This window comes from Periplaneta americana, chromosome 10 (genome assembly GCF_040183065.1).
Source record: "Periplaneta americana isolate PAMFEO1 chromosome 10, P.americana_PAMFEO1_priV1, whole genome shotgun sequence".
Classification (NCBI taxonomy): Eukaryota; Metazoa; Arthropoda; class Insecta; order Blattodea; family Blattidae; genus Periplaneta; species Periplaneta americana.
In genome coordinates, this window is record NC_091126.1 from 618,656 (window position 1) to 750,595 (window position 131,940).

Genomic DNA, 131,940 nt, shown 5'->3' on the forward strand with positions numbered 1-131,940 from the left:
AGCACCACTGTTAGGTACAAGGTGTATTTGCGCAAATATTGCGGGTAAATTATGACGAGTGGCTTAGATGAGAGACTCGCGATAGAAACAGTTTTGCTGTAGCGCATGCACGGACCTCTCATGCAGTGGAAGCGTGATCCTTGAAAATATTTTCGCGTGTACATTGAAGATTAAATGATTGAGATCCCTTCTTGTTCCGGTTACAGACCTTGGATATACGAAGGTTAGGTTTGGTTAGTTTAGGTTTTTATTAGCCAAGTCCGCGCATGCGCAGACAGGCAATATCCTGTCGCGAGCCGCATGTGATAAGTGATATGAGGTCGAGGAATGGGAGAAGGTTAGGTTAGGTTAAGTTTGGTTGGGTTGGGTTGGGTAAGGTTAGGTTAGGATAGGTTAGGTTGGGTTAGGATAGGTTAGGTTGGGTTAGGTTAGGATAGGTTGGGTTAGGTTAGGATAGGTTAGGTTGGGTTAGGATAGGTTAGGTTAGGTTAGGATAGGTTGGGTTAGGTTAGGATAGGTTAGGTTGGGTTAGGTTAGTTTAGGATAGATTAGGTTGGGTTAGGATAGGTTAGGTTAGGATAGGTTAGGATAGGATAGGTTGGGTTAGGATAGGTTAGGTTGGGTTAGGTTAGTTTAGGATAGATTAGGTTGGGTTACGATAGGTTAGGTTAGGATAGTTTAGGTTAGGGTAGGTTAGGTTGAGTTAGGTTAGGATAGGATAGGTTGGGTTAGGTTAGGTTGGGTTAGGTTAGTTTAGGATAGATTAGGTTGGGTTAGGATAGGTTAGGATAGTTTAGGTTAGGTTGAGTTAGGTTAGGATAGGTTAGGTTAGGGATGGGGAAGTGACAGAAGATTTTAACATGATGTTTATTTACATATTATGTAATATAAATATTGTTTTCATGTATTTGACGAACCTATTGTTGATCTGTTGTAAGATCCGACGCAAGAATTGTACCTTTCTGTAATTTCCTTCTGGAAACGTTTTAAAATGTCTTCTAAAGTGTCCATTTTATCTCGAACTAAAACATCTGTCGCATTTTCTTTTGTTTTATTACGGCCGAATGTGTTTATCTCTTTCGTATCGATGTTTTGTAGTCGGTCATGGCCTTTATGACAGTTTTTGTTTCGTAATATTGATAAACAATAATAGGCCTATAATGAAAGCGGTGAATAATTTCATGGACCCTAAATTTTTTTTCGTAAAAGGTAGGCTATTTTTCTCTAGGCCAGAAATAAAACGGCAACGCGGTCATAATTACGTACTTAACGCTTTGGGGAACATTAACCGCAAATTTATTTTCCGTCATTTGAATGATATTCCGTCAAACACGCCTTTTTTTATATTCATTTCCTTGTGATAGCCCACTTTAAGATCTTACTACATCTGCATTTCTTTTAATGCGTTCAAAACACCGCCGTTGTACTACATAAAACCTTGCTCTTGACTAATGCAGTGAATTATTTAAGAATATAGTCGCGAATTTTACTACCACCATTTCGATTGTGTTTTGTTTGGCACGGCTCGGTACGGCCTGGTGACTAGTGGCCGGCGAGTAACGTCCGCTATCGATATTCGTCTGCCGTGGGTATTATCCAGTTGTTCCTAATTATTATTACCGGTATAGACCTATATTCATTATTATTTACTATTCCACAGTTGAGTAACAAAATGGACAAGGAACCATCCAAAAGAACAAATCGGGACACCCTTAGAACAATAGCATTTTAAATATCATGGTAAATTAGGAAACATACCACTAACTTTATGAGTTCCTGTACGCCCTAAATGTTTTTATCCATCTAAACCACTGATAGAGGAGGTCAGCTGTCGAACATGTTAGTAAAGCAATTCACAATGCCGCTATCGTTCCTGAATTTGAGATCGGTGAATCTTCACACATGCAACAGAGTGACTCCACTTCTCTATCCATGATCCACATTTTTGTAGTTCAGTTCAAATCTATGAACTATTGGGATCGAACAGTAATGGTCCTAAGACTTACCAAGCGGAAATAACACAGAGCTAACAGTTAATTAACAGTGTATGGTAATTATGTAGTAATAATCGGCCAGGCCTCCATATTCCCGCAATAGAGATCCAGGGCACCTTCGTTATCATATGTATTTTCTTTTATTAAATTTCGTTTGTATATGTATGATTAACTTGTCATCCAGTATCCACTTTACACCCTGGATCTCTGTTGTAGTAAGATGATGGCCTGGCCGATGCAACCTGTCGATGGTTTGTTTCTACACAATTATTAAAATATATGTATATACTTGGTAATGTATCTATCCTGGATCTCTATTACGGGAAGATGGCCTGGCTGGTGATTACTACTTAATTACCCAAAATTTAAAACTAACCATTATCAACACTCGTTTTTAGGTTGATTTTTTTTGTTATGATCGTCGTCGTAGGTGTGTGTTCGTTAATTTATTAGCAACGGCTATATAACTACTGATAATGGATAAATGCTTAATAAAGAAAATTGTCCCCATTGAAAGTGCAGTGAACGGGAATACAATGATAAATAGGGTTATATTAATGACAGTGAAACTAATGGCTCATCGTCGGGTGGCGATCAAAACCTTGTAATTCCAAAACTGGAAATTTTACAAGAGAAAGATATAATATTACTGATACGATATCATGTTCACTGCTCTATTTTATGTATATGTCTTAAATGTCTGTTTAAATTCGACTGCTTACTAAATATGGTACTGCAATGTTTGCATACCACAGGCATTATTACAGAAGTTTGAAAACTAATCCATCAATCTCGAATGAAAGGAAAAGAAATCCAGTTCACAATTACTGCGGTAAATAAAACATTTTTATGCTTACAACGGGGCTCAGCGTCACACCGGAAGCGGAAATTTCTTCACCGATAGCGCATGCGCAATAAAGGGAGCCGAGGGTGACTTCTATCGTCTCGTCAGCGTCCAGTCCAGTTTCTATCCCATAGCAGATGCTCAACTAGCGCATGCGCATAAGATGGTACAGGAACCGTACATGAACTGATCCATGAACCGCTTGTTGGAACGAACCTGATATAATAATCTACTAATTTACTCCTGTTCTCTCCACATCCATTCTAAGCCATTTATGTAAGACAAAATATAATTTTTGAAGCTTCATATGTTAGATAGAACATAGGTGGACATATTGTGCTGTTGAGTCTAATTTTTTAAATTCCTGGCTTTATAAAGTATCGTAAGTTACTATACAGAAAAGTACAAGGTGAAGGTCAACCATGACAAATATAATTACGTAAGGTTGTTCGACAATAAAATATTATAGGCTGCAATATTTTCAAAGAGAGTCGGCTATTATTTTTATCATGTAGTTGCTACATGGCCTAATACTGGTAAATTACATTATTTTTTTAAAATAGGCTATAAAATATTTTACATTTTTATATATAGTACAAAGAATATATACAGTCCTATTATAATGCTAAATTACATTTTTAATGATCAATTGTTTTATTAATAAATGTTCAGAAAAGTGTAGGCCACATTTTTATATAGGTTATGTAGTAGGCCTATCTTTTATATAGATGGACCATTATACGGCCTAACACAGTGCTAAGTTATATAGCTATACTTTATCATGTCTAAATTAACAGAAAAATGAGAAAAGTGTGCATTTGTTGCATAGGCTATAGCCAGTGTTTTTCTTCTGGAGAAAAAGAAGTGCTGCAATTCTGTGTATAATTATAACAGACTGGGAGGTGATTACTATCCAGTGTCGTTTTTAACCTCCATTTCGCCCAATTTTCTTGGTGTGTCAGAGTTTGATGGCAGTTCTGATGATGTTGAAATTATATAAGGAACTTCTTTTAGAGTCTCTAGATTATGATGCCGAACCTCAAAGGCAAGAGAAAAAAACTAGACTAATTTGTATATGAAATCTTATAGGCTATAATTAAATGTACTGTACTTCATCATTGTTAAATTCTAAATATATATAGGTAGATGATATGCTTACATATTTAAGTCTTTCCACGTGCAAAGTTGGAACAACATTTGATTTCAGTCTAAAGCCACAGTCTAATACATATATATATATATATATATATATATATATATATATATTAGACTGTGAAACACTAGAGCAGGAGGAGGACCTGTCAAAACATTCTTCCTTGAAATGTTGCGAACAAATAACGCTTCTTGCCGTTGGCTGCCAATTTGGCGTATTTATAAATTTTAGCCATTCAATTTTACGACTTAAGGGGAGACTGTAGGTGAGTTAGGGTCAAAATCATTGATTTTTTGTTTTTTTTTAATTTCCTGATAGTTTAGGGTCCGTTTTATCAAGATGTTATGTATGTTATGTATTTTTTGTCTGAAAATAGACCTAAAAGCACTTTAAAGGGCAATTTAAATTCCCTCTGCATGACATGCCACGCCCCCTTCAAGTTCTCCATCTCTATAGTATTACTTTTCCTGTTTCCTGAGGTTTTAGGAAGAAATTTTGTGTTGATTTGTTGCTCAGTCTGTTTCACCATGCTCCTTTCAGCTGTTTCCCACCAGTTTATTGTTAAGCCCGGTTCAGAAGGGTGCGTGTTTCTGTGATGGATTCCAAGGTGGCTGCGCGGATGGGTCGCCTGCGTGGTCACTCACCGTTAATAATGCGCTCTGGTGGCTCCGTGGATGGCTAGCTTGCTGGATTTCGAGGGTAGGTTCCTTGCTATTTTTCGTGCGTGCTTCTGTGCTGGTTCAGTGTTACCAAAATTGTTGTTCTCCAACTAAATCTTTTTATTTTTATGTATTTCTTAGTTTCTAAGGATAGAATAATCAAATATAGAACTTTAGTTGTTTTAAACTTCTTGTTTAATTGCTTTGTTGCAACATTTACTGTTGTTAATGTAGAATTTTAGTTGTTTTCCAGTTATGGTTAGTTTCTTATTTATCATGAGTGTTATCTAGACTGTTCTGGGACCTTGGGAGCGAGAAAACACAGTGTGGATCAACCTCGGGAAGGTTGCAGAAGCTACTATTTTAAGGGGAGAGGATGGTATTTTTGATGAAAGTTACTAAATTTAAAAAAAACAATTCTTTAAAATACTCTGTGATATGTGTGGATCGCCATTTTTAAACTTCCTGCATTATGGATTTTAAATCACTCACCCACTTTTATTGTTGTTTCCGGTAAATTAAATTTTCAAAAAAAAAATTTTTCTTTAAAATACCCTTTGATATGTGTGGAATACATTGCATAGCATTTTGTGGGTATTTGTGCCCTTATCGGATGTTGAGACGTCATTTTTAAACTTCCTGCGCTATGGATTTTTAAATCACATGCCCGCTTTTATTGGTTTCCAGTAACTTCATTTTTTTTGCTACGTTGCCAGACAAAATGAATATAATTTCTGAACTATTAAAGATATATGCATGATATTTTGAACACACATTCTTTAGACTATTAGGAAACTTTTCTCTGTAACAGAATTTTGTTAATTGATTTCATTTCAAAAATACGTGCCTTTGTTTGCAAGAAAGGAAATCAGAAAATTGTTATTAAATTTTAATTGTTTATTTTACCAACGTAGGGACTAATATCAAAATTCTGTTACAGAGAGTTTGTAGAACACACTTTTGCAAATACATTGCAAAAACTGTTTGAATCTATCTTTAAAAACGGTTTAGATATATCGGTTTTAGTACAATCCTGCATTGGGTTTTTTTTTTTTTTCAAATTTGGGCCCCCAAATAATTTTTTTTTATATTTTTATTTGGAGCTCTCTACATATAAAAAATTAATAATTTACACGAAATAGGAAAAAAGTTTTGAAAAATACCATCCTCTCCCCTTAAGAGAGCAAGTCGAAAATTTTGATTATGAATTCCTACGGTTGGACCAAACATCAAGTCAGAACTTTAATTGAGGCGTACAGAGAAGAAACATGTTTATGCCATCTTGGCCCGTATTTCTACGCAGTAACCATTTTCGGCTCCACATTCTACTCTTTTTAATTTGATCCGTCTCCTCAGCGTTCAAAGCTAGCAAAACAGCAAAGGTTGCTAAACGTCTTCTTCGTACAGCTTCACATACAGCTTCCATATTTGATGTTTACAGATCGTACCGCGCCAGCATATCCAACTTCCAAACTGGGATCCAGCCAAAGAGTTTGCAATACTTCAAACTCTTTGGATCCAGCATGCAAGGCAGCTCGCTCCGTGTGAACGAAAACCATCACCGCAGCCACCACGTAACCCAGCACCGTAGCCACCACGGCACCCAGCCTGCTAGCCACCTTGGAATCCATCACAGAAACACGCACCGTCTGAACCAGGCTTTAGTGTTGTGTGTTTTTCTTGTAAGGGAAGAAAAATGCCTCGCCCTAGGAAAATTTTCTTGAATAGAAAAGGAGGGTGTGGAAGGAAGGAAAAAAGTGATGTAAATAATGTAGATAATACTAGTAATATTGTAAATAGTGCAGTTATTGAAATTAATGAGAACAGTGATGAGGTTAGGTTAGAAACAACAGGTAGTTCCGCTCCAAATTCACAATTCACCTCTGTAAATAATTGTAGTGCATCACGGAAAAAGCTTGTTAGTGATGATACAAGACAGAATGAAACCCCAACAAGTGAAATAGAAGAGACAAGTGATGCAAAAATTATAAATGGGAATGTGATAGTGGATATTGAACTGTTGTCAGCTGCTATTTCTAGTTTTATGAAATGTAAATATTGTAATGCTTGTGATGAAATATTTTGTTATGAAAACTCTGATGCGAGACTAGGACTAGCAAGTTATTTAGTGTTTGAATGTAAATGTTGTAAGAAGAAACTCTCATTTTATTCTAGTAAAAGAACTGACAATGGTTATGAACATAATTTGAGATTTGTATATGGGCTGAGAACAATAGGGAAAGGGGAAACAGCTGGGAAAAGTCTGTGTGCTGTAATGAATCTACCCCAAGGACCTACAAGATTTCGAAATTATAATAAGTGTATTGGTGATGTGGTTAAAACTTGTGCTCTGTCCTCTATGAAGAAGGCTGTGAATGATAATGAAGGATGCACAGACATTGCTGTGGCCATCGATGGGAGCTGGCAGCGTAGAGGACATACAAGTCTAAATGGTGTGGTGTCTGCCACCAGTGCAGATAATGGGAAGGTGATAGACGTAGAAATTCTTTCAAAATACTGTCATAAATGTACCATTGAAACAAATGAAGAGAAACTGAAACAACACCAAGAAAGTGAGGAATGCAAAATGAATTACAAAGGTAGCAGTGGCGGTATGGAGGTGAAAGGAGCAAATGCTATTTTTTCTCGTTCTTTGGCTCTTCATGGTGTTAGATATACTAAATACTTGGGGGATGGAGACAGCAAAGGGTTCCTTAGTGTTGTGCAATCTAAGCCCTATGGTGATGTTGTGCCAGAAAAACTTGAATGTATTGGGCACGTGCAGAAGAGAATGGGGACACGTCTTCGAAAACTAAGACAGCAACTCAAGAAAGAGCCATTGGAAGATGGTAAACCCATTTCTGGTAGGGGAAGACTGACTGACAAAGAAATTGACAACATACAAAATTATTATGGACAGGCAATAAGAAGAAACATAGATAGTGAAAAGAAAATGCAGCAAGACATCTGGGCAATATATTTCCACAAACTTTCCACAGACGCTTCACCATATCATCAACTCTGTCCATCGGGATCAACATCTTGGTGCAAATACAACCGTGCTCTGGTAACAGGAGAACAGTATAAGCACCAACATTCACTACCAGATGCAGTATGTTTCACCATCAAGCCAATTTTCCGATCTCTAGCAGACCCAAGTCTTCTTCGCAAATGTCTCCATGGACGAACACAAAATCCTAACGAGTACTTCAACAATGTGATATGGACCAAATTGCCAAAAAATGTGTTTGTAGGTCATGAAACTTTGTCATTTGGAGTGTATGAGGCAGTCCTAGCTTTTAATGAAGGTAACACTGGAAAGCTAGAGGTTATTAGATTGTTAGGAATGAAGCCAGGAGTAAATATGGTTAGAATCTGTTCAAAATTAGACAAACTGAGGGTGAAGAAGGCTGACTACGAGGTGGAATTGATTAGGAAAAAGATAAGACAACACTCCAGAGGTCTAAAAAGGGCAAGAAAAGAAGAAGAAAATGATGATGACCCAGCATACGGAGCAGGAATGTTTTGAGGTCAGTCATAAGATGTTGAAAATTGAATCCAGTTTTTCCGCAAATTTATTTTTGTGACATTAAGGAACCATTTTCTCAGGAGCTATAGGTCATAGAGCAATGAAATTTTTAGAGCATGTTTGTGTATCATCTGACTGTTTTGTCATTTTTTGGAAGCTCTTGAACCCATAACAGTCATAACTCAATTTTGATTTTGGGTAAAAATGTTGAAAATATTTGTCTCTTGGAGAAAAATTCATAAAAAATACAATTTATGTTTAAATGAGTAAAAAAAAATGACAATATATTCAGGAAGGTTGTAAAATACATTGCAGATAATTTGGTTAACATATCACAAATAGTTTCTGAGAAAATTGTACCTAAACTATGCTGATTTAACATTGCTTGTATAGGACGTACAGTCTCCCCTTAAATCTTTCGGAAATATGTAAAGAACGTAAGCCATAATGGTTAGGTCTACATACTATTATATGAATTCCATTCATTATACATAAATATAACAATATAATGCTTAGATATGAAAGGTCACGGCATTTCCTGAAGATTTTGGTTTAGCTGTTACACCACAAACGCAACAACTAACCATTATTAAAATTTGAATTAGATATTTAAATTTCGCCATGTGACATAACAGCCTGTAACAAAATTAAATACTTGGCGGTGTTTCGCGGAGAATTATGGGACAAAAGGTGTAGTTTGACGTCACATCCGTCCCATCGCTTGCAAGCATTTCCCCTTGGATCGCTATCTCCTTTCTTTTTATCGAACTTAGCGAACGAACAACGAACGAATGATGAAGCAAAACTTTGTTGTTCGTTCGCTGTTTGAAGCGACGTACAAATCATCAGGAAATTGTCAGAAAACATTCACATTCGCTGATTGTCTGCTATAAAGACAGACGAAAATATAGTTATAGCAAGTGCAGGCCTGTTTCATAAACACAGTAATGATATTAAGTAATAGTATTACAGTCATGAAAACAATTTTATTAACCGACTAAATTCTGTTTCATAAACGTTTTGCACGAGTCATAAAATACGTACAGTAGCCAGATGATTTGAGGTTAAGGCTGACAAACATAACAAAGTTGCTCTGCACACTACAGCTATTTATATTATTCTCTCTGTTAACAGTTGTTGAATGAAATAAGTTTTGAAGTACTATCTTTAATAGCAACAACAGAGTAAATCGTAATATGTGTGAAGGTTTGGGAGACAATTTATTTCAGATAAGATTGTAAATCACTGCAACTCGAAGTTATTGTTTCTGTTATTTGATTGAGTTGATTTACGAGTAAAAGAAACAATATGATAAATCTAAAATATTGTGAACAGATATTTATCATTCCTAATTGTTCACGTCTCTGCTGTTGTAAAGTTTGCAATTCCAAAAACAGCGTATCAGTGACAGAAGCGTGTGTGTAAAACTTGCACCTCGTTATCTAAAGAAGTACCATATGAAAATGTTAAGCAGTGAAAACTTTTGATGACAATATTGTAGCAGCCTTAAGGACAGTGTTAACGACAGGGTTAGTGGACCCTGCAAAGCGTCTTATGTAAGATATTTCAAGTTCCGTTATAATTCGGAATACTGCGCAAGTACTTATATAAAAAGGCTTAAAAATTATTGGTGCAAGCGTAAATAAATACACATAAAAATTACTTTTTACCAAAAATAAATAAGTAATGCAATAACGACATAAGTACTTGTGCGGTGAAGTCGTTCCTAGAAAATATCGTGTTTGAGTTTGAAGGTGTGGATGTTGTAGAAGATTAATGTTATGACGAAATTAATAAAAATACTGAAATTGTCTTAATGGGTTTTTATTGCTGATTATGTTGTAAGTAGTATTATCAAGAAGTTACCTGACTATACAAAATGCAAATATGTTCCAATTAGAGATTGTGATGTGGAATTGTAGATACGGTACCTATAAATCTCAAGTTAATTTTAGTTTATGCCCTCAATAAGGGTGGTTTAAAGTAGTCCATATATTTTGTAATAGATCTACTTGTTGATATATGTCTGCAAAAGATTTTGGCTCACCAAGCTCTTCACAATGTTCGTTAGTGAAGAGTATATAGATTCAGGTTGTCACAAGTATACATTGAAAAAACATTTCAATAGGTACAGAAAATATTAATATTACTGTATTTTGTGATGTAAATGTCCCATAGACATATATTTCTGAACAGTTATTATAATTTTAAAAAATGACGAGAAAGGAGGGAAGAAACGTTAAGTTCAATCATTCAAATAATGTAAAATATACAGTAATTACTTTCTAACAGTTCTATACTGTAATTTAATTTAATTTAGGTTTCACCCTTTCCAATTGAAGGGTACACGGGAAAAACGATCAAGGTCCATCAAAAATCTAAATTGAGTTAATAATGCTATCTTATAGTGGAAAGGAAGTACTATCATGTGATCTAGCTAGTAATAAGAAATCATCGTTCTTGACATTCCACTACGTAAATTTCTATTAAACACACCCATAACAAAGTATTAAGTGCTTAAACTTTAAAATTCGTTTTTCTCGAAACTTTCTAAAATGGACATTGATCGTTATTCCCGTGTACCCTTCAATTGTTCCTCTTTTACAATTAGATAAGATAGTTTTTAATTTCGGCCTGGTCCATCTACATTGGCGCCTATGACAGTTTGTAAGTATGGAGAGGGACTTTGTTAGTAATTCATTTTGTCTCTGATGTTTTTTAAAATGGGGAAAAGACGTGAAAATAACTTGAAGGAACAGAGTATTTTGCGAAAAGTTCTCGAATTGAAAGGTCAACTATTTCATTATATTCGTAACTTTCTTGCATATGGTTCAGTGGCGGCTCGTGGGTATTGAATTAAAGGGGGCTGCATAGAAAAACAAACCAAGCAACTTACGTTATTTAAAGATTAATTCCATGCGCCTTATCTTGTAAGTTGTGTTTAAATGAGACAGGCTTATGTTAGTAGATTTACTGGCATTTAAAAGAATCCTGCGGACAAAATTCCCTGCTGTTGCGAGTGTCGTTAAATAAACCACAATTTAATTTTTTATATGCAGGTTTGAACCTTAGAAATATCTAACTGGCGATGTTGTAGTTGGTTGTATTATATATATATATATATATATATATACATGATACATAAATAAATGAAAAAAATAACTGAGCCAGAAATTGAATTCAGGACATTCAAGAGTACGCACCAGAGCGCTTGCCTCATTTATTGTGATGTTAGATGTTTTAGATTCCATTATGGTTTGAAAACATTCTAGCAATGGCTCCTTCTTCTCATGAACAACATTTACTGTTCTTATTTTAAATCCATCTTGTTGCCCCAGCTGATGGAATTGTCTTTGAAACACATTAATCTAATACAGACTGTATGGAGATCGAGAGAAGAAAGCAGGGATTAAATTATCAAAAAATATGCGAGCCTTTGTATTTTGTTTAGCGACTCTTCCCATTATGAGATTCAACTGATGGGCACTTAATTTCACATTTCTCCTGAATTGTTAAGGTACTGAACTGAATAGACTGTAAATATTGTACAGAATTAAACATTGTTGCACTTGTTATAGTCACAACATTAAAGAAAATGTATTTAAAACTGCGCGCTACTGACAAACTGCTGCAAATTTTGCTGCGCCTGGAAACTCTGGATTCACGGCAATGGGCAGCAGGGAGGAGGGGTAAAACTAACGCGCAAAGCATCCGAGGAGAGTCTGGCAGCTCCGGGGGAGGAAGTGGCTTCACCCTATAGTCCTTGTCTCTTGTTTCGCTCTGGCAGCACCAGGGGAGGAAGTGACTTAACTAACGATTGCGTGCATGTCATTGAGAGCGAAATGTTTTTAAAAATTCGAGCTGCTAAATAGAGACTGTATAATAAAATGAGACAAGAGCAACAAATGTCTGGGGGTGCTGCAGCTCCTCAGCCCCTCTTCGAAAGCCGCCCCTGATATGGTTGTAGGATATTCGTTGTTTAAAATTTCTTGGACGTCGGACAAACACTCCCTCTTCATCACTATTTGAGTCAGAATTATCCATTTCAAATGTTTTCACGGTTTTATCTTCAAAATCTAACCCTACATTGGCATTTACTTTTTATAAATTATTAAACTATTACTTAAAGTACAGTCATGGAACTAACGTTAATATTATTAATAAATTTAATTATCTTTGCTGCTTTATGAAACACTTGAGTAATATTATTATTTATTTTAGTAATAATATGAGCGTTTACAGTAATAAATAATATTATTAACTATTACTTTTATGAAACAGAACAGTAATACTATTACTTAATGTTATTACCTTTTTAGTAATGGTATTAAATTATTACGTTTATGAAATAGGCCCCAGGGGAAAGTTTCAATACACGGATACCTCACTGACAATAATTATCTTAAAATACTAAAAAGAGAGATTTGTCTGTGTTTGTCGTATGCGCATCATGCTTACGAAAAGACACTTTTCAGTGCCAATAATTTATTTTGTGTGCACAAGATTGGAACTTTGCTTTTTCTGGGCGTGAATTTGTCCAAAAGGAACGACATATGTTTATACATACAAGTTGACTCGTACACTTCATCACTCCCCATTCCAGATCTTTTTGTGGATTTCTGGCTTTCCCTCCGGAATGATGTCAGTAGGGATTCAATTTTCTTTTTGACTTCTGCTCCCTACAATAAACAAAAAACATGTATCCACTGAAAATAAATAAAAATAATTTTCAAATTTTGCACGTGTTTGACTGGCCTATCTTGCAGCTGAACATCTTTCCAATAGGTTCCCAAACATCATCTTTTCTTACTTTATTGTGGTAAGTAGGATGCTTGGGATTCCATGAAGTTTCCTGCTCCCTATATGCATTAATAAGATTTATAACAGCGTCTTCTGTCCACTCCAGTTTCGACATCGAAATTGAACTAAGCGCTGCGTTCTGCTACGAACTACAAGCTAGTGGCAAATCCCGTCCACAACGAATACCAACTTCCTTTGATGTACCGACAAGCGACGGATCACTTCCGAAGGCAAATCAAACGATCGGTTTGCCTTTGCTGCGACGTACACACGTACCGATTTCAATCAACGAATGCAATCGTTTGTCGTTCGTTCTTTGTTCGTTCGCTAAGTGTGTACGCACCTTGAAGCGAAGTTTTGATTTGCTGCTTCTCTATCTTCTCAGATTTGCTGCATGGTTGCTGCGCTTTACGTCTTGCTTAAAAAAAAAAAAAACTTACGCGAAGCCGATGCCAAAGCCGGTAGTGTGATACATGTGTGCAAATAAAAATGGTAGGTAGAGTATACAGTGTTACAAACATGCTAAGGGTACTTAGTTAAATGTTGTTTTCGGCCGGGTCGATTTATTAATGTTTAGTATCATATATTATTAGCAGGGAATGTTGAGAAAGTAAACATAACCTAATCTGTATTTTCAAAATTACGAAGAAGTTGAATATATGCTGCTTCTGTGTTATTTTACGATGTGTGGAATGCGTATTTTCCAACTTGCAGGAAGTCTCTTACTTGCTCCATGATTACTAGTGAGTGACTGTTACAGTGTACGGTTGCGAGAGGGTGCGTTAGGAGAACCTACAGGTATTCAAATTATGTCGATATTAAGTTATAGCTAATTTTGGTAGTTAGGAATGTACCGCCGGTCTTTTACAATGTATGTGACAAAGTTAGTGGGTTAGTTGAGGGGATATCTAATCCCCATTTCAGTTTGGTGGAAAGGTCTTTCCCCACTACTCACACTCTCTAGCATCAGTGTGATTTTCAACTTTCAACAGAGTGATAAATTTCATTATTGAAAATGTTTACCGATAATTTGTATTTCGAAAGCCTATACTAAGCTTTTATATTTAATTTTATTGCTCTTTATTTTAACTGGCACATTAGAAAGCTACTGGCAGCAGAAGATATTATATCCATTGCTAGTTCCTACACTACAGCATACACAAAGTGACAATCTGCACTGCGTCACTGTCCCCTGAGTTCATAATACAAACTAACATTCCTTAGTTTAATTAATTATTAGTTGAAAATATTGTAAGAACGACACTAAAATATAGGCTACTCAAGCATGTAACTGTCGAACGTCTATATCACTGTATTTTATATTCACTAATGTACTGTATTTAATATTTTATTTCCTTGTGTGTACAGCTTAGGGGGTGCAGGTATAAGAGGTAACAGCTACCGGTCAGTCACTGATGGTCTCAGGGCAAATAGAAGGGGAAAGAAATGGCTTCGCATCCTCTCAAATTGTATGAAATGTCATTTAAGTGACGTGAAGCCGAGGGTCTTAAATCATGGAAATCTTTTCACATGGGTATTTTTCGGCCTCTCATCACTTGCATATCTCCTCAGCTAACCCACTAACCTTGTCACATACCTTGTGAATGACCGGTGGTCCCTTGCTAATTTCCCTATTTTTGAAGAACAAATATATTTCTAGTAGAACAGCGAAACAACAAACTATTGTCATAGTATGGAGTTTGGATAGTTCTGGGGGTCATGTTTGTGGTTTTTCAAATAAATGTTCTCGATATCTAGAATGTGACATTTACAGAACTACATTATAATATAAGTGCATGCCGTATGTTACACACACACACACACACACACACACACACACACACACACACACACACACACACACACACACCACACACACACACACACACACTACAGGTATATACAGACGGTAGTAAGAGTACAGAAGGCACAGGATCAGGTATAGCAATATTCACCAGCAGTAATCTTATAGCCCAGATGAAGTACAAGCTAAACAGGAAATGCACAATCAGGCAGAACAGCTAGCAATATTGAAAGCACTAAAACACTTACAGCAAACAAATGGAGAAAGAACAGTTACAATACACACTGATAGCCGGATAACTTTACAGTCGCTGAAGAACCGAAAAATTCACACTAACTTGATTGAAGAAATAAGGAAAAAGACGAAGGAGATGGAGCTGCAAGGATGGAACATAGAATTTAGATGGATCAAGGCACACGCAGGGCATCACAGAAACGAGATTGCAGATCGACTCGCGAAGGAGGCAGCAACCAGCAGGGAGATCGACGAGTGTTACAACAGGATCCCGAAAAGTGTAGTGTTAAGTGAAATGAGTGAAAATAGTGTAGTGACTTGGCAAAGAGAATGGGACCAAACGACGAAAGGTGCAACTGCAAAATCTTTTGTCCCAAATGTAGTCCAGAGACTAAAACTCAAAATTAATACCTCTCCTAATTGTACAACTTTGATAACAGGTCACGCTAATGTAAAATCATATTTACACAAGTATAAAATTATAGACAATCCTATGTGTACTTTGATTGTAAATTAATAGAGCAGGAAAGAGAAACTTTGAAAGCAAAAGTTCTACAGTTAGAAAATTGGGCATTCAACACAAAATAAACTGATCTCAGAATATACCACAAACTTCATTAAATATGCTAATAGTATAGATTTTAACAGGTTACAATGAAAAGAACAATTTGTATATCCATCATCTTGTAAGAAAGTAACTGTAATATTTAGTTAACATAGCATGTATACCAAGATAATATCATTGCATGTAATATTACTCCATAGTAATGGAGCATGCGGCTTGAGTTATTAAACAAAACACACACACACACGAGAGAGAGAGGGGGGGGAGGGGGATGGAAGAGGAAGGGGGAGGGGAGAGGAAGGGGGAGGGGGAGCTAGAGGGATATATTGATTTTTTTTAGGGAAAAAAACTTTAATCTTACACTAAGTTGTTACTTATTACTAGTTATGAGTTTATTTTTATTGCAGAAAATTAGAAGACACAGTATTGATGTCTGGGATTCTGATTGGGAAGATGTATTTGCATGGTCTGTATCCGTACTTACTTACTGGCTTTTATGGAACCCGGAGGTTCATTGCCACCCTCACATAAGTCCGCCATTGGTCTTTATCCTGAGCAAGATTAATCCAATCTCTATCATCATATCCCACCTCCCTCAAATCCATTTTAATATTATCTTCCCATCTATGTTTCGGCCTCCCCAAAGGTCTTTTTCCCTCCGGTCTCCCAACCAACACACTATATGCATTTCTGGATTCGCCTATACGCATGGTCTGTATCCATACAAATATGAAATGAGTGTTATATTTTTCTAAATCCAGCACGTTATCTTTGTTTCATGAGGACAAGTAACACTCATTTATGTTTGAAACTTTTTTCGTGGCTTCACAAATAGCTTGTAAATACAATCCAACAATGATACTGTACCTATAGCCATTCATAGCTATTGCTTGGGAATAAAATAAAATAGACAGCTAGATGTTTAAATTTATTTCATGCATTGTCACATTTCTGATTTTAATAAAAAAGTGACTTTTTTGTCACAATTCTACAACACTATTTGTATAAACAAGAGAAAAGAATAGTAAAACTGTTGCATGTCTATTACATAATGGCCTAAATACTGGACGTTTTTTTTTTTTTTATGCCTCAAATACAGAACACATTTGTTGTATTGCCATATCCATGTTAGTTACTGTTACTGTGATGGGGCCATCCAAGACTAAGTGTAAGTTTGTTGGGTTTCTGATTGTTCGATTGATGCATTGTTGGGTTTCTGATTGTTCGATTGATGCATTGTTGGGTTTCTGATTGTTCGATTGATGCAGAGAATTATCCAGTTGACTGATTTTACAATGTTCAGAAAACAATAAAAAGCGTGTTGTGAGTCTCTTCAGTATATTCTATATAACTGGCTTTTAATTTACGTTAACAATGCGAGAGATCCAACACCTGACTACTATTCAGTTTCAGGCTCTGCATTTTTTATACTTTGAATGCATGTGGAAACTTAATTTTCTTTAATTAATGTTGTCTTGATTATTTATTTCAAAAGAAGAAACTTCGACATTTCTAAAGAAGGAACTTTCGACAGGAATGCTGGCATGTAATTGAACAAGAGGCCAAAAATAGACCTACTTGCTTGGAAACAATTCGTTTATCTTAAGTCATGCCTCTTTCTGCCTTGTATCTGCATGAATGAGATTGCTGGGCATGTTAATTATGAAAAGAGCAAAACTATTTCTACTTCATTATGTCCTTTAAGTAGGCTATAGTACGTAATTTTCTCCATGAAGTAGTTGAATGAATGAATCACAATAAAGGGAAAGAAATCCAAGACAGGCAGAAAGGCAAGAAACAGAGATAGATATTACAATAAATATTGGACGTGGTAATATTTAGAAATCCACCTAAATATCCCGTTTGTCTGGTTAAGATATTCTGGAAATATTTATTTAATGCACTATTTACTCCATTTATTTCTTACAGGTGATGACAGTGGATGTCCTAATACTGTTCCTTGTATTGTCACTGACCATACTTATTGGGAATTCACAAGACCCAAACATACAGCGAATGAAAGAAAACCTTCATGCAGTCAAATTGCCACCATGCCAAGCTTGCAAAGTTCTAGTTGAGTCCTTCAAAAAGGTATAGTTACCATATTTGGATGATTTTTTCATGTTGTATTCATTCCTATATGTGTCCTTTTTGTGATCTCATAACCTGTACATTACAAGTATAACAATCATTGGCTTTATGATAAAAATGCGAATAGGATTGCTAATTCTCCCATATGTTTTTGAATCTCTTATTTATCCAATTTTGTTATGATCTTTCACATCCTATATTTTTCTGACTTTCTTGCACAACCTTTGTACCATGTAAAGTAATAAATACTATGCAGTAACTATATTTTTTTCTATACTGGTATTAAAAATATATTATAATAATTGCAGTGGGCATGACTTACTATTTTGACAGCCGGCGAATGTGATGGAATTGTGTTTTTGCATTATGTCATTGGCTAAAAACACAGCTTCCTACGATAAAGTTGGAGTATATACAATCTGACAGCACTGCATGAGCTGCTTTTCATTGGCCGGGGATGTTATATATAAATACATGAAATAGAAGGTCTGCATATGCCAATTTGGATTAAATGGAAGGTCAAAATAATTATATTTTATATATTGTGGACCTACATTTTATAATAAATTGACAGAAAAGTTTGAGTCCTTTAAATAATGAGTAAATGCTTGATTGATGAAGAATTCTTTTAGTCATTTAAGTTTTAAATCTGCGATGTTAATACTTACCTACTTTTACCAAGTCCCACTTATGAAAAATATGCTGCTGTGCTACTATTACTAGTACTGCTACTACCACCACCACCACCACCACCACCACCACCACCACTTTTCAAAAGTAGAAAATTACTTCCCTAGTATTGCTTTTATTTAATTTTTCACTATACCTGAATATTCTGATAGTGGATACACTTGAAATATCTTTCTGATTGTATTGTATTGTATTGTATTGTATTGTATTTATTAACATTACATGGTATTCATACATTGCTTACAGCTAGAATATGGAACAAGTCAAAAAAGTTATTACTATTATAAAATCTTAATTTATAGTCACAGTCTAGTTGGAATATATACAGAAGAGATTTACAATATAGACTACTAGTACAACACAAAGTTTCAGTATCAATTTCATGAAGTGTTATTGAATGTCATGAATTCACCTACAGAATAGAAGGCGTGAGAAATTAGGTACATCTTTAATTTGGCCCTAAATAATTTTATGTTTTGAGTTTCATTTTTTATATCGATAGGGAGGCTATTAAAAAGTTTTACTGCCATATAACGCACTCCTTTTTGATAGCACGATAGACTTGCCGATGGAGTATGGAAGTCATTTTTTTGTCGTGTATTTATGCTATGAACTGTTGAATTAGTTACAAACACAATAGCAGGAAGATGACTGCTCATGCAATAAAAGTGCACATATAATTGTACCAGTATTTTTGTAAATGTGAGTGAAATTTGTTCTAATAAAAATAATGTGTCTTTTGAATATTTCCTCCAAAAAATCATCCTTAAGTAAATCTAAAAATATACACGACCAACATACTTTCAATGTTAGCAATAATATCATTCATTACACTCTGATATTATAGAATAATTTACATACATAGGCTTGCCTTACAAGTATGTTCTCCACCTGGGACCACCTTTCTGATTAAATGCTTGTTTGGGATTATCCATTCTGAGATGCAGTAAATATCATTATGGTTACTTACACACAGTTGCACAGATAAATTTCCACATACTTTAATACTCAGGTCAATTTTATTTGTGACACACCCTTAAAATTAACCACTGAAAGCATACAAACATTGCATGTATTGTAGTGACAGCATTACAGAGTGGACTGTAGGGGACTTTGGTGTTATTAGTCCAATTAGGTTAATGGACATGCAAATCGACATGTATAATGAGTGCATAGCACCTATTTGTTGACGGAACAATACTGAAACACATTAGGAAATGCACAGAAGTAGAGGTGAAAAGGATTCTTGGAAACAATTTTTGGAATTTGAGTTCAGAAAATTTATATGCATTGCTTTATTATACAGGGTGATTCAGGATCTCTGCCACAAACTAAGGACCAATAGATCTCGCAATGAGGATCATTTTTCGTGAAACAACCTATGTTTTCCGATGCCTCATTCAGGAACTATGCAACATTGGAAAAAAAAAAGACTGGTTTTAGTAACGGTAACAATTATGAAATGAATTGTTTTTCAAGTATGTTTGCTGACAATTTACAAGTGTTCAAAGTGTCTACTCTGTACCTGATTACATTCATTACTCCATTGTAGCAATGATTATCGGACTTGGTCGAACATTACTGGTCTATGTCGAATTTGATTAAAAATGGCGAATATTCGCACAATCAGTTCCCCTCTAGTGTCAATTCGAGTGGTGTACACTTCACGTGTCAGAAAAAAGATTAGGGGCGTGAAGTCGGGTGACCACGCTGGCCACGCAACAGGTACGCTCCCTATCCATTGCTTCCCATGTTTTTCAGATGTGCTAGTACAACTAGGTTGAAGGGTGTTGGGACATTATGTTGGAATCACATGTCCCTGCACATCGTGAAGGGTACATTCTCCATGAGCAACGGAAGCGTGTTCCAAAGGGTGCTGCATTCTAACGGGGCAGCAAAATGACAAGACACTTGTAACCTGTCTGCTAGGGTACTTGAAGAAGTAAATGAATAATTTATTTCATAATTAATTGTTAATGTCACTAAAACCTGCCTTTTTTTTTGATGTCGCGTAGCTCCTAAATGAGGCATTGGAGAACATGGGCTGTTCCATGAAAAATGGTCCTTATTGCGATCTCTTCTATCCCCAGAGTTTGTTGCAGAGGTCCTGAATCACCCAGTATGTATAGCCAAGAACAATGAGGTAGATGAACTGTGATCTGAAATGTGGTGGCCCCATTCTTCATTGAGACAATGAATAGGAACAGGCCAGGAGATTGTTTGATTCCTGCATTTTGATCTAACTTAAAAAACACGAATTCTTCTTGCCAGAGGATTAAGAGAACAGTAAAGTATATTGTAGTGAGTAACATAATATATTGTAAAGTTGCCAGGGGAGTAAGAGAAATATTCAAGTACAGTAGAACCGATTGGCGGATTATCCGACTGTTTTTCTTCAGAAATAAATAACTTAACTTATAGGAACATCTGTTTTGTATATCATATTAGTAGGTTCTACATATGTTTTTGCTAGAGAGTGTTATTACTAGCCTTTATCATTACACAGCATTGTCTACTGTTCGAATTGGCGTTCTATAATATAACTTGTATATAACGGGTGTTAACAGAAAAGTGTTGTGCTAAGTATCGAAAAAAAAAATGGAAATAATTGAATGGTTTGAGAAAGAGAAACTGTGGCTCATCTCGCAGCAGAATACGAGATTGGAGTTACAACTGCGCGATTAAATAAAAAAACAAGGATAAAGTGTAAAAAAAGTATGTAAAGCTACAATATGAGACCTCCTTTATTCCTGTCTTTCCTGAGACGGTCAATACAAAAGACTTCCTTGTCCCTTAAAAACCCGTCGTTGACAACCAGACTTAAATTAGTGAACTTCTGATCCACTACATAGAGAGTTAAATACAAGACCATGGCGGGAATTACAGAATCTTTCACAGTATGGATTATCCGATTTTTTTGATTAACCGTTCAGTCCATCCCCTTCATTACCACTGATATTAGAGGTTCTACTGTATTGCTTATTTTGTTATTCAGCGTTTTACTGTGTATATGTTAATAGAAGAGGTCAAAATGACCACATCGAAGAAGAAAATACATATAGCTTCCAACTATGTAATCTTTTTAATGAATCCGAAGTCCCGGTAAGATGCATGCAGTTATATTTTCCTGTATCGGTATGTATTATTATTATTTTTTGGTTTTATTTTATGATTCTTCATCAGCTGCGATGGTTATCTAACATCTGAGTGAAAAGAAGGTCATAATGCCAATGAAATGATTCCAGAGTCCAGCGCCGAAAGTTACTCAGTATTTGCTCACCTCGGAAAAAACCTCAACCTGGTAACTTGCCCCAATCAGGATTTGAACCTCTGGACCCTCTCGTTTCACAGTCAGACGTGCTAACCGTTACTTCACTGTGGTGGACTACCAGTATGTGGTCTACAGGCCTACATAGGCCTACATAGTTAAATGTACAATAATAATAATAATAATAAAGACTAATAAGTAAGTTTAAGGAAAGGCCAGATAGTATATTATTTAGACAATTAATACTAAGATTTTGTTTTATGAAAATGTCCGGTTCTGCCTCCAATGAAAGTTGGCAACCCTATTGAAGGGTTGAGTAACTGATGTATAAATGTTCAGCATCAGTGATATAGACAAATTAGGTTTTCAGAGTTTTAGGCTATAAAGAATGAGAAATAGTTTGTCAAGACTTCCCCATTTATATTTCAGGAAATGGAAAGAACAGCTCGTGGGAAATTTGAAGGTGGTGATGCAGCATGGGAGGAAGAACGACTTGGTAGTTACTCTCACAGTGAAGTACGTCTTGTAGAGATTCAAGAGAAACTTTGTACTAATGTGGAAAGAGGGAAAGACCAAGTGAGTATAATAATTAATTGTGAAAAATATTTTTCTCCTTTGCAGTTTCGAGGAACATTTTTTCCACAAAATAGGTTTTATTTTCTGTAGGCACTAGGAAAATTTAGGAATTTTGTTTCTTAATTTTGTACCTATATCTCATTTGGCATATAATTTTTTTCCATTACAATATTGAAAGGAGTTGGTGTCAGAATCTCCTAGTTTGACTTCGAAATGAGCATGAAAGCTGTCTGATTACATATCGAAACTTAATTATGAATGTTGCGTTATATCTACACATTTTAGATAAATTGTTCAGTATTTGTGGAATTTCAGATTCTCTCATGGTTTGCCATAAATAATCTCTATTAATATTATCAAAAACTTTATGAAAATAAGTATAAAGTGGTTCATGTTTGGTTACTTACTTACTGGCTTTTAAGGAACCCGGAGGTTCATTGCCGCCCTCACATAAGCCCGCCATTGATCCCTATCCTGAGCAAGATTAATCCAGTCTCTATCATCATATCCCACCTCCCTCAAATCCATTTTAATAATATCTTCCCATCTACTTCTCGGCCTCCCCAAAGGTCTTTTTCCCTCCGGCCTCCCAACTAACACTCTATATGCATTTCTGGATTCGCCCATACGTGCTACATGCCCTGCCCATCTCAAACGTCTGGATTTAATGTTCCTAATTATGCCAGGTGAAGAATACAATGCGTGCAACTCTGCGTTGTGTAACTTTCTCCATTCTCCTGTAACTTCATCCCTCTTAGCCCCAAATATGTTCCTAAGAACCTTATTCTCAAACACCCTTAATCTCTGTTCCTCTCTCAAAGTGAGAGTCCAAGTTTCACAACCATACAGAACAACCGGTAATATAACTGTTTCATAAATTCTAACTTTTAGATTTTTTGACAGCAGACTAGATGACAAAAGCTTCTCAGCCGAATAATAACAGGCATTTCCCATATTTATTCTGCGTTTAATTTCCTCCCGAGTGTCATTTATATTTGTTACTGTTGCTCCAAGATATTTGTACTTTGCCACTTTTGTACACCTCGTCCATTTAACACACTAATCACTGCAAATGTCCACTGCGCTGCTGCAAGCTGTTTCATTTGCTAGATGGTCAGCCAACTCATTTCTCTGAGAAATGGACAGTCCAGTTATTCTCTTATAATTTTCTGATCTCCGTCGTGTGTGTGCATGCGTGCACATGCGCGCGGTAATTTAATTAATTTACTTGATGTGATATTAAAATGTACTTTGCCCGGCAAATTGAAATTCATTAGCATGACTAACCAGTTTATGATTTATGAGGCCTAACCTAAAAATTTATTTTGTTTGACCATATGAAATGATCAGTACAAACTCTGAAAGATCAAATACCACTTTAAAATGTGTACTGTTTGCTTATTATTTACTATTCTATTAATGTTAATATTATTATTTGCATTCAAATTTCAAATAACACTTCCTTGTAACTTTAGTTTCCTGAATATTGACAGCTTTCACAAAGTCAAATGATGCTTTCAGCATTAGTTACAAAGTAACTTCTAAATCTGTCAGTACCAAAATTCGAAACAAAGTTGGCAAAAGAAAATTCAACCTGACAACTAGAAAGTCACTATAATCCAGTAGCATATGCAGTAGTTGAAGTATGGTTAAGTTTTACCCTTAAGGTATAAAGTAAGAAGACCCTCAGCATAATCATATATTTCTTTTTCGAACAAAATCCTTAGAAGCATTATACACTTTCCCTTTCAGTTAATCCCAAAGAAAATAATTGCAAATACTGACAAATGTTGCCATGGTGGAAAATGACAGAACCAGGAAAGATGTGGTCTTCAACTTCCATTTGTATGCAGTTCTGGTGACAGAATGTTCCATAGGATTGAAATGTAGAAATCTGAATTAATGTTAACTGTACAGTAGCGTGCAAATTAATCCGAACACGACATATTTTTACATTTTCTGTCATTGTTGGCCTCACAGCTGCTCATACCGCTTTAATTGACATCTGTAGTATGTGTAATTCCATTATTGAAGATCTGTCGTTATTATTTTTTTATAATATGTGACTTTTGCCTGTCGTTTTGTACTTATAAGCATTTCAGTTGTGTTGAAGAATTAATACTGCAATCCTGTGTACATTCTGTCGTCTTCACAAATGGATACAACTCCACGAAAACGGTCTAAAATTATAACATTAGCAGAGCATTCTTCTATGACACAGAGGAAAATTGCTGCAGAATGTCACATCGGTTTGGCTACTGTTAATTCGATCATAAAACGATACAGGGAGACTGGATCCATCACACCCCAGAAAAAAGGAAACTGTGGCCGGAAACGGAAGACTTCACCTGCAGATGATCGTTTAATTGTCAGGAAAAGTAAATTAAATCCTAGACTAACTGCTGTCGACTTAACCCGCGAGTTAATGGCTACCACTGGGGCGAATATTCACTTCACAACAGTGCGGCGTAGGCTTTTGGAAGCTGGACGAAGGGCTCATAAGCCTATTAAGAAGCAACTGCTAACCCCTGTTATGTGCAAAAAACGCTTAATGTGGGCAAAATTACATCAACACTGGACGGTGAATGACTGGAAGAATGTACTCTTTTCTGATGAGTCTCATTTCGAGGTCCACGGCCACTGTGTTTCTTATGTACGGAAAGGATCCGAAAAAGTAACAGCAGCTCATCTCCAACAAGCACCCAAATACCCCCCTAAAGTAATGTTTTGGGGTTGTTTTACACATGAAGGGCCTGGAGCATTAATACCTATCAAGGGAATGATGAATTCTGACAAATATATTCACTTATTGGAAACCAGAATCGTACCCCAGCTGCAAAAATCATTTCCGGATGGCAGAGGTGTGTTCCAACAAGACCAGGCACCATGCCATACGTCTCGAAAAACTACAGAATTCTTCAACAAGAAGAATATTCAGGTACTCCCCTGGCCAGGCAACTCACCCGACATCAACCCCATTGAGAACTTGTGGTCAATTTGCAAAAGAAGAATGCAAAAAATGGATTGTTCTACAAAGGAGAAGATGATTTCTGCCCTCATTGGTGTATGGTTTTGCGAGATGAAGAAATGAAGAATATTTGTGGGAAATTAGTGGAATCCATGCCAAATCGTCTCAGAGCTGTTATTAGGAACAAGGGAGGCCACATAGATTACTGAGATATGTCTTAGATCCCTTTTTTATCCCGTTTGAGTGTTTCTGCACAAGTAATTACGTTGTTCGGATTAATTTGCACACTACTGTATGACCGTCTTCCTCGAAAAAATACCGCCCAACTACCCGAATTTACACACCTCACACCACACTGTTACAACTTAACTGTGAAGGAGATATTCATGAGGACATTAGGATTGTGCTGCCAGGAAGTCAAAAGAAGGATAGCAAGGAAACTTTTAATAGAAAAAGGAGCATCTTCTGCGGATCTCTGGGAAAAGAACTAAGAAAGAGACTATTGAAGTGTTTTGTATGGAGTGTGGTATTGTATGAGGCAGAAACATGGACATTACGACGAAGTGAAGAGAAGTGAATAGAAGCATTTGAAATGTGGATGTGGAGAAGAATGGAACATGTGAAGTGGACAGACAGACTAAGAAATGAAGTTGTGTTGGAAAGAGTGGGTGAAGAAAGAATGATACTGAAACTGATCAGGAAGAGGAAAGAGAACTTGTTGGGTCATTGGCTGAGAAGAAACTGCCTACTGAAGGATGCATTGGAAGGATTGGTGAATGGGAGAGGAGTTCGGGGCAGAAGAACATATCAGATGATAAACATTAAGATATATGGATCATATGAGGAGACAAAAGGGGAGACAGACTTGTCCTTGGGCAGAATACAGAGAGAGAGAGAGAGAGTTTTTTTTGAAAGGTAAGGTAGTACATTAATTGACAGGAGCCATGGAACTCATTATTTAGAGTAAGTTTTGTCAAATAAAAATTATAGGACTTACGGATAGTGAGATAATTACAAGTGTTTCGAAAGCGCTGACGGCAATTCCAAGATGTCTCAACTCTACGTAAGTGGTCAGCGACTTGAAGGGGGTGGGTTAAGTTCAGCTACCTTTCACCGTATATCTTGCAGCAGGAGAGGGGAGGACGGCAGCAAACAAATGAGCTGTTCAGAGCAGAAGTGGTGTAAGTCAAAATTTGGTAATGAGGTTTAAAGTAAAAATTCTGTAAAATACAGCACCAAGTAGCAGTTAATATGTCCTTAGTGCTAGCCATTGACTATTAATAGTTGAATATTAATTGCTACTTTGCGCTGTATTTTACAGAATGTTTACTTCAACCCTCATTACCCATTCTTGACTTACATCACTTCTGCTCTGAACAGCTCATGTACTGATCTTCGGTGCAATACTTCGCGAGCTAATCTGGGGATAAATCTTCGCACAAAAATGACCTACATAAACTCCAGATAGGGACGTAACTGTTATTTGTTTAGTCTGTGTAATTTAATGTCAGAAAATGTAAATTAATAACCCGAATGAACAAAATAGCTCGTGTCCAGGCGCAGTTCAACAATGAATGCAGAATTATCAACTTACAATGCAATACACTAAAAATAAAATACGAAGTATGGAATAATAATTTTAATGTAAGCAAGAAATACGTACAGCAATAACAAGAAATAACGTGAAAATCAGGAAATTATGTCCAAATTAGTGAAAACACTTAGGATTGAAGTTTCAGTTACAATTAATGAAAAAATAAAACTAATGTAACTTTGTGAACAAGATGTAATTAAGATTACAGTTTGTTGTTTTACGAATCACTAATTCTGGGCCTTAATAATGAAATAAGGAGTAATAAACTCTGTAAACCAGATTACACTCACATCTTATAGGCACTGTTCAAAATGTCCACCATCAACGTACGTGCAGCTTTCAAATCTTCTAGTCCAATTATGACGAAATCTGGCCAGTAGTTCTTCACTGTTCCAAATTTCTTCCGCGGCCTGGATCATGTGTAAGTACTCACGATTTGTGAACTCTGGCATCTCGTAGTTTTGAAATAAACTAAACTGTATCGCTGTACGTCCAACTGCACACTAATGCAATGTAAACATCACAACAGCTGATCAGTTGCGAGTACTAGGTGAACTGTCTGCCGTCCAGACAGCGATGCCAGATTGTGTACGTGACCCGACAATCAATGTTTCTTCAATCAATTAATTCGAAATGTATGAATTTTCTAATTGAAATATTGTTACAACGTGAACGTAATAAACGTTCTCATCGTTGTTATACAAGAAATTAAACCATATTTTAAACAGTATTTGTAAAATTCGCGATCGAAATGTCGGCATAAAAGTTATTTCTTCAAAAACCTCGCAGAAACGAGGAAAATGGTATTAGACTTTTTTGTTCATTATATTTCAAGGAATCACATCTTACAATTAATGTACTACTACCTTATTTTCCACCCTGTATGTATGTGTGTGTGTGTGTGTGTCTATATATATATATATATATATATATATATATATATATATATACACACACACACACACACACACACACACACACACACACACACACACACACACACACCAAAGTAATTCAAAAAGGTAACTAGAGCTCTCACGGATGATATATTCCCCCTCTTGTTCGAATTTTCCACTAGGGCTGCAGCAACAGACCACAGATTGATCTGGTTTTTGCATCTGAAGGACACCTCACCATCAGAAATTCATCAACTTGTTGAGATGTATGGTGCGAAACAGTGCTTCCAGTGGAAGGTACTGGACCAGTGTCTCTACAACCCGACCTCGACCCAGTGGTTTCCATTTCCTGGGTAGTGATTGAGCTCTGATCTGGCATCAGTGCCTTGGTCCACCATTGTAACAAGTGTTTGGACAAGCATGCTGACTATGCTGAAAAGTAATACGTACCAGTACCCTACTACTGTGTATCAGTATATCTGCCTGTCCATAAGAGCTCTTGTTACCTTGCTTTTTGGAGCACATGGAAGGGTGGGGGAGGGGTGTTTTTTTTTTCTCTCATGACAAATGACCCGATCTATGGGCCATTTTGGGCATAAAATGTCATATAAACTTGGGTCCGTTTATTATCAACCATTAAAGAGTTACATCTAATTGAATCCTACGAAAGTAGCTGTGGTTTTGTGCAGAACTAAGAGTTATTCACTTGAAACACACATAAATATTAATTAAAAATATTCTATTAATCATAAAGTAAACATACCTCAGTTTGGAAGCAGATTTTCAAATATCCCTCCTTCCACTTCAGTGTATTTGGCAGTACTGATGTGAATGTGCTTAGCATTCTGTACCTTGGCACAGCTGTTCCTGATGAGTGCACCAGACCTATCTCCCCCTTCACCCCCGTACTTCACGTCACAGTGCAACCCTCCGTTTAGTTTACATTCCAATATTTGTATTGTGATGCAAGCATCTTCAAAGCCTGATTCATAGTATGACGTTTGGATTTTTATGAATAACTTTCAAACTAATGATGATAATTCAGTGACGTGCAGTCCACCCAAGCAACCCAAGCATGGCTTGGGCAGCACTGATTGATTGTAAGAATCACGACATCTACGTAAATCAATTATTAAACTTTCTATTTATTTAATCACAAAGTCTCGAAACGTTTCTAAATACGTTTTAATTGTAAGTCCGTGGTGGGTAATATACCATGCACATACTGCAGTCCCGAGCTGGCAGCAGAGTGCCAGCAGTGCAGAATGCAGGTTACCATGGAAGTTGCCATGACAGCCCACGTCGTCATAACTTCTAACCAATGAAGGACGCCTCACGAGACTCCAGTAGATGCATATACCCCAAGCACCCAGTAGCCTGCCTGTGCTGGTTGTGTGCGTGAAGTCGAATGAGTGTAAAACATACTATTTCTCTCGCATTTGTACCGGTATTTTGTAGTTACATTATGTACAGTTTCCCTGGAAAAGAATGAGACGATTGAATGTTCCTAAGTCTCAGATGTAAGACACTGCGCATAATCGGAGACCAGAGCACTGATACACAAGATAACGAATATTGAGTTATTTAAATTCAGGCTGTTTGGTTTGTTATAGCATTGTTCCAAAATTCACTTAAAAAACTGCAAAAAATAATTTGATAATATTACGTAAATAAAAGATAAATATATACAAAAATCGTGTAGTTAAATCGACAATGGACCTTCGTGACTCGATCGACACTCTGCACAGAAAAGAAAGCTTTCGTGTCATTGCAATAGCTCAGACGCTAAGACTTCTGCATGTTGTGTAAAAGAGAGCGAGTTCGATTCTTAGTCTACATGAACGATTTCTTTTGTCTAAATAACGTTGAAATAGCTAAGTAACGTTGAAATAGAGTTTTACAAAGTCCTCAGATCAAGTGTTAATAAATCACAGACAATACAAAATTACAAGTTATAATATTATAAACACATCCTACATCTAATGAATGCATTTACACACACACACACACACACGCACACACACACACACACACACACACACACACACACACACACACACACACACACACACACACACAATGTAAATACATATATATTAAAAACTAAGAATTAAAATGAAATTAAAAAATATTCCTAAGACACATAGACAAACTTTTACAAATGTTTAGAGTCCTTAGGCTACGTCATTTACTGAGTAATTATTACAATATTTTATTAGTAGCTTTCCCATATATGTAAGAAATGCACTCGCACAAAACAATTTTTGTTAAAAGTGTGGCTTTGGATTATTTCATTCTCACCCCTTCAGTTGATTTTAACTATTTTATCTACGTGTTTGCAATAGTGTTTAATTTAATGTCCATACAATTTTATTCATGTTATGATTGAATGAAAAAGCAGTGTTGCAATTATTGACTAATTACATATATTAATACTAATTATTAAATGCATCTGTTAAGTAACAATTGCAGTATCTTTTGCAAAATCTTGAATGTTTAATTTATCAGTAATATTTCTGTACTATATGCTATAAGACGTTAAAAAAATTTGCAATAGATTTGGGATCCTCTACTTTATAATCACTGGTTTTAATGAAAAAATATTTTCTTTCTTAGGATATCTACAAGTTTAACTTTAATAACATTCCGAATAGCTTTAATTGCATTATCTGAATTTTGTACTTTTTTATTCAAATGTATATAATATTAAAATGGATTTGAGGGAGGTGGGATATGATGATATAGACTGGATTGATCTTGCTCAGGATAGGGACCTATGGTGGGCTTACGTGAGGGCGGCAATGAACCTTCGGGTTCCTTACAAGCCAGTAGGTAAGTAAGTAAGTTTATTCAAATGTATTCTATTTCCCTCTTTTATAATTTTTGATAAATTACACTGTACTTCTTGTAGTATTTAAGAACATGAGGATCATTATATTGCAGCTCATTACATATAGATTCTTCTTTTTAATACATGAGATTTTAAGTCCCTGCGTTATCTACATTTTTTTACTTTTGAATTTTTTCACAACATTGAGCGGAGAACATCCACTGAAGTGATTCTGAAATTAAGTGAAAAATACAATACATTTACTCTTAATATCAATAATACCGATATCATATACGTTTTTCCAAGATTCATTTTGTAGACATAAATGTAAATAATCACTAGATACAGCATTTACGACCTTTTTTAGTTTTTAAATTAATATTTTGAAATTGTTCATTGACATTGGAAACACTTAGGGCCATATTCATAGACATTCATAGCGCAGGCTTCTGGTGGATGATCAGCGAACTAACGTTTTTCGTATTCATAAACCAGTGTTGGCGATATGATATGATATGATATGAATCCTGTACAAGTAATCAGTCGATAGCCGGGGCTAGTTTAGCACGCTCATAGTGCGGGCTAGCGAAATGTCAGTGCATAGCACCCCTTAGGATTTGTTTATCATGTTCAGACAAGCCATTGATTATAGATTCTGTCGAATAGAAATTCAGTCTAATTCTGTGTACAAAACTTTTATCAATGGCTGTGCTACTTCAGCTTGTATGCTGATGGGAAAATTACTCTACGATTAAGGGTTTCAGTTTGAAGGAGTGAATTGAATTTACTTTTACGGAAAAGTTCCGAGAGATAATCTATGTTTATGTCACTACAGATCACAAATTCCATATGAGATTTCTAAAGTCTTTTCTTTACAAATTCAATGTTGGCTATAAATATTAATAAATAATGTAAGGAATAGGAATGATTGTAGTTATAAGTCAGATTTACATTATAAAAAGCAAGAAGTTACATTCCTCGGCAAGATCCGAACTTTCGATGTTTGGTTTTGTTGTCCAACGCTTAAGTATGGACCTATTTAATGCTTATGTTAATAACATACAATTTAGCTGTAGCAATGTGGTGTCATAACTTGGGGTTTGTTTACTTAATGTATTTAGATTTAATTTGATTAGTTTAGAAAAAATTGGACTTCCTATTATATCCTGTTATTTAAATATTTCCGTTAGAGTTGATTTATTGACTCTTACTGTGCAAGATGCCCCTTATTTCAATAATTCTATATCATGTTAAATAGTCATTGTCTACACTAAAGTATTATCATCATCCCTCATTTCTCATTGTAATGGCGAACCGACGTGACATGACAGAGCGAGTTATAGCTCTAGTTAAGGCTGGATATGGGGCTAGATCTGCTGGCCGTTTGGTCGATGTTCCTGGAAGTACAGCTGCGAGGTGGGTTCGTTACCAAAATTCAGGGGAGGTCGAAAATCGCCCTATTCCTGGGCGTCCGCGAATTTCTTCATTGGAAGAGGTGCTCTCTTATTCGAGACAGTTCGACACGACCCCTTTTGGACTGCTAACGAAATAAGAGCAGCATCTAACTTTCCCGGTTCTTCACAGACTGTGATCAGCAGGTTGAGGAACGGCGGTATTAGGAGCCGGAGGGCTGTGCAAATGGAAATATTGGGGGAAGCACAAGCTGTCGACCGTCTTGCCTTTGCTACCAATTGAGTGAATTTCGATTGGAGAAATGTAATTTTCTCCGACGAAACAACCATCTCGAGTGATTACGAAGGTCCTGTCCGTGTCTATCATGAGGATGGTCTCCGACATGATCAGTGCTATGCACACTATTTAAATTTATCACGGTCCCAAAGTGCTTCAAGTATTCCTGAATGCCATATATTTTTTGTTACTATTTCTGTTCTTGCAGCATTTTTCTCCAAATCATCAAAGCGCACAAAATTTCTTGATGAATTTCTGGGTCAACGATTATCACATGTCTCCCCAACAAGATGGAATTACTCGTCATGACTTACCAATACTTAGAGTAGTCTTTTATGATTGTTTTTTTAATTTTAGGCAGTAGTTACAGTAGGCCTAATCTTATAGATTTTGTAAAAAAAAAAAATGGTACCAAATACCAACGTATTTTTATAATCAGTAATCAAATATAAATAGTAAGAAGGAAAAGAAAACTTGACTACGCGGCTGCTTGGGTAATCTGTTGGGCCACCGCACGTCACTGGATAATTGGACCCATGTTCTTATGACGCTTTATGCTCAAAATGGTCTGTAGAACTGATTCCTAAAGTGTGGATCATTAGTCGTGAATGATCACCTATATACATACAGTGAAACCTGTCTGTAACGGAATCGCATGGTACCATTTTTTTTTTTTCATTGTGCACAGGTTTCCGTTGAGTACAATTTAAGGTAAAATAAGTCTCATTTTACATACCTATTGTGTACTGGAGTTCTGTAGAGCACCTAATGTGTGATATTCTCCTATTGTTTTGATGAACTATAAGCACATGATGAAATATGTTATATTATAACACTCTTATTGCACTTTATTAAACTTCACAGAAAAATTGTTTTCTGAACGTAATTTAATTGTGGAAATAATTGAGGATTGTTTTCTGAACGTAATTTGTTATTTCTAATTTATCTGCTACCTCTGTAGCTTTCTATCAGAGACACTGATTTTTTTGCCCTAGAACTTAACCAGTCCCACAAGATTTCATTTGTCTTTCTTCTCCGTGTCTTTCGGTTTCCTCTTCACAGAACCATTTCCGCTCAGCCACTCGTTCTTTACTTCCAATTTTGATTTTATAATTCCGTACACTTGTTGTTTTCCTGTTATAAATTTATCTACAATCTGCTTTACACTCAATTATCTTTTTCATTTGCCTCTATCACTTTAACTTTCGCAAGAACAATTCTCTTCTTTGTAGCCATCGTTGATTATGAATACACTAACTGACCTTACAGAGAGGAACTGCAATTTTAAAAGAGGACTCTACCTCGTTGACAATGATACAGTACCTATTCACTGCCTCTTGTTTTCGCTTTTGTACACACAAAAGACACTTTTGTAGAGATTAGTGAAAATAGACATTCTTAGGTATGTACCGTACTGTTACAAAGCTCTGGCAGTCCCAGTGCAGGTAGAATTCCAAGGCAAAGGGTTTGTTGAATGAAATGCAGGGTCGTTCACTTCTCAACACTGTTAACATTTTACAGTAATAGGGTGAATCACTTTTGTATAAAGTTAAATTTGTCTTGCGACTTACATTTGCTTTTCGATACCGAATACTATTTCCAATGCTCAGAAAATTTAACAAGCGAAAAGTGTTATAGGGAACATACAAAAATAAAAAAAACCCATAAAACTAGGACTCTATAATTCTTTAAAAACACCCAGTATGAGATTTCCATTTCCACATTGGACAGGTTCCGCTTAATACAGGTTATTTTATATGTATTTGAACGTAAATTTCACGAGATCATGTCCACACCTGTGGAGTAACGATCAGCGCATCTGGCCGCGAAACCAGGTGGCCCGGGTTCGAATCCCGGTCGGGGCAAGTTACCTGGTTGAGGTTTTTTCCGGGGTTTTCCCTCAACCCAATACGAGCAAATGCTGGGTAACTTTCGGTGCTGGACCCCGGACTCAATTCACCGGCATTATCACCTTCATTTCATTCAGATGCTAAATAACCTAGATGTTGATACAGCGTCGTAAAATAATCCAATAAAATAAAAGAATTCACGGGATCATGGAATTTTTCCCATAAGGCAAGGTTTCTATTTAGTACAGATTCCGTTATGGACAGATTTCGCTGTATATTGTACATGAAGTTATTTGAGGACCATTATGAAAGATATTGTGTTGTTAGCTGATAGTACGCATTTTAGATACTTAATTAACTATATTGGACCCATGCCATTAGGGTTGCCATCTTTTAAGAAATATTGGGATGGAAAATCCTCTCATCCACAAGGACCAAGGAACAAACCAAGTGGAAATAGTGAAAATAAAATTCAATATTTCTCATCTAACATGAAAGTAAGTTTGAAATAAAGTGTCAATGTCAATAATTTAAGCCTGGAAAATGCCCATAACCACTTATGTGTTCAACACTTACATGGAGGATTTAGTGAAGAACTGTTTTCAGAGCATGGGAGGGGTATTGTAGGAGGAGGAAGAATAAAGTGCATAACGTTTTCTGATGATCTGGCATTGTAAACAGAGCTGTGAGCAGTATGGCACGAAGATGAATACTATGATTATCGAAAGAAACATAAAGAAGGTAAACATGTGAATTCGAAATGAGGCAGTGAAACAAGTGGACAGTGGGGTGCACTGTAAGTGGTGACATGGGCTGCTGCCAGGAAGTCAAAAGTAGGATAGCAATGGCAAAGAAAGCTTTAACAGGAAAAAAGGCATTTTCTGTGGAAGTTTGGAAAAAATACTAAAGAAGAGACCAGTGAAATGCTTTTTGTGGAGTGTGGCTATGTATGGAGCAGAAATATGGACATTATGACGAAGTGAAGAGTAACGACTAGAAGCATTTGAAATGTGGGTATGGAGAAGAATGCAGCGTGTGAAATGAACAGACAAAATAAGGAATGAAGCTGTGCTAGAAAGAGTGGGTGAAGAAAGAATAATGCTGAAACTGATCAGGAAGAGAAAAATAAATTGGCTGGCCTGAAAGAAACTGCCTCCTGAAGGGTGCATTGGAAGGAATGGTGAACAGGGAAAAAAGAGTCAGAAGAAAATATCAGATGATAAACAACATTAACCCATTATCACCGTGCATGATCATATGATCATGGTACACATGTCTTTATTTAAACTGTTGAAAAAATTATACTATGTTATGGATTTGAATTTTGAAAGTGCCTATTGGTTCAGAAGATATGCTGTCATTGCGATAATTTAATTGCCAAGACACAGTTAGGAGCTGTCTACAGTGTTGTCTGTTTGCCTTCATCGGCTGAAATACGATGGCAGTCTGTGTAATTATTGTTTTTATCGCATTGTTTGAAGATAATTATTAGGATATTTATGTTGGTAGTACTCTAGAATAATCATAGCTTCTGCTGTGTTGCTAAGGGTGTTTACTCTTTCATTATGATGCAAGTGTACTAATTATAAATGTGTCGTGATCATATGAACATGCTAGGTGTTGGTTAGGTCACTACATAGTTCATTCTATGAGGCGCAGTACATCTGCATCTCTGTAGCTTGTAGTATTTATTTAGAAATTAAAGAGAGGGAGGGGGGGAGAGAGAGAGAGAGAGAGAGCGAGCGTGCGCAGGTGTTTTTTTTGTGTTTGTGTGTGTGTGTGTGTTTTTTTTTTCATATGAAACAGTTATATAATATGCGTATATATATATATATATATATATATATATATATATATATATTGCTTCATTTCAAATATAAACACACTATTCTCTTATATATTGAAATTAGTTTCGATATTGTTCTTCTTTTCTATTAGGGGATTAACACTGAAAGAAATCAGTGAATCAGACGACACTCCAATAATGTGGAAAACATACTTACTGAACTCCTGCTGTGCACATCGATTCTGATGAAGATTCAAGTGACAAGGATGGCAGTGGTCTTGTCGACAGTATAACTGGGCATCAACTGTAATAGTTCTGTCTAATAACGGACGTGTTGGGAGAGTTGATTATGATTTATCTTGTTCCTCAATGCTACTGCCTCTAAACAAAAAACTAAAGAGAAGGTCTAAAAGCAACATTACGTGGAGTAAGGAGATTATTATCGATAGAAGCAATGTGTTCCCTGATGCGGACTATACACTTTTCCGTGGAAAGTCACCTGTAGATTGTTTTGAGATGATTGTAAATGATGAACTTATAAATTTACTAACAGAAGGATCAAGCAACTATCATTATTGAAGAACTGCATTGACCCCAAGATAGCTTGTGCGGAGATGGAGATATCCCTGGCCATACTACTTCTTTCTGGATACAACACTGTTCCCAGCAAGAGATCATATTGGGAAACAGGAGATGATGTACGCAATGTACTAGGTGTGAACGCCATGAGACAAGATCGCTTTTTGGAAACCTGTCATTTCTTTCATTGCGTCGACAATAATAATGATAAATTTGCAAACTTCGTCCAATAATGAACCACTTGAAGAGTTGATTTGTGGAATTGTTCCAACCAGAAGTGTCTTGATTTCGATGAGTGCATGGTGGAATATTACGGATGCCACAGCTGCAAACAATTTATCTGCAGAAAACACATCTGGTTTGGCTACAAAAGCTGGTGCTTCAATATGACAACCGGATATTTGATAAATTTTTATGTTTACCAAGGGAACAACCCTAATGGTAATGTTGAATATGAAGAAAACTTTGATAAATGTGCTGCTCTGATGGTATCGATGCTGGACGAGCTACCAGAAGAACTGAAGCCACTACCGTTCTGGATTTATTTTGACAACCTCTTCACAGGAGTGAAACGATTTATTCATTTCAAGAAGCGCGGTTATGGTGCCACTGGGACAGTCCATGAAAACAATACCGAAAGACTGCCCACATACGTCATCCAAAAAGATGAAGAAAAAGACACGTGGCTCATATGAAATGGTAAACATTTCAAACGAAGGAATTGGTATTGTGTGGTGGGTGAACAATTCCGTGGTGACCATAGTGTCTACTTGTCATGGAGTGCAGCCTATTTCGAATGTGTCTTGTTACTCACAAGGACAAAAGAAGAAAGTGCGAGTTCCTTGTCCTACACTGCAAAATGTGACATATGTGTTATTTTATTTCTTGAGAAATGATCCGAGAAACTTGTAATTACAGAACATTGTTTCGAAAAGAATGTTTTTATAAAGTATTTTGTAGTCTGAAATCGTTATCAGTTGCAAATATTATATTTATAAATGTTGCTAATAATATTTTTGCTGGATGTCAACTTCGAAACCAATGTAACAAATTTGCTAACATTAACGCCTAGTGTGATCATATGAACACAGCCCCTAGTGATCAAGCAGCGTAACATACGAACGAAATATTTTGTGAATATCATTGACAGACAGCTAGAAACTTAATTCTTACAGTTGAAACATATTCGATAATTTTTTTATTTTGGCGTTAAAGAGTTAAGATAAATGGATCATATGTGGAGATGGAGAGAAAGGTAGAAAAGAGGGAAGATTGAAAGGAGCTGGATTTGAATGAAGAACCAGCTCTTGAGCAGGAACTGTGAATGAATGTGTTAACATAAAAATATAAAAATTAAGAAAATGTCTTTACATGCTCACTCACTTTTGTGTTTCCATATACATGTAGAATATTGTGCTTTGCTGCTCTGAAAATCAGCATAGGTGGGACAATTCTGCTGAAAGCTGGACAGGTCGCAAATCTACGTGCTATGGCTAGTAGTGTATGGGACTAGTATCCACCCAGCATCGTGAGAAAAGTAGGGAGTAACAATGAGTAGCATAACGTGTTGACCACATGTTACTGCTGGTGGTTGGATCTATTAGGGCTGCTGCACCATTGATTATTTATTAATTAACTGTATCGTGTATCTTTGAATACTGTAGAAAAATTAATACATTACCACCTTTTGCTTTGTATTATTAATATTATCATTTGTTTAACGGTACCTTAATATTGTGTTAAATTGTGTGTATGCTTGTTCACGTGCTTTTGTGTGTTTCTCTGTACGTGTTTTTTAAGATCATATTTATTACACTTTTTTTTACAGTGTCATGCTCTGTCAGAAGAGACAGAACAGTACATAGATGACTGGTGGTTCAGTAAGCAAGATGTGGACTTGTACACGTTTCTTTGCATAAAGACACTGAAACATTGCTGTCCAGATAATCACTATGGTGCTGATTGCAAACCATGTCCTGGGTTTCCCAGCAATATTTGCAATAAAAGTGGCAAATGTAAGGTAGGATATTTATTACACTTACAATTGTTAAATGTAATACAATACGGTTTTAATTATTATTGTTGAAGGTTAATGATAAGTGAGATATTGTAGACATATTTTGGGTAGAAATGCTAGTTGCATAACTTTCAGGGAAATATATCTTTACAGTAAGAGTTAAAATGAAAATCTGGTAAAAAGAAGAGTATTTTACGTCCGTTTGAAATCACATATGTTAGTGACAGCCCACTGAGCCCCTGGATGGGCGAGATAGAGGTCGTGAATTTTACTCGTACATTTCCCATGTTGTTTGTTCAGCCTGACCAAATAGGTTAGCCAAAGCCATTTTCATGGTGGCTTGTCTTCGTACCAAGAAGTGTTAGAATGTTTGAGTGTAGTTCGAAAAAAGAGTATCTGTTTCATCATGTTTAAAGCAGTTTTCTTTCAAAGTAACTAATCAATTTCTCTCTGTGTCCTCACTAGAATCTTTATTTTTCATCCTTTTTGGAGCTGGCAACATCTCTGACGATGAGGATGATGTGTTTCTGGCGATACTTTCATCTGCAGGCTCAGTGAGATTCGGTGATTGAGTTTCCATAGCCAGGCTTTCTGTGGACGTGGCTTTTGGATTCACGAACTTTTAATATGTTGGACATGTTGCAAGTGAATCATCCAAAAACTGCAGATAGCTGCTGTATGGCCATTTTGTATATCTATTTGCGGCTGTGTCCGTGGTATCCTTGTCCAACTTCTTGAATTTCATGTATCAATCTATCAGGTTTCTCCGCTTATTTTTTAGTCACCTATATGCTTGAGGTGGCAGTCCACTACTGTGACGGGCTTGTAACTCATCTAGGGAACATTTCCCATTACTCAAAACAAGTTCAAGTCAAGTCGAACTGATCTTGCGTATGACAACAAATAATAATAATAAAAATAATAATAATAATAATAATTATTATTATTATTATTATTATTATTATTTTGGCCTCTGGCTGTTGTGCAGCACACAAATATTAATAATAAATAAATAAATTAATAATAAAATAATAATAAATTATTATTATTAAGCTAAATTCATGTTTTTTTTTTAACTGAAAAGTTGTATATTCCAAGTAAATGTGATATTTCTTTTTCTTTTTTTCCAAAACTAGAATAGGGATATTTTTATGAGGAGTATTTTGTTATTTCAATGTATTTTGCTAACGCTGACTCACGCCAGTCTATCGAATTGGATGTTCAACAGTTTCTAGTCTCGTGAAAAAAGTGTGCAAAGTAATATGGGATATTTTATGTATCAAATTATGTTGTGATACAATGCAAAAAAAAGCACTTACATTCTACTTTCAAGACCAGTCCAATTTTACTTAATTTGTCAGAGTTCTTCACAACGGTTTTTTTTTTTACTCCAGTTGTCCAGAATTGTACAGTAATTTGTATGGGATTTTCTGTCTCCAAGTTCCTACTAGAATGCAGAACACAATGGGCAACTAGCCCGCTGCATGTGTGACAGGGATGTTGCAGCATCTTTCCCGCTGTGGGCTAGGATTGTATGATGCTGCAGTAGTCTGCATTCTGTATGGCAACACCTTTAGTTTGAGACAGAATACAATACAGATTCATGAGAAAGCACTTGTTACAGTGCAGTTTATTTTGTTGTTTATTTGAACAATGTCAAATGCATGAAATCTTTTGGCATGAAAGACATTTTGAGAAAATAGGAAAGTAATCAAATGTGCCTATTTTATGTAATGGTCGCAATGTTAGAAGAATACTGCATGGACAGTGAGACTGGAACAGGCACTAGGCCTAGATCCTTGACTGTTTGATGTTGATGATGGTGATGGTGATGATTAGAGGGCGGATGTTGATGACCTAAAAATCTACTTAAAATGATCAATAAAATGCCATTAAAGTAATGGAAAAATGACATGAAATTAAAAGAAAATGACATTTATATATTATTCAAAGTACTCACACCACAACTTCTTAAAAATTAGTCACCTTGTTTCAATGACTACCCTGCAGATCTTGGAGAGAATAGGCAACTTCCTGAAATTTGACTAAGATAAAGGCAAAGAGCATGCAACAAAACGAAGATTTTAGGTTAAAACTATAGATTTTAATGAGGGTTTACAATGTGGTCCATGATAGTGCCTTCTTCTCCGTCCCCTCCTCCTTCCACTCTTCACTTTTGTTACCGACCTTCCAGATGAGGGAGTGTGAATAACAAAACAAATTGTGGGCGCAGCATGCATTCTTGCAATCTTTGTGTTAAAAATACTGTCTACTACAGTACATCCCTTCCAAACCATATTGGGGACACAACGTCCTATTGTCCAGGAAAGGATGAAAGTTTCCTCCCTTCCAAAAATAAATTCTAAAGACACCTTTGTGCTGACAAAAGAACAGTCAAAGCCCTCACTTAAACTAAGCTGTTGTCAAGTATTTTATATTACTTCCGTTGTGTGAGGTGAAGCCTTCAGTGGAATGAGGGATGGACTTTAGAGTTTGTTCCAAACTATAAATCTCAGATATACTTATATTCATATATATGAGGCCTCGCCATCCTCATTGAATAATCAATGACTATAAGTAGTCATACTGTAGATACCTATTATTGGAGAAAAATTCGTTCCGGCACTGGAAATCGAACCCAGGACCTCTCAGCTCTGGGTGCTGAGTGCTCTTTCCATCTGAGCTATACCAGGACCCGATTCACGCCACTGGCTGTGATGATACAAAAGGAGGAGAGTGCGATGTTGTAGTTTAATTTCTTAAATGAAGATTTGTGTTTCACAGTTGCAACATGTGCTTCTAAGTCCAAGGTTCCTTTGTTTGAGACCGAGACAAATGTAGCAGCATGACAAATGGTGCACTCAGCTTCAATCATTCCATCCCAACTAAACGTCTTCAGTTCATCAATAATTTTCCATTTCGGCATAGTCTACTTGTAAACTTCGAACTGACTACAGAATAAAAAGAAATTGATTCAGAATAATTCGACTCATCACTCAACTCAACCCAGAACAGCACGCAGATCAGACGACTCACTTCCACTCCAGACAATGCCTTTCAAGCTCACGATAAATCCGAATTATCAACATTTTCGTGTTGGCACTAATGCAGCAGTGATGATATATTTGTGATATATCGTATGATGTCCTGTTTCAAAGACCATCATTCGAGAGCCACCGGTGTGGCTCAGTCGGTTAAGGCGCTTGCCTGCCGGTCTGAAGTTGTGCTCGGGCGCGGGTTCGATCTCCGCTTGGGCTGATTACCTGGTTGGGTTTTTTCCGAGGTTTTCGCCAACTGTAAGGTGAATGCAAGATAATCTATGGCGAATCCTTGGCCTCATCTCGCCAAATACCATTTTGCTATCGCCAATCTCATCGACGCTAAATAACCTCATAGTTGATAACCGACTTAAAAAACTATCATTTGATCGACACGACATCTTGTGGTTTTAAAAAGATTTAAACTTGTCCATAACTTTTCAAATGAAAACCCGGACAATCGTACCTTTTCAGAAAACCCACCCAGACGGATTTCCTCTAGGCAAAAAGAAGAACATATGGTGACCCTGACCAGCAGTTTCTATTGTCTCCCTACAAGTCAATGGATGGTCTTCATATCAGTCAAAGCTTTCATTGTCCTGTATTTTATATGTCGAATGTTTGTAGAGTGATGTATGTAAGATTAGTGACCATAGAATTATGTGGGTGAAAAGTTTGCAAAGATTGTCCAACAAATGAATACCGAGAAAATAATAAAATTCAAAATGAAGAGTGGAAGAGACCAGGAATATACTGAAAAGATAAGATGTGTGAAGGTTTGGATGTCCTTGAAAATAAATTCAGGTTATGAGTATGATGAGCAATTGTATTCAAGTTTTGAAATCTTATTACTTTAGATAATTGTAAGCCTTATTATAAAATTGTCGTTAACATGTTTGAACTCCAGTTCAATTCCTCAACAGTTTCATCTTTCGCCACTTCTATTAGATGTTCAATAAAAAAATTCTTGCTGCGAATCGCTGTTTTATGTGCACAGGAAAAATATTTCGGGTAATATGTCTTGAAGATGCATTGTTATGGTTAGAGTGATTAGTATAAGTTTCATGCAGTGAGTATAAGTTTCATTATTGAAAGCACTCTTTTAACACATACAGTGAAACTTCTCCTTTACGGACATCGAAGGGATGTAACAATCTGTCCACATCTGGGAGGTGTCCTTTATTGGAAGGAAGACTCCCCAATGTAACAGTAAATTTATAATATGCATTATGTATCCCTTCTCGCTTTAAATGAAATGTAGTACTGTAGTTTAATTCTGAGTAGAGTATACTTTACTACAGTAAATTCTTTGCAACTTTGAACTACAGTAGATAAAACTGAAAAAGGAAAATACAGTACTGTGCAATGCAATTTTATGACTTTGTTTATCCACCCACTTCCAGCTAACAAGGGGTAGCCGGCTGGGCTAGTGGTAGCCTATGAGACCCTTATGTTATGTTTCATGTTAAGGAATTTCTGTGCAGTTCTCAAAACTAAATTTTCCATTTTTGTAACACATTAGGTCTTGAAATCCAAGTTCTGTCCGCAGTCAGGGGGTAAAGTAAGCTTTAGGACTGTGAAACAGCTGTCTGTGTCCGTGTTTGAGAGAGTCCGTAAACGAGAGTTAAATTTATCATTACTTCTATATTATTTCAGTTAGGACATAAAAATCTGTCTGTATATGAGGAGTGACCGTATCTTGAGGGTGTCCGTAAAGAGAGGTTTCACTGTATATCACCACTGATGAAATATTAAGTTATTCAGATTAAAGAAATAACTTCACTGTGTTAATATTTAAGTTACAGTCTAGACTAGAATTCAGAAGATGATGGAAATAACATCGAAACTAGTCACTCTCGTAAAATAACACCATTAATTTAAGTTTTCACACAGTAAAGTTATTTATTTAAAGTAAATAACTTAATACTTCATCAGTAAGGAAATTACTGTTTATTCAAACAAACATTTGTATGAGGGTTATTTTTCAATTTAGAAGATTTTTTTTCTCATTCAGCATATCATTATCATAATTCATTGTATATAGATATTTCTATTAAATTGTATTCTACACTTCTAATATTTTTCTTTCTTCAATAGGGAGCAGGAACAAGGAAAGGCAATGGCAAATGCAGTTGTGAAGCAGGATATATGGGTGAGCTGTGCAACTCATGTGCCTCTGAGTATTATGAATCATATCGAGATGAAGACAAACTTCTTTGCTCACCATGTCATTCATCATGCCAAGGATCCTGCACCCAGGCCGGCCCTAAAGGTTTGCAATGGTAACATTTGTTGAAACAACAGAAGGTCGGGTTGGTTCAGGTATACATTTTCCACTCATTTGTTTCAGGTTGTTCTGTTTGTAAGCCTGGATGGTTTATGGACACTGAAAAGGGATGCTTAGATGTGAATGAATGCTTCATGAAACCAAATCCTTGCACGAGAAATGAATTTTGTGTCAACAATGATGGTTCTTACACCTGTCTAGGTAATGTAAATTCAAATTCAACTTAGTTAACATTTTTCATATTACAGTAGAACTCCTATTATCCGTGCTAATGAAGGGGGTGAACGGAACGGTTAATTGAAAAAATCTGATAATCTGTACCATAAAAAATTATCGTGCTTAAGTCAATAATACTTACACTTTCGTAATTTCCTCCATTGTCTAGTTAGTGGATCAGAAGTTCTTCAAAGTAGGCTTAAATATGGTTGTCAACAGGCAAACAAACTCCTTGTTATGGAATAGTGGAGGTCTGATATTGGTGAATTTATGTACTTTAAACACTTTATTCTTGATTATTCTCGAGCACAGTTTAACTCTAATCTCGTATTCTGATGCGCCATGAGCTACAGTTCCTCTTTCCAAATCACTCAGTTATTTGCACTTTTTTCAATACTTAGCACAACACGTTTTCTTTTAACATCTGTGGAAGACATTTTATATAGAAGTTAGGATAAATCACAATATAGCGAATGCCAGTAGGGGAAGTTATCCCCACCCTCACCGCTCAGCACCTCGCTCGCCACATGACAGCTGCTCTCTCTCTCTACTCTCTGCCCCCGCTCCGGTGGATCACTGCCTACCACCTCGCATGTATTTCAAATTTAATATGCATTTGACGCAACACAATAACATTCACGTATTTTCTCGAAGTAACACACACACATACACAAACTTTGAATAAAACAACTGCTCTCTCTCGCTCTCTCTCTCTCTCTCTCTCTCTCTCTCTCTCTCTCTCTCTCTCTCTCTACTGTCTGTCCCCGCTCTGGTGGATCACTGCCTACCGCTTCGCACGTATTTAAAATTTAATGTGCATTCGACACAACACACAAACTTTGAATAAAATAACACTCACCTGTTAACTTAGCACTGTTATTGGAGCCTCGTTTGCCCTTCCCAAAACAGTGCCAATGTACACCATCACTAACATCGTTTTTGGCGCTAATTTCATGTTTTTACCACAGGCCGGACACTTGTAATGACTAGCAAGTAGTCCATGCTCCTCACAATACTTTATCGTATCCGCCTTTAAATTCTCCCTCCTCAATTTCAGGAAGAAGTACACGTCTTTGGTATGGCTCATCACAACATGTGGTTCTGTCTGTACTCAAAGCTGGACACGGGCACTGTGAAGCTCTACCAGCGCGCGTTAACAGTTATGCCACCCCCGCAGTCAACCCTTACCAAGAGAAATTCACAAGTCCTCCACTTTCTGCCCACACTATATGGTCATTGTCCCCGGCACATTGCATTTCTGCAATACGTTATGGCAGTCCCCTTGAACATAAGTAGATCCATTTTCCCTTCCACCATCAACTCATCTCGATAGCCGAGAGGTCTAAAGTGTCACCAAAAACTGTGTGTGCGTTTCGTTAGGAAGAACGGCAGATCGAATACTACCCTCAGCAAAGTCATAAGATGGAAAAAAAAAGAGAGAGAGAGAGATGGAGCGAGGAAGAGAGAAGAAGAGAGGCTAGAGAGACCGAGAGAGAGAGAGGAGGGAGACAGGACGAATTCCTCTTTTGCTTTGTAGATGCCGCATGCATTCACTCTTTTTGTTCCACTTTCCTTCACTAGATGTCACCCCACCCAAAACCCCTATTTCCACTCTTTCCCGCTAGAGTGTCTGGTGAGCTAGTAGGGGAAAAGTGGAAGGGGTCGTGGGCGGAGCTTCTACGTTTGCTATATTGCGATTTACCCAGAAGTTATACAGTATGGCTTGGCAACTCAAACAGTATACCATACTGTGCAAGGATAAAGACTAATAAGTTAATAACACACTCTAGAAAAAAATACGTACTAATATAAAGTGTCACAGTACTTCATATACTGTATTTCTGTAGCAAAAAGAAAAGTGAAAGACAGTCGTATAATCCACTAATCGGTTAATAGAGTGATGGATAATTGGAGCTTACTGTAATTTCATTTAATTTTAAACTACATTTAGATTTACCAGAACTACCACTGCCTCTGCAAAGTAGTATCAAGTCAGGACATATAACTTTGCTTCTTATCATAAATTGTGACTTTTACTTCCAAACCTTTTTTCTTGATATAAAATGTTATACTAACCACTCAAATAACATGCTGTGACTTACATGTCTGCTTCGTTTTGTATAAAATGTAATTTTAAATTATACAGAGTGATTGACTGTCACATTAGGAACCAGACAGTTGGGCTTACACTAAGAGGAGTGGGGTTCCACTCTCACTGAAGACAGGGAGGGTAGGTCAGATTTGGTGACATGAGTACGTGCCTAACATCCATATTAGCCACCGGCGTGGCTGAGTCTGTTAAGGCCCTTGCCTGCCGGTGTGAAGTTGCACTTGGGCGCGTGTTTGATTTCCGCTTGGGCTGATTACCTGGTTGGGTTTTTTCCGAGGTTTTCCCCAACCTTAAGGTGAATGCCAGGTCATCTATGGCGAATTCCTCTACTTTATTTCGCCAAATACCATCTTGCTATCACCAATCTCATCGACGCTAAATAACTTAGTATTTGATAGAGCGTCGTTAAATAACCATATTTCATTGGAAGAGGTATCTCATACGATATATTGTCAACAAGTTGGTCCCTCCCCTGCCCATATTGTGTACATTGCAGAGTTATAAAATGTTACGTGTATGTGCATGGAAGTAGGAGGAATAAAAATTGTGCTTCCAAACTGTGATATGCTTATTTTCTGTTTTATAAAGTACTGTATTCTTTTTTTACTAATTTTTCTGAGTATTTATAATTGATTGCCTTTAATTCTGCTCACAACAGCTTCTACATCCTTAGAATTTGAATAGCTGTGGCCCCTTAAATGTTTATTGATCATCAGATCTTACATTTTTTTGCTGAAAATGACAGCACAGGTCCAGGTCATAAAGTGAATGTTTATGCAGAATGTCCAGGAGCACAATTTTGAAAATTACAGAAACTCATGCATTTTGTGTCATACTGAAAAAATTTCGATATTTGCACACCAGTGGCATTGCATATGTTTAACCTGTATTCCACCTCCAACATTTTCAGTAGCCTGTCAAATTCTACATTGCAGATCATTCAATTCCTGATACACTTGGTCATTCAAAGTCCAGTGAAGTGGATCAGCCCCTCTTCAAGTCCTGAGATTGTCGAAAAGTAGGGTATGACCCTATATTGTTGGAAAATGATTCCAAGAGGAAATTGGGGCACAGCATAACGTTGCAGCTTGTCCAAATAATTTGCTTCAGTCATATTAATGAGTCTTGTTCCTCACAGTTTGGCTGTACACTCAGAGAAGCACACTGTGTCCAGTTCTCATCAATTTTGGCTGAAGTTTCTTCTGCAAATGTATGTCATTTATGCCTGTTCTCAGGATAAATTCGTTGGTGCATCTGAATCTTATAGATGTAATTTTTTGTGGACAACATCATAAGAATGCCAAACTCCAAACTGGTGCGCCGATTTGACTTCTTTAGACTTTTTATGAAGGTCGTGAAAGTTCTTTTCCTGTTTCCCTCGGATACGTTCTGCTTCGAGTGCTTCCCACACAGACACAACTTTGTCTGTCCATTTTTCGTAACTGCTTGTCTCATTTAACGATGCTCACACAAGTGGGAAGGAACACAGTCGTGATGCTCAAGGTTAAAGTCACGCCAGTGATCTCATTTTCGCCAACAAAAAACACATGACATCCACATCATATGTACACAGAGCTCCAGTTGCAATTAAATACAACGAAAGATATTAACATTTTTTCATTCAAGGTATATGTCTGACAGAATGCATATTCAAATTTTGGGGCCATGTGCATACTATGGACATTTTATGAATAAAATAATTCGATCAGCTGTGAAATGGTCTTCATTATACTGTAAAAATTTTCCTATATACTGGTTGCCATTGTTCGTACTTTAATCCAATTCATATTTCTAGGCTTACTTGTAGTGAATGGAAATCAAAGTGGAATCTTCTCTGTTTGAGAATAGAATTACATTTCTGTGTAGACAAATTTTGCAATTTCATATAGCTTTGAGGAATGTTTAAGAGAAAAATTATCCTTTTATTATCAAATTTTAAAAATTTGTATGTTCATGAAAAGTTTGATAATTATATTTTGTATAATGTTGTTATAATTATGTGTAATATTAAAGTATTTGTGATGTGCAGCATGTGACAAAGCCTGTGAAAGCTGTCAAGGTGATGGGCCAGACATGTGTGACAAATGTGCAGAAGGTTATTCTTTGAAGGACAACATCTGTGTCGGTAAGAGTTCCTTTCATAGTTCTTTCAATTAGTTTTCATGATCTCTGTTGAATTGATAGCATCTTACTTAGGAACAGAATTACTTATACGAGTATATACTTCATAGAACAGTAGAATGCTATAGCCACGCGAGAAGAGATTATTTTCTTTCTTGTAGGGTTCAATATTATGTGCTGTGAGAAAATGCCCAGTTACTTTGTTGTCATTACATGCACAGATGTTTTAGACAAGGTCATCATGCACACAGAAAGTTGCATTCAATGAAGAATTAAAATAAAATTTTATGCGAATAAAGTGCATAAAGTGCACCTCTCCCTGATATATCGAATTCCAAGTGTGATTGTGATATATTGTTGTTCGAAGTGTGTTCCTCCTTCAGATATATTCCTGCCGACACAAAGAAAACAATAATCACCAATTAGAAATAGGATTCTTTATTCATCAAAGAATAAAATCAGCAGTAAAAAAGGTCGAATTTATCAGTATTTAATGGGCAGATGGTGTGATATCATAGTTATAAATGCTCACGCTTCTACAGAAGAGAAAGACAACTGTATAAAGCAGGCATGCCAGAAATGAGACACTGCATGTGCAGGTCTGTGCGCGCATCATTCAAGTGTTGCTCTTACCAGTTCTTAGCTGGAGGGGTGTTGATTAAATAGGCATTTGGACATTATAAACACACTTAGCAGAAGGAAAAGAAAACACAATTATTATCAGTGTCTGTATTTGATAATTGTAATACAAGAAACATTAGGCTTACTCAGTTATACTTCAAAGTAGTGGTTTGTAAAGCATAATTTATTAATTAATATAATTTATTAACATGATTTTTATAGAGTATTTGAAGAAAAAAATATTGCAGTATTTTCGAAACAAAAAAAAAACGAACACAATATTCATTTTACGTAGTAGGTACTAATTATTTTAAAGTAATAGACTCTATTCCTTCATTGTTCGTCAAGCATTATTATTTATTGGGACCATTTGTACACAAATGTTGAAGAAAATATTATACTCCCAATTCATTACATGCAGTAGAACATTGTGAAGTTTTTACACTGAAATCACTTCTTGCTGTATGTCAATATAAATTAACATTAATATTAATAAATGATATAAATTAAGCTTAGAATTTAAATTCACATATAGTTTATTTAGAAAACTTTTAAAACAAGTATCGACAAGTTGGGAGTGTTCTTGAAAGAAATTAAAAGTGTAGTTCACAAGCTGTAAAGCGACGACATTCTCTTTATGTCAGGTTTAAAGATTTATTAATGTAAGGATATTAACATAATATAGTGTCGTGAGATGGAAAATTTGCCATTATAAATTTTTCAAGAAAATTTTTCCGCCTCGCAAATAGTTGCTTTCTTCTTTCCTTACAACCTCAAGAGCCTCACATGTATTCCTCACTCAATATTCTCATCACTGAACAGCTTATGAAATGGAAGTCATAAGTCGTCTAACCTTGGATGGCTGTGTTAGTACAGACTCCAAAACAACGCCATTTTCAAGTTTGTTTTGCCATGAGAGTACTGATTAAAAAATAAGTGCTGGCAATATCATATTTTGAGAACTTCACTAATCTGATCTAAACCGTTACAAGACTATTACTTCGACATGGGCTGATGAAAGCCTTTCATTTTAAAATAATTATTGTTGGCTGAGGAAGACATAACAATTATATTATATGATTCGTAATTTCTCTTATTCATTATATCTGTGAACTCCTCACTTTATTTTTCATAACGCATTCACAACCACAGCTGAATCAGCACACGCACTGATCTGTGTTACTGAAACAAAAGCTGATCTGCTACTGCAGGTACTGTATAGCCCTGACATGCTCCCCTCCAAGCTGATTCACTCCCTCCAGTTAGGGGAATATGAACTGCGCATCACAAAAAGAAAACTGCACAACATGCAGGGTTTTGGCATGCCTGATATAAAGGATAGCTTCTATGAGGAATTGGAACACACTTTCCATCAGAAATGTAGATATTAAATTAAAATTTTATTGGGGATTTCAATTCTAAAGTAGGATGGGAGGATATTTTTAAACTGACTATTGGAAAAGAGAGCCTACACGTAACTATAGTCGCGTCACTGTTATTTCCGGCGTGAATCTACCCATTTGCTTATGCCCTAGGAAGTGAAGGATCTATAAAATCTAGGTAGGTAGTATCGTTCGCCATTTTTGTTCTTTCGTTGCTGAACTACCAGACAAGGAATCTATTTGCCACACCATTAAACGTTATCATGTCATAGCATCTATGATAATAAATCAAACGGATTGTAATTGAGCAGCAAATATGATCCTCGTGTCTTTCTGCAAATGCCAATGAAAGAACCAAAATGGCGGGCAATTATATTAACTATTTATCGAGTCTTAGGAAGTGCATAATGTCATCAGCAGCGAATGACAAGACACACACGTTTAAATATAGCCAACTTGCAACGTGATTGATTGTCAGAAATAAGAGTGATGGGACTATAGTAATGATAATGGAGTTAGGTTAGTCAACTTTGCCACATCAAAATTTTAATTGTCAAAAGTACAACTTCCCCGCATAAGGATATACATAAATATACTTGGACTTTTCCAAATGGATTGACACACAACCAAATAGATCATATCTTGGTAGATAAAAGAAGACATATTAGTATAATAGACATTCGAACCTTCAGAGGAGCAGACTATGATTTTGACCATAATTTGGTAATTGGAGAATTAAGAGAAAGATTATTAGTTGCCAAGCGAGTAGAGCAACAAGGTAATATTAGGAGATTCAATATTCCGAAATAAGACGCGAAAACTAAGCAACATTATCAGGTCAAAATTCCAAATGAGTTTGTCTCTTTAGGAAGTTTCGACGAATTTGGGGAGTTAGATGTTAATAGCATGTGGGAAAATATCAGAGATAATATCAAAATTGCTGCTGAGCATGAAGATTATTCCATGATATGAGAAAGAAAGAAACGTCGGCCTGGGTGGCGCAATCAGTAGAGTGCTGGCCCTCTGTGTCCGAGCTTGCAGGTTCGATCCAACCCCAGATCGGTGATATTCAAGTGTGTTTAAATGCGACAGGCTCATGTCAGTAGATTTCCTGGCAAAATTCCTGTACACCAGCGACACTGATATAACCTTGGCAGTTGTGTCATTAAATAAAATATTAATTAATTAAGAAGGAAACAGGCAAAATTGAAATTCCTACAGAATTCAGTCCAGGCGAATAGAGGCAATTATTTCAATGAACAATGGGAAGCAAGTCATACATCTGGGAACAAAAAGAGAGATTACTTGAAGGAAAAACTGAATGAGGTAGAAAAAAATAGTAAGAATAAAAACATAAGAGATTTACACTCATGTTTGTGAAAATTGCAACACAAGAAGAATATATTTGATCGTAATGAACTTTATACCACAGATTAGGATTACATGATCTCAGACCGTGAAGCCCCACATGCTGCAATCAGACACTCTATGGAATCAAAGAGTGTCTGGATATGTTACTGCAGAATCTCCCTCCACGTGATTTGTATGAGAGTCCATAAAGCATCAAGAGTGATTGCTGGAGGATCATGATGAATAAGTTGCTGACCAACCATATCCCAGACATGTTCGATGAGCGACATGTCAGGGGAACGTGCAGGCCAGGGTAGCAGTGGTCCCATCATTCTTTGAAGAAGGCTTGCACATGTGGCCGGGCATTGTCCTGCTGAAATGTGGCATGTGGAGTTGCTGTTCAGATTGCCCTTAATCGCTTGTACTATCCCATCACACCTGACATTCATCGACTGTGCTACTCAACAATGCAGGCTGCCAGATTACGGTCACCACAGTAGCGTCTAACACATATGCAGACATCGCTGTACTTGTCCGAAAACATTCATCATGCCAGTGATGGGTGCCACCAGTCCAGCCCCCAGCAGACAGCAGTCAGGTCCACACCATGCCGTGTTCACATTGCGTGGTCCAGTCACTGCATATGACTGGTTCTACACACGCATCACTGTCGTAGCAGCAAGCCGCGGACGATTTGAAATGTCACGGTATGACAAACCTGCTTCCCGGAGACCTATCATTCTGCCCCTGCACCCTTTGACGTCGACGAGGCATACTGGCACTTGCTTTCACGTTTCCACTTTGTTTGATTGATTGAGTTTGGCGTAACACTGACCTTTCTGATCACACATGAGAGGCGCAGCTGCGCCTACATGTATGCTATCTCTTTGCAATCTTAATCACTTCTTGCTGGTACACTGTTCTACACATCCTCCGAGTTTGGATTAATTCGAGCCATTCTTTCTGAGTGTTGCAATTTTCACAAAAGTTAGTGTATATAAGGGCATAAAGGAATTTAAGAAAGGATATCAGGCAAGGGTAAACGTGATCAAAGATGATGACTTGCTTGCAGACTCTCATTCCATCCTGAGCAGATGGAAAAATATTTTGGGCAGCTACTAAATGTACATCGGCCAAATGATCAGGACAAAATTCAAATACAAACTGCTGAGCCATTTGTACCCGAACCCACACTTTCTGAAGTAGAAATTGCGATAGAATAGCTGAAGTCCCCAGGTATCAATCAAATTCCAGCAGAATTAATACTAGAGGGTGGAAGCGCATTATCTATTGAAATTTATAAGGTTGTACTTTCTTTTTAGGAAAAGGAAATCGTGCCAGAACAAGGAAGAAATCCATAATTGTACCTGTCTTTAAGAAAGTGGAAAAGACTAACTGTAGTAACTTTCCAGGAATATCACTTTTGTTGATGATGTACAGAATTTTGTCCAATATTCTTTTGAGAAGATTAACTCCATATGTAGATAAATTATTGGGATTCATCAGTGTGGTTTTAGGTGTAATAGATGGACTATTGATAAGATTTTTTGTATTCGACAGATATTGGAGAAAAAATAGGAGTATAAGAGTACGGTAAATCAGATATTCATAGATTTCAAAAAGGTATGTGACTCGGTTAAGAGAGAAGTTTTATATAATATTCTTATTGAATTTGTTATTCCCAAGAAACTAATTCGTTTAATTAAAATGTGTCTCAGTGAAATGTACAGCAGAGTCCAATTCATTGCGGGCCAAAGCAAAGAGGTGCACTATCACCTTTACTTTTTAACTTTGCTCTAGAATAAACCAGTAGGAAATTGCGGGATAACAGAGAGGGTTTGTAATTGAATGGGTTACCGTCAGCTGGGGTGACTTTGTCTACCATGAGGTGACTTTGTCTCATATCACAGAAAAAAATAAATGTGGCACCATCTCACATTTGTTTTTCAATGAAACAGGTTACTAAAGCCTGATTCCGATATATGACAGAACTAGTTTCAGTATGGAAATTTCAGATTGGACTATGTGGTTCCATATTTGGTCCTACTGGAGCTGTTGTGTTGTTTACATTTTTCAGTGAATTTATTGTGCAGCAAACATCCTATTGCAACAGGTGTCTGAAATTACTTCATTAAGTTGATAAGTCTTTATTTTTATTCCTTAATATGTCTACTTGAAACACCAATGAAAGTTACAATTATTGAGCCAACATTTTAGGTTATTTTGTTGGATTTAGGGAAATGTAGCATTTCCGACAGCGATTTGGGGTGACTGTTTCATCAAAGTTGGCTCAAGTTTTGTATTGAAAATGAATTTAGGTATTTTTGATTTGCATTTATATCCATACATGAATACTAACAAATACTGGTACTTGCTTTTGTCTTCATTTAGGTAGGCCAAGGTATGTACTGATCCATTATGCCTCGCACGTGTATGTGTCCCCAGCAGGTACCAGCCCTACAAAAACTACAATGAAGAAACTTTAAAGAAAGCTGTAGATGATGTCTTAATGAAGCGATTAAGGCAAAGAAAAGCGGCCATAAATTTTGGAATTCCTATAGAATAAACTGAAAAACAGACACACAAAAATACTGGGGGGCCAAATGATTTTCAACGACAGGGAGGAGTAATCATTTGTTGACCATCTTATCAAATTATCTCAGAGTTTAGGTTTCCTGCGGATGTAACTGATTTTAGAATAACTGTGCAATATTGTCTGCAACACAAAGGTGTAAGTGGTCCTAAATTGAAGAACAATACCCCAGCCTCTGATTGGATCAAAAGGTTTCTCCATGATCACCCTGAATTAATGGTGAGGTTTGTGTAAAATATTAAGAAAGGAAGAGCTGGCACCTCAGCAATACAAATGGGAGAGCATTTTGAAGGAAATTGATCCTCCGAGACCTGTGTCGGTGAAGAGGAACAACTATTTTTATGTCCTAGAGTTGAATGATTATTACTGCAAATAATTCCTTTATTATTGTTTGTCTTCCAGTTTTTTATGTCTGCTTTTCTACTCCTCAAATCACTTTAAAAACATGAAAATAAGTGCAACTTTTAATGAAATTGTGTTATTGGTCTAGTTTATATCCTCCACGAACTGAAAATGATGACTTTTTATACATAGAAATTGTCATTGTTTATTGAGTTTTATTTTTATGTGATAATATAGGGGTGATATTGTCTCACTATTTCCTGTAAAGACTTATTCAATGGTTTTTGAGATTCGAGACAAAGTCACCCTAGGTCGAGGTGAGATTGTCCCATTTTTTGGAAAAAATATGTGGACTTAGGAAGTTTCAATAATTTTGAACATTGGTTTTAAATTATTCATTAGACACTAAAGTGTTTGAGAATAATATTCTAAAAATTTACAAAATACTTTTCATGCAATAAAAATGTTTTAAAGAGAAAAAGCTGCTGAAAATGAGACAGAGTCACCTGGTTGACGGTACATTAGCTGCTTGTTTATGCTGATGTTATGAATATGTTGGGAGAAAATCCAAGAAGTTAAGGAAAACACGGGAATTTTACTTGAAGCAAGTAATGAGGCAGATTTGGAAGTAAACCACGAAAAAAACAATTGGAAATTTATCATTTGAGAAGGTGGAAAAATTCAAGCACATTGCAGCAGCAGTAAAAAATATAAATGACACTCAAGAAGAAATTAAACGCAGAATAAGTATGGGAAATGCCTGTTATTATTCATTTGAGAAGTTTTTATTATCCAGTCTGGTCTCGAAAAAGCTGAAAGTTAGAATTTATAAAACAGTTATATTACCGATTGTTCTTTATGGTTGTGAAACTTGGACTGTCACTTTGAGAGAGGAACAGAGGTTAAGGGTGTTCGAGAATAAAATGCTTAGGAAAATACTTGGGGCTAAGAGGGATGAAGTTACAGGAGAATGGAGAAAGTTACACAATGCAGGACTGAATGCATTGTATTCTTTACCTGATATAATTAGGTATATTAAATCCAGACATTTGAGATGGGCAGGGCATGTAGCACATATGGGCGAATCCAGAAATGCATATAGTCTTAGTTGGAAGACCAGAGGGAAAAAGACCTTTGGGGAGGCCGAGACGTAGCTGGGAGGATAATATTAAAATAGATTTGAGGGAGGTGAGATATGATGATAGGGACTGGATTAATCTTGCTCAGGATAGGGACCGATGGCGGGCGTATGTGAGGGCGGCAATGAACCTTCGTGTTTTTTGAAAGCCATTTGTAAGTAAGTAAGTAAGTAACTATGTAACAGAACCACTCAAGCCATTAGGAACGCAAAGCTTATATATTTTCATAATATCTTGAAGGTGGGATCTGACTCCTCCAAATGGGTTTAGGAAATTCCAAGATTCAGGTAGACATGCGAGTTTCCATTTCACAACAGTACATTCAGTAATGTTGGATATGGTCAACAAAGAGCAAACAGTTCACGAATTAGAAAAAACTTTAATTCCTAATAGAGAGAAATTGTTTTCTTTGCTAATGAGTCATTCCATGTCAGATCAACATACGTAGGTACCATTTTCAACCTGATCTCCTTCAGTTTCCAAAAATTTGGTATGCATGTTACTTAATGTAAGAAGTGAACATGTACAGAATAGTAGATCTCTATATGTAAAGTTTTTAAGTTATTGCTTGGTAAAGAAATTTAAAAATGGAAATTTTACATGTACTTTTAACCAGTGTTGTTATAACTTACAAACCAATGAACACACAAAAATTGTTTAGGCTTACCTAAAACATATAAAAGCAGACACCAGATATATAAAGTGGAGTCATAATTTGGTAACTTTATGGTCTTTGTAGACTAACCTATGCTGTTAAATGTACTATTGTTCCAGCAAGACAATCACGTGGGCCTTTTCCATAGGATGTAGTGAAAAATATCATTCAGCATACACTCCAACCCTTTCCGATGGGAATTTAGGTTTACAAAATTCTTTTGATTGGTATATTGTGCTGCATAACAATTTACTGAGAAATAGTCTATGTGTTTAGATTTTGAAAGTTTATGCCATTAAATATCTTTGATAAAGATGCACAACTGCAGTATATAGCTAACATGATTTAAAGTGGCATGTGGACTTCTGAAATAGATGACAAAGGAATCAGTGGCGTGCGGTGACATTCATCGATACCCCAGCAAATTAAAAAAAAAAAAAAAAAACATAAATTTGTTTGGCATAATAGTGAATAAGTGCAATATTAATCATCTTAAATATATTAATATAAATATTTAAAATACTTACATAATGCAGGTATGTTATGGGATAACCGTACGCCAGGAATGAAAGTGCTGTTTTGTTACTTAATGGTGAACTCCATTCTCCTGTCCTGCACAGCAAAGAAACCTACAGTCCTTTCGAAGAATGTGTCCTTTTGCCTGATTTCTTCAAGAAGATCTGCTTCAATTGACAGTAACGCCAGATTTGATAGTCTTTTTTCGCCAGACCTGTTTCTTGAATATGTTTTAATTCGTTTTAATGCTGAGAAAGACCTCTCGACTAAAGCTATAGATACTGGTATTGTACATAATAGTGAAATTAACTTCGAAAGCTGTGGAAAACATGTCGAAATGGATTTGTCTGACATTATTTGTAATAACTCAAATGAGTTTTTTTCTTTAAAATCATCAGCAGCATAGAACACAGTTAGCTCATTTTGCAACCTGACTTCCTCAAAATGGTTACCATAGGCACTAAGTAAGTTAGAGAATTCAATCTGTGGGAACTGCTTTTGATAAATGTCATATTTTCCATTCTCACTTGATATTAGTCCTAAAAAGCCTAAGCTGCCATAGTCTTGGAATCGACTTTCTAGATGGCTGTCAACATTGTCAAATATTTCATAATATATTTGTTTGTAATTCACATTTCTTTTGCATGGTTCTCCGACTTCATCTGCTGTTTCTGCAAAAACAGTTTCAAATTCATTTCTCATGGCAGATATGTTTCTGCGAGTTTCATCTACTTTCTTCCTACAGAAGGCAATGTCAAAAGATTTGCTTTGAAGAATGCTATATAGAACACTAGTAAATGCAAATATTTTGTCAAAAGTTCTCAGCAGTAAACAGAAAGTGAAGTCTCTCAAATTTAGAAGGTAACCCTTTACAGGTGCCAAAATATCTTTCTCAATTTCACTTGAATTGTTTAGCATTGCATCAAACACCTTATATAAGTCATTTCTATGGACATAGACTGTTTTTACGAATCTCTTTGTATAATTCCATCGAGTTGGTGCCACACTAGGTAGCCTCCTCTGTAGAAACGCATCTAGGAACTTGGTTCTCTTGGGTGACCGGGAGAAGAAGGCAGCAATGCCACTCAGAGTACTAAAAAAAAATTTTGCATTCTTTTATGTTATTGACTGTGTTTGATAGTATCAAATTTAGACAGTGCGCATAACAATGTACAAATAACGCCTGTGAATGTGTCTGTTTAATAAGTGCTTGTACCCCGTTTATATGATCTGCCATTGAGACCGCTCCATCATAAGACTGTGCGATTAGTTTGTCATTGCTGTCAAATTCTGTCAAGTATTGTCTTATTAGCTCAGCAATCTCTGGATCTGTGCGATTTTGACTTACATCTTGAAAGCCAATAAACCTTTCTTTTGTTTGGCCATTATGTATGTACCGGAGTACAATGGAAAATTGTGCAGTATTAGAGACATCTGTTGTTTCGCCAACTAAAACTGCAACATAATTGGCTAATTTTATTTCTAATTTTATTTCTTCTAATAAAGATTTGGCTACTGCTTCTATTAGATCATTTTGTATTCTATTAGACACGCCTTTGAATACTGTAGAGGTTTCTAAGTGTGCTTTCAAGAGGGGATCGTATTCTGCAGTATATTTCAGAAGTTCAACATAGTTACCCCTATTAATGGAAGTACTGGATTCATCATGGCCTCTGAATGCAAGTTCTTGCTTGCTTAGAAAACACACAGCATGAATAAATCTCTTAACGAGTTCCCTGTTTTGCTCAACTTTCTTATTATGAGAATTTATTTCATTTTTAAGCTGGTCACTTAGTTGCATGTCAACCCGAACTCTTCCAAAAGAGGCAATTAAATAGGATGCTTTAATGTGCCCAACAGATTGCTCATGAGAAACTGCTGCTTTTGTGAAGCTCCCTAAGTTAATGTCATCTGATTTTGTCCAGCTGGTATTTCTATCTTGGCCAATTCCAACAAAATAGAGAGTTATATTTTCTGCTTCCAGGTAGCCATAATTATTTCTCATAAGAAGAAACTGTAAAATGTCTGGTACAATTTTTAGATTTATGTACCAAATCTGGCAACTCAGGGGTTGGCCTACCTTCCTGTATAATACTCTTCTTTTCTTGAAAAGGCCTCGTTGAAAACGGTCGCTCATGTAGCTTCTCAATTATACACTCCAATATACTCATTTTTCATATAAATTACAAATGTTCTTAATAAAATTAATATAACAACTAGAATATTTCAATGACAGTGCCACAAAGCGAACTGCATTAACTACCTTTAACTACTTCGCGACATGTGTAAATTCTACTGTAAGCGTAAACACAAATTCAAATTGTAGTTGGCCACGCTTACCAAGTTAACAAACTAAATGCAATAAAAGTCAGTCCAGAAATAACTACATTATAAAACATATTAAATAAATTAACTATGTAGGCCTACTGTTTATTAACAAGTTTACATTCCAGCTAAAAGGTAACTTCCAACTTGATACGAGTAAAATATGTTCAATAATATTATCATCAGTATTTTTAAAACCTTCCGGCTACACTATTGGCTATCCTGATCTGATCAATTCACCATTTATACCTCTATGGCTCCACGCCAACGAGCTAGAGAAACTCTAGCTCGTTGCTCCATGCGCTAAGAACAGTGAGCTCTCACTGGCTAAGAATTCTGACGTCACCTAACGCCAGCTTGCAGGATTTCTTACATTATACACGACTAACTCCCCCTCACTCTCTTCCCCGCAAAGCACACCCGAAATATAGAGAGCACATGCGCTAACTCAGCAAATTCAGTATTGCTGGGTCTGGCGAGCTCTCATCTGACAGCACATCATAGTGGATTCGCGCGTGGGAAATTCAAACTAGATTTATGCAACAATGAATATAGTATAGTAAAACAACGGTGTATAGAAATTACTTACCCCAGCAGTGCTGGGGTTGATGGGGTTGACTGCACGCCACTGAAAGGAATAAATGTAGCTTGTGCATTATGCCAATGATAAGTCTGAACCTCATTTGTAGAGTAAAAGAATCTTTTCTGCAAAATCACACAGCACAATATCCTCATTTTGATTAAGAAATTAGAAATGTTGAATAGCTCTGAAAAAGTGACAGAGTTTTTCGAAGAACATGTCCAGAAATTCTTCTGAATCACGACTATCAGGTGCCTTATCGTCACTAACACTGAACTCATCATTTAACATTCTTGTTTGAACTACATCCATTATCTTTTTCTTGGGACATGTTTTCTCTGTTAGCTGCTTCTTCTTGACAGATGATTCTCTTGCAACCTGCGGACTATTATTCAACAGATCAATAGCAATACCTAAAGAACTTGCATCCCCAGATTTATCTCTCTCTCTTATGTCTGTGAATCATTGTTTTCTTTAACTTTGTTGTCTCTACTGGATTTCCTTCTGATTTTGTTAACACCTGCTTCTGCCTTGAAAAACAAACTTTTCCGTTGATATTAGCCCCTTCTATTAAATCTGTCATCCATTGTTGAACAGATCTTAGATTTTTAGAAACATACAAATGTTTCTCCTTCGTATCAAATGGGTTACAGCAGAAATTTTTCTCTCACACTCATTGTTCAAAACTACATTAAATTTAATGAATGTAATATGAACTTTGTTTTCTGTTTTTAATTAATTATCATAGAATAATAATAATTCTGAACTAACTTGGAAAATAAAAAAGAACTCTCAACTCAAACAGAACCGAAGATTGGAATAACAGCTGAGTAATGATGCAGTGAGTGCTGCCATATCTATTTAATTCTGGTTAATTCTAAGAATAGGACTTCTGCAGGATTCCCAATATTAATGATATCTTAAGAGTATTATGTTAATATTTCCCAATGCTGGGGAAAACCTATGTAATACTGTTACCTGGTAGTGCAGGTTACTGTTGGCAGAAACAAAATTTTTAATTACTTGGAAATTATTTAGAATCCCAGCCTGGACATTTTAAGGTATCTTAAGAAAATGTGAGATATTAATGTGAATTTTTTTCATAATTTTAAAATTGTACTGTATTTAAGAAATTCAAGGTCAGAGTTTTGAACACATGATCTTCAAATGTTCAAGGTCATTAAATTGTCGTTATATAAGATTTAAGTCTGTTTCATAAGCTTCAAAATGATATCTTTAAGTGTATTGTGGCTCAGTTACAACAGGAGTTATTTAAATTTTAACATTAACAAGTGAGGTGAAAATCTCTCATTCTTTGAAAATTCAAATACTAATTTAAAAAAAAAAGTATTCGGCAGAGGTCTTCAATACTTCATAAAATTGAATAAAACCCAAAATCTTGAAATCTGGAAAGTTTCACGACCATCCAAGAGAGTCTGTGTTGATTTGACAGGGACTAAAGTAAGAGCAGCAATAAAGCAAAAGGTTGGAAAATGTTAGCATTGTATTATTGAAGAAAATATTGGCCATCATACTGTCAATGCCTCGCTCATAACCTGTGAAAGAAAGCCTTTATCCATCTGATCCCCAAAATTAAAGCCCATTTATGTGCTTTGTCGAAATCTCTGGAACATATTGTTCACAAACTGATGAACTGAACATGCTTTATTTGATGACTACCAATCCAAATTCAAAAATGGACATTGTATGACAACAGCACTATTAAAAGTCAATGAGGATATACATGAAGCCTTGGATGTGCGTAAATTAACATTGCTGACAGTACTTGACTTGAGTAAGGCATTTGATACAGCAGATACAGAACTTCTGTAATGCAAATTAAGACTTCTTAATCTTTCTGAAAACAGGTAAGATTTGAGAATGTTGGGTTTGCAGTGCAAAACCTGCCCTTGTGCAGAACACTATGAATGAAAGAATCTTTTACTTGGTTAGAATACTACCTTCATGAACGTCAACAATGTGTCGTGAAGTCCGGAGGTACTCAGGGTTTGGTGCTCGGACCTTTACTCTTCATGATTTGCATTAATGATGTGCATAAAATGCTAAATCACTGCAGATACCATTGTATGCTGGTGACATACAAATTTATTTGCATTTTCATTCTGATGAGACCAATGAAGCAGCAAATAAAATAAATGAAGATTTGGATTCTATTTCACTGTGGGCACATAAATTTGGACTAAGGTTAAATCGCGAGCAGTCATAATGGGACATAATCTTCTACGTAGCACTCTTTGATAGCAGTACTATATCAAACATAAAGTTAAAGGGATTATTTTTAATACAGTGATACAGTTAAAAACCTTGGTATTTTTATAGATAGAGATCAAAATTGGAACACTTATACTCCACTCTATGTTTCATATGAAAGAATTTCTACCATTTAGTCTAAAAAATTATTTAAAAGCTTGTAATGCCCCATTTCAATTATTGTGATTTCTTGTTAGCTGATGTAAGTTCACCTTTAGTTTAGAGACTGCAGTGTGTATACAATCTATCTGCAGCACCGATACTTGTAAATTTGACTATATAATGCCTTCCCTCTGTGTCTGAGGGAACAAAAAACAATACATTCACCGTCTCTTCTTTTTAAAATCATGCATACTTTTACTCCAAATTATCTGCTTTTACACTTTCAATTTCTTACAACTCTATGAAACTGGCATCAAGATTTTCTTTCAGTCCCTCCTCACAGAGAAGAAGTACCTTGCCTCTGGAATCCTTTACCTAATGACATCAGGAATTGCCAGACATCAAAATTCTAAATTTACTGCTGGTTGAGTTTCCCCAGAATATTACACCATAGATCATAAGGGAATGAAAGTGTGCATAATAGAGAGATTGAGCAGAATTCAGACCTGATATTTTTGTTACTGAGCATAAAGCAAAACACACATTACTTATTATAGAGATATATTAATTTGTCCTACAGAATTTATCTGTAATACTGACACTTAATTTTTCTCCTAAAATATTAATATGTTACTTAGTTTTTTGCCAATTTAAACATTGATCTAATCAAACACCCAGAAAATTAGTTTCATGTACATATTCTATTGTTGTATCCTGGTAAATGATGCTAGGTTGGTTTGAGGCAATTGAAAAGAGATTGCTACAGTTTTTTCTTTGTTTACTATTACTCTATTTGTTTTGAATCACTTAACTAATTTATTTATTGTGTCTTTTGTGTTTAATTCAATATTATTTTTATTTTCTCCTGTCATGAAAATACTAGTGTCTTCAGCAAAAGAGTTAATTTTGTGTGAGTGAAATGGAAGTCTAAATCATTGATATATGTTAAGAACAATATTGGTCCAAGAATAGTTCCTTGCAGCACTCCATATTTAACATGCTTCTCACGTGATAATTTACTAACAGTCTTTTTGTCTACATAAGTGATTTCTACAACTTGTCTGCGATTTTGTAGATATTAATTGAACCAATTTAAGGCTAACCCTCTAATTCCAAATGCTTGTAGCTTTTCTAGTAAGATAATGTGATCTATGACATCAAAAGCTTTTGATAAATCTAGAAACAGTCCTATACAGTGAAACCTCTCATTTACGGACATCGAAGGGACGTAACAATCTGTCCACATCTGGGAGGTGTCCTTTATTGGGAGGGAGGCTCTCCAATGTAACAGTAAATTTATAATATGCATTATATATTCCTTCACGCTTTAAATGAAATGTATTACTGTAGTTTAATTCTAAATATAGTGTACTACAGTAAATTCTTTGCAACTTTGAATTACAGTAGAGAAGACCGAAAAAGGAAAATACAGTACTGTGCCTTGCAATTTTATTCTAGGTCTACAGTTATGCAGTACTGTAATTTACAGTTTTCAACTTAATCTTTACGTTCAGGTGCCATGTCTCTTGAAACAGAACAACTGATTGAAGTGAAGAGAATAATAATACTAACCCATCATGTGTCAAATACAATTTCATGATTGTGGAAACCTTGGACCCATCAGACAGGTCAAATTTTATGACTCTGTTTTTCCACCCACTTCCAACTAATAAGGGGTAGCCGGTTGGGCTAGTGGTAGCCTTTATTGTCTTCTTTCATGTTAAGGAATTTCTGTACAGTTCTAAAAACTAAAATTTTCCATTTTTGTAACACATTAGGTCTTGAAAACAAAGTTCTGTCCGCAGTCAGGAGGTAAAGCAAGCTTTAGGACTGTGAAACAGCTGTCCTTGTCATCTGTCCATATTTGAGGAGTGTCCATATCTTGGGGGTGTACATAAGGAGAGGTTTCACTGTAGTTACATCTTTCTTATCTACAGACTCATACACATTTTTAAGAAATTCTGTTATGGCAGTGTTTGTAGGTTTCCCTTGGAAAAATCCATGTTGAGTGTCTGTTACAATATTATACTTTTTCATGAATGCTGCAAGTCTTAGAATGCATAACTTTTTCTAATATTTTTGAGAAGCTGAAAAGTAGAGGTACTGGTCTATAATTTTGTACTAATTTTTCGGAACCTTTATCATGTAACAGCTTTACTTTGCTATTTGAACAGTTCTGGAAAATGGCCTGTACTTAATGATAGATTTACTACCCAGCATAATGGATGTACAATGTGCTTATAGCAATTTTTAATGATATATTCAGTAATGATATGATTTTTTTATTCTTAAATTTCTTATAATTGATATAATTTCATCTACTGTTTCTGGTGCCAGAAAAATTGTACTACTGTACTGTTCTTCGAAACTCGGTTTACAACCATTTCTTTATTGGGTAAACTATTTCAGCTACCTCTTTAGGATCTGATACAATACTATCATCATAATTTATTTCGTAGTTCCTAATGGTGATTTCCTCTTTTCCTATTTCTTGCTTAATGACATCCCACATAGTTTTGGATTTATTACTTGATAGCATTATGTATTTTTCATTGTGTAACTTTAGTATATATTTTCTATAATACTCTTTAAAATTTTCTGATAGGCCTACATGTCCCGCTTTCATAATTTCATGAAGGTACTTTGGTCTTTTACTAGATACCTTTATGCCTAATGTGATCCATTTAGTCTTTTGCTGCTGTTCTTTAACCCCAATTTTTGGCATTGCTGTCTGGTAGGCCTAGTAGTAAATAAAGGTTTCTGCAAAGTTCTTTGTAGCTGAGTCTAGTGTTGGTTCATTGAAAACACCTTTCCAGGAGTTTGAAAGTCTCATGGGAGATTCATTGTCAGGTTTCATAGCAGAAATGTTTCTTCAACACTTAGAAAATCAACACATTCCGAATATACAACAACAACATAGTATTAAGACAAACCTTCGATATGTTGATGATACCTTAATAATACATAATGGTACTTTACAATCAGAATCTATTGTCAATACCTTTAATAGTCTACATCCTAAAATAAACTTTACATATGAAGAAGAACAAAATAGAAGCATCAATTTTCTTGACCTAACTATTAAAATAAATAAATCTAAATTTCTCTATAACATTTTTCGGAAGCCCATGTCTATTAATTACACCATACACCAAACATCCAATCATCCATACTCTCATAAACTTTGTAAATTCAGATATTTGGTTTACCGTTTGATAAACACACCTCTTAATAAAAAAGCTTACTCAGCAGAATATAAGTACATAATACAATTGGCTGCAGAAAATGGTTTTAATAAGAACACGATCCAGAACTTCATTCGGAATAGAATTGCAAATTAAAAAACAAGGTGTCCACTACCTTACAACCTACAGATTCTAAAAAAGCTACAGTTTGGAACCCCATGACATACATAGGGAAAATCAATAATCAACTATCGGCTTGTTTAAAAGAGAAAACATAAATGAAGAGTCCGCTGCAAGAATGATGGATGTCACTTTCTTATCGAAAATAAACCAATACTCTCAATGCATAGCTTAAGACATATAGAATGTACATAGAGAGTTGTATGGCATTAATGCTGATAGTCATTGTCCAGCAATGATCGGAAAATCACAGTTAAGCTTTGAGCACTAAGCATTTCAAACTTTCAATTCCTTCTCCTGAAAAATGTATTCCAAATGACATCCATCATTCTTGCAGTGGACTCTTCAAATATTACATATAAAACCAATAATAAATTAAACAGCATAATTCCCAATAGAATTAGGAATAACAATAAACATTAACACAGTGGCATTTACCAATTAGACTGTACAAATTGCAATATGAAATATATAGGTCAGACTAAAAAGAATTTTCTAACCAGGTTCAAAGAACAGAAATCTGATTTCTTCAATAGTAGAAACAAATCAAAATTTGCTACACACTTGATTAATATAGGCCACGAACTTAACTGTGTTCATAATACATTGAAAATTTTGAAAATAGTGAATGACCCACAACTTATTAATACAGCAGAAGAGTATTTCAGTGCCAAAAACTATAATCATAATACACAATTACTTAATGAACAGATTCCGAACTTTCAGAACCCCCTATACCTCATCACAGAATAACCATTCATCGAGTAGTTTTGCCAAGCTATTTCCTTTCGCTTCCTGTCCACATCATATAAGGTACACTTGATCAATCACATTTGTATCGCAGCGATGAGATGACCTCAACATCTGGATACATCAACCTCTTATGTGTTGTGAGTATTAATATAAAGCATTAGTCATGCTTTTATCTTTTTCAAATTACATTACATACAAACATCTTTTTGGTTAATTTCAGATATTTTTGCAACTCATCGCTACGAGCGACTGAAAAAACACGTACAATATCCACATCTCAAAGACTTCGCCTGTTAGAACATTGCATTACATACGGATACATTCTGTCGTTTTAAACTTTTAGATATTTTAAATTTAATTTTAAATATTGGTACACAGTTTGTTATTAGAACATTTATGGAATTAATCCAAGTGTGGTCTTTTTCTACAAGATTATTTAACTCATTATATTGTATGCTGTTATGACAGAGCCAAACTTATGCTCTTGCATAATGAGCATGCATGTTTTTGTAATGCATATATGTGTTCATTTATTGTATAGCCATCACCTGGTTCAATTCTGTTTGCTTTTATTGTATCACCTGAAGATGACTTTTATATAAGTCGAAAATATTCGTGAAATATAACTTAATGTGATGTGTGAAATATACAATTTAATGTGATGTGACAGAATTCATTCTGTACTTACACTTCGATAAGTTGCTGACTGAAATCATATAACCTTTTCTATTATTATTATTATTATTATTATTATTATTATTATTATTATTATTATTATTATTATTATTACTTTTCCAGGAGGTGATTTAGATACTGAATATTTGTTTTGGTACAAGTTCTAATAATTCCATATAAATTGTCTGTTGCCTCCTCGTTTCTGAGTACTACTGTATTTCTGGTAGTATTTGAGCAAAGTGGATTTATTCAATATGACCTGATCAATTGCAGAGACTTTCCCATTTGCTACTCTTGTTGGTGAATCTATTACAGCTTTTAGTCCATAAGAATTTAGCATAGTCTGGAATTTTATATTGGTGTTACTATTTAGAAATTCAATGTTTAAATCACCGATGATTATTAACATCTTGTTTCCTCATTGACAAGGGAAGTACCCCAGCTCCAACGGCTAAAACCGAATGTAAATGCGTTTAATATACACAGCTGTGCTTGTTCTACCACCCATCAAGGTTATTTATCTGTAAAACTCCGCAGTCGTGTACAATCAATGATTGAAGAATAACGAATCTAATGACTAGAGAAGCACAAATTGCAGAAGAAACAACACCGTGTAACAGAAAGTTATGATCCACAAAATACATAAATGAGGTATTATGTGGCAAGAAGCTACACGGTATTTGCTTTAAATAATATAAAAAGTCAGTTCAAACATTAAACCGCTATAAATATTATAATATGAGATAGGGAAAAAACAAAAACATCACAGTGTTGGGCAAACAACGGGGTTTACAAAACATTGGGAAGATTTCCGCCGTTCTCTTGTTCAACGTACAGCTTTCTGTCTGCTACACCATGCACAGCATTTTGCAGATAATATCTTGGAATATTGGCAATTTCTTGCGAGATGGCATCTTTCAGTTGCAATAGGGTTGTTGGATGTGTGAGGAAAACTCATTTATTAAGGTAACCCCACAACCAAAAGTCGGCCGGATTGAAATCTAGAGATCGCGGAGGCCACATGGTTGAAACGTTCCTACTGATGACTTTGGTCGGAAAAAGAACCTTAATTGCGATTGTTAACTCCACCATTAATTATTTTAGTAGGTTATTTTACGACGCTTTATCAATATCTTAGTTTATTTAGCGTCTGAATGAGATGAAGGTGATAATGCCGGTGAAATGAGTCCGGGGTCCAGCACCGAAAGTTACCCAGCATTTGCTCATATTGAGTTGAAGGAAAACCCCAGAAAAAACCTCAACCAGGTAACTTGACCTAACCGGGAATCGAACCCGGGCCACCTGGTTTCCTGTCCAGACGCGCTAACCGTTACTCTAAAGGTGTGGACAATAATGGAATAAGACAGATTGTTACAGTAAAGAGAGAGCACTACTACAGCATGTTACAGAACTTCGTCATCCCTAGCCTGAGGAATCACGAAATGGAAAACATAATCTTCGTGCAAGATGGCGCTTCACCCCACATCTTTATCCCTGAAAAAGAATTCATTACACAGATGTTTGGCGATCGTGTCATCAGTAGGCATTTTCCAACAATGTGACCTCCGCGATCTCCAGATTTCAATCTGGCCGACTTTTGGTTGTGGGGTTACCTTAAAGAACGAGTTTTCCTCACACATCCAACAACCCTACTGCAACTGAAAGGTGCCATCTCGCAAGAAATTGCCAATATTCCAAGACATTATCTGCAAAATGCTGTGCATGGTGTAGCAGACAGAATGCTGTACGTTGAACAAGAGAACGGCGGAAATCTTTCTAGTGTTTCGTAAACCCCGTTGTTTGCCCAACACTGTGATGTTTTTGTTTTTTCTCTATCTCATATTATAATATTTATAGCGGTTTAATGTTTGAACTGACTTTTTATATTATTTAAAGCAAATACCGTGTAGCTTCTTGCCACATAATACCTCATTTATGTATTTTGTGGATCATAACTTTCTGTTACACGGTGTTGTTTCTTCTGCAATTTGTGCTTCTCTAGTCATTAGATTTGTTATTCTTCAATCATTGATTGTACACGACTGCGGAGTTTTACAGATAAATAATCTTGATGGGTGGTAGAACAAGCACAGCTCTGTATTTTAAATGCATTTACACTCGGTTTTAGCCGTTCGAGCTGGGGTACTTCCCTTGTGAGTACATTGATTATGATATCTAATTTTTTTGTTAATTTTTCTGTATCACAACTTGCAGATCTGTAAATGCAAATTATAAAGGTTTCACTATACTGGTTTCAGAATGTTCTATGATATTCATGTTTTCGAATTTGATGTACTCTTTTGCTTGTATATTATTTTTGACTTAAATGCATGAACCCCCATGTTTCTTTTCTGATCTACAGAATATGCTAGAATCCTGTTTTTCTAGCCAGTGTTCAGTAATACATTAATATACCTATATTCTGTAGTTTATTAACTAACATATTTTCAGTGTTCAGTTTTTTATTTCATCGGCTCTGAACATTTTGGTGGAATACACTTACTTAAAGATTTACAAAATCTCAGCGCATTTTTAGAATTACCTGTTGTATCTTTATTTATGAAAAATCAATGCTTAGCTTTTGTGGTGGTTTTCTGTTTCTGCATGAAGTACGAGTTCTGGGAAGTTCTTCTTGCTTGGTCACAGTTGTAGCCTGGTGGTCTTTCGCTACGTCGTTTGCTGACTCCACCTCCTGGTTGATTCTCAGCTGAAGTTCTTCTTGCCTCGTCACAATTGTAGCCTGATGATGAGTTACTATGTTGTTTGATGAGTCCTCTTCCGGTTGATTCTCAGCTGAAGTTCTTCTTGCCTCATCACCAGGGAAAGGGATTTGGAGTATTATAAAGAATGGTGAAACGTAGTATAGATATTCGTAGCTCACTGACTGTCAAGCGAGCTGCTTCACAGAGCATGGACTAGTACAGTACACTTTGTACAAACTTACACACAACGTGCTATAAATGTATTTCAGAATAAACAAATGGAATAGTTTGACATATAGTGACCTACATACATAATCTGCATTCCTTTTTTAACTATATGTGCTTTTCTTGGCAACGCAACAAGACAGCAATAAACAACATTACAAATATCAACCTCTGCATCTTCGCCTGTCAGTGGACATATTGATGGCTGATAGACAGTTGTCTTCTGTATGGAACTCGCCTCTGAATATGTGTGTTTTTCTGTCAGGAGCGTGTTAAATTAAAACCTTTATTTACAATATCATGAAATATGATAATATGTATACAACGTATAATTACTACAGTATTTAAAATATATGCAATATACTACAATATTTACAATATAGCCTAATACAGTATCATTAAATGTTGAACAAAATGTAGAACCAAACGAAATGGCATTTTCAATTAATGCTATGTTTTGTTGATGAAACAATTATTCCTGCAGTGCCTTATTATAATAAATTGTAAATATTATTTTCAATTTTTCAAAATACAACTTTGCTCTGTTGCAAGGAAGGAAATTTTTTAACATGGAAAAACTCCGCTCTACATCTAGGAGAGACAATTGGAAAGTACTTGAAACAAGATACGTCAATTAAATTCACATGTTGGATGATGTCATTGGGACACATCCTTGTTAGTACATCTGAAATCCGACTAAGAATACCGTACCCATCATTTTTAATCAAACCTCTGTCATTTTTTCGCCAACACGTTTTCCTATTTCACCTTTTACTGCACTCAGTTTATTTACAATAGTCCTCATCATATTTATTTCCTCAACTAGTTCCACTCCTGACTTTCCTAATTGAATAATGGCATCCGGTAAATATCCAAAATTTGTCTTAATATCCATGACTTCTTTCTCGATTTTTCTATCATTTAACAGTTCCTGGTGTATTTGAATCGAGCGGCGTCATCAAGATCGAAAGACTGGACACTTTCTTCACAGATTTGAGGTGATGTGCGTAATAATTGCAAGCTTCTAACCATGACCCCCAGCTCTCAAGAACTGGACGTGGGGGAAGCGACAATTTAGGGAATTGTTTCCTGAATTTTGATACTCGATCTGGAGCTTTTACAAATACAGGCTAGTCTTTCAATTTTGTATTGTTATTTGGTTTCACTTTCGGCATTGTACCTGCACTTCACTACTCTGAACTGCAAACCTGCATGTTGAAGTTCTTATGCGACAACTGTCCCGTTCACCTGTTGTTGACGTGCAGAGAGGTGCGAGTATGTCATGGATGGGAGGAGTTGGTATAAAGGGTTGTAAACAAATGGCTGTGTAGATGCCAATACTAGCTTTTACTACTCCAAATTCCGTTCCCTACTCATCATGATTGTAGCCTGGTGATGTGTTACTATGTTGTTTGATGAGTCCTCTTCCGGTTGATTCTCATCTGAAGTTCTTCTTGCCTCGTCACGATTGTAGCCTGGTGATGTGTTACTATGTTGTTTGATGAGTCCTCTTCCGGTTGATTCTCATCTGAAGTTCTTCTTGCCTCGTCACGATTGTAGCCTGGTGATGTGTTACTATGTTGTTTGATGAGTCCTCTTCCAGTTGATTCTCATCTGAAGTTCTTCTTGCCTCATCACGATTGTAGCCTGGTGATGAGTTATTTTGTTGTTTGATGAGTCCTCTTCCGGTTGATTCTCACCTGAAGTTCTTCTTGCCTTGTCACAATTGTAGCCTGGTGATGAGTTACTATGTTGTTTGATGAGTCCTCTTCCGGTTGATTCTCATCTGAAGTTCTTCTTGCCTTGTCACGATTGTAGCCTGGTGATAAGTTACTATGTTGTTTGATGAGTCCTCTTCCAGTTGATTCTCATCTGAAGTTCTTCTTGCCTCGTCACAATTGTAGCCTGGTGATGAGTTACTATGTTGTTTGATGAGTCCTCTTCCGGTTGATTCTCATCTGAAGTTCTTGCCTCGTCACGATTGTAGCCTGGTGATGTGTTACTATGTTGTTTGATGAGTCCTCTGCTGGTTGATTCTCATCTGAAGTTCTTCTTGCCTCGTCACGATTGTAGCGTGGTGATGTGTTACTATGTTGTTTGATGAGTCCTCTTCCTGTTGATTCTCAGCTGAAGTTCTTCTTGCCTCGTCATGATTGTAGCCTGGTGATGTGTTACTATGTTGTTTGATGAGTCCTCTTCCGGTTGATTCTCAGCTGAAGTTCTTCTTGCCTCATCACGATTGTAACCTGGTGATGAGTTACTATGTTGTTTGATGAGTCCTCTTCCAGTTGATTCTCAGCTAAAGTTCTTCTTGCCTCGTCACGATTGTAGCCTGGTGATGTGTTACTATGTTGTTTGATGAGTCCTCTTCCGGTTGATTCTCATCTGAAGTTCTTCTTGCCTCGTCACGATTGTAGCCTGGTGATGTGTTACTATGTTGTTTGATGAGTCCTCTTCCAGTTGATTCTCATCTGAAGTTCTTCTTGCCTCATCACAATTGTAGCCTGGTGATGAGTTACTATGTTGTTTGATGAGTCCTCTTCTGGTTGATTCTCATCTTAAGTTCTTCTTGCCTCATCACAATTGTAGCCTGGTGATGAGTTACTATGTTGTTTGATGAGTCCTCTTCCAGTTGATTCTCATCTGAAGTTCTTCTTGCCTCATCACAATTGTAGCCTGGTGATGAGTTACTATGTTGTTTGATGAGTCCTCTTCCGGTTGATTCTCATCTTAAGTTCTTCTTGCCTCATCACAATTGTAGCCTGGTGATGAGTTACTATGTTGTTTGATGAGTCCTCTTCTGGTTGATTCTCATCTGAAGTTCTTCTTGCCTCATCACGATTGTAGCCTGGTGATGAGTTATTTTGTTGTTTGATGAGTCCTCTTCCGGTTGATTCTCACCTGAAGTTCTTCTTGCCTTGTCACAATTGTAGCCTGGTGATGAGTTACTATGTTGTTTGATGAGTCCTCTTCCGGTTGATTCTCATCTGAAGTTCTTCTTGCCTTGTCACGATTGTAGCCTGGTGATAAGTTACTATGTTGTTTGATGAGTCCTCTTCCAGTTGATTCTCATCTGAAGTTCTTCTTGCCTCGTCACAATTGTAGCCTGGTGATGAGTTACTATGTTGTTTGATGAGTCCTCTTCCAGTTGATTCTCATCTGAAGTTCTTCTTGCCTCGTCATGATTGTAGCCTGGTGATAAGTTTCTATGTTGTTTGATGAGTCCTCTTCCGGTTGATTCTCATCTGAAGTTCTTGCCTCGTCACGATTGTAGCCTGGTGATGTGTTACTATGTTGTTTGATGAGTCCTCTGCTGGTTGATTCTCATCTGAAGTTCTTGCCTCGTCACGATTGTAGCGTGGTGATGTGTTACTATGTTGTTTGATGAGTCCTCTTCCTGTTGATTCTCAGCTGAAGTTCTTCTTGCCTCGTCATGATTGTAGCCTGGTGATGTGTTACTATGTTGTTTGATGAGTCCTCTTCCGGTTGATTCTCAGCTGAAGTTCTTCTTGCCTCATCACGATTGTAACCTGGTGATGAGTTACTATGTTGTTTGATGAGTCCTCTTCCAGTTGATTCTCAGCTAAAGTTCTTCTTGCCTCGTCATGATTGTAGCCTGGTGATGAGTTACTATGTTGTTTGATGAGTCCTCTTCCGGTTGATTCTCATCTGAAGTTCTTCTTGCCTCATCACGATTGTAGCCTGGTGATGAGTTACTATGTTGTTTGATGAGTCCTCTTCTGGTTGATTCTCACCTGAAGTTCTTATTGCCTTGTCACTGTTGTAATTACCTAGGGAACAGAACTTCATGAAGATCAAAATTATTATGAAATAAGAGGCACAATTTTAAAATTTGAATTACATTGCCTTATAATAACAATTTTATGGTTGTCATGCAAAAAAATTCTTGATTTTATTGAATTTTTCAAACAAATATACAGGAATCTAACACAACTCAGGTTCATACTAATAGAAGACAAAGCTTATTTTCTTACGAAAAAGTGTAATGCAAGGTTCCCCATTATCCCCAAGTCTATAATCTCGCAACTGATCACCTGTTCCGAAAATTAACTCATGGCAGCATAGTGGTTGTTCAGAAGAACCACAGTTTTCTTTTTTTCTCTACAAATATAGCATAGGTGTTCCACCTCTCGAGGCTGCATAGAGGTGTCATCTGTGTTCAATGTGCAAATTGGCACTGTGCCTGAACGATAAAAAGAAGTGTTTTAAATTGTATCATCAAAAGTAATGAACGAATGGTGTATCTGAACTATAAAAAGAGGAACATTAATTATACATTTGTAAAACCATTGTAAATGTCACATTATGTTATATCAAAATCCTACTGTGGCATAGTGGTCGCTCAGAGTAACCATAATTTTTTTTTTTTTTAATTGTGTGCAAAGTTAAAATTTTGAAGAAGAAAAAATTGATCGAAGCTCTGTTATGATCCATGATATGAAAAACATACAAAATTGTAATTTTGTTTTCATTTTTTGGCTTATTGTGCTGCAAAGGATTAAGTGAACAGGAAGATTCTGATCAGTATGGATAGTACGCAGTTTAAGACAACTTGCAACCAACAACAATCATGGGATTTATTGATGGTACATGATCACTGGTAAAACAAAGGAGTCAGCTACTGAGCTGACCTACATGGCTCTTCAGAGATTCAAAGGATTTGACCTTCACATCAACCTAAAAAAATCTGTGTTTATTGACATTATAAAGGGTAAAATAAAAAAAAAACATGAATTGGAAATCTTGCCTAATTTTAAAATTAGATGTGTATCATCAGACGAAAGCATAAAAATCCTTGGATTAAATTTTTCTGATGCAAGTACTTACATACTTACTTATGACTTTTAAGGAACCTGGAGGTTCATTGCCGCCCTCACATAAGCCCACCATCGTTCCCTATACTGTGCAAGATTAAACAAGTCTCTATCATCATATCCCACCTCCCTCAAATCCATTTTAATATTATCCTCCCATCTATGTCTCGGCCTCCCCAACAGTCTTTTTCCTCCGGCCTCCCAACTAACACGCTATATGCAATGCTAAAATATTTAAATCGTAAGCTTGACCTCCATAGTTGCACCCTGACCAGAAATTTAATGTTCTTAATTTTTCTACCTGCCCTATCATAATTTACTACTTATTTTCTGTGCCATTGGAAAAACTTCCTGAGAGATTTCTTCTTGATGCTGATAAGTTGATTAAAAGAGATTTTGTCCCTCTCTGCTGATACCCTTAATGTAATGATGTATTCTCCCAAAAAGTTTCGAACTTATTGGGAGGCCATTTTACAGCAAATAAATGGAGTTAATATTTTACTGAAATTCCAACTTGATGAAATATCTGGTACAAGGGATCTTAATAATGAAGTCAATATCACTCATTGTGAAGATCAGAGACCTGCACAGCGGCCCAAACCATGGGCTGCTTCCCCATTCTACAACACTGGGCTCCACAGTGTCGCACGGAATAAACTTGTGACGACACCGCACTGGCCTGGCGGGCTGCTTGCGAATTGGTTCTGTGCGGTGGGCTGATATGAAGCAGAGTCCTGTACATCGGCGTAGCCCATGGGCTGGTTTTGCACTCCAGCGCACTGGACTCCACAGTGTCGCATGGAACAAACTCGTGACGTCACTGCACTGGCCTTGCGGGCTGCTTTCGAATCGGTTCTGTGCGGTGGGCTGATATGAAGGCATCGAATCCGAGTCCCCTCTATTATCAGCTTATTAATTGAGCTTTCGCGGGCTTCTGCTTGCATATGCATATTTATGCTTACGACATACAAATCTATCTGCATACTCGACCTAACTACGTAAATGACGCTATAACTAAAGTCAATTAATGATGACATGAATTCAATATCCATATGGTCGAAAACGCTTAGACTTAATTTAAATGCAAGCAAATTGCAGGCTATCTTAATAGAACATCAAAGATTGAAGTGTGTGAAACAAAATTTCCCACCGATAATTATAAATAATACTACTATTCCATACAGCTCAACTGTGAAGAACCTTGGCATTTATATGGATTGTCACCTGGAATGGAATGAACAAGTGAATCACACTTCCAAAAAATATTTTCTATTATTCACTCATTAAAGCGACTGAAGCACTTTCTTCCTGATAAATTAAAATTAATCCTTGCACAAACACTCGTGATGCCACACTTCGACTAATGTGATATATTAAGTAACCTATATGCAAATTTGAGCAGCAGGCTACAACGTGTGGATAATGCGTGCGTCCGTTATATTTGCAATATTCGTAAGTATGATCATGTTTCCCCGTCTTTCCAAACTTTGTCTTGGCTAAGGCTAAGCGATCGACAAGCCCTGCATTCTCTTAAGTGTTCGCGTAGGCTTCCGCGGCTGGTGTAAATGGTGTGTGGATAAGCTTCAGGGCTTCTACTGCGTTGTCTTGGTGTTATTGGCTGACGTTTCGACCGCTGTGTTGTGGCCATCTTCAGAGCAGTTGTTGGATAAGGAAATAGTCTGCCAGCTCTTATATATATAGTAGTCTCGATGGGATAGATCAAATTTACACTGTTAAAGGCATGACAGAAAAGTTCTGGGAGTATAATCTCAACTGATACCATTTGTTTGTAGATTTCAGAACAGCTTATGACAGCATTAATAGACAAGGATTATATAAAATTATAATTCATCAAGGGATACATCCAAAGATAATCAGACTCGTCAAGATGACCATGGCAGAAACCAAGGCTCAAGTGAAGATATATGGTGGTTCAACAGAACAATTTAATATTGATAATGGGCTGAAACAAGGGGATGCTCTAGCACCAATGCTCTTCAATCTTGCTTTACATTGGGTGATAACACAGACAGGTATAGATCCTAACAGCACTTTAGTTTACAAAAGCGTTCAAATAGTAGGATACGCAGATGACTTGGATGTTATGGGACAGTCGTTGACAGCAATAGAAGAAGTGTATAAAGACCTGGAACAAGGAGTCGCTAAAATCAGGTTGCAGATTAATGCAAGTAAAACCAAACGGATGACACAAATAAGAAATGAACAGAATATATACAACCCTCCTAATCTGACGATAAACATGTTTGAAGAAACTGAGAAGTTTAAATATCTTGGAACAGTAATGACAAGTAACAATAACGAATTAATTGAAGTACAGAGTCGAATCACTGCAGCCAATAAGGCCTATTTTGCATTAAGCGCAATATTGAAATCTGTGTGCACAAGGAAACAAAACTTAAAATATACAAAACAATTATTAGATGTATTCTCTGTTATGCAAGCGAAACTTGGACATTATCTAAGGAGACAGAAGCTAAACTAGGTATATTTGAACGCAAAATACTCAGAAGAATTTTTGGGCCAGTGCAAGAAAATATGCAGTGTAGAATACGTTACAATAACGAGCTATATAAATTATATAGAAGTTTTGATATTGTTACTTTCATCAAATTAAGGAGGCTTGAATGGGCCAGACATGTCTATCGGATGGAAGGGAATAGAATACCAAAGAAGATCTTAGAAGGGAAAATACATGGTAAAAGACCAATTAGAAGACCCAAAAATAGATGGATAGACGCAGTAACGATCGATTCTCAGGACTATCTCGGAACAACTGCCTGGAGGAGATTAGCACAGGACAGGGACAGTTGGAGGAAGAAAATTGAGGAGGCTAAGGCTCGACTTTGGGCTATGATGCCATCGTAGTAGTAGTAGTAGTAGTAGTAGTAGTAGTAGTAGTAGTAGTCTCGATGGGGGGGAGTACTTGCTGTGATAGGTCGTAGGTTCTCCTTCTGGCATCTGATTGGTCCTACGTTGTCCAATCCAGTTGAGGTCTGTATGAAGCGGAGTATTCATATTAAATACTGGCCCTCATAAAGTCCGAAAGAGTGACCTTGAGACCGTGCCCGATGTCCGGATAAAGGGGAGGTGCAGCGTACATGTGGAGACCTGGCTTCTCGTTCCTAAGTATGATCTTGGAATAGACTTCCCCATGAGTTGCTGAGTTGTAACCCCTCGAAGAAAACTTATACAGAAGACTGGTTAAAGAAGTCTTCCACATCAAGCAACATCCCAACAACATCAACAAGGATGAGGGGTTAAAACTCAGCAACTCATGGGGAATCTATTCCAAGATCATACTTAGGAACGAGATGCCAGGTCTCCACATGTACGCGGCGCCCCCCTTCATCCGGACATCGGGCACGGTATCAAAGTCACTCTTTCGGACCTTATGAGGGCCAGTATTTAATATGAATACTCCCCTTCACACAGACTCCAACCAGATTGGACCACATAGGACCAAGCAGATGCCAGAAGGAGAACTTACGACCTATCACAGCAAGTACTCCCCCCATCGAGACTACTATATATATAAGAGCTGGCAGACTATTTCCTTATCCAACAACTGCTCTGAAGATGGCCACAACACAGCGGTGGAAACGTCAGCCATTAACACCAAGACAACGCGGTGGAAGCCCTGAAGCTCATCCAAACACCTGCATTCTCTTATTCTCTTATTTCAAATTCTGCGCACCGCTACCCCAGTCTATTTGACTTCTCGTTTTCAAAATTTATCCTCGACCTGGTTGGCGAGTTGGTATAGTGCTGGCCTTCTATGCCCAAGGTTGCGGGTTCGATCCCGGGCCAGGTCGATGGCATTTAAGCACACTTAAATGCCATGTCAGTAGATTTACTGGCATGTAAAAGAACTCCTGCTGGAAAAAATTCCGGCACATCCAGCAACGCTGATATAACCTCTGCAGTTACGAACATAACAATAACATCAAAATTTATCCACATATCATCAGCTAAGTACCAGGTCTCATCATAACAATTTACTCATTATACCCTACCACAAGACATCTTTATATTCTTCATCCTATACAGTTTCGGTTGCTAGAAATTGGAACTCACTTCCAAGTGATGTAAGGGGTTGTTGGACAATAACTTCATTTAGGTCAAAATTACGTAACTTCGTACTTAACAGATTAATTTAATATTTGTTACTTATAATGAAACTAACATCTGTCCATTCTTATTATTATCATTAATTTCTCTAAATAGAATACAAAACCTCTAATGGTCAAATTTCATTACATTAATATTCTCATTATATAAATATATTTTAGATTTATATTTTTTCTCCCTATAACATAGTTCTAGTAACCTTATATTAAATTAACTCTCATCATTTTACTAGCTATCTCGACTTAATTATAATTGATTGAATTAAATTAGCTCATAAATTAAGTTATTACTTTATCTTATCCCCTTCAGGCCTGGTGTACATTATAGTGTACATTGTTTTTTTTTTCCTTTTTGGAATGTCTTCCATACTTTTATATGTTTTGAAAAATTCAGTGTGATAGAAATGAAGAATATTATTTTTGAAACATTTCTATACCTGAATTAAAAATAAAATTTAAAATTTTGGGGCCCCAGGGGTCAAAATTGTCCCCAAATTTTGATTTTCTGTGAAGATTTGATTTGGGAATTTTGGATCCCCAGAACGATTATGTGACCTGTTTTTTTTTTTTTTTCAATTTTTTTTTTTTAATATAAATTTAGGTTTGAGGGGGTTATAGGTTTACCTAAATTTAAATAAACATTACTAGTCATTAAAACTTAACTGAAGAATATTGCTGGAGAATCTTTTAAGTGTAGTGTAATTATTCGTAATTTAAATATGTATTGTATTGTATTGATTAAGGCTGGTTGAGTGGAAGAGAAGGCCGAAAGGCCTTAACTCTGCCAGCGAAAATAAGACATTCTATTCCATTCTATTCTATTCTATTCTATGAGGTTCGGTCAACGATCATCTACTGTTTCAAACGTTTTTGTTTTAGATTGTGATTTTTGTTTTTCAAGATGAGCCCAAATAATAGTGCATCGCAAAGAAAATACAGTCTCTAGAGAAAAGTAGTGAAGGAGAAAATCGTACTAGAAAGTTTAAAACAACTGAGCAGGACGGAAATTAAAAAGTACCACTGGGTCAGTTTTTAAATCTGTGTTTGACAGCAGTGGAAAATAATTGAATTTTTGATTGTTGTCCGGTATGCTGGAAACTGTATGCTTATGCCAGACTCCAGCCCGCGGGCTGCCTCATTACTAGATGCACTGGCTTCACAGCCTCGAACGAAACAAGCCCGTCACTGCACCACGCATAACGTATATGTGCTGTAGACCCAAGTCTCGTCTGTAATCAGTTACTTATTTGCGTTCGAGCGGGTTTGTTCTTGTGTACACTGTTCAATCAACACCAAATTACTATTTAAAACATTTTTGTTGAGTTCTTTATTTGTTGTTTTTATAATGAGTTCAAGTAGTGGTGTATCGAAAAGAAAAGACAGTCTCTCTAGAAAAAAAAGTGAAAGAGAAACTCGCTGCTGGAGAGTTCAAAACAGCAGAGCCAGATGTAAATTTAAAAAGTGCCATTTGGACTGTTTTTAAACCTGTGATCGACAGTACTGGAAATACAGTCAATTTTGTTTGTTGCTCAATATGCGGGGAACTATATGCTCATACAAAGGGCGTAACAGGGACCTCACATATTTCCCATCATCCGTGCGTTGCATATTACGAAGCTCGGGGTGACTATGGGAAATGTGTTCCCAAACCGTCGCAGGAGCTGATTGTCGAGAAATGTGTGCCAGGGATTTGAGGTCATTTGGGACAGTTAACGGCGAAGGTTTCCTCAATCTTGCACAGACGTTAATAAACACTGGAGCTGCGTTTGGTAAAGTGAGTGCTAAACATGCCATCCCCCATTCGACAACTGTGTCCCGACATACGGTGGAGAAAGCGAAGATGTTGAGGGATTCAATCATGCTCGAAGTTATCAACCGCATGACTCATGGTGAAGCTGCTTTAACAACGGACATGTGGACATGTACAGCAAAAAAGAATCATTACTTAACGTGCACAGTTTCCTATTTCCTTGACTGGAACCTCAAAACGCGCGTCATCTTTACCACATGTTTCCCGGACGAACGAAAAACAGGAGAAAACATAAGAAAAGAGTTATTGAGACGATTTCTGTCTTTGGGTATCACCGAAAACGTTGTGAAAGATGTAGCCTTACAACAGATCAGGGTTCGAACATAGTCTGCGGGCTGCTGATTATACACGACTAAATTGTTCCTGTCACTTGCTCAACACCGTTTTACGAAATGCCTTTAAGCCACAGTTCCTAACTGAGAATTGCCCTCAAATTAATGAACTCATGGCACAATCGAAAGATTTAGTATCCTATGCCAAGCAAAGTGGTCTAATCAACTATTTGGGAAAAACATTAGAACAATCGAATGAAACTCGATGGAATACCCGGTTGATGATGTTGTTGTCCATACAGTGTCAATACCAGGCACTGTGTGACAAGCTCGTCGAGGAGAACGAGTTCCATCGCATTAGTGGAATCGATGTTGTGTTGATGAATGAGTTGATTAACCTACTTACGGTAAGTAATACTTTTTATTATGTAATTAATACATAAATTTATGTAATAAAATTTATTCTAATTCATGTTTTGAACATGTGATAAGATGTATCAGATTTTAATAGCTACTACATTTTACAGTATTATTTTTCGGTATCTTAATCACATGCAATATATTTTACAGCCCGTCATGGAGGCATCGAAAGAATTTGAGATTGAAATAACCCCCAGTATCCACTTTGTGTTACTGTGGAAAGTGAAAATTCTGGACCACTTGAGTCAAGAGCCCCCTAGAGAAAACGCAGAAATCAGACTACTGCGTAATCGCCTCAAGCAATATATGCAAGAAAAGTTTTGCCTTCATATGTATCATAAGGTGGCAACTTTTCTATGGGCGCCATTTCGCCACCTGAGGATGTTGTCTGACAATGAGAGACAAGAAGTTATGGCAGAGGTATGAAATATGTTTCCTTAGAATTTTTTTTATTTTTGTAGAGAAATATCAGTTGGACTATTAAAAAATTGTCACTTTAAACATAATTACACAAAATATACCATAACAGCAATTGTTTTTTACACATCTTGTAAACCTTTGTATTGATATTTGGAATTGAAAGACAAATACATTTACCAAACCTATTTTTTTGTCTGGACAGGTGAAACAACTTATTGCACGAATGCAAAAGAACGAAGATCTAAATTCTCCTGAGTCACCAAACGACGCACCTGTAAGTCCCACAAAAACTATGAAGTTTTCCTCATGGGCAGATATTGGTAGTTCGCCCAGTATTCAGGAAGACGAGTTGGACAAATACTTGAAACAGAACTGCAGGATGGAAGATGTGGCTACATATTGGAAAAGAAATGGAAACACGTATCCAAAACTTCACAAGATTGCCCAGAAAATATTATGTATACAGGCATCAAGTGCAGCATTAGAACGAAATTTTAGTTCTGCGGGGTTTATCCTTAATAAGCGACGGTCCCAGTTGAACCCCGACAATGTTGACGCAGTCCTGTTCCTTCACAGTAATGCTGCGTAATATACAGTGTAATTATGTATCAAGAAATGTCTTTTTTTTTTTTTTATTTCATAAGGTATTCGGTCTAAGTAAAATGTTGCGTAATGCCGATTTTTTTACATTATTTACTTTTTCTGAGAATAGAAGTTATTTTTCACATCATTATTGAAGAGCATAAATAGTGTTCAAAGTTTTATGCAACTCCCGTTACCACATTTTCAGTGAATATTACAATAGATGTGAATCGGTAAAGACGACAGGAAATACAACACAAAGGTAGGTATATTTAGTGAGCCTCTGATCCACTGGCCACGCGCCAAACGTCACCCAGCAGACTGCTTGAGGAGCGGTTTTGTGCGGTGGGCTTGTATGATGGCATCGAGCTCAAGTTTCCGCTTCTATCAGTTACTTATGAATTGAGTTTTTGCTGGCTTGTGCTTGTGTGTGCGGTTCGATCAATGGTCAACTACTGTTTCAAACGTTTTCGTTTTTGATTTCTGTTTTTCAAGATGAGTCTAATTATAGTAGGCCTACATCGCAAAGAAAATACTATCTCTGTGAGGCTACTATTACACTATCAAAATTCTTTGACAAAGAATGTGATACAATATTTTATCAACGATCTTTGATAAAAGATAGGATTTGTTGTATATTACACTACATAAAATCTTTTATAAAAGATTTTAGGAACACAAGCTCTCCTAATACTTGTGCCACAACAGTGATTACGTGTTCCGACGATTTGTTTATATTAATATTTACGTGTTAAGTTTAAAAATTTAAATTATGGTTTATTTTATGACACACGCAAGTGTATATCAGCGTCGCCGGTGTGCCGGAGTTTTGTCCTGCAGGAGTTCTTTTACATGCCAGTAAATCTACTGACATAAGCCTGTCGCATTTAAACACACTTAAATGCCATCGACCTGGGCTGGGATCGAGTAACCTCGAGCACTGAAGGCCAGTGCTATACCGACTACACTACTGAGGCCGACCGTTAAGTTTATAACACTATGAATGAAGAACAGTATTATGCTTGTTTAGCTACAATTAGTTCAATTATTACAATATGCATGTTATTAAAAAAGAAACGCCTGTGAGTTAAACCCCTGATCACAATACAAATATGTGATCAGGGCTTAAACCATGGATTGCAAAACGTGATAAGAGAGATATACATAAGAACTTATTGAAACAGCTACTATGCGAGGACTTGAAAAGTTATACAAATTATTACAAAATATTATTATAGAATATTAATATTATGTTATACAAACTATTTATTTACAACATTTTATTTCCTTCATACTCCGATATCAGAATTTTTGTGGTAGCAACAGTCCTGTTATATTTGCGTTCCGCCATATTTATTTCAAGGTATAGAAATCTTTTATCAAAGATAACAAGCTGCACTAACATTTTATAAAAGATCTTTTATCAAAGAAACTTTTATAAAACAAACCCCATTACACTGTCATATATTTTATTTATTTATATATACACATACATACATAATAAAAGATCTTTATCAAAGAACTTTGATAGTGTAATAGCAGCCCGGAAAGCCTTCATCACAGACACGGGCTGTGAAAGCATACATTTAAAAAACAGTCTCTCTAGAGAAGTAGTAGTAAAGGAGAAAATCGCTGCTAGAGAGTTAAAATAACAGAGTCGGATGGAAATTTAAAGAAGTACCATGGGAACAGTTTTTAAATCTCTGTTCGACAGCAGTGGATAATAATTTAATTTTGTAATGTGTCCGGTATGCTTGTAACTGTATGCTCATGCAACATGCCAAGCCAAAACACAACCAATGCGCGCAAGCAGGAAAGCAGAATGCAATCAACTGGTGCAGGCTGAGCAGTGCGGCGGGCTACGCCGCAGAGTGATGGGCTATAGTAAGCGGCTGCTTGAAGCAGTGTTGGTCTTGGGTGGGCTGGGCTGCTGATGCATTAGGACTAGCAGTGCTGAGCTGTGGGCCAGTCTGCAGGACTCTGCTTGGAAGCTCAGTGCACTGGGCTAGGAAGCGGCCGCGTCAAGCAGTGTAAGTCTTGGGTGGGCTGGGCTGAGCTGTGGGCCAGTCTGCAGGACTCTGCTTGGAAGCTCAGTGCACTGGGCTAGGAAGCGGCCGCGTCAAGCAGTGTTGGTCTTGGGTGGGCTGGACTGCTGATCAGTGGCGATTTCTCTTAAGGAGCACAGGAGCAGTGCACCACCTCTTCAAATAACGCATGTTTTTTAATTTATATCAATGAGCTGCAGTAGACTATGTGAGCGACATAATTCTTTATTATAATACTATGTAAAAATAACACTGCACGTGTACTGGTCTTGTTGACGCCTGGGACTTACGTTTACCGCTCGACACTTGCGGCACACTGTTCCATTGGAGCATGCGCAGTAGTACTGTTTCACTGGCAGGCTCTGGAGCAAGGTAGGGAGCCAGTACAGTGTGCGTAGGAGGGGTTAGGAGCACTTTCAGATGTGTTCTCAAGCTGTCTGCAGTAGCTGTTGGGCCGTTCTATCATAAATATTGCAATGAATAGTGTGCAAAATCTTTTAAATATGTAATTTTCTGTAAGAACTTTACACGAAAAGATAAAAATAAAGAAGATGGGTAGACGTACACAGGAATTAAAATGATAAGTGACGAAGAACAGTAATAGAGAAGTGGCAAGAAAATTCAACATTCGGACTTACGAAAATACACTAAGTGGGTGCAATATAAAAGACGCTGTATTTTGTTTTCCTTGTATATTGTTTGGCGGCGAACATTCATTGACAAAAACAAGTAGGCTACGTGTTATGTTTTTTTATTTATTTTTCTGTTTGAATTTAGGACTGTGCGTAGTAACTAAATAATTTTGATTATCGTTCTGCAGGTATGATTGATTTGAAGCACATGAATGAAAGAAATAAAAACACGATTCTTCAGCTGCACATTCAACAATAATGTTAAATTAGCAATTTTGGGTCAAACAAACATACAGACACAATTAGATTCAATGAGACTGTCGAACTTCACAATGATAAAGTTACCAAGAACAGATATGTGCGTGCGGTTTTGTGGAGCTTTTAGTTGGCTTTAAGAGGTCACAATGACGGAGGCTTATCTTTAAACGCTAGTATTTTTCTCGGCCTCATCCATTTCAGTTCTGAATTAGACGCACTCTTAAGGAACAGTGTTTAAGTGCACATCAAACACTATACAGAACGAAGTCCTTCAAGCCATTTTGATGTATGCCATGATGAGATTTCAAAGAAATAAAGAAGCTGCTGACTTTTTAGCAGTTAAGGCTGATGAGACGACACACGTATCGAATGCTTGTGAACGTGTGAACTGTGTTATAAAACTCAATATAGAGAAAAGAATCTTATTTACTGTGTGCTGCATAGAAATTGAACACTTTACTTTGCTATTACTGGATCTACATAGGAAACTGATGAAATGCAATTTCTTGACTAACAAAATTATGTAAATCTATATCTATATAACATATATTAATAGTTATGTCGTAGTTAGTAACTCTAATAATAATAATAATAATAATAATAATAATAATAATAATAATAGGGTGTAATAATGATAATCATAATCATAATAAATATTTGTGCACCACCAGGATAATTTATCACCACACGCCACTGCTGCTGATGCATTAGGACTCGCAGTGCTGAGCTGTGGGCCAGTCTGCAGGACTCTGCTTGGAAGCTCAGTGCACTGGGCTAGGAAGCGGCCGCATCAAGCAGTGTAAGTCTTGGGTGGGCTGGGCTGCTGATGCATTAGGACTCGCAGTGCTGAGCTGTGGGCCAGTCTGCAGGACTCTGCTTGGAAGCTCAGTGCACTGGGCTAGGAAGCGGCCGCATCAAGCAGTGTAAGTCTTGGGTGGGCTGGGCTGCTGATGCATTAGGACTCGCAGTGCTGAGTTGTGGGCCAGTCTGCAGGACTCTGCTTGGAAGCTCTGTGCACTGGGCTAGGAAGCGGCCGCGTCAAGCAGTGTTGGTCTTGGGTGGGCTGGGCTGCTAGTGCATTAGGACTCGCAGTGCTGAGCTGTGGGCCAGTCTGCAGGACTCTGCTTGGAAGCTCAGTGCACTGGGCTAGGAAGCGGCTGCGTCAAGCAGTGTTGGTCTTGGGTGGGCTGGGCTGCTGATGCATTAGGACTCGCAGTGCTGAGCTGTGGGCCAGTCTGCAGGACTCTGCTTGGAAGCTCAGTGCACTGGGCTAGGAAGCGGCCGCGTCAAGCAGTGTAAGTCTTGGGTGGGCTGGGCTGCTGATGCATTAGGACTCGCAGTGCTGAGTTGTGGGCCAGTCTGCAGGACTCTGCTTGGAAGCTCTGTGCACTGGGCTAGGAAGCGGCCGCTTCAAGCAGTGTTGGTCTTGGGTGGGCTGGGCTGCTAGTGCATTAGGACTCGCAGTGCTGAGCTGTGGGCCAGTCTGCAGGACTCTGCTTGGAAGCTCAGTGCACTGGGCTAGGAAGCGGCCGCGTCAAGCAGTGTTGGTCTTGGGTGGGCTGGGCTGCTGATGCATTAGGACTCGCAGTGCTGAGCTGTGGGCCAGTCTGCAGGACTCTGCTTGGAAGCTCAGTGCACTGGGCTAGGAAGCGGCCACGTCAAGCAGTGTTGGTCTTGGGTGGGCTGGGCTGCTAGTGCATTAGGACTAGCAGTGCTGAGCTGTGGGCCAGCCTGCAGGACTCTGCTTGGAAGCTCAGTGCACTGGGCTAGGAAGCGGCCGCGTCAAGCATTGTAAGTCTTGGGTGGGCTGGGCTGCTGATGCATTAGGACTCGCAATGCTGAGCTGTGGGCCAGTCTGCAGGACTCTGCTTGGAAGCTCAGTGCACTGGGCTAGGAAGCGGCCGCGTCTAGCAGTGTAAGTCTTGGGTGGGCTGGGCTGCTGATGCATTAGGACTCGCAGTGCTGAGCTGTGGGCCAGTCTGCAGGACTCTGCTTGGAAGCTCAGTGCACTGGGCTAGGAAGCGGCTGCGTCAAGCAGTGTAAGTCTTGGGTGGGCTGGGCTGCTGATGCATTAGGACTCGCAGTGCTGAGCTGTGGGCCAGTCTGCAGGACTCTGCTTGGAAGCTCAGTGCACTGGGCTAGGAAGCGGCCGCGTCAAGCAGTGTAAGTCTTGGGTGGGCTGGGCTGCTGATGCATTAGGACTCGCAGTGCTGAGCTGTGGGCCAGTCTGCAGGACTCTGCTTGGAAGCTCAGTGCACTGGGCTAGGAAGCGGCCGCGTCTAGCAGTGTAAGTCTTGGGTGGGCTGGGCTGCTGATGCATTAGGACTCGCAGTGCTGAACTGTGGGCCAGTCTGCAGGACTCTGCTTGGAAGCTCTGTGCACTGGGCTAGGAAGCAGCCGCGTCAAGCAGTGTTGGTCTTGGGTGGGCTGGGCTGCTGATGCATTAGGACTCGCAGTGCTGAGCTGTGGGCCAGTCTGCAGGACTCTGCTTGGAAGCTCTGTGCACTGGGCTAGGAAGCGGCCGCGTCAAGCAGTGTAAGTCTTGGGTGGGCTGGGCTGCTGATGCATTAGGACTCGCAGTGCTGAGCTGTGGGCCAGTCTGCAGGACTCTGCTTGGAAGCTCAGTGCACTGGGCTAGGAAGCGGCCGCGTCTAGCAGTGTAAGTCTTGAGTGGGCTGGGCTGCTGATGCATTAGGACTCGCAGTGCTGAGCTGTGGGCCAGTCTGCAGGACTCTGCTTGGAAGCTCTGTGCACTGGGCTAGGAAGCAGCCGCGTCTAGCAGTGTAAGTCTTGGGTGGGCTGGGCTGCTGATGCATTAGGACTCACAGTGCTGAGCTGTGGGCCAGTCTGCAGGACTCTGCTTGGAAGCTCTGTGCACTGGGCTAGGAAGCAGCCGCGTCAAGCAGTGTTGGTCTTGGGTGGGCTGGGCTGCTGATGCATTAGGACTAGCAGTGCTGAGCTGTGGGCCAGTCTGCAGGACTCTGCTTGGAAGGTCAGTGCACTGGGCTAGGAAGCGGCCGCGTCAAGCAGTGTAAGTCTTGGGTGCGCTGGGCTGCTGATGCATTAGGACTCGCAGTGCTGAGTTGTGGGCCAGTCTACAGGACTCTGCTTGGAAGCTCAGTGCACTGGGCTAGGAAGCGGCCGCGTCAAGCAGTGTAAGTCTTGGGTGGGCTGGGCTGCTGATGCATTAGGACTCGCAGTGCTGAGTTGTGGGCCAGTCTGCAGGACTCTGCTTGGAAGCTCAGTGCACTGGGCTAGGAAGCGGCCGCGTCAAGCAGTGTAAGTCTTGGTTGGGCTGGGCTGCTGATGCATTAGGACTCGCAGTGCTGAGTTGTGGGCCAGTCTGCAGGACTCTGCTTGGAAGCTCAGTGCACTGGGCTAGGAAGTGGCCACGTCAAGCAGTGTTGGTCTTGGGTGCGCTGGGCTGCTAGTGCATTAGGACTCGCAGTGCTGAGCTGTGGGCCAGTCTGCACGACACTGGTGAAGATGTGATATCATGAATTAATTCTATCTAGTTGGTTTAAAATTTTTCTCCTTACAAAATTACTGTTAATACATAATCACACTGATATTATTCACTGATTATCTGATTATGCAGAAATTAAAATTATTATTATTATTATTATTATTATTGTTATTATTATTATTATTATTATCGTGAATATTTACGTGATCATTGCAGATTCTCATGTTTACTACCTCTTTCGGTTTCTACTTCAGTTTCAGACAGTTTTTTTATGCTCATATTCAAACCTACATTGCATTTTCTTTAGCAAGTTTCTCTCTTTCTGTCCTTATGCTTTTAGAATAGTCGGTTGTATTTCAGTAAAACGTTTGTATGTAAGCCATATAAAAATTAGGCATTGGACAGGTTCTGATGTTTCCTCTAATGACGTACAATTATGTCCAGGCAAATTCATCGGAGTGAAGATAGTATGAATAAAGCGTGGTGCAAATGCAACCCAAAACATTTGTAACTATGTATTTCCATCTTTAGTGACAGTAGACCAATAATCAAATGGTAGCTAAAAGTAGTATGGACTAATGATGGCAGATGAGACTGTGATTCTTATCTCCTTAACAAGGACAGCCTAATTGTATAAATTTAACAGGTTATTGACCTTAAAGGCCTGTTAACTTATAAATTGCATTTTTTAGATAGAAAACGATTATACTAGCTCAGGTGTACAGATTAGTTTCTGTGAAATTCCGAAGTCGTACGATTAATAGAATGCTCGCAATTCATGTTTGAAACTTGCCAGAGTTAGAGTAGTGATGTCACACATCCCAGCCGTGCTAAACTTGTTTGCTGCTTCAGTGGTCAATATGGCTTTCCTAGTTCAAATACTTGCCGTTGCAAAGTATCTTATAGTTATTTCCACGAGTTATGGCCGGAATTAGGTCATGATCCCAGGAGAGGTCATATTACAAGAATATGGGAAGAAAATAGTGAGAATACAGACCGTCAAGAAACCACAGACTGGCATGTCTGTGTAGAATGTGTCCCTTCAGCAACTCATCAACATTGCTCCTGCTGTTGTGAAATTGTCATGATAAGAGCTGTGAAGAGAATTGCTGAGTGCATTACATTTTATAATTCATTCTGCGCTGTTGTACTAATCAGGGACACATTGAACACTGGTAAAATAATAGGAATGTGCACACTTCGTAGCTTACTCTTACAGACTGTTTACTGGATTAATTCTTGGAACCCTCTCGAAAGAAGAAACAAAAAATAATTAATAAAGATCTTGAATAATATACCTGACCCAAAATTTCGTTTTTTATTTTATTTTCACGTCTGACTCATTGCTCAGCTAAAACCTAACAATCATTATTTTTCTGTTATTACTTCATTACTGTTGCTCCAACAGTGCCTTCTCATACATCTATTTCATTTACCCAGGATTTAATTACGAGTCTGTTTGAAAGCACCAAGTTAGATTTTATCTAACACGGGATTTTTCTCAGGATACTCCTTTTTCCCCTCGATCATTTCATCTACAGTAGTAAAAATTTGCTGGAGTGAAGTCTGGAGGAGGTACGGATATAAGAAGGGCTCCGGACCCCTGTGCCTTATCAGGCTACTCGACAAAATGGGATCTCGTTCTATCAGGGGCATAAGCAGAATGCCCACCTGTTAGCATCGGATTCACAAAATGCCACCCAGGCCACCTGTTGGTTTTGGACAATCATCACATATATAAGGCACACAATGGACCAAAGCATGCCTAGAGTAAGTGTACAGACCTCATAAAGCAAAACCAATCCAAGTATAGTAATTGTTTACATAGTTTTATTTTGTATTTACCAAACATTTTATTTTTGTTTGTTTATTTTCCTTCCTAATGAAACAATGTAGGATCAGTAAAATAAGGACTGAAAATTGTTGTTGCAGGAAGATTTGAAATACAAATTTTTGATATCATTTATTTTGTTTATATAAGATTTATTTTTATTATAATATAAAAAATAAAATTTTATGTATGTAAACCTACTCAGAACGGTAAAATAAGTTATGAAAAAAGATCTTTAATTCTGAAATTATTTGTTTCAGCGAAAAGTGTTCATACAAGAATTTTTCAAACACAGATTTCAATTAGTAGGAAAGATTAGAGAATGCTGGGTTTGCAGTGACTGCAGAAAACTGTGAATGAGATATCAATTTTGTACACTTTGTTTATAAAACAGTCTTATTGGTGATAAATGATTAAAATGTATTTATTGTATGTACATCATTAAAAACAAAGATATAATAATGTAAACATTTCTTGTGTGTGTAATATATCTATTAATGCAAATATAAATTAAGACATTAAAAAAAAATGATCGTGTGACAACAATAGTCGTGAGTGATCCCGGTTGAGTGAATGTCAGCTAATCTTGGGAGGGAGGGATGACGTCACCATGTCAATTGGTGTAGTAGTTATTGAACAGAGCATCCTAGAAACATGCAGTTTTCACTGTTATAATTTTATAAACAAAATCTTTATTATGAATAACCCTTTCATTTTAAGTTAACAGGGCCTTTAAGGGAATATTTGCATAAATTGCGTTTAGCTGATAACTTAGCTTGGGCTGTTGCATATCTTGTCCTCACAAAATTAAGAAGCCATGTGCTCTGACTTGACCATCATCCTGTGTCATCCTCCACGCTAGTCCAAGCCAAGCATTATCAGTACTTTTAACTTTATTTTTTAGTGAAAATTGCAATTTAGCAGTTTTCTGGGAAACTGGTTTGTTTGTGTATTTCTGTTGCAGATGAACGAGATCATGGACGTGATTCTCACATCAATATGACCCGTTATCTCACGTATGCAGGCTTATGCATTGCCACTTGTATAATTTTCCAGAAGAACACTTTAATAGCAAGCCTCATAGGCTTGTCTGTCGCACTCTATATTTCAGTGTCGGAATACTTTCTTAGCTCTTCAGAGAAGAGTTATGAACAGAATACTGCATTTGATATAGGCAAATTGTTCGATTCCTAGTGCAAAATGTTTTATTATACAAATTAATTTTCCTCTTAAAGTAGATGGACATTGGTCAGGTTACAATCTTAAACAAAGATTGCCAGTAATAATGGCACAAACATTGTAATTATTAAAATTTAATTTACTTTCGTTAAATTCTGCTTTTGTCTTCCTGCCTTATCATGATGCGTTTCATTTCTTGCATAAAACTGCTGACAGTTTCTTCATTCCTTCTGTTGGATCATAATGTTGTCAAGTCTTATTAGAAAATGTAATACACCATGCTAAGAAAATGTTTGTTTAATAATTTGCAAAGTCATTAAATACAGATGACAAACAAAATATTAGATACCACTTGACCTTGTTTAAATGGACAGTTACATATCATTTTTTAAACTTTTGTCATAGTGTTCGTTTTTTGTACTGGTCAGTGTAGTAAGATGCATTATGAATCAGTGACTTATACTGAATATAAAATCAGTGATTTTGAATTTCGTATTTTTAATCGTGGCTTCCATTTCGAATGTGTAGATTGTGTTTCCATTAGTCTTATCACTGAAAATTAAAGAAATGTATTTAGTAATTCTTTTTTTAATGTGATTTATTGAATAAAATTTAGCTGACTCCTGACATACTGTAACAGTGATGAAATGTACCTGATTTGTACTAGTTGAGATTTTGTTGTGATTATTATTATTATTATTATTATTATTATTATTATTATTATTATTATTATTGTTGTTGTTATATACCCCTCAAATACTGTAAAAGTAGTTCTGTATAATTTCGTTCACTCTTGTATATAGGCTAACTGACAGTTTTTTATTATCAACTTACATTGGGATTGCTTTATTGTTGTTTTAAATTTGTGCTTGCATCGAATATATGTTTATGCCGTTAAAATAGGAATTAAGGGAGATTAAATATATTAAATGACAATCAGTAAATTTAGATTTGCAATCATTTGACATGATTTTCGAAATAAATGTTCTTATCAGATTGTGTGCATCTCTGGTATACACGGTGAACCGTAAGTAATGTTATTCTTTAGGATACTTCAATCAAAAAAGTTTAATACAATTTTGCTTCCTTTTGCTTCCTTTCTGAGATAAAAATTGTTTTATATGAAACATTTCAAGCATGTTTTGGGAAAGCCATCAATTGAATTCCCAATATACTCAGTCAATTTAAGAGAGCAGTGTGTTATGATAATAAATGATGCAAAGAATTTTAGTTTTGTCCTTTAAATTTGCAGAAATTTGATCCGAACACATGTAACTTTTCGTTCTGCAAAAAAATTTTTCAGTGTTACATTTGTTCGGATGAACACACACACTCACTCTCTCCCACCCTCCCCCTTTTCCCCCTCCTTCCCACACTCCCCCTACACCTTCCGTCTCACTCCCCATTCTCTCTCCCACCTCCCTGTTATCTCTACCTAATATATCTCTCCCTCCCCTCCACTCTATCTCCATCTATCTATCTATCTATCTATCTATCTATCTATCTATCTATCTATCTATCTATCTATCTATCTATCTATCTATCTATCTATCTATCTATCTATCTATCTATCTATCTATCTATCTATCTCAATCTCCCTCCATCCACCTCTCTCTCTCTCTCTCAACTGTTACGGATTTTTCGTAATTATTATTAAAAATTAAAAATGTACTATACCTTTGTGAATAGTTTTAACTTGGTGTCTGCCATTGTCAAACTGTTAATGTTTTCGTTCATGGTTGATATTGTGGGAGAGGGATATGTGGGTGTGTTTGTGATAGGTGGTAATTACGTAAAATAATGCATTACATGTGACTTTGTCAGAAGGATGGAAGGACGATTACTGATAACCCATTTGAAAGATTGTTACTGGAACTTCTGATACTATTATAAAATGACAATATGTGTAAAATTCATTGGTGCATCTAGTGTCTAGGTCCAAAAATCATTTTAAAAATTTCGATTGCTCTTTTGGCAAATTCCGTAAATCTTCATCTATCTGCAAGTGAATATAGAAATTTCACACTGCCGTAAGTGAATCATTTATAGAGCGATTTTATTAAAAAAAAAAAAAGCATTTTATATTTATTACTTCTATTTTCAAATTAAGTAAGACTCATTGAATTTAATATTTAAATGAACTTAATTGTGACTTCTGTTATGCTTTTCATACATGTTGTCATCTTCTCGTCTATAATATTTTGTCTGGGTGCATATAATATTTAACTCACCAAAACTAACAGCAACTGAATCTTAACACTGCAACTAGGCAATGTTCTTTAAGCACAAATGCCTCGTGTTATTCTGGGCATCTAAAAATCTATGACTTCCATGAACTAAGTTCCATAAAAGGGATATAATATCTTTGCAAAGTGTATTTTATTTATGTGCAAGAAAATATTCTGCTAACAAGAAAATGTTTATTATTAGAGATAAATAAGCACATGCAGTCTTACACATTTATTATATCTTTAGCGAAAATTCAGCTACATATGAGTGAGAATTGAGGAAGAGATAGCTTTTCGAAATATCTTGACTTTACAATGAGTACCAAGTGGCCTTCCTGCCGGTTTTCAGATAGGAGCAGATGTTGTGTACTTTTATTACAGGTCTTGGAACCAATTACTTCCCAACTCTTCTTCTGTCCTGCCACTAAATCTTTCAGTTTCTTTCTCTCGTGGTTGCACACAGTTGTATGAGTGATATTTAAATCCTTGTAGTATAGTTCTTATTGGGAACTTCACTTTTCGTGATAGTTTTTATATTTTTTTTGTTTTATTTTATTGTTCTGTTTTCATCGTAAAGTATACCTACATTGTTATGCTCTCATAAGATATATGATACGATGTGACACATGAAGACCACAGGGAAAAAACGTGATAAGTCCATTTTTGTTAATTTCAGGATTGTGATGCCATCTGATGGTTGGATGTGAGTACCTTTAAGTGGCATAATTTAACTTGGGAAAACTGACAAGTCAGAATATGAAGAGTTCCCGGAAAAAAACTATGAATGTCACATTTCTGTTAAGGATTAGATAATGATCTAATTGAGTCTATAACTGCAAGATGTAGTGCTGTTTCTATAGAAAATAAAAGAAAGGATTACTGTATTCGTAGTGATAATTCTCCTTTTTACCATTTTTCATAAGAACAACATTAAATTTCGCAGTGATCCATTGAATTAGATAATGACGTTATGCTCTGAAAGTGTTTTGTGGTTAATTGATCTATTTCATTTTCACTAATTCATAGGCCTAAATAATAATAATAATAATAGTAATAATAATATGTCATTGATTGAGAACTATGCTAATATCCAGTTACATATTCAAAAATAAATGATAGTGTCACTAAGGTGTCCTCGGATAATACTCCAACTCTACTGAATTTCATTGAAATCAGGCTAAATAAAGTTACCTGATAAATATTGAAGGGTAAGAGATAAAAAATTATGATTTACAAGGGAAAAAGCTGATAAGTCCAGGACACTTTCCCAACAAAAACTAAGATGTAGCTCATGTTACGACCAAGAAGATTATACATCTTGATTACACAACTTTTAACACTATATTACTTTAGAATATGAAATATATGCTTTCACGTGTTAAATAACTAGGTTACCTTGTTGACTAGTTTCAGCCTTTGGGCTATCCTCAGAACTGGGTGGTCTTCGCGCCTTCTGATTGCGTTTCCTGTGGGGTGTGATTGTGTAGTATCCTATTGTATTAACATTTCATGGTATTCGTACAATGCTTCACAGCTAGAATATGGAACAAGTCAAAAACTTACTACTATGAAGTCTTAATTTATGTCACAGTCTAGTTATACTTTTGATCAGTTCCCTAGATATCACATGAAAATTTTATTGGGGGATTTCAACGCTGAAGTAGGACGGGAGGATATTTTTAGACCAACTATTGGAAAAGAGAGCCTACACGCAATTAGTAGTGACAATGGAGTTAGATTAGTCAACTTTGCCACATCGAAAAATTTAATTGTCAAAAGTACATTCCCCCATAAGGATATACATAAATATACTTGGACTTCTCCAGATGGATTGACACACAACCAAATAGATCACATCTTGATAGATAGACGGAGACATACTAGTATATTAGATATTCGAACTTTCAGGGGTGCAGACTGTAATTCTGACCATTATTTGGTGATTGGAGAATTAAGAGAAAGATTATCAGTAGCCAAGTGAGTAGAGCAACAAGTTAATATTACTTAATTCAATATTTTGAAATTAAAGGACGAGAAGCTAAGCAAAATTATCAGGTCGAAATTTCGAATAGATTTGCCACTTTAGAACGTTCCGACGAAGTTGAGAAAGAATTACATGTTAATAGCGTGTGGGAAAATATCAGAGATAGTATCAAAATTGCAGCTGAGCAGAGCATAGGTTATTATGAAACTAAGAAAAGAAACCCTGGTTTGATGAAGATTGTTGCATGGTAGTAGAAAGAAGGAAACAGGCAAAATTGAAATTCTTACAGGATCCAGTTGAGGAGAAGAGAGATAATTATTTCAATGAAAGATGGGAAGCAAGTCGTACACTTAGGAATAAAAAGAGAGGTTGCTTGAAGGAAAAAATGAATGAGGTAGAAACAAATAGTAAGAATAAAAACATTCGAGATTTATATAAGGGTATATAAAGGAATTTAAGAACGGATATCAGCCAAGGGTAAATGTGATCAAGGATGAGAATGATGACTTGCTTGCAGACTCTCCATCAATCCTGAACAGATGGAAAAACTATTTTGCGCAACTACTAAATGTACATAGGCCAAATAGAACTGATTGGGACAAAATTGAAATAAAAACTGCTGAGCCATTTATACCCGAACCCACGCTTTCAGAAGTCGAAATTGCGATAGAAAATCTGAAAAAGTACAAGTCTCCAGGTATCGATCAAATTCCAGCAGAATTAATACAAGAGGGTGAAAGTGCATTATATAGCGAAATTTATAAACTTGTACTTGCTATTTGGGAAAAGGAAATTGTACCAGAACAATGGAAGGAGTCCATAATTGTACCTATTTTTAAAAAGGGGGACAAAACCAACTGTGGTAACTTTCGAGGAATATCACTTTTGTTGACGTCGTACAAAATTTTGTCCAATATTCTTTTGAGAAGATTAACTCCGTACGTAGATGAAGTTATTGGGGATCATCAGTGTGGTTTTAGGCATAATAGATCGACTATTGATCAGATTTTTTGTATTCGACAGATAATGGAGAAAAAATGGGAGTATAAGGGTACAGTACATCAGTTATTTATAGATTTCAAAAAGGCATATGACTCGGTTAAGAGGGAAGTATTATATGATATTCTTATGGAATTTGGTATTCCTAAGAAACTAGTTCGATTAATTAAAATGTGTCTCAGTGAAACATACAGCAGAGTCCGTATAGGTCAGTTTCTATCTGATGCTTTTCCAATTCACTGCGGGCTAAAGCAGGGAGATGCACTATCGCCTTTACTTTTTAACTTCGCTCTAGAATATGCCATTAGGAAAGTTCAGGATAACAGGCAGGGTTTGGAATTGAACAGGTTACATCAGCTTCTTGTCTATGCAGATGACGTGAATATGTTAGCAGAAAATCCACAAACGATTAGGGAAAACACAGAAATTTTACTTGAAGCAAGTAAAGTGATCGGTTTGGAAGTAAATCCCGAAAAGACAAAGTATATGATTATGTCTCGTGACCAGAATATTGTAAGAAATGGAAATATAAAAATTGGAGATTTATCCTTCGAAGAGGTGGAAAAATTCAAATATCTTGGAGCAACAGTAACAAATATAAATGACACTCGGGAGGAAATTAAACGCAGAATAAATATGGGAAATGCGTGTTATTATTCGGTTGAGAAGCTCTTATCATCCAGTCTGCTGTCGAAAAATCTGAAAGTTGGAATTTATAAAACATTTCTATTACCGGTTGTTCTGTATGGTTGTGAAACTTGGACTCTCACTCTGAGAGAGGAACATAGGTTAAGGGTGTTTGAGAATAAGGTGCTTAGGAAAATATTTGGGGCTAAGCGGGATGAAGTTACAGGAGAATGGAGAAAGTTACACAACAGAGAACTTCACACATTGTATTCTTCACCTAACATAATTAGGAACTTAAAATCCAGACGTTTGAGATGGGCAGGGCATGTAGCACGTATGGGCGAATCCAGAAATGCATATAGAGTGTTAGTTGGGAGACCGGAGGGAAAAAGACCTTTAGGGAGGCCGAGACGTAGATGGGAGAATAATATTAAAATGGATGTGAGGGAGGTGGGGTGTGATGATAGAGAACAAAATAGAAGGCATGAGAAATTAGGTACTTCTTTAATTTGGCCCTAAATAATCTTATGATGTAAGTTTCATTTTTTTATATCCGTAGGGAGGGTATTAAAAATTTTTACTCCCATATAACGCACTCATTTTTGATAGCATGATAGACTTGCTGATGGAGTATGAAAGTTATTTTTTGACACATATTTATGCTACGAACTGTTGAAATAGTTACAAAGTTTTCACGATTACATATGAAGAAGATTATTAATGAAAAAACATACTGATAAGCCTTGGGCATTATTTGTAGTTTTTTTTTAAATAGTCTTACATGATTCCCTAGATTTAGGACCTACTGTTATTCTAATTACTCTTTTTTTTGTAGTAGGAATATACTATTACTATCTGTGGAATTTCCCCAGAATATTATTTCAAAACTCATTACCGAGTGGAAGTATGCAAAGTATATTGTTTTTAAGATATTCATATTTACTATCTTTTGCATAGATCTAATAGTAAAACATGCTGCATTTAGTTGGGGGTAATTTCTTTTAATATGATTATTCCAATTTAACACATTATCGATTGTTAACTCAAGAAATTTGGTTGTTGTTGTTTCTGTTATGGACCTACTGTTAATTATTGCGCTTGAAATTTGCGAGGTTAAATTTGCACAGGATTTAAATTGAATTATGCTAGTTTTGTTACAATTGAATACTAATTTATTGACTGAGACGCAGTCATATATTTTGAGGAGAATTTCCTCTGTTGAAGATTGGAATGTGTTGGAGTTATTGGTTGTAATTACTATACTTGGGTCATCTGCAAATAATACGGAATGACTTAACATCTTTTATTATGGGAGGAAAATTCATTTATGAACACTATAAAATGTCGGGGACTTAATATTGATCCTTGAGGAATTCCATTATTAATAGTTCCCCATGTCGAGGTAGATTTTATAGTTGTATTGATTTCTACTTTCTGTTTCCTATCTATGAGATATGAGTGAAACCATTGGTTTGCAACTCCTTTAATTCCATAATAATCTAATTTGTCTAGCAGCATTTTATGGTTTATACAGTCAAATATTTTGGATAAATCACAAAAAATCCCTCCAACTTGTAATTTTTTATTAAATGCCTCCAAAATTTTGTCAGTTAAACTACTGTAAATGTTGCATTTTCTGTGCCTTTATTTTTCGTAAATCCAAACTGTTCTGGGACTAAAGTAGTGTAATGTGGAGTCAAAAAGTGTGTGTTCTGAAATTCAGTTGTGTGTTGAGGATTTGATGCGGGTGTGATTTTGTGTGCCTGTATATTTCGTATTGTTGTAGTGTGTTTAGTTTCTGGTTTTTCGGTTGGAAATGTGTAATTTTCATGTCTGTGTTTATGTTGCTATAGTGTGCTTAGCGTTTGTGATGTGTTCTGTTTATGTGGAGGTGTTTTGTGATTTGGTTATGGCTGTGATGTGTTCTTTGTAATGTGTTTGAAATGATCTGCCTGTCTGTCCTATGTAGAAGTTGTTGCAGGTATTGCATTTGAGTTTGTATATACCTGTGTGGTTGTATTTGTTTGTTTGTGTTGTTGAGATGCTTTTGTAGAGTGTTTTGTGTTCTGTATGCGATGTTGTACAGTAGCGTGCAAATTAATCCGAACGTAATTACTTATGCAAAAACACTCAAACGGGATAAAAAAAGGATCTAAGACATAACTCAGTAATCTATGTGGCCTCCCTTGTTCCTAATAACAGCTCTGAGACGATTTGGCATGAATTCCACTAATTTCCCACAAATATTCTTCATTTCTTCATCGCGAAACCATACACCAATGAGGGCAGAAATCATCATCTCCTTTGTAGAACAATCCATTTTTTGCATTCTTCTTTTGCAAATTGACCACAAGTTCTCAATGGGGTTGGTGTCGGGTGAGTTGCCTGGCCAGGGGAGTACCTGAATATTCTTCTTGTTGAAGAATTCTGTAGTTTTTCGAGACGTATGGCATGGTGCCAGGTCTTGTTGGAAAACACCTCTGCCATCCGGAAATGATTTTTGCAGCTGGGATACGATTCTGGTTTCCAATAAGTGAATATATTTGTCAGAATTCATCATTCCCTTGATAGGTATTAATGCTCCAGGCCCTTCATGTGTAAAACAATTCCGAAACATTACTTTAGGGGGGGTATTTGGGTGCTTGTTGGAGATGAGCTGCTGTTACTTTTTCGGATTCTTTCCGTACGTAAGAAACACGGTGGCCGTGGACCTCGAAATGAGACTCATCGGAAAAAAGTACATTCTTCCAGTCATTCACTGTCCAGTGTTGATGTAATTTTGCCCACATTCAGCATTTTTTGCATATAACAGGGGTTAGCAGTTGCTTCTTAATAGGCTTACGAGCCCTTCGTCCAGCTTCCAAAAGCCTACGCTGCATTGTTGTGACGTGAATATTCGCCCCAGTGGTAGCCATTAACTCGTGGGTTAAGTCGACAGCAGTTAGTCTAGGATTTAATTTACTTTTCCTGACAATTAAATGATCATCTGCAGGTGAAGTCTTCCTTTTCCGGCCACAGTTTCCTTTTTTCTGGGGTGTGATGGATCCAGTCTCCCTGTATCGTTTTATGATCGAATTAACAGTAGCCAAACCGATGTGACATTCTGCAGCAATTTGCCTCTGTGTCATAGAAGAATGCTCTGCTAATGTTATAATTTTAGACCGTTTTCGTGGATTTGTATCCATTTGTGAAGACGACAATGTACACAGGATTGCAGTATTAATTCTTCAACACAACTGAAATGCTTATAAGTACAGAACGACAGGCAAAATGTCATATATTATAAAAAAAATAATGACAGACCTTCAACAATGGAATTACACGTACTACAGATGTCAATTAAAGTGGTATGAGCAGCTGTGAGGCCAACAATGACAGAAAATGTAAAAATATGTCGTGTTCGGATTAATTTGCACGCTACTGTAATTTAATTTCTTGAATGAGGATGCCATCTTGTGTGTGTTTCTGTTTTTTGTTTTCGTAGGTTAGTGTGATGTATTTTTTGTGTTCTTGTGTTTGTGTTGTAGTCTTTTGTTTCTTGTAATTCTGTTTTGTCTTTCTTAGTATGTTGTGTATCATGTTAAGGTTGTATCCGTTTTCTGGTGCTATGTATTTGATTGTGTTTAACTCTTCTTTGTATTCTTGTTGGCTCATTGGTATGTTGAGAAGTCTGTGTACCATTGCTTGGAATGCAGCTTGTTTGTTTTTTGTTGCGTGATTGGATGTGTTGTTAATAAACACGTGAAAGCATATATATATGTTTTATATTCCAAGAAAATTATTTCAATGTTTAAGAGGATTACAACAACACATACTTAACCATAAAACCAAATAACAGAACAGAGCGGATTACATGGATTTGTTTGAGAGAAGGAAAATGATGCTTATCATGTTTTTCCCCTGCGGTCTTCATATGATATGATATGATATGGTATGATACGATACTGATATTTGAACCTCTCCTTATGTGAATAAATTATGTTCAGCAGAAGACAAGACATACATTACATAGAGCTGTCAGGAAAATTGTTTAACAATGTTTATGATTATTTTACAAAACAAAATCATAGTAATATAGGCTTCAGTGAGACTTACATGGGTACTGGTATTTCAAAACCAGGTGTGAAGCTCAATCTGGCATATTAACTCCAAAGATGGCCATTCTTTCATCCAGGTGGCCCTCATTTGATCCCCGGCCAGGTTGGGATGGAATTTGTGGTGGAAAAAGATGATGTTGCATAGGATTTATCTTGGGTACTACCGTAATTTGTTAAATAAAAAGTTGAAAGAAACATTCCATTTCTTATTGTTATTTCTTTATATTTTAGTTGACATCTGATCTTTTATTTGCATAATTTTAATATATTGAATTTACTATATTTATGGTATTCGAAGAAGTTTATAGACCTTTCAGCAACGGAAGCACTAGACATATAGACATGATCCTACAATTTGGTTCAAGTTATCTCACATAACCACAAAAAGTAGATGAAGAGAAAAGGTCAATATATCTACCTACTGTGGATTTCTATAAAGAACTGTACCAAGATGATATATTGAAATTGGAGGTCTTCTCGTCAAAGCTTGGGGCACAATACCAAAACTGACTACCCAGATTTTAAAAGATTTTGGCCTTCATAAATGCATTGTTACAAGATATAAGCTTAAAGACTCTTAAAGTCTGTACAGTTATTATTACAATTAGGTATAATTTGTTTAGCCAGATATAGATATCTTATTTCAAGTTTTTTTTTTTATTTTTATTTTATTTTTTTTTTTTTAATAGATTTCTGCATGATGCTTTATTGTTTTGTAATGGTTAATTTATTTTTGTTCACCATTTTAAGTCAGGTTAAGGTATTTATTTTATTAACTTTCCTTTTTTCTTACTCTTTATGATCATTATTCCCTCTGTTTGAGGTTCTGCCTGATATGCACATCTATTATCAGCCATTCATTCATTTATTCATTCAGTGTTTTGTCGGCCAGGGTAGCATAGTTGGTATAGTGCTGGCTTTCTATGCTCGAGGTTGCGGGTTCGATCCCAGCCCAGGTCGATGGCATTTAAGTGTGTTTAAATGCGACAGGCTCATGTCAGTAGATTTACTGGCATGTAAAAGAACTCCTGTGGGACAAAATTCTGGCACACCTGTGACGCTGATATAACCTCTGCAGTTGTGAGCATCTTTGAATAAAAAAACATAACACATAATATCCTTTCATCTAGTGCTAGAGAATAAAATTCAGATTTGTGCATTATGTCCTGAAGAATACCTGAAACATCACTTCCCATTTCATTAACTCTTCTACTTACTGTTTGATGGGACAAGGAGACTGTTTCAAACTTTTTGGCTATATTGTCCCCAAAGGCAAATGAGCTCATCAGTCCTGACAGACATATTAGCTGCAAACATACCTCATATGATGCTGTCAAACCTTCGGTGTCTGTTGGCTGAAAAAAATATTCTTCTGCTTAGCTTCTGCCACAACTCCTCGCAGCTCCTTGATATTTATCGTATCTGTTTTAAGCAAGCTAGTATAGTGTTTGAGTGCCTGCTTGCTAGAGCTCTGCATTTCATTAAGAACGACCAACCGAAAGTCATGATCAGTTGCTCGCTCCACAGGCTGACTGCCACATGTCCTCACTCTGCAGTCGTCCCGGTCATATGAAGAGTATCTTCGACCGATGTGTTTACATTATGCGCTATGGAAATTATTAAACTGCCTGATTAGTGAACATAAAAGGTGTACAGTCTATCAGATTGAATAAAAATTACAATAAAATATTTAAATAATAATAAATTAATAAAATAAAATAATGTTCTAACAAACTATGGTGTCTATAAGAATATAAATATAAAGAATAAGCAGGACTAAAAAAAAGATAAAAGAAAGTGTTAATCTTTATCCACTAGTTGAACGGAACAGTTAACTTATAATAGTCTATTTTGCAACAGTGTTATATTCGTAATGGCACAGGACAAAAGTAAATACAATAAAGAAACCAAGGAGGAAATTCAAGATAAGATTGAACAAAAATTATTAATTTTAAAACCAAATGGCGATTTTTGCACCGATTCTTTTAATTTTGGAATAACTTCACCACGAATTTTCTTTGCTCCATCCTTGACATTTTGTGATGTGGTCGTTGAATGTGGAATAATAGAATCTGCATACACCTTACCATACACAGCTCCAACATCAGTCATTGTCTGTGATTAAGCATCTCTTATTATACACTATTGTAAAAATGTTAAGCAAAGTGAACATGTAGATTTGGTTTATTTTTATTAAATACTGTGACTGAAATAGATTGTCTGCTTTTGAAGAAATTTGACACATATCGCAAAATCTCTGTTCTTTTTATGCAATCACATATTTACTAAGCTACATTAAACATTTTGTAACTGTTATAATGAGTTCGACAAGATGGATGGTGAATAACATTATTGATAATATAAAGCATTAAATCCAGACATTTGAGATGGGCAGGGCATGTAGCACATATGGGCGAATCCAGAAATGCATATAGAGTGTTAGTTGGGAGACCGGAGGGGAAAAAGACCTTTCGTGAGGCCGAGACATAGATGGGAGGATATTAAAATGGATTTGAGGGAGGTGGGATATGATGATAGAGAGTGGATTAATCTTGCACAGGATAGGGACCGATGGCAGGCTTATGTGAGGGCGGCAATGAACCTCCGGGTTCCTTAAAAGCCATTTGTAGGTAAGTAAAGCATTATTTCATTTAAAGAATTGTCTTATTTAAAAATTATGTTTCCTTGTTTAAATGTTCAAATACTTCCTAATTTTCGTGCTATCTGAAATAAAAACAAAATGTTAACCTTCTTAGGTAGGGTGTTTTGGGTATCAGGCATTAAAAGGTGACGTAATTGTAGTGCAACAACCTTGAGTGCTCGTGACCGACCGAGTAAACATTTTAACCGGCCAGCTACATATTGTCGACTGCATGCGCTTGAGTGACTCATTTCCCGGCTGCCTTCTTCACAACCGAGGACTGATCAGTGAGTTCAAGAGGATGCAGGGTCTGCTGCTTACATTATATTCCTTTGTAACACTTATGACCTGGGAACAGATAACACATTGTGGTTTACCGTCATATTCAATAAAAAATAACACTCTTGCTAGTAAATCTACTGACATGAGCCTGTCACATTTAAGCACGCTTAAATGCCATCGACCTGGCCCAGGATCAAACCCGCAACCTCGGGCATAGAAGGCCGGTGCTATACCAACTACACATACACATACAGGATGTTTCAGAATACAGGGTTGTAGATGGGTCCTAGGTAAGTATTTTGAGATAGGGAACTAGAGGTCTGCGGTTCCAAACTTGCATGTAATGGCGTGAAATATTTTTGGACCAGTATGCCACTGATTGAACCTGCACGTGGCATAGCGATACATTTGCAAGTGTATCGGATACAATATTGCTATGACTCTGTGGCACAATCGATGATGGTTTCTGTCAGAGAATGAGGTCCAAATTTTAAACTGCAGCAGGTACTTTTTTTGACTTAAGATATATAATTTTAAACATTAAGAAGCCAGCTCCAGTTATTTCGTAATGTACATAATAATGCTAGTAATTGTTTAGAAGTGTGAAGAAGGAATGTAGTTAGAGAAATGCATATCCATTACTCTGGACAAGTCACAGTATGTTCATCAATTAACTTGTAGTGAACATAAATTTTATCGTGCATGCCAGGATTCTGTTTAACAAAATGGATAAATGAGAAAAGAAAGAAATTTCCCTTTTCGTCTTCCCTAGAGGAGGAAGTAAGCAATATTCAGGAATTACTGTACAATATAGTACAATAAGTACATATATTATAATAAAGGAAAAAACAATTTTTTTCTACTCACTGTCGGAAAACAAATTACAGGAATTGTTCAAAGGAAGAGCTTCCACCTTAAAATACAGTATTTTTCTGCAACAAATCAAGTACTACTTCTGAAATTTATTAGTTACTCTGGCTTAACCATTAGAAACTACGTACAACGAATTTCATACAACTTAAACATTGAAATGGGACAAAATTCACGAAAATAATTGTACAGAGCACAAAAAGGTCATGCACTCGTCACATTTGCAACCAAACGCCAGCGCGTTTCTAACAGATACCTAACTCAGCTCCATAGGAGTCCAATAGGACTGACTGGATCTCAAGTGAACTGTAATGAACTAATGATTACTACTGTACAGTATACTCTTGCAGGAAGCATAATAAATATTACAATACGCAGAAAAGAAAGAATTCAGATATCTCATCAATAAAATAAAGAGGCATTGGGATTTAGAGAAAAAACTACCACGGTCAGACTCGAACATACTACCGCTTGGCCTGAGGTCTGACACGTTGTCCGGAGCCTCCTTTCTAAAATAGGTACAATAAAGAAAACTAAAGCGAGTGAAACAAGCAGTGCAGTGGCGTGCTGTCTCATTGGGAGATATTAATAACAAAAAGACGTGTCTTAAGAGGCACGGCTTGCGAAAAAGTTGAGGCACACTGAGCCGCGAGCCGTGACCAACCTGTTTTCGATTAAAAACAGCTACCCCTCTCTAGTAAGCCAGGTCTTCGTGATGTGATGTCAGTCTCGCACCTTCTTATCGCACAGGCAGCTGACATTTTAAGTAAATCTCAACTACCTGAATGGAAGGAAAAAAAGCGACATTATGAGAAGAACTGAAAGCGGAATTTGATTTGTCATTGACTGAAAATCAAAACTAGGCATAAACATAAAGCAGACACATTATATGACTTTCTAATTTACATTTTCCATTTATTTGTAAGACACTGTCGTTTGAAACCGGCCAGTGATTTTCGTATTTTTTTTTTTTTACACAGATAGAATTAATTTACATAGTAGTACACAAACAATTCCAAGAATGGGAGTATAAGGGTACAATACATCAGTTATTCATAGATTTCAAAATATTATGGATTAAGAGAGAAGTTTTATATAATATTTTTGAATTTGGTATTCCCAAGAAACTAGTTCGATTAATTAAAATGTGTTCAGTGAAACTTACAACAGAGTCTGTATAGGCCAGTTTCTATCTGACGTTTTTCCAATTTACTGCAGGCTAAAGTAGGGAGATGCACTATCACCTTTACTTTTTAACTTCGCTCTAGAATACGCCATTAGGAAAGTTCAGGATAACAGAGAGGGTCTGGAATTGAACGAGTTACATCGGCTTCTTGTCTATGGGGATGACGTGAATATGTTAGGAGAAAATCCACGAATGATTAGGGAAAACACAGAAATTTTACTTGAAGCAAGTAAAGCGATAGGTTTGGAAATGAACCCTGAAGAGGCAAAGTATATGATTATGTCTCGTGACCAGAATATTGAATGAAATGGAAATATAAAAATTGAAGATTTATCTTTCGAAGAGGTGGAAAAATTCAAATATCTTGGAGCAACAATAACAAATATGAATGGCACTCGGGAGGAAATTAAACACAGAATAAATATGGGAAATGCCTGTTATTATTCGGCTGATCAACTTTTGCCATTCAGTCTGCTTTCAAAAAACTGAAAGTTAGAATTTATAAAACAGTTATATTACCAGTTGTTCTGTATGATTGTGAAATTTGGACTCACTTAGAGAGAGAAACAGGGGTTAAGGGTTTTCGAGAATAAGGTGCTTAGGAAAATGTTTGGGCCTAAGTGGGATGAAGTTACAGGAGAATGGAGAAAGTTACTCACGCAGAACTGCATGTATTGTATTCTTCACCTGACATAATTAAGAACATTAAATCCAGACATTTGAGATTGGCAGGGCATGTAGCATGTATGGGCGAATCCAGAAATGCATATAGAGTGTTAGTTTGGAGGCCGGAAGGAAAAAGACCTTTGAGGAGGCTGAGACATAGATGGGAGGATAATATTAAAATGGATTTGAAGGAAGTGAGATATGATAGAGACTGGGTTAATCTTGCACAGGATAGGGACCAATGGTGAGCTTATGTGAGGGCAGCACAATGAAACTGCGGGTTCCTTAAAAGCCATTTGTAAGTAAATAAGGCATATGAACAACACATTAGGTCCATATATCTTTTTTTATATTGCATTAATTTGATACCTGGTTTTTATTCTCCAAATCAAGCCATGTATTAACCCACAGGTATTGTATATAAGTTGTTCCACTTAAAAAATAAATTGAATGACAGGTAACATATATGTATAAAAATTAGAGATGTTAAAAAAAAATTAAAATCCCTACCTGACTGGGAATTGAACCCGGGTCCCCAGCAAGTTAGTGACTGCGAACAGTAAAGAGACTGCACAAAGACAGGCTTACAGCCGCTCGACTTGAACTCAAAGGAGACAGCACACATATAATAATATAATACAAATGTACTGGTGTGAATTGCTCTTGAATACTTAAACTCTTTCTCCCACCAGTGCTACACTACGTCGCTTTTAAGTCGCTGAAAGTTCTCACAATGCCACATGCTGGTGACGAATCATGCGCGACTCAACATGTCAGTCTCTCGCGACCAGTTGCTTAAGATTGCTTCTGCCTTCTACTCGTGCAATTATTTTCAGTTAAGGCAAATATTAGGTTCTGCTGGAGGCTGTATATATACGTAATAATCAGTGGCGGCTCGTGAACTTGTGGATTGGGGGAGCTGCAGTAGATTTTGGTACATACAAATTTCACTTCTTGATATCATTACTAATAAGTATAGGACAAAAATAAATGCACTACATATCGAAAAATCAAAACTTCCTGACTTAGTTTGGAGATGTTTGTGGCATCATTTGCCATAATCGCTAAAAAAAATAATACCATCGATTTCAGTCTTAATTTCAGATCGGCAGACACTCAACATGCAATCTACCAGTTCATTCTGAATTGTTTTAGATCTACCTACCTTTAAACAGTAGCATGTTCCAAATGATTTTTAAGAGGCTCGTTTAGATTACTCACGAACTGTAGCAACCCACGAAATACACCAGGGTTCTTCGAATCGTTTTTTCATCATGTCCCCTAAGGCGAAGTTCATATTGGCCACAAAATCAATATTTTTTAAATAATTTCACGATTTTTTCTCATTTCTTGATTATGTTTGAGAATGTTTCTTCTGTTCGCTTCACTTAGTTCCTCAGCAATATTAGTTTTGCCTAACATTGCCAATGAAACAACATTTTTCAGGTGAGACAGCGAAGATTCGTGCTTTTTAATTTTTAGGGGCAAATGTCCTAAATCTGTCACACCACTCCTAGTCTATGCAGTATAACCACCGAAGAGGAGGCAAGGAAAACAAAATAAGGAATTTTTTTTGTTCACGTCCACGTAACCACAAATGCTTAGCGTAAATTTCATTGTTATACTTCCTTACATATGTGCACTATTTCGGCTGGATGAAGCTTGAGAGAGATTTAAGTCGGGTAACGGACGACCATTTAATTTCACTTCATTACATCAATCTTCTCCGCAAGGGAAAGTTGAGAAAAATAAAATTAATATTCTGTAATTCACACACACTCATACTTGCACATTTGCACTGGTTAAGTTACGGTACTAACACGTCATACCAAAGCAATACTCAGATATACTGATGGTCAACAATGTTCTAAAAGTGGAAAAGAAGTCTCTTTCGTATTTTACGTGCTATATCAAAAGGATTCTACTCGTGCAATCATTTTGAGTTAAGGCAAATATTAGGTTCTGCTGGAGGCTGGATATATACGTAATAATAAGGCAAAAGAGAATATTAATTTCGTTATATTAACTCGATAAGATTCTACAACAATAAGCATGTGAAGAGAAATTAAAAATTTTGTCATTAAGATTCAAGGGAATAGAGAATCCATTTGACGTAGAATTACAATAGCGGTGTCGGAGTGGAGGAAAGATCTTCCGATGTGGCCTGGCTCTGCAAGCCACTGCAGCGAAATATGGGTTTTAAACAGCGGCAGTTCCCCTCTGCTTCCCTTCACCTCTCTACCCCCTGACCATGCAAGACACACTCTCTATGAGCTGTCCCACCCTGCAGATCCCAAGACGGCTTTGAATGCAGTGTCAATTCCAATACAGTCGACGCGCAAAAAGATTATGCATAAGATAATAGTACATATTCCCAGCCAGATGAAATATAAAGCAATTTACCAATAATAGCTGTAACAATTCTTCTACAAATTAAAATAAATATTATTTTTATTTTTCTGTCAAAGCAGGGAGTGCTGCAGCTCCGCAGCTCTCTTTTGCCTCATTATTCCAGGGGCGGGCCGCCCCTGGAATAACGAGGCAAAAGAGAATATTAATTTCGTTATAGTAACTCTACAAGATTCTACAACAGTAAGTGTATGAAGAGAAAATAAAGTTTTGCCATTTAGTTTCAAGGAAATACAGAATCCATTTGATGTAGCATTGTAATAGCGATGTGGAAGGGGAGGAAAGATCTTCCCTTGTGGCCTGGCTCTGCAAGTCACTGCAGCGAAATATGGGTTTTAAACAGCGGCAGTTTATCTCTGCCTCCCTTCACCCCTCTACATTTTGACCGTGCAAGAAACACTCACTATGAGATGTCCCACCTTGCAGATCCCAAGACGGCTTTGAATGCAGTGTCAATTCCAGTAAAGTCGACGCGCAAAAAGATTATGCATAAGATAATAGTACATATTCCCGTCCAGATGAAATATAAAGCAATTTACCAATAAAAGTTGTAACAATTCTTCTACAAATTAAAATAAATAGGTATTATTTTTATTTTCCTGACAAAGTGGGGAGTGCTGCAGCTCCGCAGCTCTTATGGACGTACCGCTCCTGAGTCTACTACAGAAAGGAGGCATTTTATAGTAAATACTTCAGAACGATCACTTAAGTCTAGACCACAGAGGGAATATGTGGAACTAGATGATCATGATCGTAAAGCTGAAGGTTATGACACAAAAAATGTAATTCCAGAAGACAATTTTCATTCCGATATTTCTTTCATGTGAAAGGTGAAAAGTTCAAGTGCGCAAAAAAATTGTATTTGGGTACATTGGATATATCACAAACGCCAAAATACACAGCACATAAAAATAAAAGTACTGAAACAAATACTGCTACCACAGTCTACTATATACAGTTACGAAGCTTGAGTTTTGAGGGTGCTAGAAACAATAGACTGTGACGGTACTATCACAGTCTAATATATACAGTCACGCAACTTCAACACTTTTTTTTGCCAACATTCACGACTCAAGCGGCAGGCAAGGCACTGGTCATAGGGTTGATACAGCCAGCACGTGCTTTAAAAGTATGCGAGATGTTATAATAACGTTTTAATCATGCGTCGGAATAAAGGCAATGTGTGCAATGACGAAAATTGCAGTAACAACAAGTTTAAATCTCCGAATATGTCGTTCTTCAGATTCCCTAAAAACCAAGAGAAAATCATAACTCAGTCATAACCTATAATCCACGCTGTAGGTAGCCTACGTATTGTGTTTTATAAAACATTTATTAAGCCTGGTTCATACGGTGCGTGTTTCTGTGATGGATTCCAAGGTGGCTAGTAGGCTGGGTGCCGTGGTGGCTACGGTGCTGGGTTCCGTGGTGGCTGCGGTGATGGTTTTCGTTCACACGGAGCGAGCTGCCTTGCATGCTGGATCCAAAGAGTTGAGACTCTTTGGCTGGATCCCAGTTTGGAAGTTGGAGATGCTGGCGCGGTGCGATTTGTAAACATCAACTATGGAAGATGTATGAGCTGTACGAAGAAGACGTTTAGCAGCTAGCTTTGAACGTTGAGGAGACGGATCAAATTAAAAAGAGTAGAATGTGGAGCCGAAAATGGTTACTGCGTAGAAATACGGGCCAAGATGTCTTAACAATGCTGTTCGTATAGCATATATAAACATGTTTCTTCTCTGTACGCCTCAATTAAAGTTCTGACTTGATCTTTGGTCCAACCGTAGGAATTCATAATCAAAATTTTCGACTTGCTCTCTTAAGGGAGAGGATGTTATTTTTCAAAACTTTTTTCCTATTTGGTGTAAATTATTAATTTTTTGTATGTAGAGAGCTCATAGCTGTGGCAACTCAACCAAATAAAAATATTTTGAAAGAAATTATTTGGGGGCCCAAATTTGAAAAAATATATATATATATATATATATATATATATATATATATATATATACCCAATGCAGGATTATACTAAAACCGATATATCTAAACCGTTTTTAAAGATAGATTCAAACAGTTTTTGCAATGTATTTGCAAAAGTATGTTCTACAAACTGTCTGTAACAGAATTTTGATATTACTCCCTACGTTGGTAAAATAAACAATTAAAATTTAATAACAATTTTCTGATTTCCTTTCTTGCAAACAAACGCACGTATTTCTAAAATGAAATCAATTAACAAAATTCTGTTACACAGGAAAGTTTCCTAATAGTCTAAAGAATGTGTGTTCTAAATATCATGCATGTATCTTTAATAGTTCAGAAATTATATTCATTTTGTCTGGCAATGTAGCAAAAAAAAAAAAATGAAGTTACTGGAAACCAATAAAAGCGGGCGTGTGATTTAAAAATCCATAGCGCAGGAAGTTTAAAAATGACGTCTCAACATCCGATAAGGGCACAAATACCCACAAAATGTTATGCAATGTATTTCACACATATCAAAGGGTATTTTAAAGAAAAAAAAAACAATTTTTTGACAATTTAATTTACTGGAAACGACAATAAAAGTGGGCGAGTGATTATAAAATCCATAATGCAGGAAGTTAAAAATGGCGATCCAGGCATATCACAGAGTATTTTAAAGAATATATATTTTTTTAATTTAGTAATTTTTCATCAAAAATACCATCCTCTCCCCTTAAAATAGTTGCTTCTGCAACCTTCCCGAGATTGTTCCACACTGTTGTTTTCTCGCTCCCAAGGTCCCAGAACAGTCTAGATAACACTCATGATAAATAAGAAACTAACCATAAGTGGGAAGCAACTAAAATTCTACATTAACAATAGTAAATGTTGCAACAAAGCAATTAAACAAGAAGTTTAAAACAACTAAAGTTCTATATTTGATTATTCTATCCTTAGAAACTAAGAAATATATTTAAAAAAAAATTAGTTGGAAAACAACTATTTTGGTGACACTGAACCAGCACAGAAGCACGCAGGAAAAATAGCAAGGAACCTTTCCTCGAAATCCAGCAAGCTAGCCATCCACGGAGCCACCAGAGCGCATTATTAACGGTGAGTGACCACGCAGGCGACCCATCCGCGCAGCCACCTTGGAATTCATCACAGAAACACGCACCGTCTGAACCGGGCTTTAGTTATCAGTTACCTTTTTGTATGTCAGGAAGGAGAGTTTAAATAAAAACAAAGTAAATACCTGTTACAATATATTATTGTTTTGCAGAGGTCATGTGTAAATGTGTATACCGATTTTGGATAATGTATCTACAGTTTTTAATGCAAGTAATTCCATAATTTCTGTATTCGTGATTTTTTCTTCATATTTTTCAAAAGTTGAATGTTATATTGCATTCAAGTAGGAATTATGATGTTAATTTATTCAAGAATTCATGGCGTATTATAATCCTTTTGCAAAATATTCACTTCTTGAATAAATCCAGACTGTGTCGATAAATTTCTGATGTGTTGGTGTAGATTCATGTGGCAGACGTATTAAGTTCTCAAGAAATAAAAGAGCCTTTTTAAATTTAATATAAAAAGCAATCTTTTCTGTAATAATTTGCATGACTGTTATTGGTGTTGGTTTTACATTACCAGTGATTATTTGAGCCGTTCAGAGCAGAAGTGGTGTAAGTCAAAATTAGGTAATGAGGTTTAAAGTAAAAATTCTGTAAAATACAGCGCAAAGTAGCAATTAATATATCCTTCGTGCTATTCACTGACTACTAATAGTTTAAATGAATTCAATATTAACTGCTACTTTGCGCTGTATTTTACAGAATGTTTACTTTAACCCTCATTACCCATTTTTGACTTACACCACTTCTGCTCTGAAAGAAAATTAGGCCTACATTTTCTGAGTTAATTGTGCATTCATTTGTTCTCGCCTACGTCATAATAACAGTAAGTGCATATATTAGACTGTGGTACTATTTTGCATTGCCTGTAATGCGGCGATATTAGCGATCCTAGTGGTGAGCAACTATCTAATGTTTCCATGTTTACTACATATTGAGCTTCGCGACTGTATATACAGGGACATCATTTTATTTTTACTTCAATTTTTATTGTACCTGAGTTTTTGAATGTACTTCACTCCCACCCCTTCTACTAGTAAACTTCCAACCGTTCACGACACAGAGCTGAGGGCGCGTAAGCAGTACTGAGTGAGTACAGTACGTTCCAGAAATATGTTCGCGTTTTCCAGTGACGAAAGAGCTTTCAATATTGAATCATATTTTCGCACAGGTACTGTCGTCCGTTTGCCTACGTCGCATCCCGGTTTCCCCCACCTGCTTCTGTTCGCTCCTCTGTAAAGTCTCGTAGCTGGGCTATCTTAGCTCTTTTCTGAAAACATTAATTTCTGTTAGGAATTGGACGTCTACCTAATATTACACAAGTGTTTAAAATAATTTAAATAAAAGGGCCTCGTTAAGTAATTAACTGTCACGTGATCCCCCCTTTATACGACCCTGCGACAAAACCACTTGAACGGACAGTAGATAGCATTTCTGAGTAATTTTATCTTTCGGACCGGGCAGAAGTGAAGAATGAATTTACACTATATAAGGTACTCTTTTACAGAGTAGGTACTGAATTATTTCAACATGAGTTACTAGAACGAAGGAGGAAACTGGTAATTGGAATTAGGTACAATAATCTATAGTGTGATAATATGCACAAAAGAACTGAAGCCTGTATCGAAATGAATGGCCACCATTTTCAAAAATGTGTTTAAATATCCATATTATGATAATTTTCAATTTAACTTCATTCTCTATATTGTACGCTAATGCGCTGCAACAGTACAATATACAATGCATAATTAATACGTTCGAATGGATAGTTCAATTCGTGAGTAAAAACACTAAGTTTTAATGCAATACTGTATTTTGATTAAACAAAAACCTAATAAAAATTATCAAACTCAAAATTGCGATATTTCCTAGTTTACATAAATGGATAAACTACTTTTCTTCCCTCCTATACCTACTTCAGTCGTGGAAGGGGTAGCAAACGGTGTTTCCTATTTCAATCGTTAATAGAAAGGTATAGCCAGATTAATATTAAAAATGTTAGTAAAAATAAAATTATGTCCCTGTACTAGACTGTGCTGTTACCCCAGACCAAAGAGGAAAAACAGAAGAAAGCAGAAGTACACTCAAATGTGATGCAGATTTTGAAAGGGAACACAGATATCTTTTCCAACGATGATCATGTTAGCACAGTCTACTATAGGTTCATTCCAAGACAGTCAGGAACCGTCCGTAACCATCGTGAGCATGCGCAGTACAGAAAAAGCGTTCCAACACAATCCGAACCAAAGAGTTTGTAATTTTCTTTTATGTTTAATATTGGTCGACCAGCAAACTTGCTATACAGACCACTGTTAAATTATGGAATATCACATGCAGAATATCATGCTGAGGTTGGCTCTAAAGGCTCCTCTAATTAATTTAATTTAATTAATTAAACATTTTTGTGAATTATGTGAAAAAAATATGATGATTTTCTGTATTAAATTATGAAGAGTCGTCAGTATCACTAAGAAGGATGTCTTGAGGGAGTTTCCTTTTAAGTCGAGATGGCTGACAAGATCTTGCTCCAATGTTATATGTCACAGCTCCAGGAACACCAGGAAGTTTGTTGAAGAAAGATTTTGACATTGAATGGATGTACTGTTCTAGTGGAAGAATTCCCAATTCTTGATGCAGTTGTTGATTTCTTACAAACCAGGGGGCATTTATTGCAGTACGCAGGAACTTGTTCTGGAGAACTTGTAGGCGATGCATGTGTGTCTTATTTGCAATCCCCCATACTGGCGCTGCATAAGTTAAAAGAGGTCGTACAAGCGAGATGTAGAGTAGCATTGAACAGTCCAATCCAATTTGTGAACGTCTATTAACCAAAGGGTATAATTTTCGAATTCTAGAAGAGGTTAGTGCAAAGACGTTTTATAGTTTAACCTATACTCACTACGAGCCATAGACAAATAACAGATAGATATGCAGCTCAATGCTAAAACAATGCCAACATAGGCTGCCAGGACGACCGTAGAGCCATCTGTAGTCTTTTGTAAACAAAACGGTAACAGCATTTCTACCACCCACCTCTAATGCTGTGTCGGTAACTACGTTCACTACTATACCAAGCCATTCTATTTACTAGTACAGAATGAATTATTTCTTTTAAAACATTTCACGTTTGGTGGAAATGTTTGAATGAAATTTTTTTTTATTGTATAATATACAATATTGCATATATATCTTGTACGAGCGCTGTTCCTCGACCAAAAATTGAACACTTTCGCGCATAGCCATCTTGGGGCAGATAGCCATGTGATTACAATATGTTTACATCACAATTCCGCTTAATTTGAAATAACGTAGAAGGTTATTCAGTATTATTGAATGTTTTAGGAGTAAGTGCATATTAATTTAATCAATAGTGTGTGTGTATATAGTGTTTATATAGTTTAAATGAATCGTTCTCCTGTGATATACGTGAAATCACAGTGTAGGCCTAATATTTTGTTACATATTGAGGCCTATACATATAGTGTTTATATCGTTGCTTACGGGATTACACAAGCTGGCGCATAGCACGATCGAGAGTAGGTCTCTGTGAGTCATGACAATTTCTGCCGCTAGGTTCGCCTCTCTGCCCTATGAAATGATGAATATTACCATTACAAAGCATTGTGCATTGTGAAAATAGTTCGATTAATTGTGCATTACTGATTGAGTACGCATATTATAAATATGCCAAGCATATTACAGTGTTATTTGAAGTTTGTTCAGCTAAGTTATATTCGAAAATTGTCTGTGTTTTGCTATGTGAAGAACTCGGTACCAACAGGTCGTATCTTTATAGGTTAAGGTAAATGTCAAAGTTCTCTCATATAACAAGCAATGCTATGTTAAAAGTGGCGAATTGCATTTTCCGACTCTCGAATGATGTGACCCGAAATGTAAAATAATTTCATGCATTGTTTCACTTACCAAGCATTACTGATATAGGCCTAATGAAAATGTGAATGACGTGATGTAAACATTGAAGATAATGTTGTTACTGTTTTCCCTTTCTCTTTTAGAAAATACCGACAAAAGTAATGAATTATCTTCATGCTGTACTTATTAGGTAATTAATGTGTATTTGTCTGTATTTTAGACCTGTGTATTGTTACGTAATTATCAGTGAATTAGGTTAGAGAACTTAACAAGGTTAGTATGAGATTAGGTAATGCACCTCAAACTGTAACTAATAATGGCTGCTGCCGAAATAGGCTGAGGTGGTTATCGTGTGAAACAAATTATATCTGGAATATCTAGTTTTATTATATACGGATACGTAAAGTTTTTTTTGTTTTTTTTTTTTTTGTTTTAGCATGTGTTTGTAATTTTGTGAGGTTATGTCTAGCCTAATTTCTTTTTATTCTTGTATCATTACCAATACATTAATTTATTTTATATTCATTTCAAGTGTTACATCTATGGTGACAACTCTACTTATGTTAGGATATGAAGTAACAGTATATATTCAACTTCATCATTTGCTAAAAATTAAAGAAAACTGTATGTGTTCGACTCATTCCATCGTCATTTCTTCTTATGTATATGAACCACGTTCGTTCTAAAAGTGCTACAATAAATGAACACTATAGACAACGTGATGGAACAATTTACAAGTTACTGTTAAAATGCTCAACATTTTCAAGTGGTGCTATACCCATTGTTTCAAAATGTACATACATATTTTTACATTTCTATAAGAGGTGTCATAAATTATTTCAGCATATTTGTAATTCTTCAAAATTAATCCTTCTAATTAATACCATAAAGTAATGAAATAATATAGCCTAGGCCTATATGTGATTTTATACTACCGGTATTGAGTTTGATCTTGGTAAATTAATCCAATTTCACAGTGTTGTCTTTTGTATTGTGGTTCATAACAATTATCACAGTATGTACGTGGAAATGTTTTTAAAATAATAAATTCTAGCTCATGATTTTAAGTGGTCGTTTCAATGGGAGGTTATATTGGAAAGATGATCACAAATGGATAATTTACTGCAAGATACAAGAGCTAAATATAAGTGAGTGTTCCGTTGAAAGTGAAAGTGAAAATTTCGTTTTACAAGAGCTAAGTAGGCGTACGAGGGAACCACTTCAGACTCGTTTTTCAAGCTCTATGCGCCAGCTTGTATAATCTCGTAAGCAACGGTTTATATAGTATTTTAATCATGTTATGAGTGAAACCTTCGTGTGCCCTTGTGCTGCATACAACTGTACAAAGAGTGTTCTTTTATCATTTATTTTCATCGTACTCCTATATAAATTCCGCAAGTGGAATCATGGGGTATAGTTGTGCTGCATACAACTGTACGAATCAACGTAAGAAGGATTCGGAAATTTCTTTTCACAAGTAAGTTAGTTACATATATTGTATTAGGATATTGTAAAATGACTGAGAACATTAGTACATATTTATTGTGTTAATAGAAGAGAATGTTTTATAGGAGTAAGCGCAAACTTTCTTTTTAGGTTTCCATTGCAAAAGCCTGAGCTTCTCAGTAAATGGTTATCTGCTGTTAAACGCGATAAATTTATACCATCAATTCACCACCAGTATTGCTTTGCACAAGAAGATAGTTAGACAATTTTATTTATGAATCAATAAGTGAGTGCAAAATAAATCTGGTTAAGTATTTTCATACTATCTAGATATGACCTAGTTACAATATTTTGACATTCTTTCACATTTTCGATTTAATAATAACAGTTGATGCATTTCCTTGTTTATTGAAATATTTATTATGAGGTTTAAGCAAAATGCACACAGTGTGCAAGATTAAGTTAATGTCCTAACTCGATTAATTAAATATTTCAGGAACTCCATCGGTACAGATTTGATGAATTGTGTAAATATGAATAGGCCTAATCACGAAGACAAGAATTTTTAATTGACAATTTTAGCATAACAGCTTAATATTTATTGACGATTACCGGTACTGACTGACAGTTCCAGCTTCTTCAATTATTTGCTGTTGTAGACTACTACAGGAATGCAGGTCATTACGTTTCACTGTTCATAATTGTTTTTATCCTTGTTACTCTTTTAGCTTATATTTGGTTGTTTTTTATGGTATAGTAATAAATCTTAGTGTCTTTTGCGGTTGCGTTCTAACAGCATTACTTTTCGTCCGCTATTTTTCACGACTGCAAGATGCACACGATCTACAAGATTAAGTTAATGTTCTCACTCGGTTATTGAAATATATTTCAGGAAGCCCATCCTACGGATATGATGAATTATGTAAATATAAATACGCCCAAGTCACAAAGACGACGAAGATTATTGACTGACAGTTGCAGGATTAATATATTTGTTTATTTGATGTTATACCACAAGAATGCAGGTAATTACGTTTCACTATTTATATTTGCCTTTAATCTTGTTACTCTTAGGCTCATGTTTGGTTGTTTTTATGTTGTATAGTAATAAATCTTAGTTTATTTTACGATTGCGTTCTATCAGCATTGCTTTACGTCCGCCTCAAGATGGCGGCGAGCGATCGCTTCAATTTGGGTCCAGTCGTATCTTCTGCGCAGCTGGCAGTATGGGGACTTGGGTTAGTGTAACAATGCGAGTTATATGGCATTCCATGTAAGTTTCGTGTCTAATAATATTCAAAGAGTTTGTAATATGTAACTAGAGACACCAACGGCGCTAGTTTCGCGTACAAAAATGAACCGCTGTTCGGCCGCCATTAAAGGGAGTTTATATTTCGCCGGGAGTGCAAGCAGTTCATGCTTATTGAGGATTAAGAATAAATATAAGTACACTTGAAGGGAAATAATAAGAAAATGGTGAAATACTGCGCCGCAAATATTTGTTCGAACATAGCTACTATTGTAGAATCCCCAGGAAAGCATGCATATCTTAATATTTGGAAGAATGTTCCAAATGCAGTTCCTCCTTTGAATGTGTTTACAGAATGTCGGAATATTTCTTGGATGAAGTTTTTCCAGAAACACATTAATCAGGTTTATAAGGTCGATTTCAATAATGAATGTAAGGGTTAGGTGCCATCACATTACAGTGGATTATAATAGCAGAGCGCATAAGAAAATCCGCAGATTATATCTGTCTAAAGCTGTTTTGTTTCACAATAAATGAATTTATCATGTAATTTTCGTTTTGTACAACATGTACTTCTAGTGTTTGGTTGTATTAAATGTAAAGAAATTAGTGAAAATACAGCTGATGGCCTAGCTAAGCCTATTATTACCACTGCTACTAGGTCTACTATGACCACTACTACTAGGCCTACTATTACCACCACTACTACCGTAGGTCTATTATTACCACTACCACTGACTAGGTCTCACTACTACTAGGCCTACTAATACCACCAAAACTAGGCCTACTATTACCATTACTGCTAGGCCTATTATTACCACTACTACTAGGCTTACTATTACAACAAAAATCAAGCCTACTACTACCACTAATATTAGGCCTACTATTACCACTACTACTAGGCCTACTATTGCCACAAAAACTAGACCTACTACTGCCACAAAAACTAGACCTACTACTACCACTACTAATAGGCTACTATTACCACTACTATTACGCCTACTATTTTCACGACTAATACGCCTACTATTACCACTACTACTAGGCATATTATTACCACTACTACTAGGTATATTATTACTGCTACTGCTAGACCTATTATTACCACCACTACTAGGTCTACTATTACCACTACTACTAGGCCTAATATTACCACTACTACTAGGCCTACTATTACCACTACTACTAGGCCTACTATTACCACTACTACTAGGCCTACTAATACTACCAAACCTAGCCCTCCTATTACCATTATTATTAGGCCTATTACCACTACTACAAAGCCTATTATTACCACTACTACTAGATCTATTATTACCACTACTACTAGGTCTACTATTACCACTACTACTAGGCCTACTATTACCACTACTACTAGGCCTACTATTACCACTACTCCTAGGCCTACTATTACCGCTACTAATTGTGTTAAAAAGTCTGTACTGACCTCTAACTTGGTGGTCATCAACTACACAATGAATAGATTGTTTAATGGTAAAATTTATTCGCATTATTTTTTAAATCAGTTTCCAGAATTTTTATGATCTCATATTTCACCACTAAATATTTTCTAAGCACCATATACCTCCTCTTCCTTTGCATGAAAGGACTGAAATATAGATAATTTTAAATATTACAGTAAATATCCATTATTATGTCCTTAAAACAATACTATTAATACTGAACATTAATGTTGACATTGCCATTATTCAATAGTTCACATACTTATCCCGAGTGTATATGGTGATTTAATTTATTTTTTTAGAATATCGCCAAAGATGAATCATTATATTACTTTAATAAATATAGAGCTCCTCTGCCATTCATGTTTATTTCATCACGACTCATCCTTTGTAAAAGATGGATCGTGATTAAATAAATATGAATTGTAAAGGAGCGCTGTATTTATTGAAATATTATATGATTCATCTATGGCGATGTTAAAAAATAAATTATATGACCCATATATACTCGGGATAAGTAAGTGAAATATTGAACAATGGAAATGCCAACATGAATTGTATTGTTTAAGACCATAATAATAGATATCTAATGTAATATTTAAAATAATCTATACTTTTGTCCTTTCATGCAAATGAAGAGGAAGGTATATGGTGCTTAGAAAATGTTTAGTGGTGAAATATGAGATCATCAAAACTCTGGAAACAATGATTTAAAACAAAATAAGGATAAATTTTTATCAACAGTAATCTCACTAGACGTTTTGATTTATCTAGAGAAAATCAAAACTCGAGTGGGATTTAATTGACTATTACATTCTTACTACGTCATACTACTTTTGACGAATAAAACGGTAGGAAAGGACGTATTTCAACCAATCATGGCTGCTTATCGCACAATTTTATCGCGTCCCTAGCATTTGTTTAATTTTATCGCGTCCCTAGCATTTGTTTCTTTGTTTGCCAACATTTGAAACTGCGCTGGTCTGGACGTCAAAAAACATAAAATTACAAACCACTCCAGTCGATGCACAGCAGTTTCAAATATGACTCGCACTGGCATTCAAGAACAAGAATTAATAAAAATCACTGATCATACCTATGCATCTTCTGAAATCCGATTTACAAATAAATGAATAGCACCATTCGGAAATCCTGAATAATTTGAATACACCATGTAGGCCTAAATCAACGAGTTCCACTTCTATTACGCACACGTCCAATATAACATCAATTGAATCACCAACCACATTCAAATTTGAAAATTGTACATTCAATAATTATTCCTTTTAAAATTATTCATTCGGAAATTCTGAATAAGTTGAATACACCATGTAGGCCTAAATCAACGAGTTCCACTTCTATTACGCACACGTCCAATATAACATCAATTGAACCACCAGCCACATTCAAATTTGAAAATTGTACATTCAATAATTATTCCTTTTAAAATTATTCATGTTTATTTTTTATGTCATCGTCGTTAATTAAAACTTTTCTAACACTTGTGTATATTAGTTAGGTTATGTTATAGCTTCTGCTATATGATATTATGGATAGTCACGTATCAGAGATTGTTTAATATTAAGATTTATTGAAAATCATCTGTCAAGTGACGTTGATTACTGGGATTCGGATAATTGAAGTGGAATGTTGCATTTTAATAAAAATGAAACTGAATCAACCTCTCAGGAATCAACAATGCCTTCTTGACTAGTAACATTGCCATCGTGTATAATAGATCGAGAACTTCTCGACGAGAAGGCATTGCTCACTACTGCCATCTAGCATGCATCTAGCGTAATATTTGTAATGTTGAGATGGTATAATAATACATTTGAAGACAGTTGTATTTTCGTAAGTCAATTAATATTTTATTGTATTGGAGTACTTCGTTACTTATAATCTTTATATACTTTTTTCTAATCGTGTAATAGTCATCATAAAACAATCTATTAATTGTACAGTTGACGACCATAGATTAGAGGTCAGTACAGGCTTTTTAATGCAGCAGTAGTAGTAGGCCTAGTAGTAGTAGTAGGCCTATAGTAACAGTAGGCCTAGTAGTAGAAGTAATAGTAGGCTTAGTATTAGTCATTAGTAGGCCTAGTAGTAGTAACATAATATAGGCCTAGTAGTAGTAGTAGTAGTAATAGTAGGCCTATTAGTAGTAGTAACAGTAGGTCTAGAAATAGTGGTAACAGTAGGCTTAGTAGGTAGTAGTAGTAACAGTAGGCCTAGTAGTAGTGGTAATAGTAGGCCTATGAATAGTGGTAACAGTAGGCTTAGTAGATAGTAGTAGTAACAGTAGGCCTAGTTGTATAGTAGCAGTACGCCTAATAGTAGTAACAGTAGGCCTAGTAGTAGTGATAATAGTAGACCTAGTAATAGTGATATTAGTAGGCCTAGTAGTACTGATATAATAGAGGCCTAGTAATAGTAGTAACAGTAGGCTTAGTAGGTAGTAATAGTAACAGTAGGCCTAGTAGTAGTGGTAATAGGCCTAGGAATAGTGGTAACAGTAGGCTTAGGTAGTAGTAGTAACAGTAGGCCTAGTAGTATTAGTAGCAGTAGGCCTAGTAGCCTATTAGTAGCAGTAGGCCTAGCGGTAGTGGTAATAGTGCCTAGTATTAGTGATGTTAGTAGGCGTAGTAGCAGTAGTAGTAGTAATAGTAATACTAGTCCTAGTAGTAGTAGTAGTAGTAGTAGTAGTAGTAAGAGTAGGCTTAGTAGGTAGTAGTAACAGTAGGCCTAGTATTGGTGCCATTAATAGTGGTAGTGGTGGTACTAGGCCTAGTAGTGGTGGTAATAGTAAGCCTAGTATTAGTGGTAATAGTAGCCCAGGTATTGGTGGTATTAGTATGCCTACTATTAGTGGTGGTGGTAATAAATTGGTTGCCATCGGCTATACTTTCAACAATAAACTAGAAGTACATACTGTACTAAACGGGAACATAAATGATATCATTTATTCTGAAACAAAACAGTTTTATACAGATGCTCTCTGAGGATTTTCTTGTGCACTTTGCTATTACAATCTATTGTAATATGATGGCACCTAACCAATACATACATTGTTGAAATAAACCGTATAAACCTGATTAATGTGTTTCTGGAAAAGCTTTATCCAAGAAATGTTCCGACATTCTGTAAACACATTCAAAGGTGGAACCGCATTTAGAATATTCTTTCAATGCTTTCCTGGGCATCCTACAATAGTAAGCTATATTAGAACAATTATTTGCGGCGCAGTATTTCACCATTTTCTTATTATTTCCCTTCAAGTGTACTTATATACACTCATACTCCTCAAATTATAAATTATAGATGAACTGCTCGCAATCCCGTCGAAGTATCAACTCCCTTTAATGGTGGCCGAACAGCTGTTCAATTTTGTATGCTACACTAGCGCCGTTGGTGTCTCTAGTTATATATTACAAACTCTTTGGATCCGAACCAGTCCTGAACCGGAAACATGTACTCCAGTCGGGCGTTCCAACAAGCTTTTGACACTGGTTCGGAGCCACTGCCATCGTGATCTAGACCAGGGGCCCGTTTCACAATCCTTACAAATTACAAATTAACAATTTACAAATAACAAGTAAAAGATTACAAATGCTTGTAAATTGTGTTTCACAATGCTGTCTTATTAATTTGTAAAGTTTGACGAACTTTACAAAATCAGCTAAAGAAATTTACAAATACGCATTATTGGTTACACAATATCGCCAACGACAGTTTACAAAAATCGCTAAGGAGCAGAGCTAAAGTCGCTGTATTTTTACTACTACCGATACATATGTTTATATTTTGTACTCAAATAGATGATTCTAAGCTTGCTGATTCATATTTCACCAACAGAAAATATAAAGTGTTGTTAAAGAAAATTAAAAGTATTTAGATTTTTATATATTGGCGACAATGGAGTTTCATGTGTTGTGATTGGTCGAGTATACCAATACGTCTATTACTTAAAAGACCAAAATTAGCACCAAATTCAGTCAAATAAGTAAATAACAAATTTGGTCCACGTACAAATATGCAATTGATAAAATAATTACGATGTCTAACCACAAAATCAGGTTCATTTTTTGTGTTGATCCATCAGTATTTATTAATATTGCATCCATAACCTGACAAACATTAGTGATCCCAGCAGCAGCATAAAAATTCTGTGCTATAGTAAATAACATTTTGGTGATCAAAAACCTGCCCCGCATTTAACTCTTTTAACAACATCAACTACCCTGTGGGCACTTTTGCACACTGATATCTTAGAAATTCCGTGCTTATCTGCTAACGCACGGAACTGACAGCTACTATGCATCCAATGCAAAACAATACAGATCTCGCTTTGAGGTTAGGGCATCACTTTTCCCTTTTGGATGTTGGATATGATGTCCCATATCTTGTAGGAGAGATTCCAGTGAAACGGGACTCAAAACGACTTAAGAATACCGCGTAAGTAGTGTCGTTATTGCATTATTGAATTATTTATTTTTGGTGCAGCGAATTTCCTTTTTAATTGCGAGTATTTATTAAATACAGTCTTCGTATATAAACACTTACGCGGTATTTTGAAGTATAGCGCGGAACTCATTCGAAAACTTTCATTAAATTCATACAATGATACAAACGTGTTATTAAATCTTGGCCGGAGAATTTTACGTATACGTCTTCGTTTGATTACGCCTAAATGCAATATCTTCGTCTGAGTCATTAATAACATCAAAACTGTTTAGTTTAATTCTTAATATTATCCAGTTACTCAAAAATTAATTTAATAAATATTTCTTTATTGTATTTATTCATAATTTGTTGCAATATCAAACTTTACACATCTCAGAAGTATTGTAGAAAATGTGCTAATTTTACAAGTAAAGTTTAAACGTTTGTAAAATTACCTTTCATTGTGAAACAGAATACTTGTAAAGTGAGCAAAATTTAATTTGTAAAGATTTGATTTCTTTTGTAAAGTTCAACATTACAAACAAAGATTGTGAAACAGAAGTTTACAATTTACAAGCAAAGTTTACAATTTACAAAGATTGTAAACATTGTGAAACAGGCCCCAGGCCGTAATGCAGGTTGTGTGACGTCACTCGATGAGTCGGGCTTTTCTATTTGAGTATACGGAGCTGAGTGAAATATATTACTTTATAGCGTGTCGGTGTTCAATTTTATTTAGTGTCATGTGTGTATAAGATACGTTCACTTCTTACTGCATAATATGTTGCAGAAATAATTACAAAACTGTCTTATTTTAATGTGAACGGAGTTTTACATGTTAACATAACCTGGTTACATCAACATTTTAAGTTTGGAATGGAAGTTATTTTGAGATTTAATAAAGAAGAATGATTTATATTGTGATTTTAATTTAGCACATCTACCTTCCTTACTTGTAGGTACAAAATTTACAACAGTCCGTCCTATGAAATTAGTGTATGTACAGTTGTGTGTTAATCTGGTAGGTTAGATAAATACAATTCATTACAACCCAGTATAGTAGGGAACAAATAAATAATGCAATTAAATTTTTATTCAATGTAATATGTGCGTAAGTTCCATTTATGTGTTGCATAATGTGGCAGGAATAATAAATAAAGCTGTGTTAGGCCTATTTTTATGTGAAGAGAATTTACCATGTTAACATAACCTATCTGCGTCAACATTTTAGGCTTAAGTTGACAACGAAAACTATTTTGAGATTTAATAAAGAAGAATATATTTTTAGGATAAACTTTAGAACACGGTTACCGTCCTTACTTGTAGGTAGAAAATTCACCACAGTCCCTCCTATGAAATGTACATACGTTATATTACTTAGTAGCGCTGAGGTATAGTTCCGGTAATTTCTGAACTGAAAACAGTTGGATTTATTTTTTGTGGAGATGCAAGGCATAATAAAATCCTGAACGAACCGAACTAATTTGTATATGCAAGATGTATGAATACGAAGGGAACTACCTCAGCGCTAGTTTAGCCCTAATAACATATTAAACTAATCAGACTTCAGACTGGAGTACCGTCTGAAACGAATAAATACAATTGAAGTGTAGACAAATTGCATTTATAAGTTATACGTAGCGTTATGCTTGATTATAATGCCTAATTGCGAATATGGAAATAAGGCAAGTCTTGATAGAATAAACATAACCTATAACTTCAACACATTAAAATATGCGTGCGATGCAACTGAAAATTGTTGAAACGTGCATAAATGAATGTGCAAGAATTTCGTAATGAAGCATTAGTGCTTTATTTCAACGAATTACAATTCTAGATACTGTAACAGTAATGAAAACTATAGGGTATAATTTTTCGTAATATACTATATGTATCTCGTTTTTAGTTCAAATTGTGTATATTATCAAACGTCGTGTTATTTACTCGTATAATGTAGGTTATTCACAAATAAAAAGGGCGCAATAATTTAAATTTAATAAGACAAATACGGTAAACTAACAATAATGGATTAGACAAGAGTAACACCGGTAACGCTGCACTTAGGCCTAATCACATGCCAGTCAATGTTTCACTTTCACGTATATATTATTACACATATTTAGCCTATTGTTTATAAGACCAAAAATTCACTTAACCACATAAGGGCGCAATATTTAATCGATATAAAGGCAGGTATTACACATACGAACTTTGCCTGCAACAACGCAATTTTCACACCAAAAATATTATTATACCTTAAATTGCAAGTGAATTGTGCCTCAAGTGTCTCACAATCACTGTTTAAAATTTTACTGATGCAATTACACTGCATTTCAGAGAAATATATGTTATTCTTCATGCACTGCAACTAATTCATATGGTTGTCTATGGTTGAAAGACCGCCCTTCGCGATCAGCTGTTAAGCGAGTCACGTGGTCTGCCTTACGGCCTGTATTAGATCACGATGGCAGTGTTCGGAGCGGTCAGAAATAGTCCGCGGATTGAGGCATGTACGGAAGAGTAAGCGAGACGCGCATGCGCATAAGCTCACCAACGTCTCCTGGATACTGAAGAAAGACATGATCGACTGTTCACATCAGTCAAGTTAAAGATGAAAAGTGACAGTGCAGACAATAAAACTAGAGATTAAATTTAAATTATGCCAAAAAGAAAGGGAATGGAAATTATTTGGGTATTGAAAAAGTTAATTACAATTTCAACATGCAGCTTTGATTAAAAGTATAATAAATAACGTACATATATTAATAATTAAAAAAAGAAATATTTTTAGATGAGAGTTCCCCAGTACACGACATTGAATTAGCGGAATTCTTGCGGTTCATATATTTTGTCATCTTTTTATAGAAAATGATCCAAATTCTATTTTCTGCAATTAGAATTAAGCCCGGTCCAGACGGTGCGTGTTTCTTGATGGATTCAAAGCAAAGAAGTTTTATAGTTTAAGGTGGCTGCGCGGATGGGTCGCCTGCGTGGTCACTCGCCGGAAGTAATGCGCTCAGGTGGCTCCGTGGATGGCTAGCTTGCTGGATTACGAGGGTAGGTTCCTTGCTATTTTTCGTGATGGTTTGCAAGCTGCAAACCAAAGATGATCAAATATTATCACCTCTGAAACCAAGTCGCCATATTCGATGTTTTCGAACTAAACCGGTTTTTTTTTATATATTCTTCAGTTTCTATGAAACAACAACAACTATATCGGAATTTAGCTGTTTTGCACTTATGGCTTAATTACTTTATTACGACATTTACTACTGTTAATGTAGGACTTTAGTTGTTTTCCACTCACAGTTTAGTTTCTTTTTGACTATGAGTGTTGCCAACAGATAAAATAGCAGATGATTTTTCCAATTTGAACTGTGAAAAGAGCCAGCTCCGTTGAACAACTACCGTCACCTTAGCCAACACGGGAGCCAGCAAGTGACCACGCAGGGCAGCCATCCGCGTGATCACCTTGGAATCCATCACAGAAACTTGCACCGTCTAAACCAGGCTTTAGCTGCGAAACGATAATAATAATAAGCATCTCGTTCTTAGCAAAAATGATTACAGTTATACCATCTCTGGATTTAGTACATAACGATCCGCAAAAGCGTTCCAATGTGTCCAGTCCAGTTTCAATCCCATAGCAGATGCTCAACTAGTGCATGCCCATAAGATGGTACAGGAACCGTACATGAACTGATTCATGAACCTCTTGTTGGAACGAACCTAATATACAGTCACGAAGCTTGGGATGATTTTTTGCGAATCTCGCGATAGTTGCTAGCCGCTTGCAGCGCTGTGAGTACTAGGAACAATAGACTGTGTCACAGCCATATAAATTAGTTGGAATGCATAAACAGTAACATACGTTTCTCTAAAATGTAGTGTAATTCCATTAATAAAATTTAAAGCAATGATTATGAGACACTTCAGATATAATTCACTTGCGAGTTAAGATGTAATATTATTTATGCTGTGAAAATTACGTTGTTCGTATGTGTCACAGCCTAAGACATACAGTCACGAAACTTCAACACTTTTTCTGCCAACATTCGCGACACTAGCGCCCAAGCGGCAGGCAAGGCACTGGCCATAGTCTCGTTCAGCCAGCACGTGCTTTAAAGGGATGCGAGATGTTATAATAAGGTTTTAATCATACATCGGAATAAAGGCAATGTGTGCAATGACGAAAATTGCAGTAACAACAAGTTTAAATCTCCGAATTTGTCGTTCTTCAGATTCCCTAAAGACCATGAGAAAATCATAACTCAGGAATAACCAATAATCCACGTTGTAGGTAGCCTACGTATTGTGTTCTATAAAACATTATTATTACTTATCAGTTACCTATTTGTATGTCAGGAAGGAGAGTTTAAATAAAAACAAAGTAAATACCTGTTACAGTATATTATTTTTTTTTGTAGAAATCATATGTGTAAATGTGTAACCATTCCGATTTTGGATAATGTATCTACAGTTTTTAATGCAAGTAATTCCATACTTTTTGTATTCGTGTTTTTTTTCTATATATTTTTCAAAAGTTGAACGTTATATTGCATTCAAGTAGGGATCATGGTGTTAATTTTTCAAGAATTCATGGAGTATTGTAATCCTTTTGCAAAATATTCACTTCTTGAATAAATCCAGACTGTGTCGATAGATTTCTGATGTGTTGGTGTAGATTCATGTGGCAGACGTATTAAGTTCTCAAGAGCCTTTTTAAATTTAATATAAAAAGCAATCTTTTCTGTAATAATTTGCATGACTGCTATTGGTGTTGATTTTACATTCCCAGTGATTATTTGAGCCATTCAGTGCAAAAGTTGAATGTTATATAGCATTCAAGTAGGTATCATGGTGTTAATTTTGCAAGAATTCATGGAGTATAGTAATCCTTTTGCAAAATATTCACTTCTTGAATAAATCCAAACTATGTCGATAAATTTCTGATGTCTTCGTGTAGATTCATGTGGCAGACGTATTAAGTTCTCAAGAAATAAAAGAGCCTTTTTAAATTTAATATAAAAAGCAATCTTTTCTGCAATAATTTGCATGACTGTTATTGGTGTTGATTTTACATGACCAGTGATTATTTGAGCCATTCAGTGCAGAAGTGGTGTAAGTCAAAATCAGGTAATGAGGTTTAAAGTAAAAATTCTGTAAAATACAGCGCAAAGTAGCAATTAATATATCTTTCGTGCTATTCACTGACTATTCATAGTTTAAATACATTCAATATTAACTGCCGCTTTGCGCTGTATTTTACAGAATATTTACTTTAACCCCTCATTACCCATTTTTGACTTACACCACTTCTGCTCTGAAAATAAAATTAGGCCTATATTTTCTGAGTTAATTGAAGTTACAATTTTTTCAACAAAATTGTGTGTTCATTTATTTGTTCTCACCTACGTCATATTAACAGTAAGTGCATGTAAATTACGTATTTATGGGCATGATATGTTCAAATTAGGCATTATGTGTGAAAACTGGAAATGTAATGTAAAATGCGGTAAACTTGCCATAAAAATTTAAACCATAACATCAGCACTATTTGTGACTCAAAATAATAAAGGAAATATCGGTTGTTAAGAAATGGAAAAATAATGAATTTCATATTAATGTTTAAATCCTCCCCTTTTCTTTATTTTCAAGTTTACCTCAGCGGCCGAGTTTACCCCAATTTGCGGTATGCAAAATCGTTAATTTCTCAGGAAATAGGGGGAGGAGTTCACCTTGCGATGTACCCTACGAGATATTCCCTACAATTTTGAAGCTGCTACGTAATTTTTACTCTTCTCACAGGAAATACAAAGTTCGAGTGATTCATAAATATATTTAGGAATGAATTGAATTAACCGACCACGTACAAACAATTATATTATTTCAAACCATGATACGTGATCAGGGCCATGATTCAGTTGTAAGGAGCAGAAAGAATTACGTTTATTCCCAGCTTCTGAAACTTGTAGATTAACTGCGTGTGAAATTCTTCCAGGATTCTAAAGTAGAATTAATAAGAACCATATACACTTATTGTATAGCATAAAAATATAAAATAAATTACGCAAAATCCGTTTTCTGATGTTTTATCATATGTCGTGTGCACACTTTTAACTTGCCTGCCGCTAGAGGGCTACTGTCGCGCCAGCTGTCAAATGTTGGCATATTTTATACGTATGAGTTGCGTGACTGTATCTATTAGACTGTGTAACAAAAAAACTGAAAGCATGTTTTGTCATGTTTCACCCACGTTACAAGCTTGGAGGTAAAGGTTGTTTACTACAGATAGGGGCTACTTTCATTCTATAACTTATGGTATAGTAAATAGTTTTGCAACGTGTAGAGACTGGGAAAACAATTTAATAAAAATCATCCGAATCATACTCGTTCATTTTATAGGCAATCTTGCAGGTCGCATTTAAAAGAACCTAGGAATATTAACATTTTCTTCAGTATATTTGCTAGGACTTCTTGTCATACTACATGACAATTTTGCTTAGGTTATTCTTTTAAGCATTCCTTCTAGGAATAGCTCAAGTGTTTTAAATTTAGCGTACATAAGTTTAGATTAAGTTCCTAGCACGTATTTGACGAAATACTAGGTTTTTCCACTTCAGTTTAACTGATTTATGCAAACGAAATTAAGATAGCTGACGATTTTAATGTCAGTTATCACCACGCCCAC

At 36.3% G+C, this 131,940-nt stretch overlaps 1 protein-coding gene and 1 long non-coding RNA gene across 11 annotated transcripts; one reads left to right on the forward strand and one right to left on the reverse strand.

Annotated features, from left to right (window-relative positions):
• The first annotated feature begins 13,059 nt into the window (after positions 1 to 13,059).
• On the forward strand, positions 13,060 to 101,777 carry Creld (Cysteine rich with EGF like domains). Of its 10 annotated transcripts, XM_069836666.1 has the most exons (9): positions 13,164 to 13,471; positions 15,990 to 16,048; positions 17,512 to 17,673; positions 22,061 to 22,207; positions 38,228 to 38,419; positions 43,552 to 43,726; positions 43,805 to 43,942; positions 48,097 to 48,192; positions 52,864 to 53,373. In XM_069836666.1, the coding sequence occupies exons 2-9, from the start codon at positions 16,046 to 16,048 to the stop codon at positions 53,136 to 53,138; spliced, it is 1,188 nt and encodes a 395-aa protein (XP_069692767.1). In that variant the 5' UTR covers positions 13,164 to 13,471; positions 15,990 to 16,045; the 3' UTR covers positions 53,139 to 53,373. The 10 variants fall into 10 exon arrangements, with proteins under 10 accessions (XP_069692769.1, XP_069692767.1, XP_069692766.1 ...); XM_069836668.1 differs by lacking the exons at positions 15,990 to 16,048; positions 52,864 to 53,373 and adding an exon at positions 91,468 to 92,907 and having other exon boundaries at positions 13,060 to 13,471; XM_069836665.1 differs by lacking the exon at positions 15,990 to 16,048 and having other exon boundaries at positions 13,165 to 13,471; positions 52,864 to 53,364.
• On the reverse strand, positions 69,632 to 108,344 carry LOC138707367 (uncharacterized). Its single transcript, XR_011334202.1, has 4 exons — positions 107,773 to 108,344; positions 106,075 to 106,191; positions 104,429 to 104,606; positions 69,632 to 73,575 (listed from the first exon to the last, which is right to left on the reverse strand). It is a non-coding gene; the product is annotated as an uncharacterized lncRNA (long non-coding RNA).
• Between the last annotated feature and the right edge of the window lie 23,596 nt (positions 108,345 to 131,940).

Bases quoted from the DNA above. Each gene is read 5' to 3' on its own strand.
- Creld (XM_069836666.1), top strand. The intron at 22,208-38,227 runs GTGAGTATAATA...TTTTTTTTACAG, and splicing joins TGGAAAGAGGGAAAGACCAA to TGTCATGCTCTGTCAGAAGA. The intron at 43,727-43,804 runs GTTTGCAATGGT...CATTTGTTTCAG, and splicing joins CACCCAGGCCGGCCCTAAAG to GTTGTTCTGTTTGTAAGCCT.